Raw genomic sequence first — 144,179 nt, 5'->3', positions numbered from 1 at the left:
TCATTTAAATCTCGAGAAAAGATGACTCAACATACAATTTAAGGCATATGTAGAAGCTAGAATTCTTTTTTGTGAAGATAAATTATAAACTTTAGAGAGAGAGAGAGAGAGAGAGAGAGGTGAATTATGGGAAAAATGAATTCCTATTTCGACCTTCTATAGGTGAACATAGGGGCATACAAAATTTATCGAAAAAACCAAAAATCGACCCGAAACTAGACCGAAATAAGTTTTGGTTCAGTCTTTCGATTTTTGGTTTTGGTTTCGGTTCTTGAAAATAAAAAATTTCGATTCTCGGTTCAATTTTAGTTTCCAAACCAAAACTAAACCGAAAAATCGAAAAACCAAAATATCTTATAAAAATATATATTAATACTGCCCTACAATATAATATTTAACTAAAATTAATATATATATATATTTATATTAATAAAATCTTCAACTAATAATTTCCTAGTAAATTCAATTTTGAATAAAATAAATACATCTTCACATTCTTAACTTTTTTTTTTAATTGTAATCATCAAAATAGAAATCTGAAAAAAAAAAAGAGATAAATAAATAGCTTTTGTAAACTTGAAGAGACTCCCTCCCTCGCAAATATTCAATGTGGGACAGCAAGGGTAGGAAAAACTCTCAATGCTCTCAACCTCCCCACCTATTCTTGTCCCACATTGGATGTGGTATATATATGAAGTCTCTCCCCACAGTATAAATATAGGTTCTCCCCTTCCTCTTCTAGACCAAATCCCAGCCCAGCTGCAAGCTAGTGGGCTGAGGGCTTGTTTTACTGTGTTTGGCCTTGGCCCATATTGGGCTACTGGGGCCCTCCATAAAGCCCCTTTCAAGTAGAGGTCCAATTGTTGAATTGGGCTAAGGTTCCATTCAATTGGAAATCAAAAATTGAATCGGAGAAATTTTTTTATTTTTAAATTTAACCATTGATTAACAGTTTGGTAATGGTTTTTAATTATAAGAATTGATATATTTTGGTTTGGTGTTTGGTTTTGGGTAAAACCGAATTGAAAAAAACCAAGTACACCCCTAGGTGAACCTTGTGTCTTTTCTTGAAAGATTTTTGAGATATAACTTTTAGAAAGGTTTATGTAATTTTTAAAATAAAAAAAATAATTAGTAAAAGTATTATTAAAAATTAAAAATTAAAAATTAAAATAATGCTTCCGTATGTTGATTTTCTTTTCATTTTTTTTTATAATGGAGCAATAGGTTAATATGCTAACATTTGAATCCTATTGATCTCTATTGTTTATGGTGTGATTCTTATACTTTGGGGGTTTATAAACAAAGGGAGAAAAACATATGAATGTGTTTTTGATACAGGGCAGCAGCAAAGACTCGTCGACGAGTGGATAAACTAGTCGACGATTGGTCTTCTCTGTCTTATCAACGAGTGCTCTATTCTCGTCGATGAGTACTTCTGGGCTACGAGAAAAAAATTGAATTTTGAATGTAAACGGTATGATGATTGGGGATTCGGAGGGAAGCCTCAGAGGGCTTGTTGTATATGTTCTTTTGGGCATATTTTGACATGTAAGAGAGTAAGAGAGGGGTGAGAAAAGAAGAAAAGATCATTAAGTGTGTATATTTAATTTTCATAGTGAAATCTCTTGTCGATTGCTCCCGTGGATTTAGGTTTTGCCAAACCACGTAATTCCTAGTGTCACTGCTCTTATCTTTACTTTCTTTATGTTGTTATGGTTGTGGAATAATTTTGTATTTCACCATTGAGATTGTTGCATATGGTATTGTTTGATCGTTTACAATATTTATTCTGTTGTGCATTGTTTGACAAGGCATTATTTTCACAATAGTTGGTATCAGAGCAATGTTGTAATGGCCTCTGCATTGAAGGATCTCTTGGTACAACAAGGTATGGTGAAAGGTTTATATAGAATTCAACTGGATAGCATGGATGCAACGATTTGGAATTAATTGAGAGCAATCATTCGTCTTTATTTGGCTAATGACGTGTTGTATCACGTCATAGATGAAAATACTCCGACATTATTTTGGCGAAAACAGGAATGCCAATATTTGTCTAAGGGTTAGTCAAAATCTGCAAGTGTAGTGAAGAAGGCTCAAAATGTAGTGATAGAGATATGCTACGTGTTTCATCGTGTTCGGAGTGCGTCACAGGTGATTCTTGGATCTTAGATAGCGGATGCTTTTATGCTAGAAAATGGTTTGACATCTACAAGTCAGTTTATACTGGTTGTATTTTGATTGAAAATGACATTTCATGCAAAATGTTTGTTATTGGAAATGTCAAAATTGGAATGTATGGTGATGTTGTAAAAGCCATATGTGGTATAAAGCATGAATCGGGTCTAAGGAAGAATGGTGTTTCATTGGGTATTTTAGACTGTAATGGTTATTGTTACAAGTCTGAATGTGGAGAAATGAAAGTGCATAAAGTTGACTCTATAGTGATGAAAAAGTAACGGGAAATATCTATGCACTACAGGATGTTACAGTTGTAGGTGGAGTTACAATTGTTGAATCTGAGTTAGGTATCTTATGGCATATGCGGTTAAAACATATGGGTGACTACATGTTTTCATATGTTTGGGAACCGATGATGATACCATCAAGGGATAGACATATGTATTTCATGGATTTATCATGAAGGGTCTTGGTGTAATTCATGCAGTGGTTGAGGTGGAGAACTAGATTGAGAGAGAGATTCTCAAATCAAACATTGAGGCTGAGTACGCTGGTTTCGTTCAAGAAGTTTGGTGAGCAGGGTAGGTTATATGCAGGGCTTGCAGGGTACTTCTTGGTGAAGTTAGTGAATATGACATATTTCTTATGTGATCGATCGCCAAAGGTATCGCTAGATGGGAAATTTGTAGGTGAATTGTGGGCAGGTTTTGCGGTAGACTACTCAGTTGCGAGTAGACGTCCACTAGTGCACTATTCTAGTGATGGAGGATCTAGGCTTGGTGTAATATTTGGACAGTACACTTTTCTAGGGTATAAGAAAGGTGGGTGCAAGCTGGGTGATCCTATGACAAACAAAGGAGTGATCGAGGACATGAATTTTGCTGATAAAGTTATGGGGGCAGCGTACTTAGGTTAAGGAAGAGAAAAAAATGCCAGAAAACTGCAGTAGCAGCAATTATGTTATTCATGTGGAGTTAGGGGCTCAAAGTAGAAATGCGGAGAGTTCTTTCTCAAATCAGTGGTATCATGGTATGAATGAGTATGTGATGCAAGTGAAAAACAGACTCAGGGCAGAAATGACATAGTTCATATTGCAAGGAGTTTTTTCAGCTCGGGAGACTAGCAGAATCACAATGGGCTCATGTGCACTATCAGACCACTACTTAGGTGAGTTGGTGAGACTTCCCGTTTGGAAGAGGGTAATAGGATGTCGTGGAGTGATTTATATATTGTGTGTGAATAACATGTTATTGGTTGGAAATGCTTTAATTGAGGCTAATTAGTTGGAAATTCTATTGAAAGTTTTGACATGAATGTGTTGGGTACGACCAAGATGGGTATTGGTTTGCTGATTCGCACGGACAAAACTGCAAGAAGATCGGTGTTATCTTAGGGTGGTTTTGTGGACAGAACTACAGGGAGATTGGTGTTATCTCAGGGTAGCTTTATGGATGGAACCGCGGGGAGACTTTGTTTGTTGTCTCAAGAGGGTTCTATGGAGAATCAATATAAAATGTCTACCGTATGGTACCCAAAGACGAGCTGTGATGTCTGGGATATGTCAAAGGATCCCCATGATTGCAACGGGGTGTTTTAGTAGACAATAAAGTAAACCTTCAGTTGCTAGTTTTGTTGAAGACTGTGTAGGGGGCTTTAATGATATAAGGCTTGCAGTAGCTTTTGTGTTTACTGTTGTGGGATGGTCTTACTAGAAGTCTAAGGTGAAGTCTTTGGGTATTGCATCTACAACTATATCGGGGTTGATGGTAGAAGTTGAAACTGCCATCGGCAAGTTCAAGCAGCATTGCTTGGACTTGGTGTATATCTCCAAGTGCTAGAAGGGAGACGGTCCCAGCCGAGCATTCCGAGTTCAAGGTGGAGTAGTTAGAAATGTTTTTCGGGTTCTCTTAAGGAGCGTATAATCGCTAAGGTAAAGATTGTTGTTTATGGTGTGACTCTTATACTTCGAGGGTTTATAAACAAAGAGAGAAAAACATATGGATGTGTTCTTGATGCAGGGCAGCAGTAAAGACTCGTCGACGAGTGCTTCTGGGCTACAAGAAAGTATTTGAATTTTGAATATAAACGGTGTGACGGTTGGGGATTCAGAGGGAAGCCTCCGAGGGTTTGTTATATATGTTCTTCTGAGCATATTTTGACATGTAAGAGAGTAAGAGAGGGGTGAAAGAAGGAGAGAAGATCATTGAGTGTGTATCTTTGATTTTCATAATAAAATCTCCTATTGATTGCTCCCGCGGATGTAGACTTTGCCGAATCACGTAATTCGTGGTGTCGCTACTCTTATCTTTACATTCTTTATATTGTTATGGTTATAGAATAATTCTGTATTTCACCATTGAGATTGTTGCATATGGTATTGTTTAATCATTTACAATGTTTATTCCACTGTGCATTGTTTGAAGAGGCGTTATTTTTCCAACAATCTCACACAAAATCTAAGGCTTTTGTTAAATTGAGAAATTTTCTTGTAAAGGAAAAATATATAATTGTTATGGGAGATGTTTTCCGAAATGGATTTTTAAAAAGCAATGAATCAAATCGGAAAATTCATCGTTCCATGATAAAAATTAAAAGGTAAAAGTTGTCATTTGATACATGAAATATGCAGTGTAGAGTGCTGATGATATTTTTTTGAAAAAATTGCCAATAATGCAATCTTTTACTAAAAAAATTTTAATTTTTAATTTTCTTTAAAGTATTTTAAATTTAACGGAAGCCTCATCATTTGGTGGACTTCAAATGATGCACATGCGGAAAGACATTATTTTAATTTAAATTTTTAATAATAATTTCTCTTTTGGTATTTAATAATTACCTTGGGGTAATTTTTACTAACATTGTCAAAATCTACATTGACAATTTAGAGTAGAGTAGTGGACAATCACGTCGACATTTGAATAATAACAAAAGTTGTCATTGCACAAAATTTTAATTAGAAATCCTTTTTGTAAAGAAAAAATGTATAGCTTTTGAGAAAGTCAGAGAGAGAGAGAGAGAGTGAGAGAGAGATGAGCTCCTGGAAGATCACTGCTGTGCAAGTTGGGTCATTTTTATTATTCTGCCACCTAACTTTTTCCTAAGTTGCGTGATGGGCTTGAGTCAAAATTCATTAAGTAGATTTCCATCCATCTTTTCTCAAGTTGTTCAAGCATTCATGATGTGCGATATATATTTTTTTAAGAAAAAAAAATTCACCCAAATCAAAGAGTCACCGTTGGATTTGCTTAAATAATATATCTTTTTCATTAATTGAGACATAACATGTAATTTATCATTGGAAGATGACACATTTCAATATTTTATGTTTTCTTTATAAATACTCCTAATTATTTTTTTATAAATAATAAAAGACTACTAACAATATTAATTAATAAAGAATATATATATATATATATGTAGGTATAATAATAACACAATAATAAAATGATACGTAGAAATATTAATAATAATAAGTGTATAATATTAATAATCACAATAATAATAAATAATAAGGCCAATGATCATAATATTATCAATTAATTATGCTACAAGTATTACAAGTTAAAATTGAAAGGAAATTTAAAGCTTTCCTTTGGTATGGCAATACTAGAGTACTCGTTCATGTAAATTAAGTAAAATAGGTGAAGGTCTGCAAGCCTCGCGAGGAAGGAGGCATAAACCTGAAAATTTTGTTTGATTGGAGAGAAAAATTACTACTATGAAGCTGTTTTGGTTTATCTGTTACTCTTAAAATTTTCTTGTGGGCAAATGAAACTTACAAAGAGTAGTGCTGGGGCTTGGAGGAAGATTCTTAATATAGGGAAGAAGGCTTACCATTGTATCAAGATGAAAGTGGGTAATGGAAGAACATGTTATTTTTTATATGATATGTAGTTAGATATTTATCCATTAAATAATTAACAGTATAACATCTCAGCTTCATAATGGATTGATTGGCCTGTGTTTGAGAGTAGTGGTATTTGATTTTTGGATTAGAGATAGATGGAGATGGCTTCGTAGACTCTCTAATGCTGCAAATCAATTAAATCATACATTAATTTGCTTACCTTTAAAAGTTGATATGGAGGATTTTGCTGTTTGGATCACTGATTCCACCTGTACTTCACTTTCAATTCAGCTTGCAATCAAATTAGAGAAATAAGCACTGCTGCCCCACAGAATAAAGCTATATATATATATATATATTCATATGCCCTTAATATATCAGCTTATAAAAGGAAGTCAAAATCCAGCAATCATTACCCAAATCAAATGTTCTAGCAGGAGCAATTAGTTCTAACCTAATAATGAAGGGAGAGATCCACGCTAGTGCCTTAAACCTCCAGAGTGATCCACACCCCCGTGTCATAATGATGGATCACCCCAATGGTCAAAGCTCGTCACTATAAAGAAGGGTAACGCAAACAAGCACGGGTAAATCACTCTTAACCTAATCTTACTGTTGCATTCAACCTCGTCGAAGCGTTCCCTTACTTAGGCATCGGAGTGATCCCCCGGAGTACACCCCAATTCCTCCAAGCCTGCTTTGTTTTCATCCTTTTTAGGTCTTTGTAGGTCATCACCATTTTTATCCCGCAACAGTTGGTGCCATTTGTGGGAACCGCTTTTGAGAGGTGCTCATCTTACTTCCGACCTTCGATTCTCGAATAATGATAACAACCCATAGCTCAAGGTCCAGCCCTACCGCTGGTAAAGAATCACCCCAGTCCGTTCACTCCACACCCGGAGATCGTTCAGGGGTCACCAGGGAGGAATTTCTCACCTTCCAAAGGAGAATGAAAGCCTCCTAAAAGAAGATTGAGGATATGTTCAACCTACTCTTGCAGCAAAAGGGTCAGGATGAACATGTCCCCCGCCAACAACAGGTTAGCCTTGACTCACCTAAGAAAGAAGAGAACCTGAAGGAGAGTGATGGAAAAACTAACCTCCCTAAGAAGGTGGAAGACGCAAACAGCGTAGGAGTCAACGTGCAAAGATTGAACGAGTTAGAGAAGAGGATTAAAAAGATAAATCAAATAGAGAAAATGATGAAAGAGGGTTGAACCAACCCCTCTTATGGGGAAACCTCTTTAAAATCCTCGAAGCCGTCATTCACCAAAGAAGCGATGGAAGTCCCACTGCCCAGCAAGTTTAAAATGCCGAATTTTGAAAGGTACGAGGGTTTGACTGACTTGGTCGATCATCTAGACACCTTCAAGGTGTTAATGCAATTGTAGGGCACACCTGATGCCATCATGTGTTGAGCATTTGCAGCCACTCTTAAAGGTAGTGTCAAATATTGGTACCGAACCCTACGACCTAACTCGATCGGCTCCTTCTTTCAGATGGAACAACAGTTTACCAACCATTTCATCAGCAGTCGAAGAATCGTCAAAACTTCGACTCATCTAATGAACTTGGTCCAAGGAGAATGGGAGACGTTGAAAAAATTTATACACCGCTTCGTCACTGCGACAATTGAGATCCACAACCTGGACAATGGAGTGGCGTTGGCTGCCTTGACCCCGACCCTTCAGTTGGGGAGTTTCCTGTACTCCTTTAGGAAAAAGCCACTAGCTGATATGAGAGAACTGATGGCCAGAGCACAGAAATATGTCAACCTGAATGAGATGATGGATACAAGAAGAAATCGGATTGAGTTGAAAAGAAAGGGTAACAGAGAGGTCGGGGAATCTTCCAGAGTAGGGAAGAACATGAAGAACAAAGCAAAAATAAACACACCATGCCAAACGCAAGCAGAATAAAGAAACAAAGCCAAGGGCAGAAGGAGAGTGTACCTAGCAGAGGGAAGGGACCCCTTGGTTGAGACAAGGAACAAATGAGGGAGCTCACACCCTTTATAGAGAAGCCCACATGAATCTCCAAAAAAGTTAGCATCTCGAGAAGGCGGGAACTCATCAATCTTTGTGTGCATCTCAAGGAAAAAAGATCAAATCCTTATGTAGACGCTGACGTGGCACCAATTCCAATGAATCTTGATTCTCCAAAGGTATGATACAATTAAAAAGAGACTCTTAAATTTTGCAAGGGCAGCGAACGTAATGAATAGATACCAACGTCACATCAAAGCAGCCCAACTGGCGAGCACAGTTCGCAAGAGCAGAAGGTTGCCCAATAAACGAGCATAGTTCATTAGGCAAAGAAGAATAGACCCAACTGATGAGCACCGCTCGTAAGGCGACATAACTGCCCAATAAATGAGCATAACTCATTAGGCAAAGAAGAATAAGCCCAATTGACGAACACCGCACGTGAGGCCAGAAGAATGTCCAACAAATGAGCATAACTAATGTAATGATCCCAAAAATTGTATATAGGGAAATGTAAAAAAATAAAAATAAAAATAAAAATTAATTAATTAATTAATTAAAATTAAGATTAAAAATAATAATTAAATTAATTATTTTTAATTTTAAATAATTATTAATAATTAAATAATATAATATTATATATTATATATTATATATATATATACATAAAGTTTCAATCCTGAGATTGAAATCTCATGATTGAGATTGAAACTTCAGGAAGTGAGAGCAGCGCCTCTCTTCTCTCTCACGTCTTTGCTCTCCTTCGTTCGCTATCCTCTCTCTTCTCAATTTTTTCTCTAATATTTGCCCAATTGAAAATTAGAAAATACCGTTGGACTCCATTCTTCGCCACCAACATTTCAACCGGAGCAGATTTGTCGTAAGAGCAACGTAGGCAAATCTTCTAGAAAAAGGTATACTCCATCTCTTTCCTTAATTTCTCCTTTAATTTTCAGCTAAATTGATGATTGGGCACCACCACGAGGTCCTAAACTCGATCATTGTCATTTTGGCCGGAGCGAATTTTCAATTTGGGGGTCCTAGGCACCATTCCAAAGCGGGAGTGAGATTTAGGGAAATAAGCAAATTGGTTATTTTTGGGAATCTAATTATTTATTTGGAGTTTATAGGCTTAGGAAATGTTAAATAGTTATTGAGAATTTTGTGAGCTTAGGAATATTAAGGAAATTATAATTTTGGGGTTTAGTTGATTTTATTGGGAATAATGTGATTTCAGGGTTAGGAGTTTTGAATGCTCCGGGCGTGGGTTGGAATTTTTACCAAGCTTTTCAAGATTCAGGTAAGGGGATTAAGTTAAGTCGGGAATTTATTAAATATGAATTGATTAAATTGTTATATATATATTTATATATATATATATATATATATATTTATTTATTTATTTATAAGTTCAAATATCATTTTAAAAACCAATCGTTCAATAGAGATTTTACAAACCTAGGATATAGGATATATGATATGGTATTTTTGAATAAAATGAACGGTAAAAAGTTTGATTATTTGTATGGTTATGTTAAAATGTGTAATTGTGTGGCAAATGATCTGAATGGGTTGGAAATTATAAAATACTGAATTGTTTGAGAAATACTGAAAATGCTTGCGAAAATACTAGAACTATTTATCAAATGCAGGAGTTTGAAATAACGGCTAGTGGCCGGGTATTGTTTGATTGGCCGAGGGTCAGAATTATTATTTGACGGCCGGGGGCCAAGTTTTAATTGACGGCTATACATTCAGGATTATTATTTGACGGCTGGGGGCCAAGTTTTAATTGACGGCTATACATTAGGTTGTATTTTGTGGCCGGAGGCTAGGTTTTTAGAGTAATAGGAAATATATGTGAATTGATGTTTTAAATGGTGATTTCTATTATCTAAATTGCATGATATGTTTTAGGAACCTTGAGGACCAGTGTAGTGTGAGCATGGTACCATTGCTAGGGATTTGTTATGTGGTCGTGTGAGCCCACACCTGTGCTGAGAGGTGTAGGGTGGCCTTATCCAATTTGCCTAAGTGAGGTGAATGCACCCTCCTGGGCGAGGGCAATCGAACTAGCAGTTGGAGTTGTATATACCCGCAGAGTATGTTAGCGGAGAGTACAGGTGACTATTGTCTGGGTGGATCCCCTAGGACAATAGTCCAGCCTTCGGGCAGCACAACTCGTGCCTTAGGGGAAGTAAACGGCGTGTTTGTCACAGGGAGTGTCTTATATGCATATCTATTAATTTATATGAATATGGATAATTAATAAGATAACTTCGAAGGCTTGCTGAGAAAGGTGAGTGCCCTAGTAGCAGTAATGGTATTAGAGGAAAGGAAAGCTAATTGTATAGACAAGTAATCTTCCCTATCCTTGGCTAATTGTGTGTGTGAGTGTTAAATAAGAATGATTTCATAAATGTGTTTATCTATTTAGTGAACTGGTTATTTTATGTACACTAAATGCATGCTGGCCACACACTGACATTAACTTAGTCTTTCCCTTACTGAACTATGTCTCACCCCTACTTTACAAACTATCTTTTCAGGAAATTCCTAGGGATTAGGTTTAGCAGGCTAGAGGAGTCGGGCTAGTGGTTTAAATTTATGTAGGTGGTATGTATGGACAAAGATGTGATTTTTATTTAGTTTTATGGGATGTAATTATGTGAAAATGGAGATATTTGTGTATAAAGATAGTTAGAACTCTGGTAATGTAATTTGAGGATTTTGTATTTTATTTCTACTACGTATATGTTGATTACGCACTGAAACTGCGTAATTGGGCATCTTAACCCGGGCTTTACGATTTATATTTTTAATTAAATATCCAAAATTGTCCAATATTTTAATAAAGTGCCAAAATCATCATTCTTGAACTTTATTGCACTATTTATGAAGTTTTGGTATTTTTTTGTCGCAGGAAAATTCCCAGGAACCCAAACCAACACCTGTTCGTATTTTATGTATAACTTTTCCGTCCGAGCTCCGATCAAGACGATTCAAATTTACAGAGAAAGAGGAAAAGATTATCTACAACTTTTGTGTTTTAAGTTTTGTGATATACAGGCTCCAGAAGAGTCAGATTTGCGATGAACAAAGAATGAAAAAAATGAAAAAAATATAGCAATTCGGGTCAACTCCAATTGGGTCAAGTTGCCAGGTCGGGTCTCCTATCCGGGTCTAGGGCTTTCCCCCCTATCCTATTTAACCCTTATCTTCCTCTTCCTGCGTAGGCAGCCCCGTGGGGGTTCTCCTCTCCTCCTCCTCTTCTTCTTCTTCTTCTTCTTTAGTTTGTTTTTTTTTTGTTCTTTTAAATTCTGCTTTACTCTCTTTCTCTTTTCTCTATTCTCTGTTCTCCTTCCCTTTATCCCTCTCTCTCTCTCTCTCTCGCTCAAACCTCTTTTGCCCATTGTTGCCGCAGCACAAAAAGCTCCTGCTGCACTTTGTTGCTCTCTCCGGCGGCCGCCAACAGCACCAGCAGATCCGTGAGCCACTCTCCCGCTGTTCCTTGCTCCATGCCACAGCCGCGAACCAACCCACACACAGCCGCAGCTGCTGCCACGGCTCCGTGGATTTGTTTCTCTCTCTCTGTTTTCCTTTCTTTCTTTATTTTATTTACTTTTCTTTGAATCTTGGAATATTGAAGAAAGTTTAGTTTAGTTTTTTTTTTTTTAATGTTATTGGAGTTTTCTTTCTTTTTGTTTAAGTTGAGTAATGTTGGGTATTTCATTATTGTTAAATTAATCTCTTTGTTTATCTAATTGATAGTTATTTTAATTTAGCATTCTTAATTAAATTCAGATATTTTTTTTGTCGAAATTCGATTTAGTTAGGGTCTATGATTAGTAAAGGTTGTGTTTTTATTATGTTCCGTTATTGTTTACGTTTTTTAAATTTCCGTTGAATTCATGTTTGCATTTAAATTGTGAGTCTTGATTTGATCTCTTAATTGTGCTAAAGGTTCGATTTTTAGTAGGTTCGGTTTTTTTTAGTATGTGTCTAGTTTAGTTTCCATTGTGTGTTTTTAATTCCATGTTCTAGGTTGCCATTTTTAATTAACGCGTGTCCCAGTGTTTCCTTAAGTAGACTAGGGTTTTCATTATTGTTATTTTAATTCCATGTTTAAAGTTTCCATTTTTAGTTAGTATGATCTAGTGTTTCCTTAAGTAGACTAGGGTTTTCATTATTGTTATTTAATTTCGTGCGTGATAGTTTTAGGACTTTAATTTGTGTTTTCATTTAAGTCTCCACAATCTTGAAAACCCGAATCTGAACTGAGTTCAGTACCTTTTTAATTTCGATTGGAAGAAAGTAAAATCTGATATTAAAACGCATTCCCTGAGGAGACGATCTAGCCATTGGGCTTAATATTACACGATAGAACTCCTATACTTGGGATAGCCTTCGAGCTGCTCATTTTTCGAGTGAGTCATATGTGTTTCATATATGAAGAATAAGGTATCAGGTATACAGACGTCACTAAAGTAGCATCTCGGGCCCACGCGGTGGGTCGAGGCATTACATGTGGTATTAGAGCTTAGGTTTGCTAAGTTCTGCAGACTTTGATGGTTGATAATTACCAGAGTGTAGGTTGAGATAGATGGTTTTTTGTGTTTTTCCTTGAATGACAATTTCAGGAAAACCATGGTAAATTCATCGATGGTTTCGTTTCTAGGTTGAGAGACTGGAGCTAAAAAATTTAGGTTGGGACGTTAGGGCGGTCGAGTACGTGTGTGGAATTAGTATTATGTGGGAGATTGATATCTTGTCAGTTTTGTGACAGAACTAGGGGAATGAATCTTTAAATTGAGAATTCATACGTATTAGTAGTTTCTTCAATTCATACCTTCTTCAATTATGATAAATGAGGAGTTTCCAAGTTGGTTTCTATCTTATCTTCGGGATGGATTCTAGGGGAAATGACATTGTAGCTGGAGGGGATAATCACGTGGATACTTCCAATAAGGCTGATGTCAATGCTTCGGTAGTGCTATGAATTATAGCGCGGCAAGCTAGGAAGGAGAACCGAAGGGACTCTAGAGAGCAGGATCAGCCACCGGTTGGTCGGGGCTACACTTTTCAGTAGTTTACCTGGACAAATTCGTCAGCTTTTGTAGGAGGGGATACCCGATCACAGCTGAAGATTGGATTCAAGAGATAGAGAAACTATTAGGTGTGCTGGAGTGCACGGAGGAGCAGAAGTGCAGTATGCCACCTATAAATTAGTGGGAGAAGCAAAGAGGTGGTGGCGATCAGCAAAACTGGTGGAGGAACAGTGTCTAGGGCATACATTTATTGTCTGGAGCTATTTCAGGGAGGTTTTCTTCGACTGACACTTCCCTACTACCACCCGAGAGGCGAAGGCTTAGGAGTTCCTGCATCTGACCCAGGGAGCCATGAATGTACAGCAGTATGCGGCCAAGTTCATGGAGCTATCCCTTTTCACTCCTCATATGGTCCTAGATAAGTTGAGGAAAGCTCGGATGTTTGAGAGAGGTCTGAGGCAAGGAATACGCGCACAGGTGGTGGCGTTGTTGACTCAAAGTTTCTCTGAGTTGGTGGATAGGGCCATGGCAGTTGAGTCCAGTATTCAGGAGAAGAAGAAAGCCAAAAACCAGAAGAAGAGGCCCTTGCCTCAGGGGTTTCAGACCAGCACTAGTCAGGGCTCCGTAATTTCTTGGGCCAGTGATAGGATACGGGATCTTAAGCCTGTTAGGGGAGTTTGTAGTGTCCTATCTGTTCAAGATGCCATCAGAGGCATTGGATAGAGTGCAAAGGAGGACCAGCTGTTTACTAGCGGTGCGGTGGGGCTGGACATATGGCGTGGGATTGCCGCACGACATTGAACTATCCACCTCCACAACATCAATACTGAGGAGGTAATCAAGCACCCCGAGGGGGTCATCAAAAGGGGAGTTGAGATTAGAGGATAACCCGATAGTGAGGGATTTTCCTGATGTATTTCCCGGGGATCGGCCGGGACCACCTCTTGATCGTAAGGTTGAGGTTAATATTGATCTAGTTTTGGGCACAGTGCCGATTTCTAAAGCGCTGTACAGAATAACACTGGCAGAACTAGAAGAATTAAAGGAACAACTATGAGAATTATTAGACAAGGGTTTATCAGGCCCAACGTGTAACCCTGAGAAGCGTCAATATTGTTTGTGAAAAAAAAAAGATGGGTCGATGAGAATGTGCATCGACTACATATTTTCATATTTCCATAAGTCGGCCAAAATAATGGGGACAGTTTAATCCTAAAATTAAGATGCCCATAAGAATGTAAGATACTAAGTGGGCAACAACTGGACTCCCAATTTCATATTTCCATAAGTCGGCCAAAATAATGGGGACAGTTTAATCCTAAAATTAAGATGCCCATAAGAATGTAAGATACTAAGTGGGCAACAACTGGACTCCTATGTTTTGGGGAAATTCTTTATTCCTTGGGAATTTGTGTTATCACAATAATTTGGAAACAAACATGAGAATGAGATGTCATGGGCATCACATTGCCAAGTATTCTGAAGGATCCTGTGAACTAAATAACACCTAACAAAATCATCTTTTGTAACTTACCTAGAAGAAAAATCATAATGATACTTGGACCTTTAGCAAACTGCTATCCAAAAGGAAAACCATACATGCTAGGACCTGGAGCTTTATCTTTTTGATCTATCCTGTACGAATCCTACTTGGCAATGGGACACTAATTTAACCGCTTGGGCATCAGCTTAGTTGGGATTTTGATTCATATACAGCTTAATGTGAAATCTTCTATGGTGATCTGTAGTTGATTGTAGCTTTTGAAGCCATTTTTAGAATCTGATCCTTCTACCGTTAGCAACTCTCTAGTACAAATAAATGTCACATTTTCCTTCTTAGTCCATTTAACATAAGATTCATGCTGCTAGATAATGCTCGATCACTGATCATAGCTGACTAAACAACTTCATTAGTATTGTATTCCGTACCAAAAACCAAGACACGTGTTTATTGCATATTTGTCCAATCACAGAAGCAAGATCAGGGTTGGCTTGGGTCAGTATACTAGGACTTAGACTTGCCATAATTGCAACCTGTGTTTTTCATTGAGAATATTTTCCAACTATGTTTTGATATTCAACGTGTGCCACCATAGGTTAGAAGTTGAGCCTTAAAAATTGTTTAAAGCAAGAAAAACAAATCTAGAAACGAATTTGGTAGGAAAATGATACTTTACCCTGATTTAAAAGTGTGAGCCTGTGCATTAGTATGACATTGAAAAGGAATTGGATGATTAGAATTACAGGGAATGTTTAAAATCTTATATAATTTTTACTCAAACGAATTATAAGGAAGAGACTAACCATTGGTGGGAATCTATGTAATGGGTAAGAGATGTTGAGGGTTGAGGCCATGAGCTAGGACAAATTTTAAAATAGTCTTCAATGGGAAATGACATCCAATTAACTTATTAACATGAATATTGTGGATTAGGATGTAAACCTATAAATGGAATGGTTATTTATTGATCATACACCTAGTTGATTGTTTCTAAAAGGAAATAGTACTCAGAGATCCAAATGGAGTGAGTATTTTCTTTCTAACTAACAAGCTTTCATATTTGACATCTTGAGTGCTTGTGAAAGGATGGAATTTGGGCACATGTTTGAGGTTTGTAGTAGCAATGAAAGAAATATACGAGTTAACAAATTCCAAACTTCTTTACCCTTAAGTGATGAATTTTTAGATATTCTTCTCACATGATTTATCGGTACTACCTCCAAGAGGAAATTGAATTTAATATAGAGTTGGTGCTAGGAACGGAGCTTATGTCAACTGCTTCATATAGAATGACATTAACTGAACTAAGGCAATCTAAGGTGCAACTAGAAAATTTTCTCGACAAGGAATTTGTTCGACCTAGTATATCATTATAGGTTGCGCTTGTGTTATTCACTAAGTGGGACCTTGAAGCTATGCATTAATCATTGGAAGTTGAATCACGTCACATTAAGAATTGGTATTGACTTCCAGGGATTGATGCCTTATTTGATTAATTGGTAAATCCCAAAATTTTTGAAGATTAACTCGTAATTAAGTATCATTAATTAAGATTTGGGAATTACACATCCCAAAGACAGAATTGAATATACAGTAAGATCGCTATAAATTTCTGGTGTACCAATTGGGGTTACTAATGCACCTTACATTTTCATAGATATTAGAAAACAAGTTATTCAATCATATTTGGATTAATTCATTATAATTTTATGGATGAGCTCTGGGGTATTCAAAGACTCGAGAAGAGCATGAACAACTTTTGTGGTTAATTTTACCAACATTATGAGAGCATCAGTTATATGCTAAACAGGAAATGTTGGTGTTAGATCTTTGGAAGATTGGAGATAAAAATTGAAGTTGTTGTATGTTGGTGCTGAAGTAAGGTGTATTAGGACAGGGTGTATAACCCATCGATTTATGTTAGTTACAAATTCTAATAGAATTTTTTAAAAGATTAACTCAAAACTTGTTAGGTTAACAATGGTTTTTACTTGAGGTTGTATTCAACAAATTTCAAGGATGAAGTTTTTGTAAGAAGGGGAGAATGTAATGACCCCAAAAATTGTATGTAGGGAAATGCAAAAAAATAAATAAATTAATTAATTAAATAAATTAAAATTAAAATTAAAATAATTATTTTTTTAATTTTAAATAATTATTATTAATTAAATAATATAATATAATAATAATGTAATATTATAATAATATATTATATATATATATATATATATATATATATATATATATAAAGTTTCAATCCTGAGATAAATCTCAAGATTCAGATTGAAACTTTAGGAACTGAGAGCATCGCCTCTCCTCTCTCACGTGTCTCTGCTCTCTTCCATTCCCCCTCCTCTCTCTTCTCAATTTTTTCTTTAATATTCATATGATCAAAAATTAGAAAATACTGCTGGACTCCATTCTCAGCCACCAACATTTCTACTGGAACGGATTTGTCGTAGTAGCGACGTAGGCATATCTCTTGGGAAAAGGTATACTCCCTCTCTTTCCTTAATTTATCCTTTAATCTTCAGCTAAATCGACGATTGGACACCACCATGAGGTTCTAAACTCGATTATCGTCATTTTGGTTGGAGCGAATTTTCAATTTGGGAGTCCTAGGCACCATTCCAAAGCGGGAATGGGATTTAGGGAAATAAGCAAATTGGTTATTTTTGGGAATCTAATTATTTATTTGGAGTTTATAGGCTTGGGAAATGTTAAATTGTTATTGGGAATTTTGTGAGCTTAGGAATATTAAGGAAATTATAATTTTGGGGTTGAGTTCATTTTATTGGGAATAATGTGATTTCAGGGTTAGGAGTTTTGAACGCTCCGGGCGTTGTTTGGAATTTTTACTAGGCTTTTAGGATTCACGTAAAGGCATTAAGTTAAGTCAGGAATTTATTAAATAAGAACTGACTAGATTGTTATATATTTATTTATTTATGAGTTCAAATATCATTTTGAAAACCAACTGTTCAACAGGGATTTTACAAACTTAGGATATATGGTATGATATTTTTTAATAAAATGAAGGGTGGAAAGTTTGATTGTTTATATGGTTATGTTAAAATGTGAAATTGTGTGGCAAATGATCTGAATGGGTTGGAAATTATACAATACTGAATTGTTTGAGAAATACTGGAAATACTTGCGAAAATATTGGAACTGTTTATGAAATGTAGGAGTTTGAAATAACGGCTAGTGGCCAGTTATTGTTTGATTGGCCAAGGGCCCGGATTATTATTTGACAGCCAAGGGCCGAGTTTTAATTAATGGCTATACGTCGGGTTGTATTTTGTGGTCGGAGCCAGGTTTTTGGAATAACAGGAAATAGATGTGAGTTGATGTTTTAAATGGTGATTTCTATTATCTAAATTGCATGATATGCTTTAGGAACGTTGTGGATCAGTGTACTGTGAGCACAGTACCGTTGCTAGAGATTTTTTTATGTGGCCGTGTGCTCCCACACCTGTGTTGAGAGGTGTAGGGTAGCCTTTCTGATTTTCCTACGTGAGGTAAATGTACCCCCTTGAGTGAGGGCAATCAGACCAGCAGTTGGAGCTGCATATACCCGTGGTGTATGTTAGCGGAGAGTGCACATAACTATTATCTGGATGGATCCCCTAGGACAATAGTCCAGCCTTCGGACCGCACAACTCGTGCCATGGGGGAAGTAAATGGCGTGTTTGTCACATGGAGTGTCTTATATGCATATCTTTTAATTTATGTGAATATGAATAATTAATAAGATAATTTCGAAGTCTTGCTAAGAAAGGTGAGTGCCCTAATAGCAGTAACGGTATTACAGCAGAGGGAAGCTACTTGTATAGGCGAGTAATCTTCCCTATTCTCAGCTAATTGTGTGTGAAATAAGAATGATTTCATAAATGTGTTTATCTACTTAGTAAACTAGTTATTTTTTGTACACTAAATGAATGAGGCCACGCATTGACATTAACTTAGTCTTTCTCTTACTGAGTTGTGTCTCACCCCTACTTTACAAACTATCTTTTCAAGAAATCCTATGGATCGGGTCTAGCAGGCTAGAGGAGCCGGGCTAGTAGTTTAAATTTATGTAGGTGGTATGTATGGATAGAGATTTGATTTTTGTATAAATTTACGGGATGTAATTATGTGAAAATGGAGATATTTGTGTATAAAGATAGTTAGAGCTCTGGTAATGTAATTTGAGGATTTTTAATTTTATTTTCGCTGCGTATATGAGTTTCATATATGAGGAATAAGGTATCAAGTACACAGGCATCACTAAAGTAGCACCCCAGGCTCACGTGGCAAGTCGGGGTGTTACAACTCATTAGGCAAAGAAGGTCCAACTTATGAGCACAGCTCGTGAGGCCACGTAACCGCCCAACAAATGAGCACAATTGTAGTGATCTTGAAAAAAAATTTAAAAAGTAAAAATAAATGAATAATAAATAATAAATAAAAATTTAAATTTAAATTTGAAAAAAAAAATTAATTATTGTTATTATTATTATTATTATTATTAATTAAATAAATATAATAATAATAATATAATATTATAATGATATAATATATATATATATATATATATATATATAATATAACCTAAAGGATCCTAAGATCCTTCAGGAAGAAGAAAACACAGAGGTAGTAGCGCATCTCCATCGTCCCCTCTCTCCCACTCTCCTCAATTTCGTCTCCGATATTCGACCGATCGGAAATTCGAAAATACTGTTGGGCTCTGTTCGTTGCCATCGACACTTCTACTGGAGCGAATCTATCGTGGGAGTGGCGTAGACATATCTCTTGGGATAAGGTCAATTCTCAAATTCACCTAAATTTCTCTTAAACTATAAGCTCAATTAACGAACAGAAATTGTCATGAGATTTTTGGGGAGATCCTCTACAATCTAGTCGGAGCGGGTTTTTGAATTGCAGTTCCGGGGTACCAATCCAAAATCGAGGGTAAGTTTAATAATTTAGGCTTTATTAGGCTATTTAGAGTATTCAAAGCCTAGAGGGATTTTAGGGAAAGTTACTTTAGGGATTGTGATGAGTAATATAGTGAAATTTTAATTTTAGGGTTTCAAGGATTTTGAACGTCGTGGGGCGTAGGCCGGGGTGTTAGCGGGTTTTTCAGGAATCAAGTAAGGGGATTAAGTTAAGTTAGTAATTTTATGAAATTTGAATCAATTTAATTGTTATGTTTATATAAATATATTATTTATTTATTTATTTGAGAATTTAAAGGTTATTTTGAAAACCAACCGTTTGAAATGAATTTTACAAACCTAGGATATATGGTATGGTATTTTTGAATAAAATGAACAGTGGAAAGCTTGTTTTTTTATATGGATATGTTAAAATATAGAAAATTGTATGGCAAATGATTTAATTTGTATGGGTTATTGTATATCAGGATTTGGGATTTTGAAATATTGAATTATTAGTGAAATACTAAATTGTTTGAGAAATACTGGAATTGTTGTGAAATATACTAGAACTGTTTGTGAAAAATACAGGACTTACGGCCGAGGGCCGGGGTTTTGTTTAAACGACTTTGAGTCAGGTTGTATTTTGTGGTCGAGGGCCAAGTTTTGGAATAACTAGGAATATATGTGAATTAATGTTTTAAATGGTGATTTCTATTATCTAAATTGCAGATATGCTTTAGTAACCCTAGGACCAGTGTATTGTGAGCACGGTACCGTTGTTAGAGATTTGTTATGTAGCTGTGTGCGCCCACACCTGTGCTAAGAGGTGTAGGGTGGCCTTGTCCGATTTGCCTACATGAGGTGAATGCACCCGTTGGGTGAGGGCAATCGTACTAGCAGTTGGAGCTGCGTATACCCACGGAGTATGTTAGAAGAGAGTATAGATGACTATTGTCTGGGTGGATCCCCCATGACATTAGTCCAGCCTTCGGGCCGCATAACTCGTTCCATAGGAGAAGTAAATGTCGTGTTTGTCACAAGGGGTGTCTTATATGCATATCTATTAATTTATGTGAATACAAATAATTAATAAGATAATTTCGAGAGCTTGCTGAGAAAGGCGAGTGCCCTAGTAGAAGTAATGGTATTAAAGCATAGGGAAGCTACTTGTATGGGCGGGTAATCTTCCCTATCCTCGACTAATTGCGTGTGTGAGTGTAAAATAAGAATGTTTTCTTAAATGTGTTTATCTACTTAGTGAACTGGTTATTTTCTGTACACTAAATGCATGCTGCCCACACACTGACATTAACTTAGTCTTTCCCTTACTGAGTTGTGTCTCACCCCTACTTTACAAACTATTTTTTCAGGAAATCTTAGAGATCAGGTCTAGCGGGCTAGAGGATCTGGGCTAGAGGTGTAAATTTATGTAAGTAGTGTGTGGATAGATATTTTATTTTTATTTAGTTTTATGGGATGTAATTATGTGAAAATGGATATATTTGTGTATAAAGATAGTTAGAACTTTGGTAATGTAATTTGAGGATTTTGTATTTTATTTTAACTGCATATATGTGTTTTATATATGATGAACAAGGTATCAAGAATGCATACGTCACTAAAGTAGCACTCCACGCCTACGTGGAGGGTCATGGTCGTTACAGGTGGTATCAGAGCTAAGGTTTGTTAGGTTCTGCAAACTTTGAGGATTGATAATTAGCGGAGTATAGATTGAGGTAAGATAGGGATAGGAGTGGGTAGGTTAAGATGGGTTTTAGTCTAGAAGCATGGAGGCAGAAATCTATTGACGGATTTCTTTGATTTTTTGAATCAGTCCCAAGTTTCAAAAAACCATGGTAAATCCATCGATGGTTTCGTTTCTAGGTTGAGGGACTGGAACTCAGAAAATTTAGGTTGGAATATTGGGATGAGTGTGTATGTGAGTGAAGTTAATGTTAGGATGGAGATTTTTTTTTACCTTAATGGTTTGTGATAGAATTGGAATATGAATTATTAAATTAGAACCTATATATTATATCAATTCCATAATTCCATATTTGCATTAATTATGCTAAATGTGAAATTTCTAAGTTGGATTATATCTTATTTACAGGATGGATTCCAGGGGAAAAGATGTTGTGATTGGAGGAGATACCTCTAGCGAGGATCATGTTGATGCTTCAGCAGTGCTGTGAAATTTAGCACGGTAGACTAGAAAGGAAAATAGGAGGGACTCTAAAGAGTTGGATCAGCCAGTGGCTGATAGGGGTTGCACATTTCAGCAGTTCACCCAGGCAAACCCACTGGCGTTTGCAGGTGTACTGAACCCGATCGCAGCCGAAGATTGGATTCAGGAAATAAAGGAGCTACTGGGGGTGTTGGAGTTTATTAAGGAGCAAGAAGTGAAGTATGCCACTTACAAACTAGTGGGGGAGGCAAATAGATGGTGGCTATCAGCGAAAATAGTGGAGGAGCAGTGCCCAGGGCTGGTGGCTATCACTTGGAGCCGGTTCAAGGAGGTTTTCTTCGACAAGTATTTCCCCGTTGCTACCCAAACTGCTAAGGTAGAAGAATTCCTGCAGTTGACTTAGGGGCCAATGATTGTGCAGCAGTATGCAGCCAAGTTTGTGGAGTTATCCCGTCTTGCTCCACACATGATTCCGAACGAGCCATTAAAAGCCAGGATGTTTGAGAAAGGACTGAGACATGGAATACGCACACAAGTGGTGGCGTTGTTGACTTAGAGCTTTTCTGAGCTGGTGGATTGGGCTATGGGGTTGAGGCCAACATTCAGGAGGGGGAGAGCGTGGTGAACCAGAAGAAGAGGCCTTTGCCTTAAGGGTTTCAGACCAGTTCTAGCCAGGTCTCATGGAAGCAGCTTGGTAGTTTCTCAGGCCAGCGACAGGAGATGGGGTACCGAGGCCATCAGGGGAGTCCCCAGCATCCTATTTGTTCTAGTTGCCATCAAAGGCATTGGGGTGAGTGTAGGGGAGGATCAGTTGTCTGCTACCGATGTGGAGAGGCGGGACATCGAATGCGAGATTGTCGCACAGTGTTGAACTACGTGCCTCCACAGTCACAGTATCGAGGAGGTAACCAGACACCCCGAGGTGGTCACCAGCGGGGTACGACTTAGGAGCGAGTATACTCCCTTACGCCGGGTGATGCAGATAACGTCGACAATGTGGTGGCATGTATTATTTCCATATTATTAGATAGTGTCGTTGTATTATTTGATTTAGGTACAACCCACTCGTTTGTATCTCGGGGATTTGTTAAATTATGTGGGTTAAAGGTTCAACTGTTAGAGACAAAGTTAGTAGTGGGCACAACGACAGGGTCAGTGTTAGTATGTAGCAAGGTGATCAGGGATTATCCAGTAGAGATTCAGGGGAGAGTGCTGCCTACTAGTTTTATAGTCCTTGATATGCATGGTTTTGAAATTATTCTGGGCATGGACTGGCTAGCATCCAGTTATGTGAGCATTGACTATCACAGGAAGGAGGTGGTATTTAGACCTTCTAGGGAGTAGGAGTTTGTATTTGTTGGGTCGTGTGTGCGTTCGGCACCATGGATCCTTTCGGCTATCCAGGGAAATAGGTTACTTTTGTGGGGATGCCAAGGTTACCTTACAGTGGTGAAGGAAGCGCCGAAGGAGGAACTCAAGTTGGAAAATATCCCAGTGATAAGGGATTTCTCTAATGTTTTTCTAGAGGATTTACTGGGGTTGCTTCTTGATTGTGAGGTGGAATTTTCAATTGATCTGATCCCAGGGACAACACCAATCTCCAAAGCCCCATACAGAATGGCTCTAGCTGAATTAAAGGAGTTAAAGGAGCAACTACAGAAGCTTCTAGACAGGGGGTTTATCAAACCGAGTGTATCACTCTGGGGTGCACCGGTGTTGTTTGTGAAGAAGAAGGACGTGTCGATGAGGATGTGCATCGACTACCGAGAGATTAATAAGGTAACAGTGAAGAACAAGTATCCATTACCCCAACTTGATGACCTATTTGATCAGCTTCAGGGTACGCAGATTTTCTCTAAAATCAATCTGCGATCTGGATATCATCAAGTGAAGGTTAGATCAGATGATGTAGCGAAAACTACTTTTCGAACTCGGTACGGCCATTACGAGTTCTTGGTTATGCCATTCGAGTTGACAAATGCTCCAGCGGTATTTTTCTATATGATGAACAGGGTATTCCACGAGTACTTAGACTAGTTTGTTATTATGTTCATAGATGATATTTTGGTCTATTCGAGGAACCTTGAGGGGCATAAAGCTCATCTGAGACTAGTACTTCAGGTGCTTGGGGAAAAGAAGTTATTTGTTAAAGTTAAGAAATATGAATTTTGGCTATAGCAGGTTGCATTTCTGGGTCATGTGGTATCCAAGGAAGGGATTTCAGTGGATCCGGGCAAAGTAGAGGTTGTAGTTGATTGGGTAAGGCCGAAGAACGTGTAGGAAGTAAGAAGTTTTCTAGTTCTTATCGGATACTACTGTCGATTTGTTGAGGGGTTCTCCAGATTATCAGGGTCTTTGACATGACTCACGAGGAAGAATGTGAAGTTTGACTGGACTAATGAATGTGAGTAGAGCTTCAAGGAATTGAAGCAGCGTCTAGTCACTACCCCAATGTTGACCCTTCCATTAGGTGAGGGTGTATTTGTAATTCATAGTGACACATCGCAGAAGGGACTTGGTTGTGTTCTTATGTAGAGGGGAAAGTCATTGCGTATGCGTCTCGCCAGTTGAAAGAATACGAAAAGAACTATCCTACGCACGACTTGGAGCTAGCAGTAGTTGTGTTTGCGTTGAAGATATGACGACACTGCCTTTATGGTGTAAGATGTGAGATCTTTACTGACCATAAGAGTCTCAAGTACTTTTTCACCCAGAAGGAGTTGAATATGAGGCAACACATATAGCTCGAGTTGATTAAGGATTACGACTGCACCATTAGCTATCACTCAGGAAAGGCTAACGTGATAGCTGATGCATTGAGCCCAGAATCTAGGGGTACGTCAGCCTCAGCAGTTTTGGCTTTGCACCAGATCATGATGGACTTGGAGAGGTTTGGTGTAGAATTGGTAGAAGGGAATCATCAGACGTTCATTTCTAGTCTGGTGGTTCAACCGACTTTACGGGAGAGAATAAGAATAACTCAATTGAAAGATGTAGAGTTGATGGAGATTGTAGAAAAGATACAGGATGAGCAACACACTGACTTTAATGTTGCTGAAGATGGAGTTATCAGATTTCACACTCAATTGTGTGTGCTAGATGACACAGAGATAAAAAGGACGATTTTGGGGGAAGCTCGCCGTTCTCTCTATACTGTTCACCCAGGTAGCACGAAGATGTATAAAGACTTGCGTGAAACATTCTGGTGGAGTAACATGAAAAGAGAAATTGCTAAATTTGTGGGTCAGTGCTTGACATCTCAGCAAGTGAAGGTAAAACACCAGAGGCCAGCGGGACCACTTCAACCATTGGACATCCCTACGTAGAAGTGGGAGCATATCTCGATGGACTTTGTATCGGGATTACCTTCTACGTTGCATGGACGAAATGTCATATGGGTAGTTGTTGATAGATTGATGAAGACTGCCCATTTCATTCTGGTTAGAACCAATTATTCCATGGATAAGTTGGCAGAACTCTATGTTCGGAAGATAGTCAAAATACATGGCTTGCTCGTGTCCATCGTTTCAGATCGGGATCCGCGGTTCACTTCCCATTTCTAGAAGAGTTTGCAGGGAGCGTTGGGTTCTCAACTCACTTTCAATACTGCATTTCACCCTCAAACGGATGGACAGTCCGAACGAACCATTCAGATTCTCAAGGATATGCTACGGGCATGTGTGTTAGATTTTGGGGGCAGTTGGATTCGATATCTGCCGTTGGTTGAGTTTGTATACAATAACAGTCACTAGGCCAGCATTGGAATGACACCATATAAGGCTTTGTATGGTCGCCGGTGCCGATCTTTGTTGTACTGTGATGAAGTAGGCGAGCGACAGATTTTGGGACCAAAACTTGTTTAGCAGGCTTATGCAAAGGTTGAACTTATCAGGGAAAGGATCAAGGCAGCCTAGAGTTGGCAGAAGAGTTATGCGGATACTCGTCGACGGGAGCTAGAATTCGAAGTAGGTGATATGATATTCTTGAGGATTGCTATGATGAAGGAGGTGATGAGGTACGGAAAGAAGGGAAAGCTGAGCCCTAGATACATTGGGTCGTTCGAGATTCTGGAGAGGATTGGTTCAGTGATGTACAAGATAGCACTACCCCCAGTGCTGTCCAGGATACACAACGTGTTCTACATGTCCATGTTGAGGAGGTTCGTTCCAGACCCCTCACATGTGATCAGTTATGAGTCGTTAGAGATCGGGGATACTCTAGCATACGAAGAGGTACCAGTTTAGATTCTGAATTAGAAAATACAGGAACTGCGTACCAAGGATATACCGCTAGTAAAGGTTTTGTGGTAGAATCATGCAATTGAGTAAGCTTCCTAGGAGTTAGAAACGGAAATACGCCAGAAGTACCCGCAGCTGTTCAGTAAGGGTTAGTGCCAGACGGGTAAGGGTATGATTGTATATAGAGGGATTAGAGTAGGTTGTGTGGTTAGTTGTGTATAGTTTTAATTATGGATAGTCTTTGGGAAAATTTATTATTGTAATTTCCCAAAGGCAGTATTGTAACCATGATATTCCTCCGCCATAAGTGAGGGTAGTTAATAAACGTGCGACGAGGCCGTTATGTGGGTGGCTACCGACTCTTCTGTAGACAGGGGTAGTGAGTTAAGAATGTGATTGGTAATAGTTAATAAATTTTGAGGATGAAATTTTTGTAAGGAGAGGAGAATGTGTTGATCCTAAAAAAAATAAAAATTACAAAATTTTAAAAAAATAAAAATAAAAATAAAAATTTTAAAAAATTAGTTAATTAAATAATACAATATAATAATAATATAATATTATAATTATATAATATATATATATATATATATATTATAACTTGAAGGATTCTGAGATCCTTTAGGAAGAAGAAAACATAGAGGCAACAGTGCGTCTTTTCCGTCCTCTCTCTCCCACTCTCCTCAATCTCGTCTCCGATATTCAGTCGATCGGAAATCCGAAAATACCGTTGGGTTCTGTTCGCCGCCACCGACACTTCTATTGGAGTGGATCTGTCATGGGAGCGGCGTAGGCATATCTCTTGGGGTAAGACAAATTCTCAAACTTACCTCAATTTTCTATTAAACTATAAGCCCAATTAACGAACGAAAATTGCCTGGAGATTCGTAGAGAGATTCTCTGTAATCTAGTCGGAGCAGGTTTTCGAATTGGAGTTTCGGGGTACCAATCCTAAATCGGGGGTAAGTTTAATAATTTAAGATTTATTAGGCTATTTAGGGTATTGAGAGCCTAGAGGGATTTTAAGGAAAGTTATTTAAGGATTGTGATAAGTAATGTAGTAAAATTTGAATTTTAGGGTTTCAGGAATTTTGAACGCCATAGAGCGTAGGCTGGGGTGTTAGCGGGTTTTTCAAGAATCAGGTAAGTGGATGAAGTTATGTCAGTAATTTTATAAAATTTGAATCAATTTAATTGTTATGTTTATATAAATATATTTATTTATTTGGAAATTTAAAAGTTATTTTAAAACCAACCGTTCGAAATGGATTTTACAAATTTAGGATATATGGTATGGTATTTTTGAATAAAATGAACAGTGGAAAGCTTATTTGTTTATATGGATATGTTAAAATGTGAAAAATTGTGTGGCAGATCATTTAATTTGTATATAATATTATATATTTGGATTTGGGATTTTGAAATACTGAATTGTTTGTGAAATATTGGAATTGTTGTGAAAAATACTGGAACTACTTGTGAAAAATGCAGGACTTTGATTTGACGATTGAGGACCGGGGTTTTGTTTAAACGGTTTTGAACCAAGTTGTATTTTGTGGCCAGGGGCCAACTTTAGGATTAATAGGGAATATATGGGAATTAATGTTTTAAATGGTGATTTCTATTATCTAAATCACATGATATGCTTTAGGAACCCTAGAGACCAGTGTAATGTTCGGTTCATGTTTGTTTTAAGAAAGAATTTTTCCATTCTTTAAAAAAAGTTTGCGGATCACTCGGTGATGGGTCTTCATGCGATGTTAAAGGGATTGGATCTGTGAAGCAAAAGATGCTTGTTGGAGTGGTCCGTATTTTGGATGACGTAAACTTCGTTTCAAGGATGTGAAGAAATTTGATCTCCCTTAGTTGGTTGGATTCTAAAGGTTTCCAAATCTCTGTTGTAGGTGGAGTTATGGAGGTGACCCAATGTGACTCAATGATATTTACTAGGAAGGGGTCTTGTGGGCTGTATCAGTTTATGGGAACCACTGTGGTTGGTGGTTTGACCTCGGATGATGATAGCTGCACGTTGTCAGAAACGAACAAATGAGTTCGGTTTGCCGATGAAAACGACGGTACTTTTTGCATGGTTTAGTTGTTTGAACCAAGTTATGATGATTTGCCTTGATCAAGTTTGTCTTAAGGTGGAGCTATAGACTTGGGAGTTGATACTCACCAAGGTGGAGATTGTTAGGGTGTGGCCCGTATTGGTGTCGACAGCCGCAATCGTTGACGCTGGAGACAGACGACCACTAAACTCTACCTACCATGTTGAATTGCAGCCACTTTGTTTGACTTCTTCCCCCTCCCATTTGTGTAAATATATATAATGCATGTGTGTGTAATTGTCTGTGGCAAGGTGGTGAGTTGCATGGCTGTGTGTGTGCAGTAGAGAGCTGCGTGTGTGTGCAACAGAGAGCTGTGTGTGAGAGCATAGAGTTGTGTGCATTGTAAGAGGCGTGGCTGTGTTGTGTGAGGCAGTGAATCCTTGTAGAGAGAGAGAGAGAGAGTGGAGTTGAGGGCAGTAACCTCCTCCTTCTCCTTGTAATTCTCCCAGTTATAGGGGATTGCGTGTGCTCCCGTGGATGTAGGTCACTATGGACCAAACCGTGTAAATCTAGTCTTGTATTTTTGGTTGTGTAATTTTACTTGTGCGATTGTTACTTATAGATCACTTCCCAACACCACCAACCTCCATCTACGGTCACTCCTCTCTCTCGCCACTGCAACGCTGCGCAATCCCCTACCATTTTGTGCACCCCTCAATACCGTGATTGAATTAAACCGATCAAGGAAGGAACGAAAAAATAATCTGTCGAAAGCAGAGCTCGGAGACTCCTCTCTGCGATTCGCCATGTTCGCCAATCGGCTCCCTCAGAAGTTCGAACAAGCACAACCTTCTCAGAGAAGTCTGACGTCAACAGACTTGGATCCTCGTCTTGTTCTTTACTATGGAATCCCGCGTACTACATCAATACTCACTTTTGACCCTATTCGGCATCTCTCGGCAGTCAGAACACTGGATGGTAGGATAAAAGTGATTGGCGGTGATAATACTGAAGGCCTTCTAATATCTCCTAATCGGTCACCTTTCAAAAACTTAGAGTTCCTTCATAACCAAGGTCTTCTGGCTAGTGTCTCAAATGAAAATGATGTTCAGGTTTGGGATTTGGAACACAGGTGTCTAGCTTCTCCTGTGCTGTGGGAGTCCAGCATAATAGCATTTCCTGTTATTTATGGCATTAATTACATGTATATTGGAGATGAGCACGGATTATTGTCTGCGTTGAATAGCTGTCTCGCCGCTGCAGCAGTGGAGTCTCGGTGCCTGCGCAATCAATATGATGAAGCCAATCGAACAAAAATTTCTTATTCGATCAGTGCAAAATTTTACCCGGTCGTTTTTGACCCTTTCATCTTAATTTTCACCATACAGATTATTATTTTGAGTTTTACAACTTTGTTTTAATTTCTTGAATAGCCGTCTTACCACCGCAGCAGTGGAGTCGTCGGCGCCTGCGCAATCATTTTGATGAAGCCAAGCGAAAGACAATTTCTTATTCGATCAGTACGAAATTTTACCAGGTCATTTCTGACCCTTTCGCCTTAATTGTCAACGTTCAGATTATTATTTTGAGCTTTACAACTTTATTTTAGTTTCTTGCACAACCGCCTCACTACTGCAGCAGTGGAGTCATCAATGCCTGCGCAATCAATTTAGTGAAGCCAATTGAACGGTGATTTCTTATCCGATCAGTATAAAATTTTACCAAGTCGTTTCTAACCCCTTCATCTTAATTGTCACCATTCAGATTATGATTTCAAGCTTTACAACTACGTTTTAATATCTTGGATAGCCATCTCATTGCTGCAGTAGTGGAGTCATCGGCGTCTGCGCATTCAACTTGATGAAGCGAATCGAGCGGCGATTTCTTATCCGATCGGTCTGAAACCTTACCTGGTTGTTTCCGACTCTCCCTTATTAATATTGGCCGGTTGGATTAATTTTTTTGAGCTTTGTAATTTTATCTTCATTTCTCAGACAGCTTGTTCACACCCATGCACACACACCTAAACACACACTAAAACACAAGCATACACATACCCATACATGCAATATACACTATAACACCCATGCACATGCACACACACTCATGCACACACAACCACATGACCATATGTGTACAAAACTCTAAGCACGCATGCAACACACCCATGCATGACATTTACACACATTCCATGCACACACTAAAACACACGCTAACACATGTGCCCCGTGGGCACCGCATGTTGACTTGGTCTTGACCAGACCCTAAACAGGTTGATCTTTCTGGTTTTCTCCCCGAACCGGTCGGGTCCTTTGAACTGTGACTAAGCTGGTTCAATTTGTGTCATTTCTACTTGAATTGTTCCAAAATAAACCAAAACCCACAAAAATATAAAAGTAAGAAAAGTCACAAAAATATTTTCAAACTTTGATTTTCATGGCTTTCATCTTAATTTTATTTGTACTATTTTGAAGTTCGGGAAAAATATTAAAAAATCACCAAAAACACAAAAAAAATTTTCGTACATAGAACAAATCATAAAAATATTTTTCAAGCCCAGAAATTCGTTTCCATCCCGAGCAACTTCCAAAAACCTCCCGAGATATTACTTTTCACTTAGAAAATTTTATAAAAATTTCAAAACCGCAGGAGTATATTTTCATAAACTATTTTCTTGATTTTCCGTCCCGATGATTTCAAAGGGAGGCATGAGCTCTTCGGAGCACGATATGGCCCAGTTTTGAGGGAATACCTATATAGTACCTTCATTTTTTTGCTTCTTGGAAAGGAGTAATCTTAAAGGCTTATTGCATTTAATATGTGGGATAATCTACAATTAATTTAGTACCATTCGTAAGAACGGACATGTAGGGGGTTGTTAATACCTTCCACTCGAGTAACCGTACTTCCGAGCCTGATTTTGATAATGCAGACCGATTCTACCCTTAATTGGGTAGTAATCAAGTGTTTTAACCACACTTCAAAGGTTAGTGACGATTCCATCACACTTTTTTTTTTTTTTTTTCACGAAAATACTTTTTTAAAATTCACACTATTTTTTCGCAGTTCGCAGCCGCACCCGCGCACAGTGTTTTGGGCGGGTCAGGGACGTCGCGACACTACCATAAATCGTGTATAGTAGTCAGTAATAGATTCATTAGATTTCATTCTTAAAGATTCGAAATCACCTTGTAATGTTTGAAGACAAATCATCCTCACTTTGTCTGAACTTTTGTGTGTTCGATGGAGAGAGTTCCAAACTTCTTCGGATGCCTTGGCGGAGGCAATGATTTTGAACGTGGCCTCATCAAGGCCTTGGTAGATTATGGGCTTCGCCTTACAATCCTTCTTTTGATCAGCTCGCAAGGTCGTTCTTTGAGCATTAGACATAGATGCTTCTACTTCTTTTGATGGGCTTTCTTTGTACCTATCTTCAACGATGTCCATGACATCTTGAGCACCTAATAGAGCTCTCATTTGAATAGACCAGTTGTCATAGTTCTCCCGTGTCAGCTTTGGAATCACCGCTTGTGTAGTACCGTTCGCCATTGGGTCTAATATATTAAAACAGAGTGATGGGGATCGATTTTTGAAACTTTGATGCCACTAATGTGTTCGGAAGATCGAAAAACTTTAGGAACTGGTTTTGGGTTGCAAATAACCGGTTTAAAAATCACTAAACTGGCTAAAAAAAATTCTAAACCAGTTTGACTAGGCCGGTTTGACTATATGGAGATTATCAGCGTTAGTGATTACTGTTACATCACGTGGTAGCTTCTGGGTATGCCTTGTGTCGATGACTAGACGTGGGTTGGTCAAATGGGTCGAGTAGTGTTCACGGGTTTGGATCTAGGTTGCTGGTTTCTAGGCCAGGTTGCAAATCGGGTTTCTGGGTCGGATCACGTCAATCGAGCGAAGATGACGCGTGAAGGCATGTAATGCGCGTGATGTCATCGGTCAGTACTCCTGCTGGTGCGTTCAGTGTGTGCTGATGACGTAGATTCGTTTAGTGGAGTGTGTGAGCGCGTGTGTATTCGTCTGGACTCTGTTTGAGACGTGGTTTTCACCTCTGGACTCGTCGCGATGCAAAATTTACAATCGTATGCTCAAAAGTTAATTTTGAGCAACTGCAAATCTAAGAGAAAATTTGAATTTCTCTCTGTTTCACCTCTGTTTGGCGAATTTTAGCCAACCTGAGCGCTCTGATACCACTGACTGGTGGAGGGAACACATTCAATCACTGGTTGTGATTGAAACTCAGTGAGAAATTGCACAATTACACATAATTGATTTCAATAAATAATTTGAAACAAAATAAAAAGGAATTCTCTTCTTACTGGTTAATGTCCCTCTCTACACCATATATACATTACACACACACACACATCTATTTATAGCAATTGCTAGAACAGTAGGTGGGAATTAACTTCAACAGAGGTGGGCTGATAGGTGGAGTAGATTGCCTGCAGCTTAATAATTTCAATATAAATGACTGTATTGGTGGAGCTGCTACCGTCCCCCCATCAAGTTTAATCTTCAACATATATAGCATTACTGCACTCGCCCTTGCCCCACTCTTGTGTTACACCCTCCTCTACCATCACAATTGATTACATTGGTGATTTGCCCAACGTTATTATATTAGTTAATTTGTGTTTCGAAAATGCAGATGAAAGTCTAGTAATAATATTTTGGTCATTTTTATGAGTCCTACTTAATTTGCATGTTCAAAATAAATATAATTCGATTTTTGTAATATGTTTGCCCTTCACTCTATTTTTTATTTTATTTTTTTCATATTCCCAATTTGTTAAAATACTCTTGCTTGGTTATCCATCTTTGAGATGATTGGAAAAATCATCTTGCCCATGGGCAATTGTATTCTTATATCTAATCTTTGATTTTCTTATATTTACAACTCATTTAGTTGTGAAAATTATTTTCTATTTATTTTTTCAAATAATTGCAAAAAATAACTTGTTAATTAATTTTTTATTTATATTTTTAAATAATCACAAAAATGCAATATTATTTTCTATTTTTTAAAATTTATATAAGAAAGTTAGAAGACATCTTTCATGGTTTTTTGTATTTTTTATTTCATACCTTATGTTTGAGTCTTTGAGAGTATGGAATTCATATCTTCGTCATAAAATTTGAGTGAATTTAGACCAAATATATAAATATATATTTAATTTCTTTCAATCCACACAAATCCAAATCAAAACTTCAAAATGCATGTTTTTAAACACTATCTTATATAATTTTTGAAAAATTAAAAACAATTTATATTTTTTTGTAATTGTTTTGAAATATAAAAATAAAAAAGAAAATTGTTTCGTACAATTAAACAAACTTTTGTTTTCTACTTTGTTAGTACGAATTTTGAAAAAATAAAATATAAGTTATATTTTTTAATAATTCTTTTCAAAACTAAAAATAAAAAACAAAAAATATTTCCATAACTAAATGGGCCGATATATATATATATATATATATATATATATATATATATTCTTTCTTTTTTTAATGTAAAAAAAAGTGTGACTACTTTTTGAGTTTCTTTTCATATTTGTCATGTTTTTCCTTTTTCTTAATTTTCTTGTTTGGAGGTGTCATACTAACTCCTTCATCGATACTCGAGGATAGCATTTTATATTAACAATTAAAAATTAGGTTATGCTCGAAATGTCATAGTTTTATTTTATAAAAAAGACTATATCCGTAATATTGGAAGATACCTTAAAATGATGTGTTAAAATTTGAAAACCTCTATTTTCTAAAAGTATTTTTGTATATGTTTCTTATAAGATAGTGTAGTAGATGTTAAAAGATTAAGAGATATGATCATTAAAATCAGGATAATTTTAAGTCTAAAAATAGTGAACATCATTAGTGCATATGCTCCCCAAATAGGTTTAGCAGAAAATTTGAAATGACAATTTTGGAAAGATATGGAAAGTACTTTACAAGGCATACCAATGCCCGAAAAGACATTCACATGAGTTTATTTAAACGATCACATTAGCAAGGATAATATACAATATTAGAGGATACATGGAGGTTACGGATATGGAGATAAAAAATGAGGCCGGTAATACAATCTTAAATTTTGTCATGTCTTACAATTTGGTTAAATTGAATACTTACTTTGTAAAAAATAGAAAAACACTTAATAACTTTCAAGAGTGGGTATAATAAAAGTCAAATAGATTTCTTCTTAATTAAGAACGATGATCATTTATCTTATAAGGATTGTAAAGTTATTACAAGTGAAAGTTCGATTACACAACATAGAGTCTTAATATCATATTTGCAAATAAAAAAATGGAAGAGAAGGAGTAACATAAATCACACAAGAGGAATAAATGGTGAAACTTGAAGGGAGATAATATAGTAATGTTTAGAGATAAAATGAACAAGAGTGTGATTGGACGATAAGGAATAAGGTTGATGCTAATACTATTTGGAATTAAATGGCAAATTCTATTGCTAGGATAGCAAAAAAGGTTTTAGGTAAGTCCAAAGGAAGATATTTGGGTAGTAAAAAAAGTTGATGGTGGGATGAAAAAAATCCAAAAAAACCGTTACAATAAAAAGGAATGGGTATAAAGTATGACAAAATTATAGAAATATAAAAATCTTGAAAACTATAAAGAAGCAAGAAAAAATGTAAAAAATACTATTAATGAAGCTAAACATAGAACTTATGACATTTTATATACTAAACTAGATACAAAAGAAGGAGAAAAAGACATTTATAGACTTGCTAAAATTAGAGAAAGAAAATGTAAAGATTTAGGTGATGTAAAATATGTATAAATTAATGACAAGAATGATAATGTCTTAATTAGAGATGAAGACACAAAAGAGCGGTGGTAAATATGCTTTGATAAATTGTTTAATGAAAAACAAATTGAAAGATTAAACTTGACAAATGACACATGAAGAGAAGATAAAAAATAGGAGATGTTCTTGAAGTTAAGATGACATTAACAAAGATGAAAAGTGGGAAATCTACAGGACTAGATAAAATACCTATTGAAATTTGGAAATGTTTAGGGGATAAAGAAATTATTTGGTTAACTAATCTATTTAATAATATTATAAAAACTAAGAAAATGTCAAAAGAATAGAGGAGAATTATGTTGGTAACTTTGTGTAAAAACAAAAGTGATATTCAACATTATAATTGTAATGTCCTCAAATAAAATATAACATAATAAATAAAATGGTCAACCTGAACCAGTGGGTAACGGGTACACCTATCAATCACACTGGAAACCTAAGCAGCAGCAAGCATAAAATTTAATAAACATCCATCCATAAGCATAATACTAGAGTTATCTACATTCCCAAAATATTGTATCTATTTACATTCTTCCAAAATATTTCAAAATACATCTAGGATCCCATAATCAAAAACAATTCTGATCCTAGTATAAAATCTCACCCTCCTAGCGGGGTAATATCACTGACTCCACGGCGGCTACGACCTGCTGGTCACTTAGGGTTTCCTGAAAAATGCATTTAGTTTGGGGGTGAGACACTTTTTAGTAAGGGAAAATAAACTAAATACAGCTGTGTGGCAACATGAACATTTAATACAGTTATACATATACAGTACATTTCATATATCAGTAAACTTTCATCAAAACATACTAAATCCTCATGTACTTTCATATTTATTAATAAATCATAATGTACATAAAACATCTGTTATAACTGATAATACTGAAAACATACCCAAGATGAAAAGTTAGCTAATGTCATGTATTACCCCCCATGACGGGTTGTGCAGCCCGAAGGCGGGACCCGACAATGGCTGGCCAACCACTACCGAGTAAACTAGTGAATCACTAAGCTCTAACTCACCGTAACTGATAATATGAGAAGGGTCTAGGATGTATTTCCTCAACACAGATAAGTGAAATACATCGTGTATCCTGGATAGTGTAGGTGGCAAGGCTAGCCTATAAGCCACCGGCTCCACTTCCTCTAAAATCTCAAATGGAACGAAAAACCTAGGGCTAAGTTTATCCTTCTTACCAAACCTCATAGCTCCTTTTAACGGAGCTATCTTCAAAAATACGTGACCACCCACATCAAACTCCAAATTGCTGCGGCGATGGTCGACATAACTCTTTTGTCGGCTCTGAGCTGCACTGATTCTTTCCCTGATGAGCTAAACCTTATCGTACGCTTGCTGTACCAACTTTGGACCCACAACTCGCTGCTCACCTATCTCATCCCAATACAAAGGAGATTGACATATCCTACCGTATAGTGCCTCAAACAGTGCCATGTCAATACTGGACTGGTAACTATTATTGTACGTGAACTCTACCAGTGGCATGAACTGAGTTCAGCTACCTACAAAGTCTAACACACATGCACGGAGCATATCTTCTAGTATTTGTATCGTCCTCTCAGTCTATCCATCTAACTGAGGATGGAATGCCGCGCTAAACGATAACTGAGACCCCAGAGCCTCCTGCAAACTCTTCCAAAATTGTGACGTGAATCGTGGGTCTCGATCTAACATAATAGATACATGCACCCCATGAGAACGAACTATCTCCTGAATGTAAATCTCCGCTAAATGGTTGAGGGAATAGCTAATCTTGATAGGGAGAAATTGGGCAGACTTAGTCAACCGGTCTACTATCACCCAAATTGCATTCTGACCATGCGATGTTGACGGCAGCCCTGAAATAAAGTCCATTGATATATGATCCCACTTCCACTCTGGGATAAATAGTGGCTGCAACTGGCCTGCTGGCCTCTGGTGCTCAAATTTTACCTGCTGGCACGTCAAGCACTAGGCTACATGCTCGACAATCTCTCTCTTTATACCACTCCACCAATAAAACTTTCGCAAATCTCTGTAAATCTTCGTACTACTGGGATGAACCGTATACAAGAATCTGTGAGCCTCATTAAGAATAGTCTTCCTGATGTCAGCCTCAATAGGAACACATAGTCCGGAACGGAACCACAAAACTCCGTCATCCAAAATGCATAATTTCTCTCCTTGACCACTCTGCACTTTGTTTATCACCTCTACTAACTCTGGATCTTCCTTCTGAGCAGCTTTAATTCCTTCCTACAGAGTAGGCTGTACCACTAAGCTGGCGATACATACTGGAGTACTACCTTCCATTAATTCAATGCTGAGTCTCTCTAGATCCATCATGATCGGACGCTGGATCTCCATAGCTGCCAACACTGATACTCCAGACTTCCTGCTCAGTACATTAGCTACCACCTTTGCTTTCCCTGGGTGGTAACTGATCTTACAGTCAAAATCCTTAATCAACTCTAAACACCTTCTCTGTCTCATATTCAACTCCTTTTGGGTGAAGAAATATTTTAAACTCTTATGGTCGGAGAAAATCTCACACTACTCGTCGTACAGGTAATGCCTCCAAATTTTCAACGCGTGTACTACTGCAGCCAACTCAAGATCGTGGGTAGGGTAATTCTTTTCATATTCTTTTAACTGTCTAGATGCATACGCCACTACCCTTCCATGCTACATCAACACACAACCAAGTCCCTTCAAGGACGCATCACTACAAATAGTATAACCCTCACCCCCAGACGGGATGATCAATATCGGCGCTATGACTAACCTCTGCTTTAGCTCCTGAAAGCTCTGCTCACAACTGTTGTCCCATTCAAATCTAGCATTCTTCTTTGTCAGTCGCGTCAAAGGTCCTGACAAAGCTGAGAACCCCTCGACAAAAGGACAATAATAACCAGCTAATCCCAATAAACTCCTAATCTCCTGGACGTTCCTCAGTCTAGCCTAATTCACTACCACCTCAATCTTATTAGGATCTACAAAAATTCTGTCTCTTGAGATAACATGCCCCAAAAACACAACTTTCTCGAGCCAGAAGTCACATTTTTTGAACTTGGCATACAACTTCTTCTCCCTGAGCATCTGCAAAACCTGCCTTAAATGTACCTCGTGCTCTTCATAGCTCCTCGAATAGACCAGTACATCATCAATAAAGACAACCAAAAACAGATCTAAATATGAATGGAAGATTTGATTCATTAAGTCCATAAATATCGCAGGAGCATTCGTCAGACCAAATGGCATAGCCAAAAACTCATAATGCCCATATTCGGTCCTAAAAGCCGTCTTCAATACATCTTTCGCTCTCACGTTTACCTTATGGTACCCTGACCTGAGATCGATCTTCGAATACACTCGTGTACCCTAGAGCTGGTCAAAAAAATCATTGATACGGGGTAGAGGATACTTGTTCTTGATAGTTACCTTATTAATCTCTTCGTAATCTATGCACATCCTCATGGACCCGTCTTTCTTCTTTACAAATAGCATTGGAGCTCCCCACGGCGATACACTAGGTCGTATGAAGCCCTTATCAAGTAAATCCTGCAACTGATCTTTCAATTCTACCAACTCTGCTGGCGCCATTCGGTACGGTGCTTTAGAAATCGGTACTGTACCTGGAAGTAGATCAATGGGAAAATCTACTTCACGATCAGGCGGCAAACCTGGTAATTCATCTGGGAACACATCTGTAAATTCTTTCACCACAGGCGTTGTAATAAGCTTTAATTCATTTTCTGACATTTCCTTTACAAAAGCCACGAATCCTATATAGCCATCCTGGAGCAGTCACTTTGCCTGAACAGCTGAGACCATCTGAGGTAAAGATTGCACTTATGACCCTGTAAATCTGAATTCTGGTTTCCTTGGGGGTCTGAATATCACTTCTCTAGCACGACAGTCTATAATAGCAGAATTAGCTGCTAGCCAATCCATGCCAAAGATAATGTCAAACCCGTACATATCCAGTACCATCAAATCAGCAGATAAAATTCTCCCCTGAACATCAATTGGACAACCACGGAGCATCCTACTACATCTCACTACTGACTTGGTCTGTGTTGTCACTAACAATTCAACATTTAATGATTGCGTTTCCGCCCCACATAATTTAACACACCCGAAGGACACAAGCGAGTGTGTGGCACGTATTCAATAACTTTAAATGAAAACACATTAACAGTACCTGTCACCACATTGCCTGCCGCTTCAGCGTCGCCCGGCGTCAAAGCAAAAACTCTGGCTGGGGCCATATTTCTCTGCTGGCCTCCTCGTGGGGCCTGGTAACCTCCTCGTGCAGGTCTAGGAGTAGGAGCAGTACCAATTTACATCGGACACTCCCTCATCATATGTCCTGGCTCCCCACACCTGTAGCATACACCTCGCCCGGCATGACACTCCCCCAGGTGTCTCTTCTTGCAAGATGGGCAAGCTGGAGATGGATGCACACCCTGGAAACCGCGATTCCTGGTCTCCTGCCTCTGGTCTCTATAATAGCCACCTCTCTTACATATAGCATGACCAACTCCCTGCTGGGAACCAGAAGGTGTGGACCTCTTCTTCTGCCTTTGCTCCTCAGCCTCCAATCGCTCACCAATTTCTACTATAGTGGCTCTATCCACTAGCTCAGCAAAATCCTGCAACTTCAATATCGATACCTGCTTGTAAATTTCCCTTCTCAAGCCTCTCTTAAACTACCGTACCTTCTTCACCTCATCTGGAATAATGTACGGGGCGAAGCGAGATAGCTCGATAAACCTCGCTGCATACTGTTGTACTGACAGCTGTCCCTGCTTTGGATTCAGGAACTCCGCAATCTTAGCCTCCCTGGAAGAGGCTGGAAAATACCTATCGAAAAATATTTCTTTAAACCACGCCCACGTCATCTCCACAGGTATAGTCCTCTACTGCTCTAAAAGTCTCACTGCTGACCACCATCTCTCGGCCTCTCCGGTCAGTTTATAAGTGACAAACAACACCTTTTGCTCCTTTGAACACTGTAGCACTGTAAATATTTTCTCTATCTCTTGCATCCAATTTTTAGCAACTGCAGGATTTGTCCCTCCTGAGAAGGCTGGAGGACTCATCTTAATAAACTTCTCAATCGAGCTACTGTGGCCTACATACGGACCACCCTGTTCCTTCGAACTCCTAACAATTTTTGCTATAACCTGCTGTGCCATGCTGCGTAAGATATCATTTGAATCACTGCCCGCAATACCTGAGGGTCCAGCACCCTCGCTCCCATTGGCATGGGCACTATTGCCACCAAGGTCCATCCTGAAAAACATGTAACTTAACTCAAAACCCCTTCATTATACATATCACTCAACTCATATAGTATATTCTCCTAATTAATTTATCTCTTCTGATCTTAATTCAAGGTTCAATCTAGCAATCTAGATACCCAACTTGACGATAGTTTACAATGACTTTCTTGAAATCGTCACCCTAGGAGAATCACACAAACCACCGCGGAAGTCCTGCATCTAAACTACAAAACTTGACCTCAAATCTTTTTATCCTATACTCTGGTATTATTACTGCTACACTCTAGAGTCTACAGAACCTAGTATCCTAGGCTTTGATACCAAATGTAACGTCCTCAAATAAAATATAACATAATAAATAAAATGGTCAACCCGAACCCATGGGTAACGGGGACACCTGTCAATCACAGCGGAAACCTAAGCAGCAGCAAGTATAAAATTTAATGAACATCCATCTATAGGCATAATACCAGAGTTATCTACATTCCCAAAATATTGTATCTATTTACATTCTTCCAAAATATTTCAAAATACATCTAGGATTCCATAATCAAAAACAATTCTGATCCTAGTATAAAATCTCACCCTCCTAGCGGGGTAATATCACTGACTCCACGGCGGCTACAACCCGCTGGTCACTCAGTGTTTCCTGAAAAATGCATTTAGTTCGGGGGTGAGACACTTCTCAGTAAGGGAAAATAAACTAAATACAGTTGTGTGGCAACATGAACATTTAATACAGTTATACATATATAATACATTTCATATATCAGTAAACTTTCATCATAACATACTAAATCCTCATGTACTTTCATATTTATTAATAAATCATAATGTACATAAAACATCTGTTATAACTGATAATACTGAAAACATACCAAGGATGAATAGCTAGCTAATGTCATGTATTACCTCCCATGACGGGTTATGTAGCCCGAAGGCGGGACCCGACAATGATTGGCCGACCACTGCCGAGTCAAATATGTCTGTAAGTACGATGAGCCCACCACACCCTGGTCCAGACTGCCAGGTGGACGTCCACACTCTACTATAAGCCACATCGATTATCCATCTCCCATCCCCTCGTGGAATGGTTAGCACTAATCTGAACGTAGATATCTGATCTACATATAGCTACAGTACCGAGCTCCTAAACTGAACTAAACTAACATCCGATTTTTGATAACATATAGTACATGGTAATATCGCATCTTTCATAATTTCATAAGTACGGCCTCATGCCGAAATCATACATAAATACGGCCTCGTACCGATATCATAAATACGGCCTCGTGCCGATAGCATAAATACGGCCTCGTGCCGATAACATAAATACGGCCTTGCGCCAGAATCGTTTCAAGTATATACATTCTGAAAATAAATCATTTATCATATATACGTCAAAATCATCACAACATAACTCATTTTTTCATAATACGTGAAAACATGCTTTGCTCGTAAAACCTTTCATATCATAATACATTTCACGTAAAATAATATTCATGCCACACATGTGCTGTTAAAAGTCATACTTCATATTCTAAAATCGTGATTTTTTGGCATCTCATACATACATATACATTTTAATCATCATAGCAGTATTTTCCCAATCGTACATTTCATTCATAATAAACAAATATAACATATACTTTTCTGAAAATAGATTTACTCATAATTAATAATAATTTGCATGGAAAATAACTGCTTTAGTTTATTCCCTTACCTGACTACTGAGAAAGCCCCTAAAATGTCCTGGTCTAACCCCCATAGGATTTCCTAATCAATACCCTGAAACTGAAAACTCACAGTACTAAACTTCAGTATTTCTATGTGTACATCATTTCCTATAACTACCATAAAATCAAATTTGCCTTAAAAAGCCTTACCTCAACCCATGGATGATTTCCAACTTGCTTTCACCAACGATCCGCTTCAGCAGATTTGGAGAGAACTTCCCCAGGAGCATCGTGGTGACTTCGAATTGTCGATCCGGCGTAAATCTGGCCCAAAATCGGTGAGAGAGAGAGAGAGAGAGAGAGAGAGAGAGAGAGAGAGAGAGAGAGAGAGAGAGAGAGAGAGAGAGAGAGAGAGAGAGGAGTGAGTTAGCTTCATGAGGAAGTTAAAAATCGGATTTTTGGTATATATATAGAACTGGATTCGTCGACGAGCCACCTCCTTCGTCGACGAATCCTTCATTAATTTTGTTGATTAAGGTGTAATCCCAAAAGGGGGGGGGTGAATTGGATATTAAAAAAAAAATTAAGCCACTTAATTTCCTTTTACACACTTCTTATAAATTTACCACTACTTCTTGTTGCTCAATTATGTATGTGTGTGACAATCATATCTATGTATGCAATATACTCAATTTAAATACGACGCGAAAAATAAAGAGTAGAGGGAAGAGAGAAGACAAACACGATTTTACGAGGTTCAGCCGACTTGGCCTACGTCCTCGCCTTGAGCAACCACTCAAGGATTCACTAACCCTGCTCCTTAAAGTGGGACGGAGCTTCATTTACAATCCGATGCTTACAAGAGGCACAACTTCCTCCTACTCCGCTGCTCACAAGAGATACAAGTCTCTCCTCTCATACCGGTTCACACATCGAACTGTGTATACAATAGAATCTGGAAAATACACTAAAAAACAATGCTTCTAACAAAAGCTGGTGAGTACAATTCAAATTCCTAAAACATTGACATATGATATAACTTGAAGCTCGTGAATGAATGAAAATTATAAATCGTTTTATGTATGATATGCCTCAACACACAAATCACTTTTTAACCAAAACTTTCAAGTAAAGATAAATTCAAAATGTTTTGGAATAATCTAGGCTTCTTGGTTCACTTTACAAAAATACACACTTATATAATTGAAGTGAACTTATTGGCAAAAACTTTGTCTTGAATATACACTCAATCAAAATCACAAAGTTTTTTTCAAGTACTCAACCATAGAACTGAGTATATTAATTTGCAGAAAAATATCCCTCAATTAAAATTATATTTATAAGTATCAAGGATATTAAATCAAGTTCTATTGTATCTAAAGATAGATCTTTTTAGAAACCACACACTTGAATCAAACCTTTCAATGAGTCACACATCATAAAACAAATAATGATCTTGTTTAAAATAGCTTGGTATATATAAAGATACTTTCAAGATCACTCTTTTAATCAAAACTAGGTTTTTCAATAAGAAGCTCTTTGAGAAAATATATGTATATTTATGTACTCTTGAACCAAGATTTAATCTACCAAGTTAGATAAACTTTCTCAAGTAATGATCTCTTAGAAAATTAATTTTTGTATGAAAGGCACACTCAAAATCAATACTTTTCAATACTAGTCAAGAACAAACAATGAGATGATATGCAAAAATCACAAGACTAATAACTTGAAAGATCAAACCTCAATACTAGATTGAAGTACAGTAGAGTAAACAAGTTCCCTTTGAAAATCTGAATTGATTTGCCCAAGCTTGAAGATATGAGATTGATGTATAGGCAAACGAATAACACTAAGAGTAGATAATCAACAAACTTGCAACAAGATGTGTTTATCTCTTTCTTGTGTGTCTCTCTTTTGTTCTAGGGTTTAGATATTCATAATATATAGTATATTACCCTTAGAATTGATCTTAGCCGTTGGATGAATAAGATACCTCGCGTGTCTTTTTAATAAAGAACTGATTTTTAGGCTTTCCTGCGAGTTCAGGCAACCGAATTCGACTTCAGGCTCCTGAAGTGTCAACTTCAGGCACCTGAGGTTCCAAGTTCAGGTGACCGAGGTACCTCTGTCAGGTTCTGTCTTTCCCATTTAATTCTTCAGGTGACTGAACTTAATCTTCAGGCAACCGAAAAAATTCTTCAGGCTACTGAAGTGAACTTCAGGCTACCGAAGTCCAAATTTATTTCCTTTTTCTAATTTTAGAAAATGCTTTGCTCTTTTTCTTGGGCCTTTTATAAAACATATTTTTCATGATTTAAAAAAAAAACATTTCTAAGTCCATGAAGGTTCCCTAATGATATACATGAAATGCATAAATCTTAAAATCATTCTGAGTTATGTTGAGCCTCAAGATAAATCATATGAAAATGTAGATACAAGAGTTCTAAATACCCATTCCCAAGACATTCTTGAACTTTGCCTCTTGCATCTTGATTCTCATACTCTTTGAGTTCCATGGTACTTTCTAATATGTATAAGCTTTACTTTATGGCATCCATGATTCGTTTTCTTTTCGTGCATTCTCAGTGTAAGTCTTATTCACAAACTCAATGCACAGATCAAATATCAAGTGATTTGTCATTATCAAAAATCGGATTGAACTCATAGAGTCAACAAATTTCATCGACAAAATTCAGTCCTCGTCGACGAAATTCAGTCGGTTCAAAACCTTTCTCGGTATTTCTTCGTCGACGAAATTCAGTCTTTGTCGACGAATTCTCTTAAGCCCTCGTCGACGAATCCCCTGTATTCGTCGACGAAGTTGACTTCCTCCTTCTGTTATTGTTTTCATTCCCCTTCCTCTTTATTATTTAAATTCCATTTTTATTGGAGTTGTCACAATAATAACTATTGTGGGATTAAGATCATGAGTCATACGATGAAATTATGGAAAAAGGTAATTGAATATTGAATAAGATTTGAAAAGAAGATTTCAAAAAATCAATTTGATTTTATGTTTGGGAGGTTAACAATAGAAGCTACTTATTTTTTAAGAAGGAAGAAGGGCTTGCATTTGATTTTTATTGATCAAGAGAAAACTTACGATGGAGTACCTAGGGAAGTGCTTTGGTGGGTATTAGAAAAGAAGGGAATTTACAGTAGATATATGGAGGTCATTAAGAATATGTATGATAGAGTAGTTACTAGCGTTAAGACTGTAGAATGAGATTCTAAAGAGTTTCTTATCACAATAGGTGTACAACAAGGTTTTACTTTGAGTTCTTATCTTTTTACTTTAGTAATTAATGAAATTATTAGGAATATAAAAAATGAGATCCCTTTATGTATGTTGTTTGTAGATGATATCATGTTGATTGATAATAGTAGGACTACAGTGGAGTTTAAACTAGAACATTGGAGAGTGACATTAGAGTCAAAAGGGCTTATGATAAGTGGGAATAAAACAAAAATATGAAATTTAATTTCAATAAGGTAAGGAGTAACAACAAAGGGAAGATTAAACTAGGTAATTAAAAGATTAATAACACTGATGGATTTAGATATCTTTGATCTATTATGTAAGGTAAAAATGACATTTGAAGAAGATATAGTACATAAAATTAAAACATGATGGGTAAAATGGAGGAATGCGCTAGGTGTGTTGTATGATCATAGATACCCTTAAAATTAAAAAGAAAATTTTATAAGGTGGCTATAAGGCTAGTTATGCTTTATAATTCAAAATGTTGGGCAACTAAAAAACATGTACAAAAAATGAAAGTTGTTGAAATGCGTATATTAAGGTAGATGAGTAGTTCAATATTAAAAGATAAAATAAAAAATGAACATGTGTGCAATAATTTAGACATATAAGTTGAAAACAAGATAAGGGAGGGGCGACTTAGATAACTAGGACATTTGATCGAAATGCAAGCCTAGTAGGGCACCTGTGAGATGAAGCGAGTTAGTTATAATTTCTAACATGAAAAGATGTACGAGTAGGTCTAAAATAATCTCAAATGAAGTAGTAAGAAAGGATTTAATATCCCTAAATCTAATAAAAATGCTTTGAATATGGTGAATTAGTAGAAAAAGATTCATATAATTGATTCTCACTTAGTGAGACTTAAGCTTTGTTGTTGTTATTGTTGTTTTTTGTATATGTCTCCAAACATATTAAAATAGTGCCAAATGTAAATTTTGTTTATTTTGTTTTTCTAAATATAATTTTTTTTTTTTAGTTTTTAGGAACTAGAAAGTGAGTAGAACTATTTTTATTTGTTTTATACTAATACTATTATTTCTTATATTACTACTTATAACTAATTTACTAAAATAAATATATTTTTAAAAATAGACATTAGCCTTAGAGACTAAAAAATTACTAAGACTATTTTTTTAACACTACAAAAAATCTAAAAATACCAGTCACAATAATTTTTGTTTTAAAAAAAGATTTTTTAATTTTAACATAGCATTGATAAATTTTTGGCAGCACCATCTTGTGTCAGATGTCAGAGTTCCAATCCCGTCCACGTGGACACTGGACAGGGTTGTCCATTGCGGTATGGTCATGCCCCATGTGTTATTTTTATTTTAAAATTTTAATAATTTTTTTAATATTCATTTTTTAAAATAAAATTTTTAATAATTTTACCCTGGGTGTGATATTTATTTATTACACATTCAACTTCCAGAGTTCATCTCTCTCACGCCTTGTCTCTCTCCAACGAACTTCCGTTTCGCGTATGGCCTCGTCGACTCCGCCGATCGAATTTTCCGGCGAGTTGATACCGGTGAGAATTATGCCGGTTTCATCACCAGCATCTTCGCATTTGCTTCTTTCTCCTCTGCCTATACTAGTTTTATTTTTTATTTTTTATTTTTATTTTTGTTTTCTGTTCTTGTTGTTGCTTGATTTCGCCCGTGCTCTTCAATTTATTTCAGGATTTTAGCTTTTGAAGTGCTTGTGATTTTTCTGTGGTTCTTGCTTGAGCTTGATTGAAAATTATAGTGGAAGTATGGAACCTTCCGGGAGTGAGCAAGGAAAGAGCTTGAAAATGGTGACGAAAAAAGTCGGGAAGTATGAGTTGGGCCGAATGATCGGCAAAGGAACCTTTGCGAAAGTCAAGTTTGCTGTGAACAAAGAGACGGGAGAGAATGTGGCCGTGAAAGTCATGGCCAAAAGCACGATTCTTAAGCACAAGATGGCCAACCAGGTATCAAATTCTTTATCGTTTTGGAAACCCTTGAGCTTTTCTTTTAACAGAATTTATGCATGTTTGTGCGTGGGCGCGTGGGATGTGAAGGCTCTGTTTGGTTGCTGTGAAAGAAAACGTAGGAAGAGAAGATGATCTAAATTTTGAATTTGAGCTGTTGCATTGGGGACATGAATTAGGCATTGGATTTGGACTTGTGTGGAATTGGACAAAATTCAATTCAATTCCAACTTGAATTCCAAAATACGCTTTTTTGAATCCATAGATGTTAGGCCAGTCATACCTGTGCTCTTTTCTCTCTTAGCATTTGTTTGGCAAGCTGCTGTAGGTATTTGATGAGATCTATTCAAAGGCTCACTCGTTGTTCCAAAACTTAAAATTTTGAGAAAAGAATCGAGGATGATCCAACTCTGCGCCATCGTTAGAGTTGTGATATTCCTATTAATTCTTTTTGTATTCATTTTCATTTGGTACTAGTTGACGTATCATTCCATGTGGCTTGCCAATTCACTAAAATAAAAATTGTTTAAAAAAATTAGGTGTTAGCCATGTCAATGATTAAAATAAATTTATCATAAAAAGTTTGCATACTGATCAGACAACAGGGTTAAAACTGATATTTCTTAAATTATTGTTGCATGATATGCAACGGTTTGACATGATACTAGGAACTATCTTTTAAATGGAAGATTCATGACCCACTTTCAGCCTACTTATATTGTCTTGTAGTGGCTCTAGTACTTCTCTATTCCATACTTATTGATGCAAGAAGCATTGTGTTTTGTTGCAAAAGAAAAAAAAAATAAAAATAAAAATGTAAAAAAAAAATAAAAATCAGACTCCTATCTGTCTCATTAAATTTGATTGTCATACTTGAATTTCATTATTGGAAAAATATTTTCTTGAATAGAATGCAAATTTGTTGAGATAATATAAGTAATTTTTCTTATATTAAAATGTGAGGGGTAATATTGAGGTTTGAAACCTGCTCAAGTGCTACCACTTGGCCATCCCTTGTCCTCATTATTGTGCCTATTTTTTTAATTGAAAAAACCATTTTGGGTCTGTAAGTTGGCTGACCTACACGATGGAGCATAGCCCTCCCAAGTATGGCAGACCTGAATACCCACGGTGTCTGCCCATTTCTTTCAGCAATCTTGCTGAAGGCAGGTTTTGATTCTCTAAGTCTTTGGAGCAACCCTCTTGGAGATTTTATTAGCATGCTGTTTAACATCTTCAGAAATTTTGAGTTAGTTACGTGTTTCATGGAAAACTAAATGTGTTTATCACGAGGGTAAGTCATATGGCAGTATGTGATCTTTGGTGCTTCCTACCTTGGTTTATGCTTCTTCATTTGCTGATAAATTTGGTTCTCTTCTCTGTCATTTGTTTTTCAGATTAGACAAGAGATCTCCATAATGAAACTTGTCAGGCATCCTAATATAGTTAGGCTGCATGAGGTATGTTATACCCCAATAATTTATCTCTTAAAAAATATGCATCTTTTGTCTTGCATTTCATTGTTATTGTGGTTCTCTTTTGTGCAAGATTTCTTTGCTTATTGCTAATATTGTTTTTATTCGTTTGGCATTTTTCATTTTCATATTTTAGGTTTTGGCTAGCCAGTCAAAGATATATATGATATTGGAGCTTGTTAATGGAGGTGAACTATTTGATAAAATTGTAAGGCACTTCATCCGTGTGTATGAATATGGGGATTGATAATTTTCTGTTTACCTTTCTCTTTCCCTGGATTCTTGGAATTCAGAGCATGTTTTTCATAGCATTTATCAGTTGTATAGAAAATTCAAAATTTAATAACTAGGGTTAATCAATTCTGATTTCAGGTTTAGAAGTTGTTTGGGATAATTCTTCTTTTGCTCATTACCAACTTTGTCTTGGAGCTTTGAAGCATGAACACAAATACAGGATAATACGATACTGTGGTTATTGAAAAAGTAGGATAAAACATGGGAAGGATGAGCTAATACACGAATATGCTTTTATTATTATGTTTTTATTATTTAATATTTACTACTAATCTGTACATAATTCTATTATTGGAAGTTCATTACAGATTAATTTCATGAATATTCCTTTTTCTTAAAATCTATTAAGTTGTATAATGTTCTCTTTTGTGCTTTAGTTTGTTACCTCATTCTCAATTTATACTTGAAAAGTTTACTTTTGGGTGTGTGTCTATTACATATTTAGAACTTAGAAGTATCTAAATTGTAGTAAGTAATGAGTTCATGTTGAAAGTTGAGAAATTTCTTTTTAAATTTTGAATATGTTTGTGGAAATATTAGACATGTACTGTTTCTGACATGGGTGGGTTTATGGATGCCTCTAGAAATTTCCATGCTGCATGGTTCAATATGATGAGAAGCCTGAGGGATTGAGCTTATTTTATTTCCGTACTAGTGCAAACAATTGAACCACTTGTAATGGTGGAGGGTGGTTACCCAAGTCCTCCTAATGCCAAATGATGAAGTTCTGGAAAGCAGTGTAAGCGTGATCATGAGTGGGTTTGCAAAAGCAGTTCCTGTTTGATCAACATTAATACTTCTAATTTATCTTGTCGACCCATTAACAAAAGCACTTCTCTGGTTGTGAGTAGTTTTGCCGGAAAATGTTTGCACTCTAGTGCTCCTGATCTACTGATATGCAGTGCACAATCCAAAATATGGCATGGTTCTCTTAAAAAATGTATTCGTTATTTTATAAAGATGCCAGAGATTTTCTTTCATTTCCAACTATTTTATCCTTTGTAAGAAAATATATTAAGTAAACTGTAAAAGTGAAGAATGCTTATTACTTGCTCCACTCTGACATGTTTATTTTGAAATTGGTGTTCTGCATGCGTCCTTCATTCCTATACTCCCCCAAAATGTATATGTAACACATCTTTCTGTTTTTCTCATCATTTTAATTCTTTGTGAGAAATAAATTAAAACAACGAATTATGCTTGCTCCATTCAAATTCCTTTATGTAGAACATTCTTTCTAGAAACCTGTTGTTACTTTTTGCTTCCTACTGGTTAAGCATCTCATTATTATCATGTGGGCAATTTGCATTTGTCTTTCGAGCTACATTCTAAAATGGCTTTTTCATATTAGCATCTTGACCGGCTTAGGTAGTAATGTAGTATAATCAAGCCATCTGCATTTGTGTCATCTTTGGAATATTGAACAGAGAGCTTCAGCATTCAATTATCCTGAAAAGAAAATAAAAAAAAGATAAAAGTAGTGAGTACAGAGTTTCAAGTTAAATTCAAGCCTTCTCATGACTCCTACTTCTGTTAAAGTGAATACAAATAATTAGCTCATTTTGTTCAAGTGAGGTACTCTAAATGCATTCGTTGTCTATATTTCCCTCTTGAATCAGTTTGAGTAAGTGTGAAATTGCTTATGGACACATTAGTTCTAATTTATGTGAGCATGTAAATGATATTTTACCTGTCAAGAAGACATAGGCTTTGTTTGACTACAAAGATGCTATTGAAGACTTCTTAATAGTTTTCTTAGATGCTATTTGTCTTGCATAAATGTGCTATATTTCTAATGTAGGCAATTTTTATGCTCACATTTGCTCTGAGTATGCAGGGTCACCAAAGAAGACTTCCTGAGAATGAATCTAGGCGATACTTTCAACAACTCATAGATGCTGTTGCTCATTGTCATAGTAAGGGTGTGTACCATAGAGATTTGAAGGTGCGCAGCAGTGTTTAGCACGTAGCTTGTTTCTTTAATTCTTTTAGAAATTTTATATTATTAAATTTTCATTGACTTTCCTTTATTACCTATAGCCTGAAAATCTTCTTCTTGATTCCCATGGAAACTTGAAGATTTCTGATTTTGGATTGAGTGCACTGCAGCAAAAAGTAAGCAACTAAGCATGATTAATTGTATTTGCTTTAGGGAAACTTTGCTTTTAGTCTATGTTTGTACTTAATTGATTTTCCCTAAATTCATGTGCAGGGAGTTGAACTTCTTCATACCATCTGCGGAACCCCAAACTATGTTGCACCTGAGGTACACTAGTTTGAAGAGTGTGTAGTACTTGTTTAATCTGGTTTCATCCACTTCTCTGATGCCTTGGATTACTTATGATCTTGTACAAATCTAAGAATTTTGGTGCATGACTTTGATCATTGCATTTACTATTTTTGATACCAGCAGGCATGTTTTAAAATTTTTAGACAAAATTTCAGTTCACAAATGTATAGTTTCTAAATTTAGAGGCTTAAAGAAATGTATTTTTATGATAAGTAGTTCATATTATTACCATTAATTATAGATGTTTTATGAATTGAATTGACTGTGAAGCCAATGCAAATGTTTCTTTCCAATAGTACCTCTCTGCAGAAAGGTGTTATCTATATCTTTCAAGTAGTATATGGGCACTATCACAAGCTGGCACACTCTATATCTCTGAGCAAACAACCTGGGGTGGGGGGAGTGAAGGGTAAAACATAGTGACAGTTTCATTAACAATGCGGGACCCAGAGGTATTTTCTGTCTTTCAGCAAATAAAAACAATGCTATGAAAGCTTCAGCAAAAAACAGTACAAATGCATTCTTTTAAGTTTCTTCAAAATCTTACAGGAAAGCTTCATTTCTCGCTATCAGATTCAATTTTTCTTTAGTGTTATTCATTGTCGCAGTCCAAATTCTCTCAATGCAGCAGTCAATATCTCTTCGCTCTGGTCATAGCAACTTGGGGCTAATGGAGTCTATAACATGACTGAGATTGGCGTGATGGGAAGGGGAGATGATGGGGAGAGGGGTTTTGGGTGATGATGAATGGCTGCAATAAGGACAGTTTTGCAACAGCAAAAAATAAATTATAGGCGAGGTTAAATGCTTAGATGAAGAAAGACTCCTTTCTGGTGATGAATATTCTCTTCCACTGCGACCTTGAAGCAGCAGCAGCAGTCTTTCTTTTTTTTTTTTCCTCTAAATTTTGGAACTGTCAGCGGTTTTTTTCCCTTTTGTTTTTCCTGATGTCTCCTGCTTTGTTTATGTTCTTTGCAGCAGCAGCAAAGTGGTGATGGATGTGAATATGATGTGTTGAATAATTGGGTAAAATGGAAGACCTAAACTCAAAGATAGGTCTCTTCCTCTATACATAATATATGTCAAGTACAATCGGAATGACCATAATACCCTTACTAACTTTCACTTATTACGAACCAAACTTGAACAATTAATAATAATGCTAAATGACTAAATAACCATTAACACTCCTCAAGTTGGAGCATATATATCATATGCTTTTAGCTTGTTGCAAGTGAATTTCACACAAGCACCTCCCAAGGTTTTAGTGAACAAATCAGCCAGCTGAAACTCAGACTTTACATGAGTGGTTGTAATTAGCTTTTGTACAAGTTTCTCTTGAATAAAATGGCAATCAACTTCATTGTGCTTTGTCCGCTCATGGAAGATAGGGTTCGAGGCAATATGAGTAGCAGCTCGATTATCTCACATCAACCCCATAGGCTAAGAATGTGGAAAACCTAGTTCTTTCAACATGTTCTTCAGCCAAACAAGTTCGCATATAGTGTGCGCCATAGACCTATATTCTAACTTAGCACTTGATCTGGCACCATAGTTTATTTCTTACTTTTCCAAGACACCAAATTACCACCGACAAAGATACATCACCCAGTTGTGGATCTTCGTTTGGAAGGTGACCCGGCCCAATCTGCATTTATATCTCCCTGAATATGAGTATGACCTCGATCTTGATATAAGAGACCTCTCCCTGGTGCACCTTTAAGATATCTCAAAATGTAAATTATTGCATTCCATTGACTTGTTCTTGGGGAATCGAGAGATTGACTCACAACACTTGTTGCGAAGGATATATCTGGTTGGGTGACTGTGAGATAATTCAAATTTCCAACAAGTCTCTTGTACCGACCTTGGTTAGGCAACAAATCACTCATATTTGACACTAACTTACTATTGGGATTGATGGGTCAATAGGTTTGGATCCCAACAACCTTGTCTCATCTAAAAGATTAAGAACATACTTTCTTCGTGACAACAAAATTCCCGTACGAGATCTCGATACTTCTATACCCAAGAAGTACTTCAATGGTCCCAAGTCCTTGGTCTGAAACTTATTATGTAGGAAAAGCTTTAGGTCTTGGATGCCTCGATCATCATCACCAGTGATCACAATGTCATCCATATACACAATAAGCAAAATCCTGCCAGATGGAGCATAAAACAAAAAAAAACAAAAACAAAACCAAGCCTTAGTCCCACTAAGTGGGGTCGGCTATATGAATCCTTTTCCGTCAATTTATGCAATCATGGACCATTTTTTTTGGTAGATTCATGATGATAAAAAACTGAGTGATCTACTACACAACGATGAAGGCCAAACTCAAGTACTACAACACTAAAATGGTCCATACCATGCCCTTGGAGATTGTTTTAATCCATACAATCAATTCTTAAGTCGACATACTGGGCCTGACTATCCCCGAGCAACAAACCTAGGTGGTTGCTCCATATATACCTCCTCATGAAGATCACCACGGAGGAAAGCATTCTTCACATCTAACTGATGTAGAGGCCAATGACAAGTGGTGGCTAAAGAAATCAACAAACGTATTGAGGCAAGTTTAGCGACCGGAGAGAATGTGTCTAAATAATCCAAAGCTCCAAACCATAGATTTGAGTATACTCCTTAGCAACAAGGCAGACCTTCAAACAAATCATAGAACCATTAGCATTGACTTTCACAGTGTACACCCAGCGACAACCAACCACAAAATTATTAGGAGGAAAATGTACCAAGTCCCAAGTATCATTATCATGTAGTGCACTCATCTCTTCAACCATTGCAGTCCTCCACCTAGGATGGGATAGGGCTTCAGAAATAGATTTTGGAAGAGAAACGGAAGACAAAGTACTAAAAAAACAAAATTAAAGATCGGATGTTGGGTACTAGTGCGTTTACCTTTTCGAACTAGCTATAGGAGGATCATGGGAAATAAGATCATCCGACGAGGGAACTAGAGGCACAGTTGTAGAAGTTGGAGGATGCACTTCTCCCTTGAGTCACTATGTGTACACCTACAAATTGGGATGATCCAAGTAATGAGGAGGACTCAAAATGGATGAAGATATAGGAGAATTGGGCACAGATACTAGGTTCAGATATGGAAGGCAACGCAGAGGAAAAGACTCATTAAGGTCAATAAAACTCTAGGAATCAAATTGGTATGGTGTAGACTCAAAGAAGGTGACATTAGCAGAGACAAAAAATCGATGTAAAATAGGACTATAACATCGATATCCTTTTTGAGTATAGCAATAGCCCAAAAAGATACATTTGATGGCACGTGGATGCAACTTATCCATTCATGGAGTTAATTGATGGATAAAGGACACACAATCGCATATATGAGGAGGAAGGGAGGTTAGAGGAGCCTTAGGGAAGATAACTGAATATGGGATTTTACCGCCAAGGACAGAGGATGACATTTTATTGATGAGGGAGCAAGCTGTGAGCACGAAATCACTCCAAAAAAGTTTGGGGACATTAATTTGATACAATAGGGTATGAGTGACTTAAAGAATGTCTTTTTTTTTTTTTCCCCCCACTCTGCAACCCCATTTTGTTGTGGAGTGTGTGCACAAGAGGATTGATGGATCATACCTGAGTTAGTCATACAAGTACTGAATTGGGTACTTAAGTACTCCTTAGCATTACCACTATGAAGTATCCTAACTTGCTTATCAAATTGAGTCCTTATTTGGGAACAGAAGGTACAAAAGATAGCAAACAACTCGGAACGATCTTTCATTAAATATAACCAAGTCATCCTAGAGTAGTCATCAACAAATGTAATAAAGTACCGAAACCACAACTTTGTTGTGACACGACTAGGAACCCAAATATCGGAATGGACTAGCATGAAAAGACTAACCACTTGTTTGTCTATCGGGGAAGCAAAGGGAATACGATAATGCTTGCCCAATTGACAAGACTCACATTTGATATTGGACACAGAACTCAATGTAGGAACCAGCTGTTTCAAATTGTGCAAGGATGGATGACCAAGGTGACAATGGATTTGAAGTAATGTAGCTGCGATTGTGCAGGCAATGGGTGGAGAAGGCGATTCAAAGTAGCAAAGTCCACGAGCCTTATGTCCTGTCCGCGTCCCTGTCCCAATTGTCTTTCTTGTCTTCAAATCCTAAATAACCACAGAATCAGGAAAGAATGTGACACAACAATTTAGTGACTTTGTAAGCTTACTAACTGACATGAGATTGAAAGGAGATTTAGGAATGTATAAAGCAAAAGAAAGTGAGATGGAAGGAGTAGGATTTACTGTTCCTATCTCCTTAACAGCAATAGTGGACCCATCGGGAAGGGTAACTTGAGGTAAATTTTTAGGATACTGGAGATCAGAAAAGAAGTTGATTGCACCTCTCATATGGTCAATGGCAGCAGAATCGATAACTCAAGGACTAGTAGGAAGGATACCCGATGACATGCAAAATGTAGGATTACCTTTTTAGGCAAAAGTGGCAATGTGATAAGATGCTTGTTGAGACGATTGATACTATAGAAACCTTGAATACTCCTCCTCTAATATAGTCACAATACGCAGTTCACTTAAACAAGTGATTAACGAAGAAACCATACTTTTGGGATTTGCAAACTCCATCTCAACATTCACAAACTCAGACCAATGACCATAAGATTTATTTTTGGAACAATTGGAACAACCACGAACAAGGTGACCAACCATGAACAAGAGACAAATATATCAGTACAAGACTGCCACATCACCAAGAAACTCAGACACAACCCCAAGAAAGCAACTCGCAGCGCTGGAACAATTGGAAAAGTGAACCACTGAAATTACCATGAAGAAATCACCAACTAATTTATATAATACTGCCAGAGCCTCACAAAAAAACAGCTTATGAGCACTGCCACTGCTCCAAGAGAGTCACCAATGACTGGTACTAACACCGAACAACAACTTACAAATTACCATGAGTGCATGTTCACAACAAAGATTAGATGTTTGAGCAAAACACATGTCCAACAGCTTGATATTTTGATATATAGAAGGAATTAGGACTTTAAATCGTAAAAACACAGCAAATCCCACTGTTTCAGACCCAATAAACTCAATAACGACTGATAAACTGCTTCACGAGGCATCAAACAACCATTCCTTAGGTCCTGCACATGAGCAATTAAAAAAGGTGAGATCTGTGGGAAAAAAGCATCATGAAAAACTCCAATAACATGTTAATAGAGGGAGATCACTGCTGGATCATTTCAGATCAAAACCATGCCTGAAAGTGGCTTCACTCACTGGTGCATGGGGTCGGCCCTCGCAGCCTTCGTCCAGCGCATGGGACACTGCCTGGAGGTGGGATTTCAGTGGGGGGCATATCGGCAGTGTCTCTGGTGACTATGGTGTTGGTTTTGACAAATCTATAGTGGATTTGATGTTCTCGAACTGGCAGTGTTGCCCAGAAAATTCCAGTGACTGGTCTGACTTCCTGCTGCGTTGGCTGTTTTCTATGGTTATAATATCGCTGAAAAATCTTCTGTGATGATAGACATGCAGCGGATTTTGGGTTTTAGGCTTTTTGATGGTGGTGGTAACACTTAGGGTTTAGGTTCTAGAATCATGCTCTGGTACCATGTTGGATAATTGGGTAAAATTGAAGACCTAAACTCAATGATAGGTCTCTCCCTCTATTTATAATATATGTTGAGTACAATAGGAATGACATTTTATACCCTTCCTAACTTACACTTATCAACCAAACTCTTAACAATTAATAATAATGCTAAATGACTAAATAACAATTAACATGATGGATGGTTGGTGGGTTGAAGTTAGGCCCTGATACAAAATTGATGTAGGACATCTACAGATAGAACAGATATAGAGAATTTAGGGAGAGAAACAGAGAGAAGAAGATAAGGAGAAGGCAGAAGGGAGGAGAAGATATTTTCTTTGGGAGATGTCTCATTCTCCCTCTTGTGAATTCTTCTCTTATTAATGAAATTTTCTTTTGCTATCAAAAAAAAAGAAGAAGGGAGGAGAAGAGAAACTGCTGCAGGCAGAATAGGGGATTAGAGACAGAGCAGAGAATATGAAGATCAGAAACTGATTTGGAAGCTTGAAATATCTTAGAGGTGCACTTGCACTTGGTAGAATTTTTCTACACTAGGATCATTGGCATCTCTTATTGATGGGTATACATCTGTGGCAGGATCTCCTTTCGACAGAAGATCCATTACTGGGTACTCTGTGTTTTTGGTGGAAACTTGGTGTCCTGGAAGAGTAACAAGAGAACTGTTGTAGCAAGATCTTGTGCAAAATATGAGTACAGAGCCATGGTATATACCACCTGTGAATTAGTTTGGCGAATAAATATGTTGGAAGAACTTGGGTTTCTACATTCCCAGCATAGGAGTCATGGCTATAAATTGATATTGTTTCAAGTCTAGTTTTTCCGTGAGAGGTCCAAGCACCTTGAATTTACTTCACTTTGTTCCAGAAAAGATTTTGCAGAAACTTATCATGAAATCTTAATATCACTTAGCTGAATTGTTTACTAAGTTTTGAGGGTCACCAGATTTGTTCATTTGTAGTAAGCTAGTGGCATACACTCATGCCGTAAGGGAGTCAGCGATCTTTTTATTTATATGGGTTGATCTAATCATCTGTGGTTCTTCAGTTCCTACGAATAATCTTTTCCATACTCTATTTTCTCCTCACCATGGCCACGACTGCCACAATGCCATAATCACCACTACTGCTATCCTATTACATTCCCATGTGGCTGCGTCCACCATTTCACAATTGTCTGCGCCCCATCACCCTGTATTACCCATGTGTGCCACCATGAATACTTACACCACAAGTATGTCAAGTATATTGTGCACATCCATAGTGTTTGCTACATATTGTGCTAGTGGATGCATACACAATGCGCAATCTACTATAATTCTTGAGTTGGCTGAATCACTAGGTTTCTGGTTCCCAATTAGTTGTTTCATTTACACAGTTTTGAAACTATAACATGGTCAAATAATGAGATAAAACTAACTACATGCTGGAGTACTCACAGATTTAAGACCACATTTAAAGTAGACTAGAAAAGTGGGTTCGTGTTGGAAAGTGTTAAAGCTTGATATACATTATTGGCCCACAACCTAACAGCTTAAGCATTTAGGTAAAGTGGTAATCTCACACCCTATTAGAGCTGGTAACCAGGAGGTCTTGGGTTCTAGTTTTGTTGTCCGCATTTATTATGTGGTGTTTAAAAAATTATTGTATTCCGTGTAATGGGTGTTATCTACCGTGTGTTTATCTCTCCACGTGCTGTTGGGCTGCATGTGCAGGGAGTATTAAAGCTTGATATATATTGTTGGCTCACAACCTAACTATTTACGCTTTTACATAAAGTGGTAATCTAGCAGGAAGGATTGGATGAGGTGTTGGAAACTCTTGCTGAATTATATGGGAGGAGTGTAGTGAAGTAGGAGGATCTGCTAATTTTTTCATGGAATTATATTTTTCTGCATTATTTGAGTTTCCCAATAAGAGATTTAGTATTGCCCATTCTATCTGTATTCCATATTTTTAAAGCTCGATAGACATTGATAGCCTACAATCTAACAGCTTAAGCTTTTAGGTAAATCGGCAATCTAACATGGTATTAGAGTTGGTTACTTGGTGGTCCTAGGTTCTAGTCTTGTTGTCTGCATTTACCTTGTGCTGTTTAAAAAAATTATTGTATTCCCTATAATGGGTCATGGGTTTATCTCTCACCTTGATATACATTGTTTGTCCACAACCTAACAGTTTAAGCTTTTACGTAAAGTGGTAATCTAATAAAGATTTTTGTGAATGTTAGCAAATGGCAATAGTCATGGTACTCTTTGGTTTTTCTCTGGTATTCTGTCATAACTTGTTAACTTTTGTAGATTGGATGTAGTATCTCACCATAGATGTGAATTGATTTGTGTTGTTACAGTCAAAATCAGAAGAAACTCCATTTGTTTACTTTTCTGCCATGTCTCAGACTCTCAATTGCTTACACTGAACCATTGCTGTTAGGTGCTAAGAAACCTCGGTTATGATGGTGCCGCTGCAGATGTCTGGTCATGCGGAGTCATCCTTTATGTGCTAATGGCTGGATATCTCCCATTTGAGGAGGCTGACCTTCCAACCTTGTGCAACAAGGTAAACTGCAGTTCAAAAAGTAAACAGATTAGTTTGCAACTGCTTTGTGTTGTTAACTGGAGGAATTCTGTCAGACATACATGCCAATGTAGTGACTTATTCATTCTCAATTTACTTGTGTATTTGCATTTATTTGTGGAGGGAAGTCCTATTTTTTGCCTTTTTTTTCCCCATTTTGGGCTTAACAGACTTTCTATGTATTAGGTGGGCATTTAGTAAGCTGCATAGCTATAATTGGGAAATTTCTAATTGTTTCTTCGATGTAGATAAAGGCAGCAGAATTTTCCTGTCCCATATGGTTTTCTCCTGGTTCAAAGTCATTGATACATAAAATACTCGATCCTAATCCTGACACTGTGAGTATGTTCATGCTTATTAAATAATATGCATATCACGAAGTATATATGATTGCTGATATAAATAGATACATTCTTGTATTTTTAGATTTATTTTACAGGAGCATCAAGTGTCATTGTTATTGATTTGGTAGATGATATTAGGTTTAGTAGGATCCAAGTTGGAATTATGGAGGGAAGCTTTGGAATCAAGAGATTTCATCTAAGAATACTTGAAATGCAATTTTAGTAATTCTAGGAGGAATAATGAATAAAAAATTAAACTTGTTTTTTTAGCTTCTCTTTGGGCTCTCTCTTTTACTGTTTTTGGTCGTACTTCTTTGTATGCTTTGTAGCAGGATTCGCAAGCTACACTTGTAGTAATTCTAGGACCAATAATAGAAATAATATGAAAATTGTTTTCTTAATGTTAGTTCAGCCTCAATCCTTATATAAGAGACCTTTTTTAGGTGCATCTATAAGGTATTTCAAGGCACAAATGACTGCATCCAGATACTTGTTCTCTAAGAATGAATAAACTAACTGACAACACTTGTTTTATCTGGTTGAGTTATTTTGAGATGGTTCGACTTTCCAACAAGTCTCTGGTATTGTTCACAGTCAGCCAATAAACCACCCAAAAAACTGGCACTAATTTGTTTGTTAGGGTCCATAGTTGTCAAATTGATATTAAAATCATGAATCAAAATTCCAATTTTGGGAATAGAAAATCAAGAAAAGAATTGAATTTTGAGATTTGGTACATATTTCCAAAATAAATTCCAAATGACGTGTATATTGATATACAAACAAGCAAAATAGTACAACACATTAATTTTTGACCCAAAAAAAAAAAAATCATACTTCATGTGTATGCTTTCTCTAAATGAGTGAAAAGTAAGGAAATGAGTCAAGTAATATTAACGAAAAAAATGAACTTTATGTTGTTTAAGGGAAGGAATCAAGAAAAAATAATAAAAAAAATGAACTTTTGGTGTTTATCAACAATTATTTAAAAAGAAAATTCATGCATATTTTTTCTCTAATTAAAAAAAATATCAACTTAAATTATAATAATAATTAAAAAAACTACTAAAAGAACCAACTTTTGAATTTTAAAAACACAACAAAACATGAGTACCATCTTATCTGATGTTCTGCCCCTCCTTCTCGATGGCAGAACACTAGACTCCTCCAAGAGGGAAGAATGGTATTATGAAGGCAATATAGGACCTAAAGTTCTATTTTTACCCTTTTTTAGTACAAAACTAACGTCGACAAGGAATGGAAGGTAATCAAGTAAAAATTGAAGCAATAAAAAAAAGAAATTATGTTCTTAGGGTTCTAATCTTTTCACACACTGCCGGTCCCAGGCTCGGGTAAAGGAGGGGGGTTGCATTAGGTAACTGACAGCTTGCGTAAGACTTGTCAGATGACTATGATATGAATCTTTACCGAATATTGGCTGGGGCGTCCCTTATAAGCAACGCATTGCACTTATACCACCCAGATGTAGAGAAAAGTGGGCGAGGGTGGGTTAGGTCGTTGTCCCCGTCACGAGTCGAGCTTGCTCAGGGCATTATGCTTGCCTGTGACCACTTGTCTCGTGCGTTTGGGATGAGTTTCCATCATGTAAATGCTAGTGTAGGTTTATTTTCTAGTAGTAGTTTCTCCCTATGCCAAATAAGGTAGTATGACTCCTCAGTCACTTTGATGTTTCCTAGTGCCAGGGTGAGAATTGTATATAAAGCCCTTTAGGGGAGGGTAAGTGTTCATCAACTTGTAAAACTCACTAGATATTGTTAATGTGTTTGGCCTACTTGCCTCCCTCGCTAGACACACAATGTTAACAGAGGTGTTGTTAATGAATTATGTTGCTTCAATGTTTATTGCTTACTTGCCATTGCTTTCATAATTGCTTTCTACTTCCGCTGATATTTGATTGAATGATAATGAAAGTGTTTTGTGGATGATTTGTGGTAAATGATCGGTTGGCTAGCTAAGCAAGAGTGCTTTAACTAGCGCCGCACGATCCTTTCACAATGGTGTGAAATAGTCGGTTCATGACACCTGGTATCAGAGCTCGGTTAGTTGTTACGTGAATTCAGTTACCTTCGTTGTGGGATTGGTAAAGCTTTGGCAAATTACCAAGGCACCAACCAATGCGGAGAGAATCAGTGTGTTGGAAGCACAGGCTGAGACGACAGCCAACAATGTGGCCACAAAGATGGCCCAATTGAGGGGACTTGTTGATGAAGTGATGGAATCACAAAAGCATCAAGCAAGTTTGATAGGTGAAATGTTAGAGGACTTTCACCATACTATGGAAACTTTGCAATCTCAGATAGCTGATCTGGATGCGAAGATGAATTTGATGGTTCTTGCTATGGGAAACTTTAACACTCTGGGGTTTAGCAAGACCAAGGTATTAGAACCCAAGACTTATGGGGGTGCCCGTGATGCCAAGGAGTTGGAGAACTTCTTGTTTGATATGGAGCAGTACTTTCGCGCTATGAGGACAGACTTAGAACAGGTAAAAGTGGATACTGTGACCATGTACTTGGTTGGTGACGCCAAACTGTGGTGGCGTACTAAGTACAATGAAATTGAAAATGGATGCTGTGTGGTGAATTGTTGGGCATACTTGAAGAGAGAGCTCAAGGCCCAATTCTAGCCCGAGAATGTTGAGTATAATGCTAGGAAAAAGCTGAGAAACCTCAAGCATATTGGGTCAATCAGGAAATACATGAAACAATTTTTTGCTTTGATGTTCCAATAAACTATTCTATTTTCTTTAGGGGTTGAAACCATGGGCAAGAACAGAACTTCGTAGGCAAAGAGTTCAAGACTTGTCTACCGCATAAGTTGCTGCAAAGCGCTTGACTGACTATGTTGGTGATACTATTGCTTCGACCAAAGAGTTTGGCTAGGGGGAAACAACGGAAAGTCTTTCAAGAAGGGCAAACCCAAAAGTGGGGGAGCTGACTATAAAGCATCAACTTCAAAAGAAGCTTCATCATCTTGAGGGTTCAACACACCCAATGGAAAGAGTAAAATTTCTTGTTACTTGTGTCGAGGCCCTCACAGAGTTTTTGAGTGCCCTTACAAAGCAACACTTAATGCCTTATAAGCTTCCACTGTAGTGCAGGTAGTGGAAAGTGATGGGGAAGAGGAGGATACCCCGAGGATGGGTGCAATGCGGCGAGTGAACGCATTGGAAAAGCAGGAGAAAGCACCGAAAGTTACACAAGCAAAAGGACTAATGTTTGTGGACTTGAGGATCAGTGGGAAGAGTACCTGCACTATGGTGGATACCAGGGCTACTCATCTTTTTCTTTTTTTTATAAGCAGAAGCATGGAGACTCAGCTTATCATTGGAGAAGGATACAGGATGCATGAAAGCGGTGAATTCTGTAGCCCAGCCTACTCTGGGAGTACCCAAGCAAGTGATTGTGAAGCTTGGGCAGTGGGAAGGCTTTGCGAATTTCGCAACGGTGTAATTGGATGATTTTCAAGTCATTTTGGGAATGGAATTCCTGAGGTGGACGAAGGCAGTGCTGATGCCTTTTGCTGGTTCCCTATGTCTGATAAGAGATCACCTTTGCATGGTGCAAGACGTTGCGGTGAAAGGAGACGATGGGAAGTTCCTTTCAGCCATGCAACTCAAGAAGGGGTTGAGAAAAGGTGAGTAGACATATCTAGCCATAGTGGTGGTAGATGAAGAAGTAGGCCAAGAGCTGGTGCCTACGACCATCCAAGCTGTGTTGGATGAGTACAAGGAGGTGATTTTGGATAAGCTGCCTCATAGGTGGTTGCTCCATATAGCCCTCCTCTTGAAGATCACCATATAGGAAAGCATTCTTCATGTATAATTGGTGTAGAGGCCAGTGATAGGTGGCTGCTGAGGAGATGAACAAATGTATTGAGGCAAGTTTGGCTACAGGGGAGAACATGTCTAAATAGTCCAGGCCATACACTTGAGTATATCCCTTAGCAACAAGGCGGGCTTTCAATCAAGCCAGGGAACCATTTGGATTAACCTTCACCGTATACACCCAAAGACAACCAACCACAGACTTATTAGGAGGAAGACGTACCCAGTCCCAAGTATCATTATCCTGTAGAGCATGCATCTCCCACCCAAAATGTGATAGGGCTTCGGAAATAAACTTAGGAAGAGCAATAGAAGATAAGGCACCAACAAAATGGTAGTATGAGGGTGACAAGAAGTCATAAGAAACAAACTAGAGATTGGATGCGGGGTACAAGTGCGCTTACCTTTTCGAACAGCAATAGGAGGATCAAACACTTGGGGAAGAGGATAATCTGACTAAGAAATTGAAGGCGTAGAGAAGGTGGAGGAGGCTCTCCTCCCTTGAGTCGTTGTGTGTACAGTTGCAAATTGGGACAATCCAAGCGATGAGAAGGACTCAAACTGGATGAAGATGCAGGAGGACTAGATGAAGGGAAAAAGATAGGATTGGGAAGGCTAGGCAGAAGAAAAGACTCATCAGGGTCTATAGAACTCAAGGAATCAAAATAGTATGGTGTAGACTCAAAAAAGGTGACATCAGCAGAGACAAGGAATTAATGTAAAGTGGGATTGTAACATCGGTATCATTTTTGAGTATAGGAATAACTTAAAAAATACATTTGATAGCACGAGGATCCAATTTATCCCTTCCTGGATTTAATTGATAAACGAAGGAAGCAACCAAATATACAAGGAGGAAGGGAGAACAAAGGAGCCTCAGGGAAGATAATTGTTGGAATTGGTGTGATCCCAAGAGGGGAGGTGAAATTGGGTTTTAAAACTTTTTGGCTAATTTAAATATTTTCCAATTTACCACAGTTCATATCCCATTCAATATTAAAAGCGTGTATGTAAAATGATTAGGCTATCAGTGCAGACATACATGTGTGCAGCATATCTCATTTAAATTAAATGTGTGCATGCGAATAATTATAACAGTAAATAAGCAAGCATACACATATGGGAACAAAAGTGCAGTAATTTAAATGAGATAGGGAGAGAGAGACACACAATATTTGTTATTGAAGTTCGGCCAAACGAGCCTACGTCCCTGCCTTGGGCATACCTCTCAAGGATTACGCTAACCCCACTCACTTAAACGGGCGGAGTAGAAGCCGTTTACAACCTCTCCTTATGGGACGAGGTAAACCCTAGCTCAATTATCAGGCTGAGCCCAACTGATCTCCCTTACGGGGCGGAGACTCCCCAGTTCAATTTCTGGGCTGAACCTAACCGGTCTCACTTACGTGGCCGAGACTTCCCAGTTCAATTAACGGGCTGAACCCAATCGGTACAATAAAAATCATTTTTGTACATATGAAATGCTTCTAAAAAATACAAGTAAAGATGTACATGTTTAAGCTCAAAATGCACTCTCTAATAATATGAAATTGATGCTTAGTAGAGTAAAGGTGTTTTTCTCAAAGTGATATTTTCAATCTTTGAAGAAAATGTATATAATATATACTTCAAAGATTTGGATCCTAATAAAATATTCTCCCAAAAATATTTTTCAAAGAATAATCGGAGAACCTAGGGTTTTGGTTTTTCAAATGATTTTTGCAATATAAAACTTTATCTATGAAAGCATGGATGCAAAAATGAATGCCTTAAAATAAAGATGCTCTCTTTTGAAAGATTGCTAAAGAATAATAAAGAGAGTTGAAGAGTCTAAAAATTTAACCCCAAAGAGATTTTTGAAATAAGAGTGTGTGGGGGAACTTTGATTAAGTGAAAAATTTGAGAGAAAATATTTGTTAATCAAAGTTACTAATCTAAGCAAATGAAGGGGTGTTTATAAATTTTTTGAAAATTATGACCGTTAGGGACATATTAGGGATTTTTGAAATTGTTTAATTAAAATTTAACCCCAATTACCACAGTTAATTTTGGCAACTCGAGAAATTCGGTCGCCCAGTCCTTAGGGTAGGTCGCCCGAACATACACAGAGCCTGTATTGGGTTCAAGTGCCTGTGGGTGAGTCTGGTTGGCTGAAGCCAAGGCGATTTCCCAATTTTCGTAGGTTCAGGCGCTGATTCTTTGTTCGGTTTGCCAGGCCTCACAATTCGGTCGCTCGGGGACAATGGAAAAGTCAGAGACCAGGGTTCGGTTGACCGTGGAAGCTATGTTCATTTTTGGTTCAGTTGCCCGAGGCTTCAGTCAACTATTTGACTTTTTGGCCAATAGAGGGTTCGGTTGACCTAGGGCTATAACACATAAAACGGTTGGTCGTCTGAGGCTTTTAATTAAGCCTAAAAACCCAACGTCAGTCGACCAAAGACCTATTTTTGCCCCAATTTAAACCCAAAGGACATTTTAAAACCTTTGTATGATGTTAACTGTTATGAAAATGGTTTTCGATGAAAAATTCAATGTCCTAAGGTCTGTCTATGGCCTTTGGTTCCCTACGGTTAGTCTATGGTTTTATCTGAGCATTTAAATCATATCATGCAAGATGTATGCATTATTATAGACCAAATAATAAAAATTAAATATAATTACAATAAGAAATAAACGTCTTCTTCATCTTTTTGCTCTTCTAACTTCATGGAATGCGCCTGATCGTATTGGCCTTAAGTTTTGCAAGCTTCCATCGCCGTTTCCTTATGCGTGTGTTAAATTAATGGACCTGTTCACATGCTAAATACACACATAAGAAACATATGCTTTGTCAGCATCAAAACAAGGATCAGACTAAAAAAGTCAACAATAATTGCATACAAAATTTTACCACCAAGGACAGAGGATGGCATTTTATTGATGAGAGAGCAAACAGTGGGAACAACATCACTCCAAAAAACTTTAGGGACATTCATTTGATACAATAGGGTTCAAGTGACTTCAAGAATATGTCTATTTTTCCTCTTTGCTACTCCATTTTGTTGTGGAGTATGGGCACAAGATGGCTGATGGATCATGCTAGAGTATGTCATATAGGTAATGAATTGAGTATTGAAGTACTCTTTAGCATTACCACTACGAAGTATTCTGACTGGCATATCAAACTAAGTTCTTATTTGAGAACAAAAGGCACAAAAGATATTAAACAACTCAGAGCGATCTTTCATCAAATACAACCAAATCATTTTGAAATAGTCGTTGACAAAAGTGACAAATTATTGAAACCCTAACTTTGATGTGACACAACTAGGACCCCAAACATCAGAATGGACTAACATAAAAGGGCTAATGACTCTTTTAGTGGATCGAGAGGCAAAGTTAACATAGTGATGCTTTCCTAATTGACAAGATTTACAATCAAGGATAGACATGAAACTCCAAGTAGGAACTATCTGTTTTAACTTGTCCAATGATGCATGACCAAGGCGGCAATGGGGTTGATGTGGTGTGACAGCAACACTACAGGCAATAGGAGAAGAAAGTGACTCAAAGTAGTGAAGTCCATCAGCCTCATGTCCTGTGCCAATCGTTTTTCTCATCTTTAGATCTTGAATAAGAATAGAATTGGGAAAGAAGGTTACAGAGCAATTTAGAGACTTCGTAATTATACTAACAGACATAAGATTAAAGGGAGATTTAGGAATGTAGAGAACAGAAGAAAGAGAGATGGAGGGAGTAGGATTTACTATTCCTATTTCCTTAGCAGTAATAGTGGACCCATCAAAAAGGTAACTCGAGGTAGATTTGTAGAATATTAGAGAGTAGAAAAGAAGTTGGTGACACCTGTCATATGATCAGTAGCAGCAGGTCTGCCTACTTGTATGTTAATAACAAAAATTAAGGACAAAAACACTTCCACTCACATGACCTAATTAATGAAATAACATATTCTCTTTTAATACTCCCTCTCAAGCTGGTGGGTATAAATATCACCTAACCCATTACAACCATTACGTGAGGCAGACTTACATAAAGCCTTCATAAAAACGTCACCTAACTGATCCATAGATTTGAGAAAGGGAATCCTCACAACCTTCTTCGACACTGCACCCCTTACAAAATGACAATCAAGTTCAATGTGCTTTGTCATTTCATGAGACACTGGATTGCTAGCAATGCAAATGACAGCTTGATTATCACAAAACATTGGCTTTGTTACCAAGAGTTCCATCTTCAACATAAGAGACTTAAGCAACATAACCTCACTCATAGTACGAGCCACAGCTTGACATTCTGCTTGAGCACTATATCGTGCTACAGTAGTTTTTTTTGGCTACAATGAGTAAAAATATTAACCCCCCCAAATGTACAGTATCTATTAGACCTTTGAGCCATCCCAACCTGTTTGAGGAGTGCCTTTGAGATAATGCACAATTCTACGAAGTTTGTGATTTTTCATGGATTGACTCTTCTACTGCAAAAGACATGTCAAGTCTAGTGACGGCCAAGTAGATCAACATGCCAACTGACTATATTGATGTTTATCTTCAAGGTCCGATCCAAAGTAGGAGTATAGTTTAACTCCCGATGAAGTTGTCTCACTTAGCAAGTCCAAGGTTTTTTTTTAGTAAGATAGAACCCTTCCTAAACTGTGAAATCTCAATACCAAGAAAGTAATGCAGAGTATCCAAGTTTTCGATTTAAAATTTTTCTTGAAGCCACAGCTTAAAGTGTTGATTATGTCATCAACATAAACTAGTAGGAGTACCACAGCATCTCCTTTTTTGCAAGTAGTATTGGATAAAGCCAAATGCAGAGACCCACCACACTAAATTTGTCAAACTAGGACTCAAGGAGACTACCTAAGACCATAAATAGCCTTTCGCAACCAACATACTTAACCACCCTCCCCTTGAGCAACATACTTGAGATGTTGCTCCATGTATACCTCTTCCTTTAAATCTCCATACAAGAAGGCATTCTTTACATCCAACTGGTATAAGGGTCAATTGAAATAAATTGCCTTCAAGATCAATACACAAACATGCAGCATCAAAACAGTATCATCAGCAGACCAAAAACAGAGTACAGCTGATGCCATCCCGTTGAACAGAGGAACAGCAACAGCGGTAGATAGAAACAAAATATAACTGACTTCCCATCAACGAACCACCACGAAAACACACAGCTTGCTACAAAGGATGCTGCGCAGACAAACCTAGAGGAATGGTCCCTAAATGACGCACAAAGCAACCAGAAATCAGATTTGAGAACTAATTAGGAGAGGATGAGGGGAAAAGAAAAAAACACGAAACAGAGTATCAAATCAATTCTGATAAATCAGATTTAGAGGAGATTAATGCTCTGGTAAAATGTTGTAAAGTTAGAGATGAATAAGCGAAGAAGAGAAGAAAAGGAGAAGAAGGAATAAGAGGAAAATATGGGCTGCAGTTTCCTGGAGACTATGTACAGCTATGAGCCTGCCTTACATATTACTAATAATAAAGATTTACGAACAAAATACCCCCACTCAAGAAACCTAATTACTAAAATAACATATTCTCTTCCAACATAATGTAATAAAGGGCGTCTTCTGGCCACAACACTCCCCGCTTTGCAAGGATAGGGAGAGGGTCGTTACAGTGTACACAGCCTTACCGCTGCTTTTATGCAGAGAAATTGTTTCCTTGGACTTGAACCTGCGACCAACAACTGGTCAGAAAGTAGCAACCTGACCATTGATCCAAGTCCCGCCCTCATTTCAACATAATGTAAAGATATATATATTACTTTTTTGCATAGGCTAAACAGGTGGATGCAGATGCAGTTATGCTTGTGCATATGGGACTTAAAGTAATAATTTGAGTTAGGACCTTTGAACTTAAGAATTTCTTTGATGTCGTTTTTCCCTTTAGCTTTATCTGATTGGTTCCTCTATCGATGCAGCGTATTCAGATTGAAGGGATAAAGAATGATCCTTGGTTCCAGAAAAACTATATGGCTGCAAGACAGAGAGAAGATGTAGAAGTGAATTTGGATGACGTTCATGCAGTTTTTGAAGATGTTGAGGTCAGGGATTGTTTCTATTAGGCCTTGTTTTGATGTTCCTTCTGTAATTGAATATTTTGAAATGTTTGAATAAGTTTGATCCTTTTATATAATCTCTTTGTTTAGGCTTCATATATATTGTTGGTTGACAACCTAATGGTTTAAGCTTTTAGGTTAAGAGGTGACTTGGCATGGTACCAGGTTCGTGCTTGCATGGAGATCCTGATGTCCTAGGTTCTTGTTGTCCATGTGATGGAGAACCACCAATGGAGAACTTTAGATGTTTATATTGTAGCTGTAGTTTACGAACACTCTGGTTATTTTAGGAACTTAGTTAATTTAGGTTTGTTTTGTGTATTTTATATACTTTGGGCTTATTTTATAATAACATGTTTTAACTGGGGTTATTTTGTAATTATTTGTGTTTGTTGTAGGCTTGTAACATTGGGAGTGTACATGTATTGTGATTGTGTATTGTATGGATTCTTCTTCTTCTTCTTCTTCTTCTTCTTCTTCTTCCCTTTTTCTTCTTCTCATCTCTGTTCTGCCTCAAATTCTGTCTCTCTTCTTCCTGTTCTGTCTTCTAGTTCTCTCGCTAATTCTCTCAATTCTCTTTATGCCTGAGTTCTATTACCTGTTCTCAATCAAATTGGCATCAAAGTTCAGAAATTACAGTTGTTCCATTGGTTCAAAAACTCTAATTTCATCACCATCCGACCATCAGTGAGCCCTCATGCACTGACTGAAACTTTGCCAGCAACCCCACTTCAAGTTTTCACACTTCCTGCAGTTTACTTGATACAAGACCACACTTACTGGAACTACCCAATCCCTGATCAGCTTCCAGCCAGAATTTCATTGCTGGAGGAGCCCTGCCAGAAGCCCATGTGCCCCACATGCCAGCCATCCATGTGAGGGAGTTACTGCACTCCTTTGGTATTTTCCAGACTCATGAGAAATAGTCTTCAGCCACAATATTTTGGATTTTTTTGACATTGAAGCGTTTTGGTTGAAAACTGAATTATCAAGTTTGGTTCACATTTCTAAGGATCAATTCAGCTTAATCTTGGACTGTCAGAGCAAAAGGAGTCTTGAAGGTCTGCCAACATTCAGATTGAGACCCAGATGCTGTGTTTTCAAATTTACTGAAAATTGGTTTTTTTATATAAAATTTTGATGTTGATTTGAAGAAACTCATCTTTGATTATTTAATACATACTTTTGGAGGATAAATTCAGTGTGCCAGCACCCTTTTCCAAGTTTACAAGTGGAGTTTTCTTGGAGTATTTGTGAGAAATTGAAGTGAAATATTTGAAGAATCTCTCAAATGCTACAAACTCAGCACAAGGACCTTTTGATAATGTTGTATGAACTTACACTATCTTGACTCCACAGACATTGATCAAGATCACTTATCTATTGATACTTGTTTGAATCTGCATTGGTTCATATTTGCTCTCTAGGTTAAAAAAATGATGAGTCAGTTTCACATATCTAGTTCCCACCTAGTTGGCAACTCTCAACAATTTGTAAAACCTAAATGTCCTTATTTTGACAGTTGTTCAGCTTCTCAGTGTTTCCTAGTTTGGTTGAATGATATGGACTATTATTTTAATTGGCATGGATAGCCACTTAAGTATCTACTTACCTAAAACAAGACTTCTTGGTTCAGAAAGTCAATATTGACGAAAAATTGAAAGGGATAAAAATTATCTTGGAGAACCACCTATTGCGACATGGTCTGAAATGAAATATATCTTAAGAGAAAAGTAAGCCCCCAATTCTTATAGGGAGATTACTGGACCAGCTGTGTAGTCTTAGGCAACTTTCTTCTAGCATCACAGATTATTACCTTAAATTTAGAGACCTTATTTATAGTTGTGCTCTTAGGAAGGTACCTAGAAGGCTAAAATCGTAATTTGGCTCAAGAAAGGGTTAAGGGATGAAATCAGAAGGTATGTAAATATTTGAGAACGACCCACTACTCTGTTTGAGGCTTACCATGTGCTTTGGAAGCTGAGAGATTTCTCCGGCTACCAACTGACTACACCACTTCCTATTTTAATGAATTTCATCAATCTAGATCTATTTCTCTATGGTCATGAAGTATTCCTAGATCCTCCCAAGATGTTCAAGAGGAAACTCAAATTGTTCATAAACCATCCAATATCAAAGCCCATGCAAATTGTTGCATAATTGAGTATCATGACTACATAAATAATTTTCATATTACTAGGGCACAATTTTTTGATTCTTCTATGGACATGAGTCATGAATCTTCTCAAAACGAGTTCGTAGACTTGTCTTTAGTGACCTTAAGTACTGTTGGAGCCTCTAGGCCAGATATGGACCTTGTCACCAAACTTGGTTGTTATGACTTGCAATGAACATCAAGATGAGTTCCCAACTGCTAATATAGATATGTTTGTCAATGACCTTGCTTTTCAATTTCAATTTTTCATTTCTAAACCAAAGAGTGAGGAACAATTGGTTGCTCTAGAGTTTGTTGAAAATTCTTTAGTCATGGAACCCATTGTTGAAAATCCCCTTGTGATGATTTCTCCTCAATCTAATAAACTTGTGCCTCCATTCCTTGCATCTTCTCCCTCCGCATCTTCTTTATAAAATCTAATGAAACATTGTCCATCATTCTGGAATATGGACTGAGCGCATATTTGTTTCAGTTGCCTTGGATTTTAAATTGATTTCTTGTTTGGAGGACTTGTCATTTTGTCAGAGGACATTTCAGCCTTCTATGCTACTTGCAGTTGGAGGATCTTCTAGACATTGTCCAATGGTGATTGATGATGCAATGCAGATTTTGCCTCCTCTTGATTTGCCTACATTTTCGACTTTGTTCCCACACATGGAATTAAAGCTACTACTCATTACAACTCGAGGTTGAGTTTTCTCTAACAAAGGGAGTTTGATGGAGAACTACTAATGGAGAACTTTAGATGTTTATATTGTAATTACATATTTTAGTTGGGGTTTATTTGTCATTATTTGTGTCAGTTGTAATATTGGGGGGGTATATGCATTGTGATCATGTATTGTATGGACAATTAATCATTTTGAAATAAGAATTTCTGCATTTTCCCTCTATCTGTCTCTCTCTCTCTCTCTCCTCTGCAGGATTCCTGCTTCTCTTCTTCTCATCTCTGTTCTGTTCTGCCTCTAAGTCTGTCTTTCTTTTCTTTTTGTTCCATTCCGTCCTATTGCCTCGTATTTCTTCTTCTTCTTTTCTCATCCTCTCCATTCTCTCTCTATTTCCGAATTCTATTACTTGGTCCTACTTCACCATGTTTATCATTTGTTTGCTAAATTCTTATTCTCCATACTTATCTTTTCATGTGCTAGTGGAGTGTTAAGGCATGGTATAAGTTATTGGTCCACAACTTAGGCTTAGTTGGGCCCATGTGGGGCTGATGAAAAGGAACTTTTAATGAGGAACTAATGAAAAGGACTGATTTAGGTCAAAAAATTGTACCCTGTTTGAAAAATGGAGATATTAGAAAGGAAAAACTGATCTTGAGTGTTGGGAAAAAAAGTCGTAAGCTTGCTGAGGTTTTTAAAATTATACATTTATACATAAAATGTATATCTCATTTTTGGAGAGAAAAATAGTGCATTGATAATTTTGTAATATTTGAAAAAATTTTGAGAACGGCCACTGAAAGCATAAAAATAGTCAGCTTTTATCTTATAAAAACTTCGCAAAAATGCTAAAATCTAACATTCTATAAGCAGAAAAACATGATTACTGAGCATATCGATAGCAACTTTCACTTTTAAAAGGAGAAATTCATTGAAAAAAGAAAAAGGTGGGGGGGTGTTCAAACACACCTTTATGGCTTTAGATTTTAGGTCAAGTCGTGACTCTAACATTCTCAAACAAGTGTGCTGACATTATTTAGTTGGATACTTATAGGGAATATGACCTGATGGCGTTTGGGTACTTCAGGCTCTGGCTAGCACCTAAGCTTTGATTTTTATTTATTTTTTATATACCAAAAGAAGTTCATTGATAGATTAAGAATGTACAATCAGGAGAGGAGACATCTACTTAACAAACTCTTGGACACCCCAGAGAAAACAAAAAAGGAAAACCATAAGGCACAAAAAACAAAAGAGGAAAATCAGTGCGCTCTAGTAACTCAACAAAGAATGCCAGTCGTGCTGAATATCTGACAAAAACCTTCCCTTGATGTTTCCATTATCCACACACAAAAGAGAAGCCAAATAGTGAATCTTCTCCCACACCAACAGAAACGATGACTTCTTTCCTGAGAATTTACGCCGTCACATTCCTTCCACAAACCCCAAAATACTGCAATAAAGCACAGTTCCGTAATGTTGTTCCCTCCTTTTCCCTACCAAAACCAACCAAAAAAACACTTGCCAAAAACTCCTCCACTGTCTCTGGACAAAGCCAACTTTCTCCAAAATAATTGAATAGCTTGTTGTAAACCATTCAGGAAAAATCACAATGCGCAGCAGATTCTAAGACATTAAAACAAAGCTCACATATATCTGGAGAGAGGGCCTTTAAAGGCCTCCTAATCTGCAACAAGCTATTAGTGTTGATCCTATTAAGCACAACCAACCATGGAAAAGATTCGATTTAAGGGGGGGGACTTTGGTCTTCCAAGTATTGTAGAGCAGAAAAGGAAAAACTGTTCAGCCAAGAATTCACAAAAAGATTTGTAAAAGTAAAACCCCGAGTTATCCAAAGACCTGGATCAACTATCATCTTCCGAAGATACCCAACAATTATTCAATGAGACTAATGAGGAGGATAATTCATTCAAGGATCTCCTAAAGTGAAAATCCCTTGAAGATAAGGGACCGCCCGATCTACAATAAAAGAACAAAGGGAATTATTGCCCTAAGCTCTGATAAAGAGATGAGGAAAAGTGGTGGACAAAACAACATTCCCCAATCAAAGGTCTTTCCAAAAATGGATATTAGAGCCCCTACCCAACAAAAATTTAGCATGGGGAATAAAGAGAATAAATCTATGAAATAGCTTTCTATGGATTTTCCGAAGAACATCTAGAACCAAATAAGTATTCCACCCATTTTCATCAAGTCCAAACTTGCTTTTAACAACTTTATGCCACAAAGAAGAATCCTATAACAGCAACTGCAGAAGCCATTTGGCTGAAAGTGCTGTTTTTTTAGACACCAAATTTCCAGGACCCAAACCACCCTCTTGTTTAGACCTACAAACCACCTCCCATCTTACCAAATGGTCCCTAAAACCCCCTACCCCTGGCCACAGAAAATCTCTCATAATTTTCTCAATCTTGCTAGCAACTCCTGCAAGAATTTTGAAAATAGAAAGAAAATACAACGGGATACTAGAAAGACAAGCCTGAATTAGAGTAATCCTCGCTCCCAAATAAAAAAGAACACCTTTCCACCCATCCAAATGCTTAGATTCTCTCACGTCAACTGGATCCTAAAAACTAACAGATCTACTTTACTCCCCAAAGGAACCCCTAAATGGGACAGCAGCCGCTCCAACTCAATGCACCCTACCTCTGATGATAACTCCTTGACAACAAGCACAATAATTTCCCTGATACCGCTCTTCCCATATTAATCTTAAGCCCCAAAATGCTTTAAAAAATATGGAGAAGCCCCAAATGTTCTTTTTTTTTTTCCTTCTTCCAAAAAAAGGCCTATGATCCTCTTAGTAAAAGATAGTATCATCAGCAAACTGAATGTGCGAAACCATTACCTCCTCCCTCCCCACTCCCAGTCCTTTTACTAAACCTCTATCCACAGCCTTATCAATCATCCTACTCAAAACATCAACCACTAAAACAAATAGAATGGGGAAAGAGGATCCCCTCGTCCAATCCCCTAACAGCTCTATACCAAGATTTAGGCTCACCATTCAACAACACCGAATAATTCACATTAGACTTGCAGCCTTTCATCCAACTTCACCATCTCTCTCCAAATCCCTTCCTCATAGAGATTTTATTCAAAAAGTTCCAACTTACTCTTATCATCTTAAAAATGAGCCCCTTTCTCTTTCTCCTTCAAATGCCCTCAATGAATTCATTTGGAATCAAAATGGTATCCACAATCTGTCTTCCCCCACAAATGTACTTTGGGCCTTGGTATTTGGTAATAGTATTATCAAACACCACACTCAACCTTTTAGCCAGTACTTTAGTGATTATTTTATAAACACTGGATACTAGACTTTGGTGTTTTGCAGGATCAGTATGTAACTGGTTGTAGTGCCTCATTTGGGTCTCAACCTTTGGATTTTTCAGGATCAGTATGTGACTGAGCAATTCGGATATAAAGATGGAGGCCCTTTGATTATGAACGCTTTTGAGATGATTACCCTATCTCAAGGGTTGAATCTGTCAACTTTGTTTGACATGCGACAGGTATGGTGATACAGCTGTTTCTGCTGCATATGTATCAAGTAGATGTTCAAGCTAGTCTTTTTCCAATTTTTACAGTTCTTAGAACACATAAATTGTGTCTGGAGCACATATGCATGTTATTATGCTTTTGTCTTGATATATTCAATTCTAGTTGAAACCAACATTTGATCTGTTGTTATTGTTCTCTTTGTTTTTATGCATGGCCTGCTCTCCCCATACCTTGGACCATTATTTGTTGCTTTCCGTTAGAGCTACATTGATGTAAATCTGAGCAGCTGAGTCTGTGACTTATTGTATCTTATTTTGTTGTTTAAATTTGAACATATATCTGTCAGTGCTAAATTGAAGGATGGTTATTGCTTTTCTTTTTTGTAAGTTCTTTTTAATTTTTTGGGTTTTAAGTTGATTTTTAAATTTTAGCTATTAGAATCTTTTTTGCAAACAAATGTCGTAAAAAGGCTGTAGCTGACAATAAATATTTAATAGTGATGCAGTCAACTTTGACAAGCTTGAACTTTTTGTATGTTTTTCTGGGTAGTTTTTAACACTTCAGAATGATCTCTTTGAGATATTCTTTCAACAATTTGACTCTTGGGTATGCTTTTTTACAACCTTCTTCAGAATGATCTCTTTGAGATATTCTTTCAACAATTTGACTCTTGGGTATGCTTTTTTACAACCTTCTGTCATAATTTTCTGAGAATTGTTTTAGCCTTCAAGAAGTGATCCAAAATATTGACAGAACTTGTGGCAATATTTAGATTTTTTTTAAAAATTAATTATTATTCGTTATGATGACCTGAATGTTGATGCCAAAACTGTAAAGACCTTGAGTAGACATTAGGGTTTTTTTTTTTTTTTTTGGTAGTATTCTTAGTAGAAATTGTAATGCATCTTGTGATGAATAACAGCCTTAAGTTAGATTCTAGGGTTTTTTGTTGTGTTATTAGTAGAAATTATAATGTGTCTTTGTGATGAATAACGAAATTCAATTTTGTGATGTGTCAACTTTCAGGCCATCATAACCAATAATAATTATTTTAAAAACAAAAGAATAATCTAAATATTGACACAAATTCTGCCAATATTTAGTTGAAATATTGTAATGCGACTTTGTCATGAGTAACCAAATTCAAATTATAAGCATTTAGGATTTTGTTTCACGTTTCAAAATTTCTTATACTTTCCCTTTTGGACTGGAAATATGTGGAATTTGGATTGCAAGAGTAATTGCGACCCTTATATTGGGTGTCAATGTATGGTTTCTTGTGTTTAAAAAGAAAGAAATAAGGAGGTGGCATTGAATGAGGACAAAATAAATGAGCAACATTTCATTTATTGGTTTGATTTTCAGTGGGATAGATTGAAGAGGTGTTGCCCATGGTATTTGTGTGGGCTAGATCAAGACAGGAATAGGGTGCAGGTTTTAGGAGAGTGGGATGGGGAATGGAATGGAGTAGGTTCTAACACTTGTATCCAAGAGAAAAAGGAATGGGAGGGATGAAGAGAAGTTCTTTTAGATTGTTGTGCGATTGTTTTGTCCTAGCATAGTGAAGGGAAAATTTTATGAAACATGGATAAGATGGGCCATTCATAGGAGAGCGGGATGGGTAATGGAATGTTGTAGCCTTGTAGGTTCTAATCCCCTTGTATCCTAAAAAAAAAAAGGAGTGGGATGGATGAAGAGAAGTGATTTTAGATTGTTGTGCAGTTGATTTGTCCTAGCATATTGAAGGGAAAATTTTATAAAACATGGATAAGTTGGGCCATGCTTTGTGGTAATGAACATCTGGAATTTATTAATTGGTTCATGAAAGGGGCAGTTGAACTGAGGCAGAAACCAGGTTGTTCTAGATGAGTGCAAGACTGGAAATGGTAATTGGACGTATCTATGAATAGCAAGATGTTGCATTGGTGGGACAAAATTAAGAGTATTGGTTGTTCTGTTCATTTGCAATAAAGAGCAACGTATTACCAAAGTGGACTATGGTAAGGAGTGATCTTGTTCAACTTGAACTATCTACAAAGAAGAAGGAGAATAGAAAAGGGATTGGAATCGTGAGAAAAAAAATGACACAATTTAATTAAGATTTGACCTTAGCCCATTCAAATGATGACACAAGCTGTGCTGCTTTGCATATGGTAAGGCAAGATTTCCACTCAAACTACATGCTAGGAATGTTGGGTGATCTTCCCTACATTGCTGCTGATATCATATGGTGACATAAAACTTGCAAATCAGCACTAGCTAATGTGATTTGATGCAAAAAAATGATGTACAAAGAAACACTTAAGAATTGTTACAACATAGAAAGTAATGGTACTGCTTTACTAATAATGTGTCAGAGCATGGTGAACATACACTTCTAAACAAATTTAAATGGTCTTTTAAGTGTTTATGTTTGATGGGTGAATTTATCAGCTAGAATCTACTCCCAATCTTTCTTACTATTTAGTGGTTGCTGAGATTATTCTTCACATTGATTATGAAAGTGGAGCCAAGCAGAAAGATTTATGAAAGAAAATATGGTTAACATATGATCTCAAGTAATGATTTAGGAGAACAATTAATTTAAAGGATAGAGGAACAATGTTGCTTGTGTGCTGGCATCTTTTTTTTGGACAATCGAGGAAGTTCTGTAGATTTATTTGCTAGAGAAATGAATTTTTAAAAAATATTGTTTGCAAAAATATTCAATCAAACCATCTCAAAGTTTTCTAACCTCATTCCACTAGTAAGAGCTAACTGTTTGCTTGGCTTGAATTCAAAAACAAAACAGATAGATAGTTGGAGATCTGCTCATCCAATTTGCCATATTAATCACTAAACGCTTCTGAAAGTAATAAAATACAGAAATAATAAATAAAGATCTCTAAAAATGGCACACAGCTATCAATAACAAGGATTTTCATTAATAAAAAACCATGTTGGAACTGAATTGCTTTTTCCTTATCTTGTTGGCAATGAGGAATGCACACATCAGTAAAAAAAAGAAAAAGAAAAAAGGGCAGTCCACTGCACAAAGCTCCCACATATGCGGGGTCCGGGGAATGCACACACCAGTATACTTTTGAAATGGGTTGATCCTATAGGATCATAACTTGCTATCTCTGTGGCAGGATTACATAAAACGGCAAACCCGCTTTGTGTCCCGCAAGCCAGCTAACGTTATTATTTCGAGCATTGAAGATGTTGCTGAGTCGATGAGTTTTAAGGTTCATACACGCAACTACAAGGTAAAGCTTCTGAAATTTCATTTAGTTGTCCTTCACCATTTATAGCGTACAGCTGATATTTTGCTAAATGATGATTGAGAAATTTGTCCAAATATCAGGGAGCCTTTTGATTTTTGAAGTTTGGCTAACATTTTTTTTTGGCTCATTGCTGCTCTTTTGTTCCTTTGCACGGGCTTTGGCTTAATAGGCATTTGTTTTTTGGCACTATGTTAGCAGCATTTTACTAGCATCAGTTGGGAAAATACATTTAGATAGGTACAGAAGTATAGATAGGAGCCTACGGAGTCTCCTAGATTCTGTTCTCCTATGAAAAACACAGTGGAATCTACATTTGGGTTAGTATTGTCATACAGAAGGCAGTTTGTAGCTCTCCATGTGGGGTATATAGTGGCATTCCTGGCTTTGCGGACTATGTCAGCCTGTGAGTTCCCAAATCTGCTGAGCCATCTGATATTCTGTTCCCAGTTTATGCCCTGTCAGTAGAGCATGGACTCCTTTGTTCTTTTCAGTTGTTGTGCAATTGAAGAAGAAGTGGTTTCGGATTCCTGGTGAAGATCCAGAGTTCGCATTGTGCATGAGGTGTATTGATGCAAATAGGTTTAGGAATATAAAAAAAATTCAGAAATAAAGACCAGCTTCCTGTTCTGCTTCAAGTTTTTAACCCTTTGGTACAAGGTTTTCTCATAATCCCAGGATAGAAATTGAGCCTTCAGATTCTCTTTCATCTTGTCACATCTTTTGATTTCCCTTTTCCCTCTGTTCTCATGATCATTTTGATAATGTTTCCACCAAGTAGAAGCAGGTTCCCTGAGCTTTGCTCCCACAAGCTTCAATTTCCTCTCTTCCAGCACATATTTCCATTCAAAATAACTCTCAATGCTATCAGCCCAGTCCAAGAATTCTTCGGCTTACATATCACCATCAGATTCGGAAATATTTACATGTATACCATTCTCTTTGGAATTTTGTACAGCACGTACAGTTAGGGGTGTACAAAAATTACCGAAAAACCGATAACCGGACCGAAACCGAACCGAAACACATTTCGGTTCGGTTTTTCGGTTTGCGGTTTCGGTTTGAAATATAAAAATTTTTCGGTTTCGGTTTCGGTTTCGGTTTTGGACCAAAACCGAACCGAAAAAACTGAAAACCGAATTAATAAATAATAATTGTAGATGCTGCTTGTTGCCTTGTTGGATCGCCAGTCGCCAGCGAGAAACCACCTCCGAATCCACCATGGCTACCAAAGTCGGAACAGTTAAAGTGTGGTCTCTTCGTCTTCATCTTCAAGTGCTTATGCTATCGTCAATCTCCATCTTCCTCTTCACCAAAGTCGGAATCGTCAATCTCCATCTTTGATCTGGAATGGACTCTAACCAGTCCCGAAGCTATTTGCATCCTCGGATCTGGGTAATCAGCATTCAACACCAGATTTTTCTTTCCAAGCTTGACGCCATTTGGGCCTTCAAATCTGCCGCCGACATGTTCGATGACTCCAAATCCATGAACTCCAGCGAGATAGCCTCGCCGAACAATCTAGCCTGCAGCCTTTCCCAGTGGGCAGCGACCTTCTCATGCCGAAAACCAGAGAGAAGACCACAAGATGCTAGTCGTCCCTGCGTCCCACATCGGTTGGAAATGGGATGAAAACAAGTATCCCATCTTATATATTTTATTTGGATCCTACTTTCCCCCCGTCTCATGTTTTCGGCTTTGCAAATAAAGCCTTGGCCCAATTGTTTTATAATGGGCTGTGGCCTATTCATGCAGCACAACTTGGGCCCGCTCAAGTAATGTTATAGCTGTTTGGATAGTTCAAAATTCGGTAAAACCGAAAGTAACCGAACCGAACCGCAAAGTTCACGGTTTGGTTTGTTCATAAACCGACGGTCTACGGTTTGGTTTCGGTTCAATCATTTTGAAAACCGAGGAGTTCGGTTCGGTTGGCGGTTTTGTAAAAAACCGAACCGAACCGAACCGTGTACACCCCTACGTACAATGCGATCTTCCCATCTTGGAGGCCATTCATTTTGTCGTGCAGGCCTTTCATTTTTAGAACTCTCATCCCTAGAGATTTCAATTTCAGCCTTAGACTGCTCATTTATTTCATTTCTTGCTCTAACAAAATCATATTCATTATCACCATCATTTCGACGGCCTCAATTACCCATAGACTCTGTAACAAACTGATTAAGTTGTCTAATTGTTCCTGCAGCTTTCCAAACTTATTGACAGTGATCTATCTATCTCCATGGTCCCTATTTCCTCTTCCACTCCTTGCAGCCATGCACCCACAAGATTGAACTTGCTTATACCAATTCGATTGCAAACAGGTGTGTGAATAGAAGAAAAATTCACAAATAAATGCTGAGATTTCAGAATAGCACTGTAACAACCTTCTTTGACTCAAATAATTACTGAATCCTCAAAATAACAAGAGATTAGTGCTGTGAATTTTAGTCTAGCTTATAGACAATAATTCTCAGGTCACTACCTGTTTTGGCACTTTTCCAGAACAGTAACAGCAGCTTTCTACTAGCCTGTCATGCTTTAGTAGTGATGGAGGGATTGGTAGCACTGCAGGGTGGTTGATTCAAAATCCAAGCCTCCAAATCTCCAAAGCCTAGCTGGTCTGGAAATGAGCTCTGGAAAAAAATCTTCTTAAAGGTAAATGCCAAAAAACCTTATTTTGCACACCAGCATTATGTCTCAAAGACAAAGAGTACACCCAGGAGTTTCACAGGCTTTCTTTGAGGTGCAGTCTTGTTGAAACTAATGTTCAAAGGGTTAGTAATTATTTGAATGGTCACAAAATGACCATACAATGTCCTTACAAGGTGAGTGATGCCTATCAGCTTGCACTAAAAGTTGTGTCACAACTTACCTGCTACATACCTAAGAAGCTTGGGACATAATGCAGCAGTGGTGCATCAACTAGTAAGGTGTTTAGCAGCACTAGAGGTGGTCAGGTAGAAGCTCCTACATGTGCTAACCAACCAATCAGCAAGAATAATGGGAAGGTAGCCCAAGTAAACCAGTGGAAAACAGTGGTGAAATGCTATAGATGCTTCGAGCTTTGCACAAGTCCAATGAGTGTCTAAGGAGAGCTGAAGGCAGAGTTAATCTTGCTGAGGATCCAGAGGCTGATGGTGAAGAGAATTTTGCAATTCTTGAGGTCTGAGTGTGGCAACTGAAAGCTGAAAAGGATGTGGTGGAAGTATGGATTGAGGTGATGTCCTTGGTGAGGCTTTATTCATTCAAAGGTTATTACTTTCCCCTCCATCCAGCCATGACAATTGGCTACGTAAGAATATCTTCTGAACTGGGTGTATAGTGGTAGAAATCTTTGCAACTTTATAATTGACAGGGGGAGTAGTGAGAATCTGGTTTCTCTTGAGATGGTTGACAATCTGGGATTGAAAACTGAAAGATATCCACAGCCATGCCGAGTTCTGTGGTTCAACAAGGAATTGAGGTAATTGTCTCTTCAAGATGCCTTGTTAATTTCTCAATCGGTTCCTTTAAAGTATCTATTTATTGTGATGTGGCTTCCATGGATGCATGCCATATTCTTTTTTTGGTGGCCTTGCAGATTGACAAGAGGCACAATCCATGATTGTAACAAGAATACTTGTTCATATTTTGTGAACAATAGTGAGAGAAAGAAGAAGCTTGTGCTGAAACCAATGAAGGATGATGATGTTAAGAGGCAAGAAAATGGTTGTTCACTGGCTCTCTTAAATAGAGGGGATTTTTCTTAATAATGTAAGGAAAGTGGGCTGATTTACGTGGTCTTTCAAAAGGAAGGGAAGCTGCAGTTGGAGTTCTCAAATGATTTCAAGGAAATTCTTGATGAATTCAAAATGTGATGCCAGATGAGCTATGTCATGGGCTTCTTTCGATAAGGGATATACAATGTGCCATACTAGCTTTACTCACTCAGCTTTACTCACTCCTAAGAAGGATGGAACTTGGAGAATGTGTGTGGACAGCAGCACAGCAAAATCAACTTTATGCCAACATGAAGAAGTGCAGATTTATGGTGGGCAGATTGGAATTCCTGGGTTTCATTGTCTCGGAAAATGGAATAGAAGTTGATCCATCGAATATTGAAGCTATTGTTGAATTATGGCTCATTTCTAGAAGCTCACCATTATTGAACTTGAGATTGCCATGGAAGTCTTCAATGGTGGGCTAGTTTTCCATGGTAGGTGATGAGTTGTTGTAATAGTGTTATTTTCTAACCTATATAAACCCATCACTTCCATTTGTAAATCCATCCCCAAATTTGCCTACTTCTCTCTTAGGCACATTCTCTCTTCTCTCTCTCCTTTTGTAATATTTCTATAATAGAGGAATATTAGTTGATAGTGTCCGAGGATGTAGGCACAATTAGCCGAACCTCGTTAAATTCTGGTGTTCTTCCTTTCATCTATTCAGTAGTTAGCTATTGTTGGGTATAGTTGTAGTAATATATTGTGCTAATTACATGTCAAAGGAAAATTCTGTCTAGGAAAGTGGGACTTAAGCGGTCCGTTGTGACCCCCCACTTCCCTGGGAATTTACCTGGCGTAATTTTGCACAATCATTCACTCTCTATTCACCTGTGCAATAGTAAACTGTGGTGAAGCTATGTAGAATAATATCGAGTTTCACAACAATTTGTATTAGAGCCAAGGTTATTCTTAATATGCTCTATGGTTGTAGCTTAATCTGATCTTCCACATCAGAAAAGTTTTCCTTGGGCTATTGGCATTCCGCATTGACAGCTATTGAATAGAATTTATGGCAGCGATGGCAGATAGCGCAAAAACATCCACATTAAACTCGTCTATTCTGGCAAGAACTACTGTGACAAATGCTAGATTTGCAGTGGAGATTTTTGATTGCACCGGTCATTTTGGTATGTGGCAAAGTGAGGTTCTAGATGCTCTCTTTCAACAAGGTCTAGACATTACCATTGAAGAAGAGAAACTAGAAGATATTGAGAAGAAAGAATGAGGGACCATCAATCGGTTAGCATGTGGTACAATTCGATCGTGTCTTTCAAGAGAGCAGAAGTATGCATTCTGTAAGGAAACTTCTACAAATAAGTTGTGGAAGGCACTGGAGGGAAATTTTTTGAAGAAAAGCTCTCAGAAAAAACTCCATATGAAGAAGAGACTATTTCGCTTCACTTATGTCCCATTATGAATGATCATATCACCAACTTTAATAGGTTGGTTACTGATCTAGTTAATCTGGATGAGACTTTTAAAGATGAAGACCCGACTTTGATATTGTTGGGATCCCTTCCTGAGGAGTTTGAGTTTCTTGAAGCTACTTTACTCCATGGAAAGGATAAAGTGTCTCTTAGTGAGGTTTGTACTGCTTTGTACAACTATGAATTGAGAAAGAAGGACAAGCTTGAAAGCACAAGTGGAGCCAACAAGACTCTAGTAGTTCGAGGCCGTTCACAAACCCAGAATAGAAGAAAGAAAGAGAGATCCAAGTCAAGGTCCAAACCAAACAAAGATGAATGTGCCTTTGGTCAGGAAAAAGGGCATTGGAAGAAAGATTGTCCGAAGCTAAAAAATAAAGGCAAACCTGATAAAAGAAAGGCCATCTCAAATGTGGCCGAGTACAAAGATGGATGCTCAGATCTTTCACTTGCTGTTACACCGTCAACTAGTTCTTCGAGTATATGGCTACTAGATTCTGGGTGTAACCATCATATGTGTCCCAATCGGGATTGGTTCTTTGATTTTAAAGAACTAGAAGGTGGAGTCGTCTACACAGCAAATGATATCTCTCTTATCACACATGGGATTGGTTCAGTCTGCTTGAGGATTCAAGATGGATCAATCAAAATATTGACGGACATTAGATATGTACCAAGTTTGATGAAGAATCTTATTTCTGTGGGACCCTAGAATCAAAGGGATTTGAAGTAACAGTAGAAAATGGAGTCATGAAGATCATCTCTGGTGCACTCATGGTAATCAAGGGAATTTGGAAGAACAATAACTTGTATCACTATCAAGGTCGTACAGTTATTGGGATGACAACAACAATTTCTACTGATGATAAGGAAATAGAAGCAATCAAGTTATGGCATATATGCTTGGGGCATGCAGGTGAAAAATCCTTGAGACTTCTTACAAATCAAGGATTATTAAAGGGAGCAAAGACCTGCAAGCTAGAATTCTGTGAACATTGCATCAAAGGGAAGCAAACAAGAGTGAAATTTGGTACCGCAATCCATGATACCAAGGGTATTTTGGATTATGTTCGCTCTGATATGTGGGGACCTTCCAAGACAACTTCACTGGGAGGAAAACACTACTATGTGACCTTTGTTGACGATTTTTCTTGAAGAGTATGGGTGTATACTATGAAAACTAAGGATGAAGTGTTAGGAGTCTTCCTCAAATGGAAAAATATGGTGGAAACTCAAACAAGCAGAAGGATCAAGCGCCTCTGTACAAATAATGGTGGAGAATATAGAAGTGATCCATTTCTTAAAGTCTGCAAAGAAGAAGGTATTATACGACACTTCACAGTAAGAAGTACACCACAACAGAATGGAGTGGCAGAACGTATGAATCGAACATTGTTGGAGAAGGTTCGGTGTATGTTGTCAAATGATGGGTTGGGTAGAGAATTTTGGGCAGAGGCTCTAACATATGCCTGCCACCTCATCAACCGCCTACCATCTACTGCTATTTGTGGCAAAACACCATTGGAGAAATGGTTTGGAAAGCCTGCTATAGATTATGATTCCTTACATGTATTCGGTTCCACTGCCTACTATCATGTCAAGGAATCAAAGCTAGATCCGAGGGCTAAGAAAGCAATCTTTATGGGAATCACCTCTGGAGTAAAGGGATATCGTCTTTGGTGTCCAGAAACAAAGAAGATAATCTTCAGCAGGGATGTTACCTTTAATGAATCTACTTTTTTTAAAAAAGTGACAACAAAAAGTGTTGAGCAAACAGATGGTGCTCCAAAACAGGTGGAGTTTGATAAAATAATTGTTTTCCCAGAAAGTGAAGACTTTCCTATGGTAGAAGAAGAGTCGCCTAAAGAAGAGGTTTCAACCCAAGAATCTCCACAGCAACATGAATCTATTGCATTAAGTAAGCCAAAGAGAAAAATTAGAAAGCCTACTCGCTTTGTTGACATAGTGGCTTACGCATCTCCAATTGCAAATGATGATACTCCTGTCACTTACAATGAAGCAATCCAAAGTTCAGAAGAAGAAAAGTGGAGGGGAGCCATGAATGAAGAAATGCAGTCCCTTCATAAGAATCGAACATGGAAGCTTGTTAGTCTTCCGAAGGGAAAGAAGGCAATTGGGTGCAAATGGGTATATACAAAGAAAGATGGATTTCCTGACAAGAATAGTGTTCGCTAAAAAGCAAGGCTGGTGGCTAAAGGCAACGCACAAACAGAGGGAATTGATTACAATGAGGTATTTTCTCCAGTAGTAAAACATTCCTCCATTAGAATCATATTGGCTTTGGTAGCAAAATTGGATATGGAACTAGTTCAATTGGATGTAAAAACTGCATTTTTACATGGAGACATGGAAGAGAAAATCTACATGACTCAGCCAGGAGGTTTCAAAGTTGCTGGAAAAGAAAATATGGTGTGCAAACTTGAAAAATTGTTGTATGGATTAAAGCAATCCCCAAAGCAGTGGTACAAAGGATTTGACAAGTTTATGATGGGGCAAAAGTACAGAAGAAGCAAATATGATCACTGTGTGTATTTTTGCAAGCTATAAGATAGATCTTACATATATCTTTTTCTTTAGTTGATGATATATAGATAGCCTCCAAGAGTTAGATAGAAATTAACAAACTGAAGGCTTAGTTGAATAGGAAGTTTGAGATGAAGGATCTAGGCGAAGCAAAGAAGATTCTCGGTATGGAGATAAGTAGAGATAGGAAATTTGGGAGGCTTTGTTTGACTCAAAAACAATATTTGAGGAAAGTACTGAAGCGTTTTGGTATGAATGAGAAGCCAAAACCTGTTAGTACTCCGCTTGCTCCTCATTTCAAGTTGAATGCATCTATGCCTCCAAAAATTGAAGTAGAACGAGAATACATGTCAAAAGTATCGTATTCAAATGCTGTTAGGAGCTTGATGTATGCCATGGTGTGTACAAGACTCGATATTTCACAAGCTATTGGAGTTGTGAGCAGGTATATGCATGATCTTGGAAAGGAATATTGGCAAGCTGTGAAATGGATTCTACGATACATTTTGTATACGGTAGATGTTGGACTGATATTTAAGCAGGATAAGCAAGATGGTCATTGTATTGTTGGATACTGTGATTCTGACTACGCTGGTGATTTGGATAAGCATCGATCAACTACTGGCTATGTATTTACTCTTGCAAAAGCGCCGGTTAGTTGGAGGTCTACCTTACAGTTAACAGTTGCTTTGTCCACTACAGAGGCAGAGTATGTGGCAGTCACAGAGGCTGTGAAGGAGGCAATTTGGCTTCAAGGATTGATGAAAAAATTGGGAATTGAATAAAAGTGCATCAAGGTGCATTGTGATAGCCAAAGTGGTATCCATCTAGCAAAGAACCAAGTTTACCATTCAAGGACAAAGCACATCGACGTTCGATATCACTTTGTTCTCGAAATTATAGAAGAAGGTGAAGTATCAATCCAGAAGATTCGAATCACTGAGAATCTTGCTGATATGATGACAAAAGTGGTGACTGTGGTCAAGTTTCAACATTGTTTAAACTTGATCAACATTGTTGAAAATTGAAAAATTGGTGCTACAAGCGCATTTGAAGACACTATGGAATCCATGAGAGATTTTAGGAGATGAAATTTCACCAAGGTGGAGATTTGTTGAATTATGACTCATTTCTAGATCTCACCATTGTTGAACTAGAGATTGCCATGGAAGTCTTCAATGGTGGGCTAGTTTTCAATGGTAGGTGATGAGTTATTGTAATAGTGTTATTTTCTAACCTATATAAACCCATCACTTCCATTTGTAAATCCATCCCCAAATTTGCCTACTTCTCTCTTAGGCACATTCTCTTTTCTCTCTCTCCTTTTGTAATATTTTCTGCAATAAAGGAATATTAGTTGATAGTGTCCGAGGATGTAGGCACAATTAGCCGAACCTCGTTAAATTTTTCTGTTCTTCCTTTCATCTATTCTTTAGTTAGCTATTGTCGGGTATAGTTGTAGTAATATATTGTGCTAATTACATGTCTAAGGAAAATTTTGTCTAGGAAAGTGGGACTTAAGTGGTCCGTTGTGACCCCCCACTTCCCTGGGAATTTACCTGTTGTAATTTTGCACAATCATTCACTCTCTATTCACCTGTGCAATAGTAAACTGTGGTGAAGCTAGGTGGAATAATTTTGAGTTTCACAACAGCTACAACCAGTTGGCCAACTCCAAGAACAATTATAGATATAAGAATTTTTCATTGTTTGGCCACATAGGAGATTATAAGGAAGTTTAGCACTATAGTTGGTCCTATCAGTGAACATCTCTGTTGAATAATTGGGTAAAATGGAAGACCTTACCTCAGTGATAACTCTCCCTTTGTCTATAATATATGTCGATAACTCTCTCCCTCTGTTTATATTATATGTCAAGTACAATACCGATGACCATGATACCCTTACTAACTCACACTTATTAACATAGCTGGAGCATATTTATCATATGCTCCTAGCTTGTTACAAATGAATTTCACATGAACAACTCCCAAGGCTTTAGTGAATAAATCAACAAGTTGAAACTCAGACTTCACATAAGTGGTTCTAATGAGCTTTTATACAAGTTTCTCACGAATAAAGTGACAATCAACTTCAATGTGCTTTGTCCGCTCATGGAAAACCGAGTTGGTGGCAATATGAATAGCAGCTCAATTATTACATTTAACTCTATAGGCTGAGAATGTGGAAAACCTAGTTTTTTAAACATATTCTTTAACCAAACAAGTTCATATGTAGTGTGTGCCATAGCCTTATACTCTGATCATCACTTGATTTGAGCACCACAATTTGTTTTACATTTCTAAGACATCAAATTACCTCTGACAAAGATGCAGTAGCCGCTTGTGGATCTTTGGTCAGAGGGTGACCTAGCCCATTCGGCATTTGTATATTCTTGAATATGAGTGTGGGCTTGATCCTAATATAAGAGATCTCTCCTTGGTGTACCTTTGAGATATCCCAAAATGTGAATTACTGCATCCTAGTGACTTGTTCTTGGGGAATCAAGAAACTAACTCATAACACTTGTTGCGAAGGTTATATTTGGTTGAGTGACCAGAAGATAATTCAACTTTCCAACAAGTCTTTGATACCGTCCTGGGTTAGGCAACAAATCACCCATATCTAGTAGTAACTTACAATTGGGATCCATGGGTGTATCAATAGGTTTGGATCCCAATAGTCCAGTCTTGTCTAAAAGATCAAGAACATACTTCCTTTGTGCAAGACGGTTTGGGTACGAGATCTCGAAACTTCTATACCCAAGAAGTAGTCCAATGGTCCCAAATCCTTAGTCTTAAAGTTAGCCTGCAGGAAATGCTTTAGGCTTTGAATACCTTGATCATAATCACTAGTAACCACAATATCATCCATATACACAATAAGAAGAATCCTTCAGGATGGATTGTGATGATAAAATACAGAATGATCTATGGCACACCATTGAAGGCCAAACTAAAGTACTACAACATTGAAGCAACCAAACCATGCCCTCGGAGACTGTTTTAAACCATATAGTGACTTCTTGAGCCGACATACTTAGCCCGACTCCCCTTGAGCAACAAACCCAGGTGGTTGCTCCATATAGACCTCCTCCTGAAGATCACTATGTAGGAAAACATTCTTTACGTCTAACTAGTGTAGAGGCCAGTGATAGGTGGTGGCTAAGGAGATGAACAAATGTATTGAGGCGAGTTTGGCTATAGGGGAGAATGCGTTTGAATATTCCAAGCCATGCACCTAAGTATATCCCTTACCAACAAGGCGGGCCTTCAATCGAGCCAAGTAACCATCTAGCTTTCCCAGTGTACCAACGACAACCAGCCATAGACTTATCAGGAGGAAGACGTACTAAGTCTCAACTCTCAAGTATCATTATCTTGTAGAGCAGACATCTCTTCAATTATTGCATTCCTCCACCTAGAATGGGATAGGGCTTCAGAAATAGATTTTGGTAGAGTAATAGATTACAAAGTACTGACAAAATAGTAATATAAGGGTGACGAGAGATCATAACAAACAAACTTAGAGATTGGATGTTGGGTACAACTACTTATACCTTTTCGAACAAGAATGGGCAGATCAACATCTTGGGAAATAGGATCACCTAACGAGGGAAAAAATTGGGCCTTGAGCTCTCTCTTTAAGTCTGCTCAACAATCGACTACACAGTGTTCATTTTCAATTTCACTGTACTTAGCACACCACCACGGTTTGGTGTCACCAACCAAGCACATAGTCCCAGTATCCACTCACACTTGTTCGGAGTCCATCCTTAAAGTGTGAAAGTACTAGTCCATATCAAACAAGAAGTTCCCCAACATCTTGGAATCACAAGCACCCACATATGTCCTGGGTTCTGGTACCTTGGTCTTGCTAAACCTCGGAGTGTTGAGTGTTTCCTATAGCAAGAACCATCACATTCATATTTGTAGTCAGATAAGCTATTTGAGCTTGCAAGGTCTCCAAAGTGTGGTGAAAGTCCTCTGAAATTTCCACCATCGAACTTTGTTGATGCTTTTGTGATCCCACCAATTCATCAACACGTTCCGTTAGTTGGGCCATCTCTACGACCACATTGTTGGCTGTGATCTCAGCCTGTGCTTGTAGCACAATAATTCTCTAGGCGTTAGTTGGCATGATCATTTACCAAAGCTTTACCAATCCCACAACAAAGGCAACTGAATTCACGTAGCAACGAACCAAGCTCTGATACTAGGTGTCACGGGCTGAATATTTCACACCTTTGTGAATGGACTGTGTGGTGCTAGCTAAAGCCCTTTTGTTTGACTAGCCAGCTTAGCTTTTACCACAATTCACCAACAAAACACTTTCATTGTCATTCAAGCAGATATAAGCGGAAGCAATAGGCAACTTATGAAAGCAGTGACACCTAAGGAGTACAAATTGAAGCAATGTAATTCATTATCAACACCTCCGTTAACAGTGTGTGTCTAGCGAGGGAGGCAAGTAGGCTAAACACGTTGACAATAGCTTGTGAGTTTTGCAAGTTGATGAACACTCACCCTCACCCTACAGTAATATTAACATGATAAAAACTTCTCCCAAACGTACGAGACAAGCAATCACACGCAAGCATAATGCCCTAAACAAGCTCGGTTGTGATGCTCCCCCACTTATGTGGTCGATGTTCTCGTAGACTTTGATGGCGAGTACACTTCAACTTTATCCGCGAACGATTGCATATCTTCTGTAGAAACCTAGCTGATTTCTTCGTTTCCAAGGCCTTTCCACTTCACTAAGAACTCCTTCTGTTTCTTCCTTGAGGATGTGAACTCTCTGTCTACAAGGGCGTCTTCGACTTCTCGTTTGTCAGGTTGGACTGTCTTCAATTCTGCTCTGGTTGATTGACTTTTCCTTGGATCTTTTGTGTCAGCATTGAACAGTTTGAGGCAACCGACGTGAAACATAGGATGCACTTTCATCCAAGTCAGAGGGTCAATTCTGTAAGAAGCATTCCCGAATTTGGCCAAGATGGGGACTGGTCCTTAATATTTAGGACGTAGTCTCCTATCTCATCCTCGTAGTGACCTGATCTGTTCAAGATTGAGCTTAACAAGCACCAAGTCACCTACGTTGAAGTGCTGCAGTTTTCTTTCTTGATCCGCCCACTTCTTCATCCGCTTAGAAGCTTTCTCTAGGTTGGCTCGGGCAATCTTTACATTCTATCTCCATTCTTTGGTGAAGATGTACGCTCTAGGACTCTTTCCTCTGTACGGCTCATCCATTGTGTGAGGTAACAATGGCTACTGGCCTGTAACAAGCTCAAAAGGACTCTTGTTGCTTGTTAAGCTCTTTTGGTCATTGAAATAGAATTGAGCCACATCAAGTAGTTGCACCCAATTCTTATGGTTGGCGTTGATGAAATGATGCAAGTACTTTTCTGGTAGCCTGTTGAATCTCTTCGTCTGTCCATTTGTCTGCGGATGGTAGCTCGAAGAGATGTCAAGTTGCAAACCGAGGATTCTGAAAAGTTCTGTCCAGAAGTTGCCGGTGAATCTTGAGTCTCGATCACTGAAAATATCTTGGGGAACACCCCAATACTTCACAATATTCTTGAAGAATAGTTATGCCCTCTCCTCTCCCAAACAATACTTTGGTGCGGGTATAAACGTACTGTACTTCAAAAACTTGTCTATAACCACAAGTATAGACCTTGCATCTCCCACTTTGAGCAGGTTGGTGATGAAGCCTATTGAGACACTTTCCCATGATCTGGATGGTACTAGTAAGGGCTACAACAACCCTGCAATCTTCTTTCTCTTTACCTTGTCTTGTTGGTAGGTGAGACAAGTGCGAGCATAATCAACCACATCATCATGCATGTGCGACCAATAATATCTTTGCTTCAGTAATGCCAAAATGCACTCCCATCCGGGATGTCCGGTCCACATGGTACCATGACACTCTCTCAATAATGTCTTCCTCAGGTCTCCAGTTCGTGGCACAAAGAGCTGGCTACCATGGGTCATCAACAATCCGTCTTCCATCCAAAACTGACGTGCTTTCCCTTTTTTGGTCAGCTTCATAAGGTTCTGCGCAACTAGATCTTTGGCTAAATTCTCTTTGATACCCTCCTGCATCGTTGTGCTAACGGTATTCAATAAGTGTGTTACCATCTGCAAGGCCTCCAGCTCGGCCTTCCTACTCAGTGCATCAGCAACTTGGTTCAGGCACCCTGCCTTGTGCTAAAATGAGAAATCAAATTCTACCAAGAATTGTTGCCACTAGCTTGCTTGGGTGTCAACCTCGGTTGTGTGAAGAAGTGGCTAACACCCGAGTTATCTATTTTCACCACAAACCTTGACCCAAGTAATGTCACCACACGCGAAGACAATGTATCACCGCTAGCATCTCCTTCTCCTGAGTTGTGTACTTCTGATCTGCTTCACTAAGCTTACAACTCTCGTACACAAGAGGATGCCCCTCCCGTAACAAGACTCCTCCAAGGGTGTAGTCCAATGCATCTGTTTGCACCTTGAAGGGTTTCATGATGTTTGAAAGAGAAAGTACCGAATCTCTCATCATCGCATCCTTCAAGTCATAAAAGGCTCCCTGGCACTTCTCTGTCCAATTCCACCCCTGACCCTTCTTCAGTAATTCTGTTAAAGGAATAGTTCTCCTCAAGTAACCCTCTACGAACTTCTTGTTATAGTTGGCAAGACCAAGAAAGGAACATAGCTCCTTCACTGTCGTTGGGATCTTCCATTATTAAATCACTCTCACCTTCTCCATATCCATCCTGATATGACCTTGCTCAATCATATAACCAAGGAATTTGATGCTCCGCCGAGCGAAAGAGAACTTCTCTTTCTTTATATATAGACTGTTCTCCTTTAGCCTGTCAAACGCCTTCCGTAGATGCTTTTTGTGTTCCTCCAGAGTGGGAATTGTGGACAACAATATCATCTAGGTACACCACGACAAACTTGTCAAGGTACTCATGAAATACCTGGTTCATCAAGGTGCAGAATGTCGTAGGTGCATTCATCAACTTGAATGGCATCACCAAGAACTCATATGCCCCATACTGCGTCACACAAGTTGTCTTTTGCTAATCCCCATAAGCAATTCTCACCTGATAGTAGCTCGATCTCAAGTCAAGTTTAGCAAAGTACTTGACATGATTCAATTGATCAAACAGATCGCTAAACAACGGAATAGGATACTTCTTGTGCATTGTCACCTTGTTGAGCGTGCGATAGTTTACATACATCCGCATGCTCCTATCACGTTTCCTCTAAAACAACACTAGTGCTCCGAACGGTGCTTTGGAAGGGCGAATATATCCCGTTTCCAACAAATCATCAAGTTGTTTTCTCAACTCTGCTAGCTCTGGAGGTGCCATCCGATATGGCCCCTTAGCAGGTGGTTTCACTCTTGACAACAAATCGATCTCATGCTCAACACCTCATCGTGGAGGCAAGTTGTGAGGCAGCTTATCCGGCATCACCTCCTTGTACTCATCCAACACAGCTTGGATGGTCGTAGGCACTAGCTCTTGGCCTACTTCTTCCTTTTCCACCACTATGGTTAGATATGTATGCTCACCCCTTCTTAATCCATTTTTGAGTTGCATGACAGAAAGGAACTTCTCATCATCTCCTTTCTTTGAAATGACTTGCACCATGCAAGGGTGATCTCCCATCAGACACAGGGTATTAGCAAAAGGCATCAGCACTACCTTAGTCTCCCTCAGGAATTCCATTCCCAAAATGACTTGGAAGTCATCTAACGACACCGCTATGAAATTGGCATGACTTGCCCACTGCCCAAGCTTCACAGTCACTTTCTTGGCTACTCCCAGAGTAGTCTGGGCTACAAAGTTCACCGTTTCATGCATCCTGAATCCTTCTCCAAGGATAAGTTGAGTCTCCCTGCTTTCGCCCGTGAAACAAAATTATAGGTGGCTCCGGTATCCACTATAGCACAAGTACTCTTCCCATCGATCCTCAAGTCCAAAAACATCAATCCTTTTTCTTGTGTAACTTTCGGTCGCCTGCATTTCCAATGCGTTCACTAGTTGCATACTCGGGGTATCCTTCTCTTCCTCATCACTTTCCAATGCCCGCTCCGCGGTGGAAGCTTGTAAGGCATTGAATGATGCCTTATGAGGGCACTCAACAACTCTGTGAGGGCCTCAACATAAGTAGCAAAAAATTCTACCCTTTCTAGGGGGTGTGTTGAACCCTTGAGATGATGAAGCTTCTTTTGAAGTTGATGCCTTATAATCGACTCCCCCACTCATGGGTTTGCCCTTCTTTAAAGACTTTCTGCTGTTTCCATCTACGCCACTCTCTTAAGATGAAATGATATTATCACCAGCGTAGTTAGTCAAGCTATTCGTAGTAGCTTGTGTGGTAGACAAGTCTTGAACTTTTTGTATATGAAGTTCTGTTCTTGCCCACAGTTTCAACCCATCAAGAAAATAGAACAACTTATCCTTTTTCGACATGACCTTGATATCCAACATCAAAGCATAAAATTGTTTCACGTATTCCTTGATTGCCCTAATATGCTTGAGGTCTCTCAGCTTCTTCCTAGCATTGTACTCAACATTCTCAGGAAAGAATTGACCTTGAGCTCTCTCTTTAAGTTTGCCCAACAATCCACTACACAACTTTCATTTTCAATTTCATTGTACTCAGCACGCCACCACAGTTTGGTGTCACCAACCAAGCACATAGTTGCAGTATCCACTTACAAATGTTCTGAGTCCATCCTCAAAGCACGAAAGTACTGCTCCACATCAAACAAGAAGTTCTCCAACTCCTTGGCATCACAGGCACCCCTATACATCATCCTGGGTTTTGGTACCTTGGTTTTGCTAAACCTCAGAGTGTTAGAGTTTGCCATAGCAAGAACCATCATATTCATATTTGCAGTCAGATTAGCGATCTGAGCTTGTAAGGTCTCCACGGTGTGGTGAAAGTCCTCTGACATTTCCACCATCGAACTTTGTTGATGCTTTTGTGATCCCTCCAATTCATCAACATGTTCCGTTAGTTAGGTCATCTCTATGGCCATATTGTTGGTTGTCATCTCAGCTTGTGCTTCTAGCACATTAATTCTCTAGGCATTAGTCGGTATGGTCATTTACCAAAGCTTTACCAATCCTACAACGAAGGCAACTGAATTCACGTAGTAACAAACCAAGCTTTGATACTAGGTGTCACGGGACGAATATTTCATACCTTTGTGAAAGGACTGTGCGACGCTAGCTAAAGTCGTCTTGTTTAACTAGCCAGCCTAGCGTTTATCATAATTCACCAATAAAACATTTTGATTGATATTCAAGCATATATAAGTGATAAGCAACTTATGAAAGCAATGACAATTACGCAGTAAACATTGAATCAACGTAATTCATTATCAACACCTCCGTTAACAATGTGTGTCTAGCGAGGGATGCAAGTAGGATAAACACGTTGACAATAGCTAGTGAGTTTTACAAGTTGATGAATACTTACCCTCTCCTAAAGAGCTTTCTATGCTATTCTCACTCTGGCACTAGGAAACATCAATATGACCAAGGAGTCTACTCCCCCTTTTAGTCTAGGGAAAAACTCTCTCTAAAAAATAACCCTACACTAGTATTTACATGATGGAAAGCCATCCCAAACGCACGAGACAAGTGGTCACAGACAAGCATAATGCCTTGATCATGCTTAGCTCATGAAGGTAATGTCCATAACCTAGAGTAGTTTTTCTCACAAATAGTGTTTAGTTTGTCTACCTTTAGGAGGCATGTGGCTAGGTCCCAAATCCTAGGTTGTTTTCCTTTCATAGAACGACATAGTCTACACCTTGCTTCGGAGGCACATGGTAATGTCCTAAATTTAGAGTAGTTTTTCTTACAAACTAGTGTTGATTTTTCTACCTTTAAGAGGCACGTGTCTAGGTTTCCAGATCCTAGATAGTTTTCCTTTCATATACTAGGGCAGCTTACACCCTACTTCGGAGGCACATGATAATGTCCCAAATCCAGAGTAATTTTCCTTGCAAACCATTGTTGGCTTGTCTACCTTTAGGAGGTGTGTGGCTAGGTTTCCAAATCTTTGGTAGTTTTCCTTTCGTAGACTAGGGTAGTCTACATCCTACTTTGAAGGCATGTGGCTGTCTCAAATCCAAAGTAGTCTTCCATCCTGGTTTGTCTGGCATCTCACTTTAGGAACAAGGGCCGCTTCACCCTAATATAGAGTAGATCCTTGCTCACCGTCACCTATTTCAGGCAGTTGACCTCTTAAGAGAAAAAAAACACTTATACACACACACACACACACACACACTGACCCACACACAAAAACAAATAAACAGCACACACCCTAGCACTAGAACTTCTTCCTCATGCAGTCTCGTTTCACCTCAAGCATCAAAAACCCAAAAGCAATAAGGTTTGCAAATTAATGTGCATGTCGCTTTGCGACACTTTTTGTGGTAAGAGAAGGTTTCAAGACAGGGGATGCAAGTGTTGACCTTTCGGGACATCTCATTTCAATATAAAAAAAAATGCCTCAAAATTATTTACGTTTCGCTATATAATGCCTAAATGCCAAATTGATATCTTTGTCTTTATATGTTTGATGTCGACTTTGTCAGTAACAGACATATAAAGAGGGGCAGCTATAGACATCTAATTTCATCCGGGCCTTATATAGCAAGATAGGTATTAAATTCTAAGTTTCAAAATAATTTTGATAAGATTTCTCAAAATTTTCCAAATTTTAATAAATGAAAATTTTCTATTTCTTTTTGAAATTTGGTAAAAATTTTGGTTAAATTAGATGCCCCTCTAAGGTCTTTCTCTACATCACAACTCTCGCCTATGTTTCCAACTATTTCATCTCCTAAAAAATAAATCACATTTGCATAATTTATTTTTACATCATTCATGTGAAGTCCAATAAAATATATAAAAAAAGAAAAAGAAAAAGAAAAACTAAAAAATATACAAGGGGTAGGTCCTTCTTTCTTAGGCCCATAGCTCCAGCCCCTTTAGTGAGTCACTAAACACACAAGCCCAAAATTTTCAAATTAGTTCCAGCTCAAGAAATGCATGAGGCCCAAACCCCTTTAAGCCCTAGTTGCCACAGTCACTCTACTCAACTACCCCTTGCAGCCACAGTCACCCTACCCTATGCAGCTGCTTGGCTGCACCCAGTCCCTGCCCGAAAATCTCCAAAAAAGAGAGGAATTGACAATTGACAGGAGGAAATCAAAGAAATCAAAAGGTTGCTTTCCTTTTTTTGGCCTATAAATTGAGAGTTAGAGAAGTGGAAAAAAAAACTGAAGATTAAAAAGGGCCATTCAGGAAGCAAGAAAAGAGAGTAGTAAATAAGAGAGCTGAGAGCGAGAATAGAAAAGAGAAGAGGCAGAGAAATATTGAGATAGGAAGAAATTCAACTCAAGGTTGTGTGGTGCTTGGTTGGCAGAGGGAGTAAGGGTGGAGTAGAGGATATCTGAGGTAAATATTTGTTTCCCCTCTCTTAATTCATCTATTCTAGCATTAGGTGATTGTGTGGTTTGATATTTAGTTAACGACATGAATGGAAACTGAAAAATGTTGGAACACAGTTTGATTGATTTCAGTGATATGTGGTTAAAGGTGTGATTGAATAGTATTGAATACACTTGATTATGGTCATTATATGGACTGCAAAATTTTGAAGATGAGACCACTTTCAAGAAGATACAGTTAGGAGGGGGTTGTGAATTTGCTTGAATACAGGGATTGAGTTTAATTGATTGTGTGATTGTGAGTCAGTTTAAATGGACAATTGATTGATTGATTTCAGTGATATGTGGTTAAAGGTGTGATTGAATAATATTGAATACGCTTGATTATGGTCATTATATGGACTGCAAAATTTTGAAGATGAGATCACTTTCAAGAAGATATAGTTAGGAGGGGGTTGTGAATTTGCTTGAATACAGGGATTGAGTTTAATTGATTGTGTGATTGTGTGTCAGTTTGAATGGACAATTGATTGAGCAATGCATTCACTAATCCTTCAAGATTTTAGATCCAATTAGGGATTTGAATTTCTTTAACTTAGCCAAGCCTAGAGTTCAAGTCCATTTTTCTAGGCCCAAATCCAATTCTGACTGGGGTCAACCCAAAGCCCAAACTTGGATTTTAACTGGGACAACTCGAGACCTGAACCTAGTGTTAAATTGGGTCAACTCGAGACTCAAACCTAGTATTCAATTGGCTCAACCTGAGACCCGAACCCATTACTAATTAGGTCAACTCGTAACTCACAACCGAATATTATTCAAGTCGACTTGAGGCCCAAACATGAGTGATGATTGGATCAACCTTTTGACCCATATCCAAACTTGATTGAACTTGTACCAATTTTGGATAAAAACACCAACCTAAACCCTAGAATCAAACCCTCCATTGGCCTTGTTTGTTTGGCAAGAAAAGAAAATAAAGAAGAGAGGACAAAGAGGAAACCAAGGGGGTTTTAAGTGTGTTTGGCAGGAGAGAGAATGTGATCATATCCTAGAGAAGAAGGAAGTCCTATCGCTAGGGTTGCTGGTTTGCAGTAGTGGATATGATTGGAGTGAGATCTAGTGGTGAAAGGGCTTGTTGGAGCACAAATAAAGAGAAAAATGAGAGTGAGAGAGAAAATAAAGGATGAGATAATATAATAAGTGAGAGAGGAGAGAGAGAGAGAGTGGAGAACCTAACTAGGTCTCGTCAGCCATCGTGGTTGGCTAGAGATGCCTCACCAGAGGAGCCCCGATGGCAGCATTAGGAGGCGAATCAGAGAACCTTGCAGTTCTCCACCAAGGAGCTCATTCGAGAGAGAGAGACAGTGAAAGGCTTAGAGAGAGATAGAAAAGTTGGAAAAGAAAAGAAAAGAAAGAAGAGAAAGAAAAGGAAAAAATATGAAAAATTTAAAAAACAAAAACAAAAATTTTTTTTTTTTAAAGTTTTAATTTTTTTTAAAAAATTTAAAAATATTTCCGTATGAGCTTAACGGTGGTGACATGTGGCGCAATTGGAGCCATGTGCAATTGTCAAGTGACATCATGTTGACATCATTCGAACACGTGTCGCCTCTAGATCTATTCCCGCTTAAGATATTAAAAATAAAAATTAATCTCAGTCGTTCGTAGTGGACCACGTGTCACCACCAGCATGTGACATGTGGCGTAGTCATGGCTGTCCAATTTGTGTTTTTTGTAGACTGCTAGATCGCTGCCATGTCAACGATTTGTGTGCGAGGGGCATATATTAATATGACAGCGACATGTGGTGCTAGGATGCGACTTGGGTGATGTCAGCATGACTTCACTTGCCATGTGTCACCCCAGGATTTTCCCCCCAAAAAAAGAACAAAAAATTATTTTCCGTGAGGCCACATGTCACCCTTCGAGGCCAACACATTGAAAATCCTTGGTTGTTGGATCTGTGTTTGTTGCGAATGACAAAATTTTGGCCTCGTCAGTGATCCTTGCTCAAGGGTAGGTTGAATTAGAAAGTGCCATGTGCCACTGGGTTTGCGTCTTGGGTGATGTTAGCATGATGTCACCCTACCACGTGTCAATATAATGGATTTTCAAAAAAAAAAAAAAATCTAAAGTCGGCTATGTGTCACTCTTTGTAGTGACATGTGACACAATGTTGGGCATCCAATCTATGTTTCTAGTGGACTATTGGATTGCTACCACGTATGTCGCGACATCTCGGGAGCAGAGAGTGCCCTAGGGAGGCGAGGGAATATAAAAATATGTTTATTTTCGTGAAAAATTGGAATTTGGAGTCGCCACTAACCCCTTTTTTTTTTTTTTTTGTGTGGTTGGAACACCTGCTTACTACTCAATTGTGAACAGTATCGGTATGCATATACTAGGATCAGGATTGAGAGTTCGATTATGTGAGGGGAAGGTACTAGTACCCCCTACGCACTTGTTATAAGAACAGTACCTAATTAATTAAGAATTATCCCCCAATTGAATTTTAACCTTTTAATTTACTCATTTCTTAAATAAACAAATAAGTTAACAATATATACACATTTAATGGAAAATAATCAAGACGGGGTGTGATTTAAGAATGTCTAATAAGACCCCCAAAAGAAGGGATCTCATTAGAAAAACCCCCCTCAGAGCTAATGCAAGTGAGACTTGAAATGCCCATTGCCTTTTTTATAATCATAGGGACACCCCCACAAAAAAAATACACAATAATATAATAGAAAAATATTAAGAAAATACTGCAATACATAATACAAAATATAAACATATAATATAAACTAAAATACTAAAAATACGTAAGTTATACCATATATATACTAAAATACTAAAAGTATCATAATAAGTTATACTAAATATACCATAATAAGTAATACTATATATATTAAAATACTAAAATTGCTAAAGATAGCATAATAAGTGTTACTAAAATAAGTAATACCATAATATAAACTATCATAACATAAATTACCATAATATGCATAATAATTATTCCATAATAATAAACTACATAATAATAATACACAATAAATTACCATAATAATTAAACTACCATAATATAAACTATCATAATATAAATTACCATAATATGCATAATAATTATTCCATAATAATAAACTATGTATAAATAATACCATAATATACATAATAATGATACTATAATAATAAGTTAACATAATAATACACTATTACCATGTATAATAATAATAATATCATAACAATAAACTATCAAAACCCTAAAAATTATATACATGGAAAAAATCAAAACCCTAAAATTAATATACAATATATGTGACAATAATAACATGGAAATAATTAAACCCTAAAATCATATGTAATAATAACATGGAAACAACCAAAACCCTAAAATTAATATTCAATATATATAACAATAATAACATGGAAATAATTGAACCCTAAAAATCATATACAATAATAACATGGAAACAATCAAAACCCTAAAATTAATGTACAATATATATAACAATAATAACATGGAAATAATTAAACCCTAAAAATCGTATACTATAATAACATGAAAACAATCAAAACCCTAAAATTAATATATACAATATATGTAACAATAATAACATGGAAATAATTAAACCCTAAAATCACATGTAATAATAACATGGAAACAACCAAAACCCTAAAATTAATATACAATATATATAACAATAATAACATGGAAATTATTGAACCTTAAAAATCATGTACAATAATAACATGGAAACAATCAAAACCCAAAATTAATATACAATATATCAACAGTAATAACATGGAAATAATTAAACCCTAAAATCATATGCAATAATAACATGGAAACAACCAAAACCCTAAAATTAATGTACAATATATATAACAATAATACCATAAAAATAATTGAACCCTAAAAATCATATATAATAATAACATGGAAACAATCAAAACCCTGAAATTAATATACAATATATATAATAATAATAAGATGGAAATAATTAAACCCTAAAAATCATATACAATAATAACATGAAAACAATCAAATCCCTAAAATTAATATACAATATATGTAACAATAATAACATGGAAATAATTAAACCCTAAAAATCATATGTAATGATAACATGGAAACAATCAAAACCCTAAAATTAATATACAATATATATAACAATAATAACATGGAAATAATTGAACCCTAAAAATCATATACAATAATAACATGGAAACAATGAAAACCCTAAAATTAATATACAATATATAGAACAATAATAACATTGAAATAATTAAACCCTAAAAATCATATACAATAATAACATCAAAACCCTAAAATTAATATACAATAATAATAATAACAATATAAAATCATAAACAATAATATCACCTAAATACAAATATGATAATAATAAGAATATATCATAATAAACAATAATATAATATCTTCATGATAATAATATACAATAATAATATAAAATATAATAAGAAAGAAAAAAAAATAAAAAAATAAATAAACATTATAATAATATAATAAACATAATACATAATACATATAATATAATAAACATACAATATAATAATGTATTATGTATGAGAATGCATGATAAGAAGAAGTGAGGGTGGCTGAAGCAGAATGAAAAGGAGGAAGAGCAGATATATATTAGGAATTTGAGTGGATGGTGGGATTGAAACTGGAGTTGCTTGGGCATTCAGATGTCCCTTAGGCTGCTGTACTGTCTGTGCGGATGTGAAGGCATGGGTTGGGATTGAAGAGTTGCAGTAGGGACAGAAGAAGATGAGATTGGGATTGCTGGTTGTGCGCTGGGCGAGAGGGAGAGGCTGGAATGGTGGTGGTGGTGCTGCTGCAATTTTCTGTTTTTTTTTAGCCTCCCCAGCTGTGTTTGTGCGTGAGAAGTGTAGGGGCTTGCCTCTGGCCAATTTATTTATTTATTTATTTATTTTTATTATTATTATTATTATTATTATTATTTTTGTGTGTGTGTGTGTGTGTGTGTGTGTTTATGGCTGTGTCTGTGTGTTCTTGGGTTGCATGGGTATTTATAAGCCTAAAAGGAAGAAACCCTAGACCCTTATTAAGTGCTTCATGGACCAACTTTGCGTGGCTCATGCAACCCTTCTCCTGTTTTTTGTCTTGTTTTGGGCTTCCTATTTTATCATCCAATATAAATAGTCCGGTTAAAAAAAATGAACTCAATTCCCGGAAATAAAAGGACCTGGACTCAATTTAATAAAAACGATACAATTAAAAAAAAAAGAATAAAAGGAACTCAATTTAAAAAAATAAGGGACTCAATTTAAAAAAAAAAAAAAAAAGCCTCAATTTTAAAAACTAAGGGACTCAATTTTTAAAAAATAAGGGACTCAATTTTTTTAAAAAAAATAAGGGACTCAATTTTAAAATTAAAAGAACTCAAAATTAAACGGGTTAAAAAATAACCAGGACTCAATTGGACTTTTTTAAAAAAGGATCCTCCAATTCTCGGGATACAAAGTCGACTTTTTATTACGTAGGGTCCCCTCACAGAGGAACAGAGAGGCCTGGTTAAAATTGGGATGTCTACAATGTCGGCGATTTGCGTGAGAGAAGTGTCAATGAGAAGAAGCCATGTGGTGCCGGGTTTAAATTCAAGTGATTTCATGTTGACGTCACCCCTGCCACCTGTCAGTATGCGACATGTTTTTGCCTTTTCCTTGTTGAACAAGTTGGCTCAATTTTATTGGGGTCAACTTGATTGGCTCGTTTGACCGATCAGCCCGATTCATTGACCGCTTCAATTAGTTTTATCGGCTTGACCCGTTTTGAACGAGTTGAACGGGTTCCTTTTTATTATTTATTTTCCAAATTTTTTAATTTAAAAATTCATAAAAATTGTAAAAATTGTCTTTAAATTGTGGAAAATTCTATAAAAATTTAGGAAAAATCTAGGACATTCTTTGCTTGTTTTTGAACACTTATTGGTATGCTTTTACTTTTGGGGTGACATTTGAATGCATTTTTCACTTAATGCTTGATTGCATGATTATCTTATGCATGCGTGTGCTTATGTGCTTGTTTGTATGCACCACCCTTATGAGGAGGCCTAAGGAGCGAATTGCTTAGCGGACTCACTTTGGGTTCGCTTAATGGTGATTCTATTAAAATTTTTGAATTTGGTGCATGCATTTCATTCAATCTTACTCATGTGGCTTGTTTTTGTGTATGTTTAGCCTATTTTGTATGCATGTTTCCATGTTTTGTACAATGTTTCTCTTTGCTTCTTTTGTATGCATCTAATAGATTCTAGTATGTCTTTAGTGTGCCCCCTTTATTAGCACCCTTGCTTTTCATGTTGCACATGTTCATGTTTGGGTTAAGTATGTGTGTTACCATGTTTGATTATTTGCTTTTGTTTCATTGTCCATTGTTGATTTAAAATAAGGTAAATTTAATGAAATAGGAAGAATTTGAGTCTTAATTAGTTAAGTCCAAAGGCAAACTTAGGCTAATCGGGTGTCGTTCACTGGATGGGTGCGAAGGGGCGCTAGTACCCTCCCTTAGCATAATTATATTCCCAAACCCTAACTGGGGACATAGAGCTTTAACTACCAGATTCCTTGGACCTAGGTGTAGATTAGAAGACCAATGAACTGATAGTATTTTAAATAGGCGTTCTAACTTCATCTAGAGTAAAAATAGGTTAGTGGTGACTCCATTGGACCATGTATTGACACATTTTGCTCCATATGGATTATTCTCCTTCATTTGAATTTGTGTCCACCACCTAGTTGAGGAGACTTGAAGATTCAACCTCCCTTGCTTCTATAGTTGGCCCTTTTGGGACGTTGCTTCACTTTCAGATAGAGTGTGGCAATAAAATATGGAATGATCTACAGTACACCGTTGAAGGTCAAACTCAAGTACTGCAACACTGAATTGACTAAACCATGGGAGACTGTTTTAAACCATATAGTGACTTTTTGAGTCACATTAAGCCTGACTCCCTATGAGCAACAAAACCAGGTTGTTGCTCCATATAGATCTTCTCCTTGAGATCACCATGTAGGAATGCTTCACGCATAGTTGGTGTAGATTCTAGTGATAGATGGTGGCTAAGGAGATGAACAAACGTAATGACGCAAGTTTGGCGATACAAGAGAATGTGCCTAAATAGTCCAAGCCTTACATCTAAGTATATCCCTCAGTAACAAGGTGGGCCTTTAATCGAGCCATGGAAGTATGGAACCATCTGGATTGACCTTCACAATGTACACCCAACAACAACCAGCAACAAACTTATTAGGAGGAAGAACTACCAACTCCCACGGATTGTTATCCTACAACACATGCATCTCGTCTATCATTGCATTCCTCCACCTAGAATGGGGTAGAATTTTAGAAATAGAATTTGGAAGAGCAAGAGAAGGCAGAGTACTAACAAAACAGTAGTAGGGTGACAAGAAATCATAACAAACAAAATTAGAGATTGGATGTTGGGTACAAGTGCGTTTACCTTTTCAAATTAAAGGATTAACCACTTGGGTAAGAGGATCATCTGAGAGGGAACTGGAGGCATAGAAGTGGAAGCTGGAAGAGGTTCTCTTCCCTTGTGTCGTCATGTGTAAACTTGTAGATTGGGATGATCCAAATTACGAGAAGAACTTGAATTGGATGACGATGTAGGGAGACTAGATGGAGGAAATAAGTTAGGATCCAAAAGGCTAGGCAAAGAAAGGGACTCATTACGGTAAAAAAAACTCAAGGAATCAAAATAGTATGGTGTAGACTCAAAAAGGGTGATATCAGCAAAGACAAAGAATTGATGTAAAGTGGGATATAACATCAATATCCTTTTGATTATTAGAATAACCCAGAAAAATACATTTGATAACGCAAGGATCTAGTTTATTCCTTCCTGGATTAACTGATGAACGAAGGACACATTCAAATATACGAGGAGCAAGGGAGAACAAAGGAGCCTTAGGGAAGATAATTGAATTATGGGATTTTACCACCAAGGATAAAATATAACATTTTATTGATGAGAGAGCAAGTGATAAGCACAAGATCACTCCAAAAAATTTTTGGGACATTCATTTGATACAATAGGCTTCAAGTGACTTTTAAGAATATGTTTGGGTTTTTTTGGCTACACAACTCCATTTTGTTGTGAAGCGTGAGCACAAGATTTATTGATGGATCACTAGAGTTAGTCATATAGGTAGTGAACTGAGTACTAAAGTGCTCCTTACCATTATTACTATGAAGTATCCTGGTTGACATATCAAACTGTGTCCTTGTTTGATAACAGAGGGCACAAAAGATATTAAACAACTCATAATGATATTTCATTAAATACAACCAATTCATTTTTGGAGTAGTCATCGAGAAATGTAATAAAGTACTGAAACCCCAACTTTGACGTGACATGACTAGGACCCCAAACATCAGAATGGACTAACATAAAATGGCTAACAACTCTTTTATTGACTCAAGAAGCATAGGGGACGTCATGATGTTTTCTTGATTGACAAGACAATCATGCTTAGACATAGAACTCAAAACTAGGAACTAGCTGTTTTAACTTGTCCAATGATGGATGATTGAGGCGGCAATGGATTTGATGTGGTGTGGCTGCAGCACTACAGGCAATTGGAGAAAATAGTGAATCAAAGTAGTAAAGTCCACCAGCCTCACGTTCTATGCCGATCTTCTTCCTTGTCTTCAAATCTTGAATTAGAACAAAATTAGGAAAGAAGTTTACTGAGCAATTTAGTGACTTTGTAATTTACTAACAGATGTAAGATTAAAGGGGGACTTAGGAATGTATAGAGGAAAAAAAAGAAAGAGAGATGGAGTGAGTAGGATTTACTATTCCTATTCAAGAATGGATTCATCACTAAGGGCAACTTGAGGTAGATTTTAAGAATACTAGAGAGCAGAAAAGAAGTTGGTGACACCTGTCATATGGTTAGTAGCAACAGAGTTGATAACCTAGGGACTAGTGGGTGAGATACTGGATGACATACAGATGGTATGACTACTTCTCTGAGCAAAAGATACAATCCGATGAGATGCTTGTTGGGATGTCTGATGCTTTAGGAACTTTGAATGCTCCTCCTTTGTGACAATTATAGGAAACTGTCCACTTGAACAAGTAATTGATGAGAGAGACACATTTTTGGGATTTGGGAACTCCATCCCAACACACGTACGACCTTGATAGAGCAGTAGATAAAAAATACACAATGGACAACATGTTTTTCGAATTCACCAACTTGATGCTAGCATATAGAACCTTCAACAATCGATGCAAACCACAAGCCCACAACTAATGAGTCAAAAACACAGAAAATACCCCTGTTTCATGCCCCAATAAACTCAATAAACATTGACAAACAGCTTTTGGAAGCATCAAACAACCTTTCCTTGGGTGTCACACCTGAGCAACTTAAAAAAGGTGAGATCTTTGGAAAAAAAACATTAAACTTCAATAATATGTTTTATAGAGGGATTCGATCACTGCTGGATGAATTCAGCCTGGGAACATGCCTGAAATTGGCTTCACACACTGGCGCATGGGGTCTGCTCTGGCAGCCTTCGACCAGTGTGTGAGGGCGTGTGGGGGACTGTCAGGAGATGGGATTTCAGTGGGAGCAGATTGGCAATGTTTGTGAGTGACTATGGTGTTGTTTTTGCAAAATCTGTAGTGGATTTTGTGTTCCTGAACTGGCAGTATCGCCCAAGAAATTTCCAACCACTGCTCTGGTTTTCAGCAGCTGCTAGCTATTTTTTTTTGGGGCAATAGTGTTGCTGGAAATTCTTCTATGATAGTAGACATGCAGCGGAGTAGGGTTTTAGGCTTCAGTTTTGATGGTGGCAATGACGATTAGGGTTTAAGTCTCAAAATCATGCTCTAGTAGTAGGTTGAATAATTGGGTAAAATGGAAGACCTAATCACAATGATAAATCTCTCTCTATTTATAATGTATGGTACATGCCAATGACCATTATACTCGTACTAAGTCTCACTTATTAACATAACATTAACACACTAATAATGCTAAATGACTTAAGATAACCATCAATAGGGGTAAAAGGAAATTCTATTTTTATTTTTATCTTAGCCATAAATTTAGGGTTGTTTTGTATCACTATCAAAATTATGAAAACGAAACCAGAGACAAAAACAGAAACTAAAAATCGAAAACTAGCCACTTGTTTGGTTAATATTTCAAGAACTAAACCAAATTAAAAGCTTGATGAAGAAAATCCTCATTTTTTTTTTTCTTGAATCAAATAACAATTGCAAGATATGATTAAAGCAATAAAAATACAAAGTAATATAAATTAGATATACTATAATAAAATAAAAAGTATTATAATTATTTTACTTAATTATTATATTTCAAAATTCACTTTACAAGAACACTCTTCTTGTATATAAAAAATGACATAAAAATATATTAAAACTATTTTGTAAATGGGTTTTATTATTTTTGAATACTTTTGGAATTTTATGGGCATTTTATTTTAATTATATTTTAAATTCATGTGTTCATTTTAATTTTAATTAAAAAGTCTAGATAAAATGAATAATTTAAACTTAATTCTAAATGCCAAAATATTCTGGCAATAGGTTTCCAAAATAATTGAAAACCTTAAAATGTGGCTTTCAATTTTTTTGCATACAGTCAAAAACCATCAACATAAATAGAAAATCGGCAACATAAACACAGGTGTTTTCATAACAGAAAACTGAAAATAGAAACGGTAACAAACATGCCCTTAAATAATCAATGATCTACCAGGATGCGTTTTATTTAACGCACATAACATATTTTTATTACAAAGCAGGGTGAAGAAGATTCAATATGTTCGCTTATGTTTTAAAAATAAAAAATATGAAGAATACACCCAAATTAAATGAAAATGAATAGATACTTTCTGCTGATGCTTTTTGGTGCTTATTGGCTTATTTGTCAACTTCTTATTTGAATATCTTATGTTTCATATGATACACTTGTCAAATTTGTATCTTTGTTCAGGGGCAGTAGGCTAGTAGCTGTTGATAGATTAATGGCTGTGTAACTTAACCTTGAGCGAAGGGTGAAGGGGTTATATGTCTTAAATAAAGAGAATTATCCAAAAAATTTAGTCGCATCTTCTGCTAATGCTTGATTCATTCAGCACTCTTTCTATGTCTAATGTTTGCTGATTTTGGAAAATTATTTTTACAGGCAAGACTTGAAGGGGTATCTGGCAATAGGGCAGGAAAATTTGCAGTTGTCGTAGAGGTAAATTCCTAACTTCAGTCCTTGATTTCACCTGAGCAAAGAGGGCTTGACTCGCATTCAAGTACAATTTTAGAGAGAAATTTATTCTTTTTCCTTTTAGGTGTATGAAGTTGCACCATCCCTTTTCATGGTGGATGTTCGAAAGGCTGCTGGAGATACTCTTGAATATCACAAGGTTAGCTTGTGCATCCTATTAAGCTTTATCTTTTTAAATAATTATCCAATTGAATCTGGACAGCAAACACCATTTAGGCATAAACCAAGGTAATAGAACTTCACAATATGGTCTGGTTTGTTGTTAATTCTGTTGTTGGCGAACACTGGATAATTAATATACACCGTAGACTTTTAGGTACCTCACCAAACTAAAACGTGTTTTCTTTAAGTTTGCTCTGGTATTGAATTACCAACATATGCATAGACAAGCAACTCACATTTTTAGTGAACACATGAATATATGTTTTATGGAAAATCATTGTATGGTCAAGATGCTGGAACTCAACAAAGTCTTGTTTCCACTATTCATCCTCTCCAGTATTATTCTGTTCAGTACCATATCTGCTTTTCAATCATAGGGCATTGTGCATTGTGTTATATTACATCCTCAACTCTTGCGGCTAGCTTCATCCTTGCTGAACCTTTAATATGGAGTCTGACAGAGACTCTCATTTTATCCTAATTCTCAGGTGGTGCAGCCTGCGTGTTCTTGTTATAGGCATAGCTAGTCCATACTTCATTTCAGTTATTTTATGGTCAACTAGTTATTTCTAGACTCCCCAGCCAACCAGAAATTTGACATACTTGGTTTGCATCTTTCTAATGAGTTTCTTTTAGGTTTTGGGTTAACTTCAGAATTACTGAATTAGCATCTTCCATGAAAACTTCCACGCATCCATCCGCAGACTAAAGGGCTCACTGATTGTTCATTTCATGACGAGATGAGTATTTGATGTTGTCTGCTGGTGGCAAATTATGTGGAAGCAGTTTTGATTAATTCTCCCCATCCAATCACACGGTAGAATCTGACAATAATTTTGGTCGTAAATATCAAGTACTGACAATGTCCCTCTTGTGGTCACTTCCAACAGTTTTACAAGAACTTCTGCGCTAAACTTGGGCACATCATCTGGAAGCCAGAGGGTGTGGCAGATTCCAATCTGCCCAGAGCAGTTGCTTTCTGATCGAGTTCTGCTTGTCCAATAAATTAGTAAGTGGATAGAAGCAGGGAAGCTTTTTTTCCATAAGCAAATATTCTCAACGTGCTGCTTTCGTTTTATTTTTATAGGCTAGGGTATTTTGTGTATAGTGTCAATGTAAAATATCAGGTTACATTTAGTATTTTGTAGGTTCATCCCCTGTTGATACCCAATAGTTCATCCTACTACCCTTTGTATTTAGAGGCTGCATGCCAGAAAATCACATGTTCTTGTGTCAGATGACATTTTATATGAAAGTTACACATGGAGAATGGTTGTAAATTACAGATAATATATATTGATTGTGTTAAGATTAAATAATTTGTCAGTCTAATTACTAGTACTCATGCCAAATCTTTTATTTATTCAATGTCTCAGAACTGTCATTAGCACCATATTCCTTCACTATAATCCACTGTTTTTTTTTCATGTATAATATATATTATATTATATGTATTTATTTATTTATGTTACGAGAACTTGATGGGTTGCCTTGTTGTGCCTTCCCCTTGCTTATTTTTAAATATCAAAGGCGAAATATTTCTTAATAGTGTGAAGGATTGAAACAAGGTAAGTGTCTCTCTCCTTTCAAATTGCCAAGGTCATATAATTTAATATTGGCTGATAAGGTGGGAGAAGGGGAAGAGGTGGGGTGGGGTGGGGTGGGAAGTGCCGATGGTCTCTGCTCTTTTGTAATGATGAAGGTGGTAGTTGAAGTAGTTGTGCATTAGAGAATGCATCATCTTCATCACTATAAATTTTTGGACCTCCCCAAAGAATAAAAGTTGAAATGCAATGTCAGGTTTGTGGTTGAAGTAGTAAAGGATGGGGTATGTTGGTTCCAAACATATTTTGTTCAATCTTTTCTTATTGCCAGTTTTGTTTCAAAGCTCCATGCAAAGACCTAATATTGAAACTACTCGTCGCTGCCACAGCAAAGCCAGGAAAATATTATAGGAGTGAAAAACCCTCCATTTTCGTAGTTCTAATTCTACCTTGCTTGATTTTGGATGTATGTGTTATGAGCATCATTCTTAATATTAGACTAACTCGGTGTTTGTGAGTACAAAATTCGAATCATAGTTTTAAGCTTGTTGGATTTGTATAAAGCCTAAAATAAAATTGTTCGAAGTTTCTTTGAAATTCACAAAAATTCAAATTTAAAATCCAAATATTATACTTCCAAGCATCATCTTATGCTGCTTCCTGTGCATATACTGATTGAAATCATAATGGAATGCAACTCTGTTGCTACTTAGTCAATCTCTCTCTCTCTCTCTCTCTCTCTCTCTCTCTAAGCATCACGGGCCGACTATTTTCACACCATTGTGCAAGGGTCGTGCAGCGCTAGCTAAAGCACTCTTGCTTAACTAGGCGCCTAGTGTTTACTAACATTCATCTATGAAACACTTTCATTAGCATTCAATCAAATGGTAACGAAAACAGTAAACATTCATGAAAGTAGTGGCAAGCAAGTAGTAAACATTGAATCTACGCAATTCATTAACAACACATCCGTTGACATTGTGTGTTTAGCGAGGGAGACAAGTAGGCTAAACACGTTGACAATAGTTAGTGAGTTTTACAATGATTGATGAATTTAAACCTCCCTTGAAGATGTTTTTATGTAATTATCATCCTAACACTAGGAAACATCAAAGTGATCGAGAAGTTATACTGCCTTATTTGACATACAAATAAACTACTAGTAGAAAATAACCCTACACTAGTATTTACATGATGGAAACCCATCCCAAGTGCATGAGACAAGCGATCACAAGCAAGCATAATGCCCTGAACAAGCTTAACTCGTGACACTCCTCTACTTATGCGATCGGTGTTCTCGTAGACTTTGGCGGTAGGTACACTTCAACTTTGTCCATGAACGGTTGCTTATCTTTTGAAGAAATCCAGTTGATTTCTTTGTCATCAAGGCATGTCCACTTCATTAGGAACTTCTGCCGCTTCTTCCTTGAGGATATGAACTTTTTGTCTGCAAGGATCTCTTCAACTTCACGTCTATCAGGTTGAACTCTCTTGAACTCTACTCTATTGGGCTGATTTGTCATCGGTGTTGAACGACTTGAGGCAGGTGACATGAAATTGCGGTCTTCTCCTCTAATTTGCCCACTTCTTCATCTGCTTAGAAGTTTTCTCCAGATAGGCTCGAGCAAACTCTGTGTTCTGTCTCCATTCTTTGGTGAAGATGTACGCCTTGAGACTCTTTCCTTTATAATGCTCGCCCACTGTGTGAGGTAACAGTGGCTGCTAGCCTATAACAAGCTCAAAATGGCTCTTGTTGGTTGTTGAGCTCCTTTGAGCATTGTCACAGAATGAAGCCACGTCAAGTAGTTGCACCCAATTCTAGTTGTCGTTGATGAAATGGTGCAAGTACTCTTCTAGTAGCTCTTTGAATCTCTTCGTCTTTCCGTCTGTCTATCAGTGAGAACTCGAAGAGGTGTCAAGATGTGACCTGAAGAACTTGTAAAATTCTGTTAAGAAGTTGTCAGTGAACATTAAGTCTCAGTTACAAACAATAACTTGGGAAACACCCCAATATTTTACAACGGTTATAAGGAACAATTGTGTCATCTCCTTTGCCGAGTAGTACTTTGGTGCGGCTATGGACGTACCAAACTCCCTCGGCTCCCCTTTGTCTTGTTGGCAAATGAGACAAGTTTGGGTATAATCAACCACATCATCCCATATGTGCGGCCAACAATACCTCTTCCATAGTAGTCCTACCATTGGAGTCATTCTCCGCGAATAACCCCTCAACGAACTTCCTGAAATAGTTAGTAAGGCCAAGAAAGGAACACAACTCCTTTATTGTCATGGGGATCTTCTATTCTTGTATCATCCTTACCTTCTCCATATCCCTCCTGATATAACCTTGTTCAACCATATGACCAAGGAATTTATTGCTCCACTGAGCGAAAGAGAACTTCCCTTTCTTCACATACAAACTGTTTCCCCTCAGCTTGTCGAACACCTTTTGTAGATGCTTTTCATGTTTCCTATGAAACAACACTGATACTTTTAATGGTACTTTCAAAGGGCGAACACATCCCGCTTCCAATTCATCAAGTTGTTTCCCCAACTCTGTTATCTCTTGAGACACTATTCGACATAACCCTTTTGCAGGCGGTTCCACTCCTGGAAACAACTCGATCCCATGCTCCACAGTCCGTCGTGAAGGCAAATTGTTAAACAGCTTATCTGGCAACACCTCCTTGTACTCATCCAACACCGCTTGGATGGTCGTAGGCACCAGCTCTTGGCCTACTTGTTCATCGACCCCTATTGTGGCTAGATGTGTCTGTTTACCCTTTCTTAATCCCTCATTGAGTTGTATGGCTGAAAGGGACTTCCCATCGTCTCCTTTCATCGCAACGACTTGCACCATGCGTGAATGATCTCCCATCAAACATAGGGAACCAATCGAAGACATAAGCACTGCCTTCGTCTCCCTTACAAACTCCATCCCTAGAATGACTAGAAAATCATCCAATGGCACCGTTATGAAATTCACAAGACCCTCCCACTGTCCAAACTTCAAGGTAACTTGCTTGACTACTCCCAGAGTAGGCTGGACTATAGAATTAATTGCTTTCATGCGTCCCGTATCTTTCTCTAAGGATAAGTTGAGTCTACATGCTTCTAATTGTGAAACAAAATTGTGAGTAGCCCCTGTATCCATCATAGCGCGGGGACTCTTCCCATTTATCCTCAAGTCCACAAACATTTACCCTTTTGCTCGTTTAACTTTCGGTGCTTTCGCTTGCTTTTTTAATGCGTTCACCTGCCGCATTGCACCCACCCTTGGCACATGATCCTCTTCCTCCTCACTTTCCACCACTTGTCCCGAAGTGGAAGCTTGTAAGGCATTGAGTAATCCCTTGTGTTGACACTCACTCACTCTGTGAGGTCCTCCACACAAGTAACATGGAATTTTACTCTTCCCTTTTCCATTGGGTGTGTTAAACCCTTTTGAGGACGAAGCTTCCTTTGAGGTTGATGATTTAGAGTCGGCTCCCACACTCTTAGGTTTGCCTTTCTTGAAAGACTTTCTACTATTTACCTCTCCGCCAAACCCTTTGGATGAAGCAGGGTTATTAACCAACGTAGTCAGTCAAGCATTCTGCAACAACTTGTGCATTAGACAAGTCTTGAACTCTTTGCCTATGAAGTTCAGTTCTCGCCCACAGTTTCATCCCTTTAAGAAAATAGAACAACTTGTCCTTCTCCGACATGTCCCGAATGTCCAACATCAAAGCAGAAAATTGTTTCATATATTCCCTATTTGACCCAGTATGCTTGAGGTCTCTTGACTTTTTCCTAGCATTGTACTCAACATTATCAAGAAAGAATTGGGTGTTGAGCTCTCTTTTCAAGTCTGCCCAACTCTCGACTATACAGCTTCCATTTTCAATGTCATTATACTTGGCACGCCACCACTGTTTGGCGTCACCAAGTACATGGAAGTAGTATCTACTTTTACTTGTTCTAAGGCCATCCTCACAACGCGAAAATACTGTTTCATATCAAACAAGAAGCTCTCTAACTCATTGGAATCACGGGCACCCCCATACGTCTTGGGTTATGGTACCTTGGTCTTGTTAACTCCCAGAGTGTTGGAGTTCTCCATTGCAAGAACCATCAGATTCACCTTTGCATCCATATCAACTATTCGAGCCTGCAAAGTTTCCACTGGATGGTGAAAGTCTTCTGATATGTCGCCTAACAAACTTGTTTGATGTTTTTGTAATCCCATCACTTCATCAACAAGTTCCCTCATTTGCGTCACCTCTGCGGCCACAGTGTTGGCTATGGCTTTAGCCTGTGCTTCTAGCATGCTGATCGTCTCAGCTTTGTTTGGTGCCATGGTCACTTACCAAAGCTTTTCAAATCCCACAACAAAGGTAATTGAATTCCCGTAGCAACTGAACCTTTGCTCTGATACCAAGTGTCATGGGCTGACTTGTAAGGACCCGAACTTGGAAAAGAAAAGAAAATAAATAAAAGAAAAGGGAAATAAGAAAAAAGAAAATAAAAAGAGGAAATTCGTTTGGCAGGACCCCAAACCGTCAACGGTTTCACTAAGCTCAGGAAAAACCGTCGACGACTACAAACAACTGAGAGCATTGAACTGCCAAACCAACGACGGTTTCAGAAACTCCAAGAAAATCGTCAACGGTTTTCTTTTGGACAAGCTTACTTAAGTAGTAAGCCATGTATTTTATTTCATAATTTAACATTTCCCTCTCCCTCTAAATTAGGTTTTTGAGAATCTCTCTCTACTCTCACTTTCTCACGTGGTTCTCTTTTTCTCTTTCTCTCTCTCTCTCTCTAAGATGACCCGGAGTCTGTCATCGGTCCCCGATCATTTTTCTCTCCTTTATTGGCTTGCCGACTCACTTTCGGCGGCGGGTTCGAAAGCTAGGGTTTCCCGTTTTCCGAATGTAATCAGCTTATTTTCAAGAACAGGTAAGGAGATTAGGTAATGTCAGGTTTTTATTGAAATTGAACCAATTAAACTACGTTATATATATATGTATATTGATGATTAAATTGGTGTTTCGAAATCCTACCGTATGAAACTGAGTTTGTAACTATGGGATTTTCATACGGTAATTTGGGAAGGATTTTGAACGGTTGAATTTGTAGGTTTTGTTATCATACACGTAAATTGGGAAACAAAACGGGTGAGGGTTGATCATCTGCATTTTTATAAAGCCGATAACTATGTATATATATGTTAAGTAAATTGAACCATGGAGATGTTCAGGCCCTAATTTTCATCTAAGCAAACTAAGTTATTATGAAATGTCTTCTATTTGTTTATCTAATTATGTTTTAATACTAAAATCGTGTGGCATGAGAATAATCTACATTGTTGTATTGTGTAACTGAACCTGAGTATTGATATGCTATTACTACAAAATTGGGATCTATACTGGTTATGGAAAGTATTGGAAGTGTGATATGACGGCTGTAGGCCGAGGTTTTGATATGACGGCGGTATGCCGAGTTTTGATATGACGGCAGTATGCCAGGTTGTGATATGACATATTTTGCACTAAGTGATGAAATGATACTTAAATTGCAGTTTTTATTGCTTAAATTGCATGATATGATTTAAGAACCCTGAGGACCAGTTGTATTGAGAGTACGGTACCATTGCTAGTGAGTTGTTTGGTTAGGTGCAACCACATTGTAGTGGAAGTGTATGGGGTCTCAGCCGGTTGGCCTGCGAAGTGTTGTAGTACCTTCCTTGGGGTTCGGACTAGGAAGTGGTAAGATAATCGGATCTATAACTGGGCTTGCAGATGCCTGCAGACGTACTTGCAAATGGTTAATTTGACTTTATTTGGGTTGATCACCCATGTGATGCCCTGGTTTTTATTTATTTTTTCAATCAAATACCTCTGATACCATAATAAATACAAGGTCAACCAAGTCAACCTGGACCTAGGGTGGGGTACCAGGGGTACACCTGTCCACATTCATATATTGTCTATGCGTTCGAAAACAAAACACATCCAAGTTCTAGGTACAATACCAGAGTACTACATTCTTCCAAAAATATACAGACCAACTTCTGAAAGTCATCAGGCCCCCAAAGTCTATACAAACATATATCCAGTCCCAAAATAAAAACATACCCTGACTAATGGAAATCTACTCCTCTATCATGAAGTTTGATCCACCTAACGCCCCAAATTTCCTGAAATGTTTAAGATCTATAGGGTGAGACACCTCTCAATAAGTGAGAATAAATTATTATCAATGTGTGGCAACGAATTTTAGGGTATCATATCTTGTTTATAAAAATATTAATTTAGCTAAGGTATCATAGGAATTTGTACTCAGATTCACAAACATATATGTATATTTGTAACCATATACTTTACTCGAAAATATAATCATGATTAATAAATATTTCTGTATACAAAGTATCACATTTGTTAAAGTACAATCATATGAGTATATCACGTCTATAATGAGGAGACCCATTCATATCATTGTCATGTAATAACCCCACATGACTGGGTTGTGCAGTTCGAAGGCTGGACTTAACCCTAGTTGGCCTACCAGGCTAAGTCAAATACCTCATTTGTAGTACGTTTGGCCCACTGCAGCCTAGTTCGGACCCAAAGGCAGTCAACATCTCTCCGAAGGTCCAATCGACCTTCAATACCTACATGCTCCCCAAGATGTGTGGTTGTACTAATTCAATTTCTAGCAATGGTACCGTGCTCTTATATCATTAATCAATCGGGTTCTCATTTCCATCACTCATTTTACAGAAAAAATCTGTTTTCCCAAAAGCTTTCATTTCTCATAAACATGCCTAAGCATATAAGTATTCATGTGTAACACATCTCGTCTATAACTCATGGTGCTCAAGCTCATGAATATCCATGTGCATGTAACACATCTCGTCTGTAATTCATGACTGTTCATCATATCTATCAGTTTAAAACTATCTTGACTGTGTATATCACATATTATCATATCATGTATGATAAAAATATGTTTGTATAAATCCCATTTCAACATATCTGTCTCAAATATATCAGTATATTACTCATATAATCATATCTGTTTATATTCCCACATAAACCTCATTCCCTTATATAAAATATTCACAGATTTATTTTCAGTAATCAAAATTATTTCTCGTGCCACACAGATGTCCAATAATATTTAACCATATCATAATTATCCAGTAAAACACTGGATATTTCCAAAACTACCCTTTCACATATATATAGACTCGATAAGTTAGAAAATTCACATATATTATTTTCATATCACACTTTAATTTAATCCTTTAATTTCCAGGAACTTCTGACATAATTTAATTCCCCTTACCTGCTTACTGAGAGACCTGTTAAAATGCCTAATTCCACACCCGCAACATTCGGAGCTCAAACCCCTAAAATCATTTTCCCCGAGTTCAATTAACTCAATCTCAGAATAATAATTATTTTATTATTTCCTAGACCCACACACTCCCAATAGTTGAGTAAACTTTAAAAATAATTAATGGACATAATTTCGTTATTCTCACCCTAGCTTTGGAGTTATCCCATGAGTGGTGCCTATGACGCTTCTACGACAAATCCACTTTAATTAAAATGTCGGTGGCGGACAATGGAATCCAGAGGTATTTTCCGTTATCCGATTAGCGGACGTTTGGCTGAGAAAATCGAGGAGAGAGTGAGTTGATGAGAGAGAGAGAGAGAGAGAGAGAGAGAGAGAGAGGGCACAACACATGAAGGAATGTTATATATATATATATATATAGAGAGAGAGAGAGAGAGAGAGAGAGAGGGCACAACACATGAAGGAATGTTATATATATATATATATATATATATATATATATATATTATAATTGTTGGCCCGGATATGCATCTAGAGGGGGGGTGAATAGACGTTTTTCACAGATATGCAACTTTTTCTACAATCACAAAGATTTCTTGGCAAGAACAAGAGTATTATATCATAGTATATATATAAAGGAAATAGCAATGACTGAGCAACACAAGAGAGAAAAGAGAAGAGAAGCTTAACGCAACGATGTTAATGTGGTTCGGCACCAAGCCTACGTCCATGCCTTGAGACCAACTCAAGGATTCTCCAAATCTACTATGTAATCCTCCTTCTCGGCGGAGAAGCCTATACAAGCAGCTGCTCACAACGAGCTCTTACAATGGTGCTCACCTAGAGTTACCTTATAATGGCTCACAAAGAGTCTTCCAATACAAGGAATTTGAAAACAAGTAGATACAATGTAAAATGCTCCTCCTTGAGCTAAATATCCCAATACAAACCTCACACTATTCCCTCTTTATCAATCAAGTGTAAACAAAAGCAAGAGCAAGAGGAAAAGATGGCACAAAGTGAACCCTAGTATGAATGCACAATAATTGTTCTCAACAATATGCTTAACTAGTTTGAAATAAATGCATAAGACCTATTTTAAAAACCAAAGGGATGAGCTGAGCGCTGGAGAGTCGTTGGGCATTTATTGACATGAGACAAATTGAAAACTAGCTATTTTGGCTCACTTAATGATGTCTGCAGCCCGACGTTAGTTGACGAGGTCATGACTTCGTCAACGAGCTCCATAAGTCCCTTCATTGATGAAGCCTTGTGTTCATCGATGAACCATTGATTCTGAATTTAGATAGGTCTCGATTTCTTTTGTTGATGAGTACCCTGTGTACATCGACAAACCATTGCATAGACTTCGTCACCAAATCCCCTGTATTAGTCGACGAAGGTGCTTTGAACTTTTAGGTGGTCTCGATATATTCTCGTCGACGAGTACCCTATGTTCGTCGATGAACTTTTGCACAAACTTCATCGTTGAATCCCTTGTATTCGTCGACGAAGGTGCTCTGAACTTTTTAGGTGGTCTCGGTATATTCTTGTAATAACCTAGAGAAATTAATCAGGGTCTCGTCGACGAACACAGGGGATTCGTCGATGAGAATACATGAGGGTCTCGTCGACGAGGACGCGTCTTGTCGACAAGAAGATACCGAGAGGGGGGTTTGGGGCAGTATGAAATTCGTCGACGAGGGGTGAAGGTTCGTTGACAAACTTCTTCAGGGACTCTTCGACGAACCCGGGGCTATAAATAGTTAAAACCCAGATTTTTTTAGAGAAAATTGGCGCAACAACCTTTCCTCTCTCTTTCTCTAAACATCTCTCTCTTCTTCTCTCTTTGATTTCGACTTCGTTTCTCATTAGATCGATCATCTGAGGCCACCACGACGCTCATGAGAAAGTTCTCTACAAGTCTACCAGAGCAGATCGTTGATGGGAGTGGTTTGAATTCCATCCCAATTTTAGGGTAAGACATTTTATGTAGTATTTGTCTTTTCCACAATTATAAGAATTATAGTATATGAAGAAATAATGATATTTTGTTCTAGAAAATGTGATTTTCAGGGTGTTGAATGGAGAACCCTGCAAGTGTAGAACCAAAGTATGGTGAGGGCTTTTCAGAAACTAGGTAAGGGAAATAAGCTTTGTTAAGAGTTTTAAAAATATTAACATAGGTTTCATAGATTCATATATATCAGTTTATGATACAGTTTTTACAGAATAAGAGTTTTTAATGTTTGTATGGTTTGAGTAGATATTTATCTAATAAAGAACTTATATAACTTTTTCCAGCATATTATGTTATACGGTATATTCAGATATTTATTTAGATCAGTATATACAGATAATTATTTAGATCAGTATACATATACAGTTTTTATTCAGATCAGTATAATACAGTTTTTATTCAGATCAGTATATACAATATTTACAGTATGTCATGTTTCCTAATACCATAACACTTGGAATATACAGACAGAGTACACATACACATTATACAGACAGATTATACAGTCAGATATACAGAGTTATCATCAAGATGCTACAGTTATATTATTAAGATATTATAGTATTTACAGTACAAAATTATAGTGTTATGGTTATTTTTGAAACATGATGAAAACAGTAGAAAAATTATAGTATTATATATATATATATATATATATATATATATGGTATCAGATCTCTATGAAATATTACAGATACAGATACAGAGAACAGAGAATGGTACCGTTGTTAATACATATAGAGTGCAATCACATATCTTAGATAGTATGTGGGTACCATCAAATTGTGCTCATAGAGGATGCAGCTCCCCAGTACGCTGAGTTGAGGGGGCCGGTTTGACGAGGTAGCAGTTCCAGTTTCACGCCTAGGAGTTTGTGCAGTTTGGCCGGGTTGAGGTAGTGTAGAGTATAATGACTTACCTAAAGGGCTGACCAGCGTTAAGTCCCGCCTACGGGTTGTACAACCCTATCATGAAGGGTCAAATCATAACATACAAATTTTTAGAGAAAAACACAGTTATGTATATGTATACAGTTTTACAGCATTTGATAAATATAGTATGATATTAGCAATATGAAAGATAGAAGGTTAAGATGATACATTTATATTTTAAGCTACAATAAATGTAAAATATACTTTTACTGATTTGCCAGCTTATGTAGTTTCCAAGTGTTATTATTATAGTTATGTAACTTAGTCGCCACACACTAGTAATAGCATATTTCCACTTATTGAGCGTCGATTCATCCCATTATTCTAATATTTTTCAAGTGAACCAGTTAGGCAAGTAGATCAGGCTCGCGGATAGAGATACCCGTTTGATTGCCTTGTAAATAGGATAAGTTATGTAGGGAAGTTGAGTTTTTGGGGAGATGGTACCGATATATGTAATTATGACATGGGAAAAATATTGAATTCTGGTATTGTATGTATGTATATGGTTATGCGATTTATGTTTTTCCGCTACATATGTATGCCCATTACTTATAAAAATACTTCAGTGCCTATCTGAGGCCTAATAGACTATAGCAGGGATATTAAGTAATATTTAGATATAAAAAAATGGACTAATTTTTGGGTTGTTACATTGTGGTATCAGAGTCAAGTTGTTAGGTTCTACAGACTCTAGAGTGTAGCGGAAAATAATACCAGAATTTAGAAAATGAATTTTAAGATGAGAAGTATAGTGAGTTAGTGAAAGTGATGTTTGGGAATTAGGATGAGAATTTAGGGTTTGATTCTGCGGGTACAAATTCGGGGGGGGGGGGGGTTTCTGTGATTTTCCTGGGGTGATGATTCCAAGAAAATCATAGTAAACTATCGATGATCTCTATTTTCATGCAGTAAGGCTTGACCTTAAATTAGTAATGAGAGGATAGGAGTATTTTAATTGGTATAGTATTATAGGAATTGGATACTCAGGTAATTTGGCAATATTGCAGGATGGACCCAGGAGGTAGTAGCGCTCACGCTAGTGGTGATGATGGAGTGGGTTCTTCTAGTGCAGGTAGCGGGGATTCAGATGATGTGCTATGCAGTGTGGCTCAGCAAGTTATGGCTGAGATAACCCAGAGCTCTAGAGCAGGGAGGTCCATCTCTAACTCAAGGATGTACCATAGAGAAATTTATGAAGATGAACCTTTCGGCATTTTTAGGAACAGTTGACCTTGTAGTTGCAGAGAATTGGATGCAAGAGGTAGAGAAGGTTCTGACGGTACTTCATTGCACGAATGAGTAGAGAGTTCCGTACGCTACGTATAGACTGGCAGGGGAAGCCGAGAGATGGTGGACGGCCACCAGACTATTGGAGGAGCAGAAGACGACTCCAATACCGATGACCTGGGCCCGATTCAGGGACGTATTTTTGGATAGGTATTATCCTGCCTCAGTTAGAGAGGGCTCGAGTATAGGAGTTTTTGTGATTATCCCACGAATCATTGACTGTCCAGTAGTATGGAGCGAAATTTATCAAGCTTTGCGTTTTTGCTCTATATCGCCCTGAAAAAAGTTAAAAAGGCTAGAATGTTCGAGAGAAACCAGAGGCGTGATATTTACAAACAGGTGGCAGTATTGAGGATACATGATTTTTCAGAACTGGTTGATTAGGCTATTATAGCAGAGGAGAGTTTACCGAGGGAGACTGAGATACAGAACCAGAAGAAAAGGACCGCACTCTCGAGTTTTCAAGTGGGTTCCAGTTGAGACCCTTGGAGAGAAGGTAGATCTAGCGGGGGTCAAAAGCAGATGGTAGAGCATGGTGGATTTTAGGGTGGACAATCTCTTGCCACTTGTCCCAGATGTGAGCGAAGACACCCAGGTGGGTGCCGGCTGGGGGAGAATATTTGTTATCGCTACGGGAAGTCCAACCATATGGCTTAATCATGTCAGATGTCGTCGAATTATGTACCAGGTCCCAGGCCATTTTGGGGTGGATACCAAACGTCCCGCGGAAGTCAGTAGAGGAATACTGCGCCGGCAAGGGTCTTTGCGTTGACGTCGGGTGACGCTGAGATGGCCAGAGACGTAGTCACATGTACCCTTATTGCTTTATCATATAAAGTTATTATTTTATTTGATACAGGTGCCACTCATTCCTTTATATCGGCGGGGTATGTAAGAATAACTGGGTTAGAGACACAACTATTAGATGTAGAGCTGTCTGTGGGTACGCCGACAGGATCTATAGTAAGATGTAGGGAGGTACTCCAGAATTTCTCAGTAAGTATTCAAGAGAGAGTACTACCAACTGTTCTTGTGGTCCTAGATATGCAGAGGTTTGATGTGATACTGGGAATGGACTGGGTACCTACTCATCACGCCAGTATAGATTGCCATCAGAAAGAAGTGATTTTCAGACCCCCGGGCGAGCAAGAATACAGATTTGTGGGTTCACGCATATGTGCCATGCCACAGCTGGTGTCGACTATTTAGGTGAGGAGACTACTACAGGTTGGTTGCCAAGGGTATGTTGTATACATAAAAGAATTACCAAAAGAAGAATTAAAACAAGCTGATATACTAGTGGTGAGAGAATTTTCAAATGTTTTTCTAGATGAATTGCCTCGCTTACCACCAAATCGAGAGATTGAGTTTACTGTAGATATGTTGCCGGGATTAGCACCGATATCTAAAGCACCATATCGTATGACTCCAGTCGAGTTGAAAGAATTGAAATATCAGTTACAGGAATTGCTGAACAAGGGGTTTATTAGGCCCAATGTGTCGCCCTAGGGTGCACCAGTTCTGTTTGTGAAAGAGAAAGATGGGACCATGAGATTGTGTATCGATTATAGGGAGATAAACAAATTGACAGTTAAGAACAAATATCCTCTCCCTAAGATTGATAATTTGTTTGATCAACTCTATGGGACCCAGGTTTATTCCAAAATTGACCTGCAGTCGGGTTACCATCAGGTGAAAGTTCAAGCAGAAGATATTTCGAAAACAACATTTCGAACAAGATATAGGCATTACAAGTTCCTAGTAATGCAATTTGGGTTGACTAACGCACCAGCAGTATTTATGGATTTAATGAACCGGGTGTTCCATCAGTATTTGGACCAATTTGTGATTGTATTTATTGATGATGTATTGGTTTGCTCAAGGAGTTTTGAGGAGCACGAGTATTATTTGAGGCTAGTGTTGCAAATATTGAGAGAAAAGAAATTATATAAAAAAATTCAAAAAATGTGAGTTTTAGTTACGGCAGGTTTCTTTTCTCGGCCATGTGATCTCTGAAACGGGTGTATCGATTGATTCGAGGAAAATAGAGGCAGTGGTGAGTTGGGAAAGACCGGGAAGTATTCAGGAGGTCAGGAGTTTTCTAGGATTAGCAGATTATTACCGGTGCTTCGTCGATGGCTTTTCCAGATTGTCATATCCATTAACACGACTTATGAGAAAAAAATGTAAAGTTTGATTGGATTGGTGAGTGTGAGCAGAGTTTTCAAGAGTTAAAGTAACGGTTGGTTTTGACACCGGTTCTGACTATTCCATCTGGGGGGGATGGGTTTGTAATATAGAATGATACTTCTTTGAAGGGTCTTGAATGCGTGTTAATGCAGTAGGGAAGAGTCATTGCCTATGCGTCTAGACAGCTAAAAAAATATGAAAAGAACTATCATGTGCATGATTTAGAGTTAGTTGCAATGGTTTATGCTTTAAAGATCTGGAGACATTATTTATATGGTGGGAGGTGCGAGATTTTCTCGGATCACAAGAGTTTGAAATATTTTTTTACTCAGAAAGAATTGAATATGAGACAAAGAAGATGACTAGAACTCATTAAGGACTATGACTGCACTATTAGTTACCACCCAGGGAAAGCGAATGTGGTAACTGATGCTCTGAACAGGAAATCAGTGGGTCTAGCACTGGCATCCATGGAGATTCAGCACTCAATTTTGATGGATTTGGAAAAACTTAGCATAGAGTTAGTAGAGGATAGTCCTCAGGCATTTTTTGTCAGCATGGTGGTACAATCTACACTATATGAAAAGATTAAGACAGCTCAGGGTGATCTTGCAGAATTGACAGAGGTGATGGCAAGAGTGCAGGATGGTCAGGGAGAGGAGTTCAGCATCTCTGATGATGGAGCTTTAAGTTTCACACTAGACTGTGTGTGTTGGCAGACGACGAAATTAAAAGAATAATTTTAGAGGAAGCTTGCAGATCACTATACACGGTTCATCCTGGTAGTTTTAAAATGTATAGGGATCTGTGAGAGTATTTCTGATGGAGTGGAATGAAGAGGGAGATAGCTGAATTTGTACAACAGTGCTTGACGTGCCAACGGGTTAAAGCTGAGCACTAGAGACCAGCAGGGCAGTTGTAGCCACTGTTCATCTCAGAGTGGAAGTGGGATCACGTCTCTATAGACTTCATTACTGGGTTACCACCAGTGCGATATGGATTAAATGCAATCTGGGTGGTTGTTGATCGTCTGACGAAGACCACTCATTTCATCCCGATTAAAGTCGGTTACTCTATGGACAAGTTGGTAGAAATATATGTTCAGGAGATAGTTCGTGTCCATGGTGTATCGGTATCCATAGTTTTAGACCGAGATCCTTGGTTTACTTCACGATTTTGGAAAAGTTTTTAGGAGGCTATGGGTATATAACTAGCAGTTAGCACTGCTTTCCACCCCCAGAAAGATGGTCAGACTGAAAGAACAATTCAGATGTTGGAGGATATGCTTCGAGCGTGCGTGTTGGATTTTGGGGGTAGCTTGACCCAATTTATGCCACTAGTTGAGTTTGCTTACAATAATAGCTATTAGGCTAGTATCGGTATGACACCTTATGAAGCGTTGTATGGTAGGAGGTGTCGTTTTCCTTTTTTTTTTTTGATAAGGTAGGCGAGAGGCGAGTTCTGGGTCCGGACAGATTATACAGTCAGATATATAGATATAACATCAAGATGCTACAGTTATATTATTCATATATTACAGTATTTACAGTATAGAATTATAGTGTTATGGTTATTTTAGAAACATGATGAAAACAATAGAAAGATTATAGTATTATATATATATATATATATATATATAGTATCAGATCCCTGTGAAATATTACAGATACAGATATAGAGAACAGAGCACGGTACCGTTGCTAATACAGATAGAGTGCAACCACATATCCCAGATAGTGTGTGGGTACCGTCAAACCGTGCTCGGAGAGGATGCAGCTCCCCAGTACGCTGGGTTGAGGGGGCTGGTTTGATGAGGTAGCAATTCCAGTTTCGCACCTAGGAGTGGATGCAGTTTAGCCGGATTGAGATAGTGTAGCGTATAGTGACTTACCTGGAGGGCCGATTAGCGTTAAGTCCCGCCTACGGGCCGTACAATCCTGTCATGAGGGGTCAAATCATGACATACAGATTTTCAGGAAAAAACACAATTATGTATATGTACAGTTTTACAGCATTTGATAAATATAGTATGATATTAGTAGTATGAAAGATAGAAAGTTCAGATGATACAGTTATATTTTAAGCTACGATAAATGTAAAATATACTTTTACTGATTTGCCAGCTTATGCAGTTTCCAAGTGTTATATTATAGTTATGTAACTTAGTCGCCACACACTAGTAATAGTATATTTCCACTTATTGAGCGTCAACTCGTCCCATTATTCTAATATTTTTCAAGTGAACCAGTTAAGCGAGCACATCAGGCTCGCGGATGGAGAGACCCCTTTGATTGCTCTGTAAATAGGGTAAGTTGTGTTGGGAAGTTGAGCTTTTGGGGAGATGGTACCGGTATATGTAATTATGATATGGGAAAAATACTGAATTCTAGTTTTTTATGTATGTATATGGTTATGTGATTTATGTTTTTCCGCTGCATAGGTTTGCCCATTACTAATAGAAATACTTCAGTGCTTATCTGAGGCCTAATAGACCATAGCAGGGATATTAAATAATATTTAGATAAAAAAAATGGAATAATTTTTGGGTTGCTACAATTCTCGTCACCGAGTACCCTGTGTACATCGATGAGGTGATGTGTTGTTCTTGTCGATGAATCCCCTGTATTCATCGACAAACCCTTTACTTTCCTTCTAAATTCGTTCAAACTTTGGTTTATGTTGAAGTAAAAGGTTTTCATCTTTGTTTTAGAAATGGTCTTTAATCTATTTTAAGATGTCTTGGGTTTAATAAAATATGTTTGAGGGTTATAAACATCTTGTTTAGTTTACTTAACTTGTTATGTATGTGAGACTAGTGCCTGTGTTCTAGTCTATCGTGAACTAAATGCATATGTAATTTGCCCATCTCTTGCTCGCTACTTTTGAACCACACCATACACAAAGGATTACAATATCAATCTCACTTACTCACACACACAACCCATAACTTGTGCTTGCTATGCAGGATCCATAAATGCTTTGGTTGAGTGGAAAAGTTTCGGGTATGTCATATGTTGGACTTTGTTGACGGTCATTTACTCTTTGCTGGTTTGAGACTTGTTTAACTCTTATGCTTGCTTTGGAACTATCCTATGCATCTGGAGTCGACTAGAGGAAAGCTGTTAGTAACCTTAAAGAACTGCTAATGAGTTGTTGTCATCAAAACAAGGCTGGAATGAAAGCCCTTAGCCACTAGGTCTAACATTCTCCCCATTTTTTATGATGACAATCCATTAGTGTTCTTTTGAAAAATGCTCCCCTTCACTATATGCAAACATTGAAATTTTAACGATTCCTCCCCCTTAATATATGCACTTTGTGATAATCATTTTTAGTTTTTGAAAAGAGACACAAGTGAATTTTTGGTAGCATGTCATCTATAAATAAAGTATTTTTCATGTTTTTAGACCTGCATGAATTTAATATCCTATACTAGTAGTTCAGTATATAGCATCTTAGTATTCCACACAAGCATATTCATCACAAGCATTTTGATACTTTTCATTCAACACAAGTCCATCCATGATTAATGTACAACAATTTGCCTCAAAAAAATCGAAATAAATGCAAAGTCATCAGGAGTTAAGTCATCATCATCACTACATCACTACATCATCACTACATCAGAAACTAAATCAGCATGTCTAACTATGTCAGAAACATCATTACTACATCATTACTATATTAGAAACTAACATCTACAAACGGTCCTTCATCTCCCTGTTTGCCATTATCAAAAATAGGGGGAGTGTCACTGAGCACTAATCCTGTGGGCGATCAAATTTTTTGTAGGAGAGCGGCTAGGGTATCGTCGATGGAGTCGAAGCGGGTGTGATTACGATTCTCTTGAAGTGTGAGGGCCGCATTGATTGAATCGAAGGGGGCACGAGTACACAGATCGGACTGCATCATAGCGAGCTGAATACCATCTAGTCGCTTTAGTACAGGGTCAACTGCAAGGTCTTTATCCTCGTCGTCCTCATCCATGGCTGCTTCGACCTCATCAACTGGGGCCCAGCCCTGCTCGTGGGTTTTGACCCATGTGTTTGCATCGTCATCCTTTTCGAAGTGCATGCGACGCAGGGTGGCCTCTGTATAGGTGTTATCTGGCGCAGGTCAAATAGAAAGCATCCCGGCGCGAATGAGGCCGAAATGATCAAAGAATGTGGTAAGTAGACGATCGTAGGGGAGGCAACCCCATTGTCGTTTCAGACTTTCTTCCATGTTCTGAACAATAACTATGGGCAAGTAGATGCCTCTGCCAACCCACAGGCAATACATGCTGAAGATGTTGCCGAGGGTCACTCAATCTCGTCCACCAGTCCAAGGGCAGAAATTATAGGTGATCATGTGGTGGAGGACCCGAAACTCAACTGTGAGGTCCTTAGATTTGGGTCGTGCGATAGGAGGGATACGGGGGTTACCAGTTATCAATTTGAGGGCTTCATGAGACTCAAACCAGTTGTAGTGCGTAGGCTAGGAGGCCTTGGGGAGGCCTTGGATAGGGTAGAGTCTGCAGCTGAGGACCTTAGTGAAAGTGTCGTCTGAAAGGCGAATAAGGGTTCCTCGTACTGTAAAGTATGCGGCAACGCCATGATGTGATGGAACAAAATTAGCGTAAAACTCACGTACGAGCTCCTCTAGATCGAAGAGGGCATCCTATCCAACGGCTTGAATTTTGGATAACAACGTGGGAAAGTGAAGTTGAAGGAATGTTGATGGTATGATCTTACCATGGACAATGTGCCGCTTGGAGATGTTGTTTTGATAGCGATAGGCAGCCTCTATGGAAACAAACCGCAGGTAAACGTCGATGGAGGCCTGCGGGGGTTGGTCGGTGGGAGGACGATGGGACCCTTTGCCGGCCTCAGTTTGAAGAACTCTCCTTTTCGGGCGGGGAGCCATTTGAGGAAGAGAGGGTTGAGTCACTAGGAGAGTAGAGACGGTGCGGGAGAGAGGGAAACTCTGAGCGGCGGGCAAGCTTGGTGTCTGTGGTGGAGTTTGTGCGGTTGCTTGATGGTGCGAGTGAAGGAAAAAGGTGGGTAGAGCGAGCGGGATGGCAGGAGAAGGTTTGGTGTGAGGGAGGAAGGAGGATGGCTTTAGAGTGGCGAGAGGATGAAGTGGGTTCGAAAGTTTAGGGTTAGGGTTTGAAAGAGGTTGTGGTTGGCTAGCTAATATTTGAAGTGTCCCGACAGTTTTTGTTGACGAATACCCTGTGTTCGTCGATGAGATTATCAAACATTTTGGTGACGAAACCCCTGTGTTCATTGACGAAGAACCTTATACTTCTCGGCGATGAATCCCCTATGTTCGTCGACAAGGTTAGTGAGAAAAGCTGTGTTTCACCTAGTTTGAGCTTTAGAGCAGAAGAGGGACAACTAGAAGATCCTAAGATAGATCCGTGGGAGTACACATGCCTAGGGCATGCCGGATTTTGTTGAACCTTTCTTCATTGAGAGGTTTTGTTAAGATATCAGCTAGCTGATTTTCAATAGGAACGTAAACTAACTCAACATCCCCCTTTTGGACATGATCTTGGATAAAACAGTACCGTATCTCAATATGTTTGGTCCTAGAGTGAAGGCACGAGTTTTTTGAAATGTTGATGGTACTAGAATTATCACAATAAGTTGGAGTACCCTTGATTAAAACTTTGAAATCCTCAAGCTGTTGCTTCATGTATAAGGCTTGAGCACAGCAACTCCCGACTGCAATGTATTCAGCCTCGGTGGTTGAGAGAGCAATAGAAGTTTGCTTTTTGCAAAACCATGACACAAGTGAATGTTCTAGGAAGTGACATGTTCCACTAGTGCATTTTCTATTGGTTTTGCAACCTCCATAGTCGGCATTCGAGTAGCAGGTGAGATCAAAGGGAGCATTCTCATGTGTTCCTGCTAAGTACCTAAAAATTCTCTTGACGGCATGAAAATGTGACTCTTTGGGACATGATTGAAATCTAGCGCAAACAGACACTGAACATGATATCGAGTCTGCTAGAAGTGAGATACAATAAACTGCCAATCATCCCTTAGTAAAGTTTTTGGTCAACATTCTTCCCTTTTTCATTAGTGTTAAGTTTTGTTGTGATGCTCATAGGGGTTACTTTAGATTTGCCCATTTCAAGACCAAACTTCCTAAGCATGTCCTTAACGTATTTGGCTTGATTAATAAAAATTCTGTGTTTTATTTGTTTTATTTGCAACCCTAGGAAGAATGTTAATTCACCCATCATACTCATCTCAAATGTTTTCTGCATGGTTTGGGCAAATTCTTGACACAAAGTCTCATTTGTAGCACCAAAAATGATATCATCTACATAAATTTGGATGACTAGCATATCCTTTTCTTTATATTTTAAGAATAACGTAGTGTCAATTTTTCCTCTTGTAAACCCATCTTCTAGGAGAAATTTGCTTAAACGTTCATACCACGCTCTTGATGCTTGTTTAAGTCCGTAAAGGGCTTTTGAGAGTTTGTATACATGTTCGGGATGTGTGTGGCTCTCAAATCTTGGAGGTTGCTTGACATAGACTTCTTAATTTATGTATCCATTTAGAAACGCACTTTTTACGTCCATTTGAAATAGTTTGAAGTCTTTGTATCAAACAAATGCTAGTAACATCCTAATAACTTCTAGTATTGCCACATGGGCATAAGTTTCTTCATAGTCAATACCCTCGTGATGGTTATACCCTTGAGGCACTAATCTAGCTTTGTTTCTAATAATATTGCCATCTTCATCTTTCTTATTCCTATACACCCATTTTGTGCCTATTATTGTAGTATTTTTGGGTTTAGGAACTAAGTCTCAGACTTTGTTTCTTTTAAATTGGTCTAGTTCTTCTTGCATGACATGGATCCAATTTTCATCATTTTCAACTTTCTTAAAATTCTTTGGTTCTAGATGGGATACGAAAGCTATATGATTACATCCACTTCTTAAGTGAGATCTAGTGCTAGCTCCCTTAAGTGAGATCTAATGCTAACTTCTTGGGATGGACTACCTATGCTAAGGTCAGTTGGGTGATTCCTAACAAATTTCGAAGCTCTAGGAAGTTTGTAATTTTCTTCCTCTAGTTCCCTAGACTTTTCATGAGATGATGATTCTGGATGATCAATTTTTATGTCTTAACAATCTTTATCTTGATCATTATTTATCTTAAGTTGCTCAAGATCCTATTCAATTCTAATGGTGGTGACTTGATCATCTTCTTCCATGTCAACAGCTATTTTGGATGTGTGAGGGTCAAGTTCATAAAAAACAACGTGTGTTGATTCTTGAACAATTTGAGTTCTTTTATTTAACACCCTATACGCTTTGCTGTTCATTGCATGTCCTATAAAGATTCCCTCATTGGATTTTGAATCAAATTTTGCTAGATGATCTCTATCTTTTAATATGAAACATTTGCATCTAAAAACCTTAAAGTGTGAAATGTTTGGTTTTCTACCCTTCCATATCTCGTATGGGGTTTTCCCTATTTTGGATCTAATGATGACGCGATTACTAACATAGCAAGCTACGTTAACGGCTTCGGCACAGAAATAATTTGGAAGATTATGTTCTTTAAGTATTGTCTTAGCCATTTCTTGGAGTGTTCGGTTTTTTCTTTCAACTACTTCATTTTGTTGTGGAGTTTTTGATGTGGAGAAGTTGTGTGAATAGCCATTTTCATTACAAAAGTCTTCTAGTTCTTTGTTTCTAAATTCTCTTCCTCTATCACTCCTAATGTGAACAATTGTCATTCCTTTTTCATTTTGAATTTTTCCACAAAAATGGATGAAGGCATTGCAAGTATCACTTTTGTTTGCAAGAAAGATTACCCATGAGAATCTAGAGAAATCATCAACTATTACAAAAGCATAGAGTTTTCCACTAATACTTGCAATATCATTTGGTCCGAACAAATCAAGATGGTTCAATTCTAAAGGTCTTGAAATGGATATCATTTTCTTGATTTTGAAAGATGATTTAACTTATTTTCCATATTGACATGCATTACATACTTTGTCTTTTACATAATTATCTTTCGGAAGGCCATTCACTAGTTCCTTAGATGATAGCCTATGTAGTAAATCCATGCTAGCATGACCTAGTCTTCTATGCCATAACCAACAATTTTCATTAGTTGCAGCCAAACATTTAATGTCACAAGTTTTAATGTTATCAAACTCAATTGTGTAGATGTTGGATTCACGGTTTCCTACTAGTATGGTATTTCCATTTAAATCATTTATCGAGCATTGGGTGGATTGGAATGTAATGTTTAACCCTTTATCACACAACTGACTAATGCTTAATAGGTTATGTTTAAGTGTATCTACAAGAGTAACTTTTTCAATAACCAAGGATGAATTACTTATTTTACCTTTACCGATGATTCTTCCTTTGGCATTGTCTCCAAAAGTTACCAATCCTTCCTTCTTGTAGGTGAGTGAAATGAATTTCCTTGCATCTCCCGTTATGTGTCTTGAGCAGCCGCTATCAAGGAACCATTTATTTCTTGTGGAGTTGGTCTTTAGGCATACCTGCTCACAACACTACGTGATTTGTTTTGGTACCCATATTGGCTTGGGTTCTACGGGGTTAGTGTTCTTAATCACCCATTTGTATTTCATGCCTTTTCCTCTGTTTCTCCTGAAGGGGCAAGTAAAACATACATGACCCTTTTTTTTACAATATAAGCAAACTTTATTGGCATGTACGGGGTTTGGTTTAGGTGCAGGGATTTTCTTTGACAAGGAGCTTCTTTTAGCACAAAGATTTGCAAAATCGATTGATTCGGATGACGATAAGCCATACCCTAATCCTTCTTTGAAAATTTCAAATCTTTGGACACCAAGTAGCTTATCAAAATTCTCTTTTTCATTTGTAAATTTGTAAATTGTATTATTTTGATCTTCAACCTTCTTTTTCAATTTTGAATTTTCTTGAAGAATTCCCATAATCTGTTTTTTCAAACTTTCGACTTCTTTTTGAGAGGACTCCTTGTAATTTTTACACACCTTGATAAGTTTTTCATTTTCAAAACTGAGAGATGCATTTTTCTATTTTAAAGTATTACATGAGCAGATTTGTTTTTGCTTACATCTTGCATGAGTTTCTTCTAAAAGTTTGTTTTTCTTTTTGGCAGCTATCAATTCAATGTAAAGCTTCCTACAATTTTCTTATAATTCTTCATATGATGGAAGGTATTCGTCGTCAGAATTTACCTCATTTTGTTCATCCACCATAAAGCAGAAGTTGGCAACTTCTTCTTCAATTTCTTCATCGGTTGAGGTTTCATCTAATTCATCCCATCCAATTGCATTCATGGCTTTGAATTTCTTTTTGTCTCCTTACTGATTGTAACCTTTGTTTTTGAAGAGAGGGCAGTCAGCCATGCAGTGCCCGATCTTTTTGTAGTTGTAGTACCTTATGCTTGATTCTCCTTTCTCCTTTTGTTTGTCACCTCGTTTGTTCATCAAAAAATTTCTGAATCTTCTTGTAAGGAGAGCAACATCATCATCGTCATCATTTTCTTCTTCCTCTATGAGTTCCTTTTGTTTTCCAGCTTTTAGAACAATTTCGGTAGCCTTCTTGGTGCCTCAGCTTCTACGTAGCGTTTTTCTTTTTGATTTCATAGGTCATGAGAGACCTAATTAGCTCGTCGAGAGTGACCTTTGATAGGTCCTTTGCCTTCCCAATTACTGTGGACTTTGCGTGGCAAGATTTTGGTAGAGAACGAAGGACTTTCTGCACATTATCTTTCATAGAATATTCTTTATCAAGGGCTTTTAGTCCATTTGTAATATGTGTAAAGTGAGTAAACATAACAGTAATTGACTCACCCTCTTCCATTTTAAACATTTCGTATTCTTTAACTAACATATAAATTTTTGACTTCTTTACTTGGATTGTTCCTTCATACGTTACCTGAAGCTTTTCCCACATCTCCTTTGCCATGTTGCATCCATAGATTCGGTTGTATTCTTCATCGTTTATAGCACAATAAAGGAAATTTTTAGTCTTGAAATTTAGTTGTGCTAGTTTTGCATCAGCCTCGGGACGTTTTCCAATTCGTATGCCATCGCTTTCCTCATTCTTGAAAACGGAGTCTCCTTCAGTGATGACATTCCACATTCGGTAGTCATAATCTTGGATGAAGATTGACATCCGATCTTTCCATGCTGATAGTTAATTCCGCAGAACTTGAGAGGACGATCCACAGATTGATCTTGGGCAAACATATCCGCCATTTTGATCTTTGCACTTGGAAGTTACTCTGAATGTCTAGTGACTGGCGCTCTGATATTACTTGTTGGCTCGAAAATGCGTCTAGGGGGAGGGGGAGTGAATAGATGTCTTTAACGGATATGCAACTTTTTCTACAATCACAAAGATTTCTTGGTAAGAACAAGAGTATTATATCATATTATATATATATATAAAGGAAATAGCAATGACTGAGCAACATAAGAGAGAAAAAAGAAGAGAAGCTTAACGCAATGATGTTAACGTGGTTTGGCACCAAGCCTACGTCCATGCCCTAAGACCAACTCAAGGATTCCCCAAATCCACTATGTAATCCTCCTTCCTGGCGGAGAAGCCTGTACAAGTAGTTGTTCACAACGAGCTCTTACATTGGTGCTCACCTAAAGTCACCTTATAATTGCTCACAAAGAGCCTTCTAATACAAGGAATTTGAAAACAAGTAGATACAATGTAAAATGCTCCTCCCTGAGCTGAATATTCCAATACAAATCTCACACTATTCCCTCTTTGTCAATCAAGTGTAAATAAAAGCAAGAGCAAGAGGAAAAGATGGCACAAAGTGAAACCCTATTATGAATGCACAATAATTGTTTTCAACAACCAATATGCTTAACTAGTTTGAAATAAATGCATATGAATTATTTTAAAGGCCAAAGGGATGAGTTGAGCGCTGGAGAGCCGTTGGGCATTTATTGACATGATAAAAATTGAAAACTAACTGTTTTGGCACATTTAATGATGTCTGTAGCACGATGTTCGTCGATGAGGTCACGACTTCATCGACGAGCTCCATGAGTTCCTTCGTCGACAAAGCCCTATGTTCGTTGACGAACCATTGGTTCTAAATTTAGATAGGTCTCGATTTCTTTTCGTCGACGAGTACCTTGTGTATGTCGAGGAACCATTGCATAGACTTCCTTGTCGAATCCCATGTATTCATCGACGAAGGTGCTTTGAACTTTTATGTGGTCTTGGCATATTCTCGTCGACAAGTACCCTGTGTACGTTGATGAACCTTTGTACATAATTTGTTGCCGAATCCCCTGTATTCATCGATGAAGGTGCTCTAAACTTTTTAGGTGGTCTCGGTATATTCTTGTCGCCAAGTACCTTGTGTACATCGACGAGGTGATGTGTTGTTCTCGTCGATGAATCCCCTGTATCGTTGACGAATCCTTTACTTTCCTTCTAAATTCATTCAAACTTTGGTTTATGTTGAAGTAAAAGGTTTTCATCTTTGTTTTAGAAATGTTCTTTAATCTATTTTAAGATGTCTTGGGTTTAATAAAATATGTTTGAGGGTTATAGACATCTTGTGTAGTTTACTTGACTTGTTATGTACGTGAGATTAGAGCTCGTGTTCTAGTCTATTGTGAACTAAATGCATATGTAATTTGCCCATCTCTTGCTCGCTACTTTTGAACCGCACCATATACAAAGGATTACAATATCAATCTCTCTTACTCACACACACAACCCATAGCTTGTGCTTGCTATGCGGGATCCATAAACGCTTTGGTTGAGTGGCAAAGTTCCGGGTCTATCATATGTTGGACTTTGATGATGGTCATCTGCTTTTTGCTGGTTTGAGACTTGTTTAACTCTTATGTTTGCTTTGGAATTGTCCTGTGCATTTGGACCGAACTAGAGGAAAACTGTTAGTAATCTTAAAGAATTGCTAATGAGTTATTGTCATCAAAATAAGGCTGGAATGAAAGCCTTTAGCCACTAGGTCTAACAATAATATTATATTATATTATTATATTATATTATTTCATTAATAATAATTATTATTTAATTGATAAATTAATAAATGAATGAATGAATTATATATAGATTTATTTATTTTTCCCGGTCTTCACAACCCAAGCTAAGTCTACCCTTCGGACCACACAACCCGTCATGGAAGTTAATCATGTCGTTTGTCCCAGGGGGTGTTTTCTACGCATATATGTAAATTTATATAAATAGTGTTATCTATTAATCGAACTGATTTATACTGTGGGAATGAATGTGTATTCCAACTGTAGATGTGTGAGTACAATTCTACAAATGTTATTTTTGATTAAATGGAGAAATGAATATTTTCTGATTCTACTAAAACTTATGTTGGCCACACCCTAATATTAACTTAATCCGTCTTACTGAGAGGTGTCTCACCCAAATGATCATTTGACTTTTCAGGATGTGTCAGGGACCGTGCTTAGCAAGCAAAGGGGGCTGAGTTTAGATTATCTAGTATGAGTAGTAAGTGGTTTGTATGGACTGAGATAGTTTTCTTTCATTTTCTGGTTTGTAATATGGGTATTTAGAGACCTCTATGTATGATGGTAGTTTAGAACTCTGGTAATGTATTTGAGGATGTTTAAATTATTTTTCGCTGCCTTTATATGAGAATTATGGTATCAGGAATACATATATTACTAAAGCAGCACCCTGGGCTCCACATGGTGGGTCGGGGCATTACACGACTATTTTCACACCTTTGTGAAAGGGTCGTGCAGCGCTAGTTAAAGTACTCTTACTTAACTAGCCAGCCTAGTGTTTACCAACATTCATCCATGAAACACTTTCATTAGCATTTAATCAAATGACAGTGAAAACAGTAAACATTCATGAAAGTTGTGACAAGCAAGTAGTAAACATTGAATCTACGTAATTCATTAACAATACCTCCGTTGACATTGTCTGTTTAGGGAGGGAGGCAAGTAGGGTAAACACGTTGACAATAGGTAGTGAGTTTTATAATGAGTGATGAACATTCACCCTCTCATAAAGTGGTTTTTATGTAATTATCATCTTAACATTAGGAAACATCAAAGTGAAGGAGTTATATTGCCTTATTTGACATACAATAAACTATTAGCAGAAAATAATCCTACATTAGTATTTACATGATGAAAATTCATTCTAATTACACGAGACAAGCGGTCACAGACAAACATAACGCCCAAACAAGCTTAGCTCGTGGCAGCCACGTGACATAATCGATACTCGAGTTCCAAATCCTTCATCTTCTTCTCAAGGTTTCACCTTCTTGCTTGTTTTTGGAAGTTAAATGGGAGGGGGGGATATTCTGAAAAGCTGGAAAAATGATAAACATAATTAGAATTCATGTGCCGTATTGATAACTATTTTCCTTTCAAATTGACACCCCAAACACACTATTGAAGATATTTGTACAAGTGGTCGCTGAAAGGGCCTTTCCTCTATTGTTCATTTGAGAGGGATGCCTAAGAATGCACCAAATTATGGGTACAAGATGGGCTGGGTTAGTGGGTGAAGAAGGACAGCCCTAATTATTGCCACCCATCGTTGTGATGCCTATTGCTTCTTCTTCAGTTCGTTGCATCTTAATCTCTGTGGGGACCCACGAGGATTATCTATTAGAGTTTTTTCCTGTTTTAATCCTTTATTTTTTAAATATATTAAATAATATCTTTTTTGAAAAAATATTTTTCAAGTAATCTCGCTACTTGGAATAATGAGATTTAAGCAAATCTCGCTATTTGAAATAACGAGATTTAAGCAAATCTCGCTATTTGAAATAGCGAGATTTGCCACGTGTCATTTTCATAAAAAATATATTATTTAATATATTTTTTAAAAAAATGATAAATCGGAAAATAAATTATTCTGCATAATAAATTATTTCTCGATTTATTACGCAGAATAATTTTTTTAAAATATATATTTTTATATTAAATATAAAGATAAATATATATTTTTTTGAACAAATCATAAAATTTTAAAATATATATTTTTATATTTTTCGCTAAATCTCAAAAGCACTATCTTCTGTTTAAAATTTTAAATTAAAGTTATTCACATATTATTTTAGATACCACAATTTAATTTTTAAAAGTTGCTAACAAATTATCTTAATTTGAATGTCTTGTTGATAATTAGGTGGAATTATATTTAATAAATAATAAATTAACAAAATGTAAAGAGAATTATTTAGAGTTTGAAATGGTTTTTATTTACCATCCCGCGACAAATCCCCAAAGTTGTCATCGGTTTTTTCTCCTCTCCAGAAAATCGTCACTGATTTTTCTCCTTTCTCAGTCAAAAATCTGTTTTTTCTAATTTCTTTTATTTATTATATTTACTGGGTATTTACACCCAATTTTATACCTTTTTTATATGTATATTCAAAATATTTTTTTTAAAAAAAGCTAAATTTTTATAACTTTTTAAAATTTTAAATATTAGAAAATAAAAAATATCTTCCACAACTAAGCAAGTCTTTAACATTTTTTTTTCTCATCTCTTATAATAAAGATAATCCATCTTTACTTTGAATAATAAATGTAAACATAATTATCATATCTTAATCTTCTCTCATTTTTTTTTTATTAATTGAACAAAACAATAAATGGAAACATCTAAAAATTAGTTTTAGAAAGAGTATTTCACATAATTAGAATCCACAAATAAATACATTAATTACACAAATTTTTGACTTAAGAATGTTTAACCTCAAAAAAGCCAACACACTTTTTTTTTTTTTTTTTGTTTCTTAAAAAGAATTAACTTTTTACTTTGATTTTTTCTATTCATCATTCATAAAAAATCAGTTAATAATTAAAATAACAAATTATATTTGGTAATTTGAATTCAAGAGTCAAATTTAAATTTGGGTAAAATTATAAAAAAAATATTTATTTTTTGTACAAATACATAAAAATCATATTCATAATTTAAATTTCAAACTCTAAATATATATTATTATTTTTAAATATTTTTTAAAAATGAATAATATTTTTGAATGTTATATTTTCTGTCCCTTTAAGAAACTGTCAGTGTATATATTAGGGACAGAAATTTATAATTAATATTAGTAATTTAAAATAAAGTTCAAATTTTCAATTTATTATATAATAATTTTTTTTAATATATATTTTTAAAAAATAATAAATCGGGAAATAAATTATTCTGCGTAATAAATTTTCTTGATTTATTAAGCAGAATAATTTATTTCCTAAATTTTCTTTTTTTTAAAAAATATATTAAATAATTTTTTTTATGAAAATGACATGTGACAAATCTCGCTACTTCAAATAGCGAGATTTGCTTAAATCTCGTTACTTGAAGTAGTGAGATTACGTCAGGGCTATTCTGAAAAATATTTTTTCATAAAAAATATTATTTAATATATTTAAAAAAGAAAGGGGTAAAATGGAAAAAAACTCTTATCTATTGCTCTGCCCTCTCAAATTTCAGAGGTAATTGTTTTGTTTTGGGTAGAAGATTGATGTGAGCAGGATGACTTGACTACTCTCTTTGCTTCTTTTTTCAAATTATTCAAGTACTACTGCAGTGGCAGTGCTCATACCAATAACAATCTGTTAGGTTTTAGTGAGGAATTCAAGGACATTTAGAAGCCTGTTTGGATTGTTGTGAAAGTCTCTTGCAAGAATTTGTAAGAAATGATTTGAAAGCAAATATAGTAAACATCACAAGAATTTGTTTTCAATATCATTTTTTTTAATAAAAATGATTAAGAAATTGAAAACTTCAAAAAAAAAAAAAAAAAAAGTTTTCGAGTTTATTTGAAAAAAGAAAATTAATATATTTTTACATTACGTTTTGTTCAAATATACATAAATTCAAATTCAAAAATTAAAAATGAAGAGCATTTAAGCCTTAAAAAAACAAAAAACTTTTGGAAGGAAATTAAAAGTATAAAAAAGGGAAAATTTTTTATGCTTTAAATAAGTTTTACCCTGGACAACTTGCATGCATCAATAACACCCACACAAAATTTGCAAGAATTTAAATAAATTGCCTCAATCATATCTTGAGCTGACATTGGCCAACTGGGGTACAGGTAAGTGGAATCTATTGATCTCTATCTTTACTCTAAGACTAAGGGTGGTTTTATTCAAGGAACCTAATTAATATCCTACACTTGTTGAGCCTACCCTACGCTGCCCTCCCCTACCCTACACATTCATTATTCTAGTGGTAATGCAGAGGCTAGGGTGACCCATCACACTTAATTGCTTGTACTCATGATTAATTATGAACATATAAAGTAAATGCAATCATCCTGGTTCGCAATTGGGTGTTCCTGTATTTGTCTTATTGAAGATATTTTTTGTAAAGTTGAGAGCCAAGCAATCCTTTTTACCAACATTATGTTTTTGCTTTTGCTACAAAGCTAAGCCAGTGAAAAAGCATAATGAAAAACAAAATGTCCCTCTTCTCTCATTTTGAAGTTTCTTCCCAAATCAACATAGCAATATTCTTCACACTTCAAGAATGAAAAAGTGCTGTTTTTCTATTCAATTAGAGGTGTCTTAAGGAAGATTAAGAACCGATATACTTGGATCGTCCTATTTTTTTTAAAAAAATAAATAAATAATTTTTTGTTTAAATTGAACAATCTTTTCTTAGAACAAAAAAGATTGAATAATTATGGAGATTAGTAGATTGTATATGGTTTGTGTGCATCTTTTTGGTATTGAGCACCTTAAGTTAAATTTTCGATGTAATTTTTTAATTATAAAAAAAATTAATAATCAAGATATTAATAATACCAGAAGATTTTGTTATCTTGGATAATTGTGCAAGTGGAAGGAGATATTGAAGATGATGTGACTCATAGAGTTAGAATGAAGGAGTATGATATGTTGTGTGATCATAGAATAACCTTAAAATTAAAAGAAAAGTTTTATAAGACATATATAAGGTCATTTGAGTTTTATCAAAATGTTAAACAAGTAAGAAATGATACATACAAAATGTATAAATTTTCGAAATGCAAATATTAAGGCGGATAAGTGGTGTAATACTTAAAAATGAAATTAAGGAGCGAACATGTATGCAATAAACTGAGCATAACACTAGTTGAAGGTAAGATAAAATGACGATTTAAACGGTTTGGACAACTGAAACGCAACTCAAGTAGTGCACCTTGAGGAGAGTGACTAGTTATTATTTTTTATATTAAAATGGGTAAGAGTAGACCTAAATTAAAATAACTTGTAATGGGGTAGTGAGAAAAAACTTAATGTAACTCTTAGGCTACCGAACGAAAATACCTTCGATCAGGTGAAATGACAAAAAAAGATTCACGTATCTGACCGCATTGATCAAGTGGAACTAAAGGCTTCTTCTTGTTGTCATCATCGCCAAAATATTTGATAGAATTTCATATTGAACCAAAAACACTCCTAATTTACGTATGAGGAATTCATATAAACTAAAAGATTGATATGCCATATTTGGAGAGATTTTAAATTTAAATTTGTATTAAATTTGAATAAGATGTAATATAAAATTGTATTGAAAGTTGTCTAAACCCAATCAAATTCAAATTAAAGGTCCAAAACCCATGCTTGCAAGTGTAGCATTAAGACAAACATTCTCAGCACTCTTCGAAAGTAGAATTATCTAAAACTTAGATTCTGCCAACCAAATATAGTGCTCCTTTTGAAGTATGTAATGTATTTTATTTTAATCATGGAAATAAACACTAATCCTTTTCCCCAAAAAAAAAAAAATAATGTTCATTTATTCACAGAATTTTTGTATGCCCACAAAAGTTCTTAATTTTCCTTTTTCTCTCGTCCCAAACAATAAAATGGCACCAGCGGCAATAGGAACTTTGCTTTCACACTTACAATAATAGAGGACGAGCACTTTCATAAGTCATTTTTTCCAAAGAATAATTAACTAGTGCACCGCATTTCACGGTCCATATACAGGGATGCATGCTGCACCCACAAGACAGCCTACAATCCATGCCCTAAAGATTTTTCTTCTTTCCTTTTTTGGCGAGGCAGCAGTTAATCTGCTGAATCTAGTCTAGATTTACCTTCCCTTTCTGGTTTGATGGTGCCATTTTCTTTTCTTTTCTTTTCTTTTAGGGATAAGCAACAGCATCATATCGTCAACCTTTTCAATCGTTCATGATTGATGTCTTTGTTTGTCCATACGTATATTTCATGCCTTTGATCATGGCTTTGCTGTAGTACAGGGATTTGGAGATGAACAGATTTTTTTGGTAGAACCGGCTGCTGCTGCTGCCAAGGGGACATGCACACACTGCTCAAACATGCTGGTTATTATTCATCATGATTTTCATTTGGCATGAGAGTTTTTTGGTCTTCTTTATGTGTATTTCTTTTTGCATGTTTTTCATTTGGCATGTTTGTTTATGTTGAGATGTGTTTGGGTCTTCTTTTTTGTGTTTCTGTTTTCTTTGTTTTTTTTTTTTTGGTTTGGGGGGGGGGGGGGGTGTGTGGTTTAGGGAATTGCATTCATTCAAGTTGTAACTCTTGGTATTTAACACGAAATAATTAATAAAAGTTTCATGATTAGTTTTAGCATGAGGATGGGATTTCATGATTTTTCTTTTCGGTCTCATGTCTTGGAATATACGGAATCCCTAGAAATGTAGAACCCGTTAGTTGTGAAAAATAATTTTTATTAATTATTATTTAAAAAAAAAATTAGTAAAATTTTTAGTTCTACAACATTTGTATATGAAAAACGCAAAATAAATAAAAAGTTTTAATACCATTGTTTGTCTAAATAATTTTATTTTTATTTTATTTAAAAAATAATTACGAAAACAATGTCTTGTTTTTCAATTTTCTAAATTTGTATAGAAAAGTTAGAAATTTTTTAATTTCTTACTTCGTGTTTCCATTCAGATCTTAAGTTTGATTTGCATAAATTATGGTAAAATATAATGCAAAATTGTATGTAGTTTC

At 37.3% G+C, this 144,179-nt stretch overlaps 2 protein-coding genes across 9 annotated transcripts; both read left to right on the top strand.

Annotated features, from left to right (window-relative positions):
• The first annotated feature begins 21,603 nt into the window (after positions 1 to 21,603).
• On the top strand, positions 21,604 to 22,233 carry LOC131158741 (uncharacterized). The gene is made up of 3 exons (XM_058113599.1): positions 21,604 to 21,675; positions 21,772 to 22,053; positions 22,099 to 22,233. The coding sequence occupies exons 1-3, from the start codon at positions 21,604 to 21,606 to the stop codon at positions 22,231 to 22,233; spliced, it is 489 nt and encodes a 162-aa protein (XP_057969582.1).
• Positions 22,234 to 46,468: 24,235 nt separating this feature from the next.
• On the top strand, positions 46,469 to 137,867 carry LOC131157748 (CBL-interacting serine/threonine-protein kinase 24-like). Of its 8 annotated transcripts, XR_009137316.1 has the most exons (17): positions 46,469 to 46,576; positions 46,728 to 46,999; positions 48,397 to 48,459; positions 48,611 to 48,682; positions 50,606 to 50,713; positions 50,809 to 50,883; positions 50,981 to 51,034; positions 59,125 to 59,250; positions 59,517 to 59,606; positions 69,406 to 69,528; positions 75,801 to 75,920; positions 79,041 to 79,157; positions 109,621 to 109,677; positions 109,778 to 109,852; positions 110,766 to 110,884; positions 128,164 to 128,200; positions 137,638 to 137,867. XR_009137316.1 is itself a non-coding variant. In XM_058112104.1 (16 exons), exons 2-15 carry the CDS (start codon positions 46,802 to 46,804, stop codon positions 128,170 to 128,172), a joined length of 1,287 nt encoding a protein of 428 aa, XP_057968087.1. In that variant the 5' UTR covers positions 46,469 to 46,576; positions 46,728 to 46,801; the 3' UTR covers positions 128,173 to 128,200; positions 137,638 to 137,867. The 8 variants fall into 8 exon arrangements, 7 of the variants coding, with proteins under 7 accessions (XP_057968087.1, XP_057968082.1, XP_057968085.1 ...); XM_058112104.1 differs by lacking the exon at positions 110,766 to 110,884; XM_058112099.1 differs by lacking the exon at positions 128,164 to 128,200.
• The last annotated feature ends 6,312 nt before the right edge of the window (positions 137,868 to 144,179 follow it).

This window comes from Malania oleifera, chromosome 6, assembly GCF_029873635.1.
Source record: "Malania oleifera isolate guangnan ecotype guangnan chromosome 6, ASM2987363v1, whole genome shotgun sequence".
In the NCBI taxonomy this organism is placed as follows: Eukaryota; Viridiplantae; Streptophyta; class Magnoliopsida; order Santalales; family Ximeniaceae; genus Malania; species Malania oleifera.
The sequence above is the reverse complement of the archived record's forward strand: the minus strand, read 5'-3'. Positions and strand labels throughout refer to the sequence as shown.

Excerpts from the sequence above, each read along its gene's own strand:
- LOC131158741 (XM_058113599.1), top strand. The coding sequence starts at position 21,604 with ATGGATTCCAGGGGAAAAGATGTTGTGATTGGAGGAGATACCTCTAGC. Across the intron at positions 21,676-21,771 it reads ATCATGTTGATGCTTCAGCA|CAGTTCACCCAGGCAAACCC; the intron begins GTGCTGTGAAAT and ends TGCACATTTCAG. Across the intron at positions 22,054-22,098 it reads TTGCTACCCAAACTGCTAAG|CAGTATGCAGCCAAGTTTGT; the intron begins GTAGAAGAATTC and ends ATGATTGTGCAG.
- LOC131157748 (XM_058112099.1), top strand. The coding sequence starts at position 46,802 with ATGGAACCTTCCGGGAGTGAGCAAGGAAAGAGCTTGAAAATGGTGACG. Across the intron at positions 48,460-48,610 it reads ATATAGTTAGGCTGCATGAG|GTTTTGGCTAGCCAGTCAAA; the intron begins GTATGTTATACC and ends TTCATATTTTAG. Across the intron at positions 79,158-109,620 it reads TTCATACACGCAACTACAAG|GCAAGACTTGAAGGGGTATC; the intron begins GTAAAGCTTCTG and ends TTATTTTTACAG.